This window comes from Actinia tenebrosa, unplaced genomic scaffold, assembly GCF_029948245.1.
Source record: "Actinia tenebrosa isolate PJP-AT-01 unplaced genomic scaffold, QUT_ActTen_1.0 PGA_scaffold10__47_contigs__length_13832649, whole genome shotgun sequence".
Classification (NCBI taxonomy): Eukaryota; Metazoa; Cnidaria; class Anthozoa; order Actiniaria; family Actiniidae; genus Actinia; species Actinia tenebrosa.
In genome coordinates, this window is record NW_028292570.1 from 4534285 (window position 1) to 4677881 (window position 143597).

Genomic DNA, 143597 nt, shown 5'->3' on the forward strand with positions numbered 1-143597 from the left:
GCCATCGGTTGCTCGGATTTTTTTTTTTTTTTTTTTTTTTTTTTTTCCCAAAGTGTTTGTCTAAGTTCCCTTAGTTTCGATGCGACACACTGAATAATTTCACCTCCTATGTTTATTTTAGCCTTGAAGTTCCGAATAATTAGGGACTGATATTATTGAATCAGAGAATGAATAGTCTTTCTTAATCAATTGTTGAAAGTTTCCCTAATTTCAAATTCCTTTGTTTTTTATCTCTCTGTTTTGCTGATCAAGGTAGTGGGAGGAAGGTGCAAAGAATGTCACAATACGTAATTAAGAAAATTTAATTTAAGAGAAGACGTATTTCATACCAATATAATAAAAAATACAAATAAAAAATAGATGAAAATATTCTATTTAGTCCGGCAAAATACCCTTGAAAATTTCATAAATTGAAAACACAGCTGCAAATTTTTGAAAAAACAAATTCAACGTAAGTTCATGAATGTACAATATTTTGGTACTTTTCTCCCATTGAATTTAATAACCATTACATTTAAGCATTTTAAGTTATTTTCGGGGTGTTCCCTTGACCTTTATTGCATAAAAAAGCAGTTTCCTTTATAATTACGTTTTAGGACACAGGGGCGGCGGAAGCTGAAAAATGTTGGGGGGGCACTCCAATATTTCACGGTACCTTGAAATGACCCCCCCCCCCCCTCCCTGTTAGCTTGATTACAAACGTGTTTGTGTGATATTTCAATCAGTAACATTTTGCGCGCATTAAACCACTTGCAATTGTGCTGAGAGACACAAAAATGATGCAAGTCGTCGCTAGATATATCGTATATTTTTGAGATACAGAAAATTATGTAATATCAAAATAATAAATAATGGTAATCATAACCAAATCTCATGCGTTTTTTTTTTTTGTGTGTGTGTGTGTGTGTGTGTGAGGCATTATATTCTGGGGGGCCAAGCCCCCCCAAAAAATCTAGTGGGGGGGCCAGTGCCCCCCCGGCCCCCCCGCTTCCGCCGCCCCTGGGACAGCTCGTCATTATAAGTACTTTAGTAGTTATTAAGTTCTATTTTTTAGAGCAATGAGGAATTAGAAAGCTTTGAAATTGTGTGATAAACGAATTAACAATGAATATTCAGCAATTAAGCTTCAGTTAGCTATTAATATAAGTTATCTGTTCATAATTCGAAATAAAACAAAAGCTTAACACTACAGTTAAATAATGTTTCCCAGAGCATAAGCCTTTCTTTCATCTTTAAAACTTAAATTTCGAGTGTTTTATAAAAAAGTTCCAGATGGATGATTTTTTACTGGACAAGTCTACGTACATGCCACTTTCCATTCACTTGTTAGCAATTAGTCAGCCCAAATTAGCTATATTCTTACTACTTCATGTAATTAAGACTGCATGAAATGGCACTATTCCGTTTGGGTTAGGGTTTCAGGACGTTAAGATCAATAATCAATAATTAACAATCGAATAGTGCTCTTTCATGTAGTTTTACATGAAGTCCTAGTTAGACACCATCTCGGAAATATGTCTCCCAAAGAAATCCCACAATGCACTGTAATGACAACTCGACCCAGTGTATTCCTCGACCTCCGAAAGGCTAAATATGCCAAGTTTGAGCGTGAAATTAAGATTCTAGCGAGGTTCTCCGGATAAAATGTTCGAATTTGCATTAAACCTCATAAAGTTCAACGTTCGTTGTAGACAGGATGTAGAATAGTTGATTTTCTTATTATTGCCAAAAGGAAGGAACGTCGTATATGGTATATTTATTTAATTCCTACCAATAAATGGATTTGGTTATCCACGTGTTTGTACCATGCATGAAGTACCATACGACTGTACAATTAAAGCCTTGCAATCAAGTCGGAATTTCAAGATATTGATATTTTCAAGTTATCTGTTTGTCTGTCTTAGAGTCTCTGTCCATCGGTCCCCCTCTATTACAGATGGTCTGTTCGTTTGTTCAATCCATCCATCCATCCATCCATCCATCCATCCATCCATCCATCCATCCATCCATCCGTCCGTCCGTCCGTCCGTCCGTCCATCCGTCCGTCCGTCCATCCATCCTTCCATCCAACCATCCATCCATCCATCCATCCATCCATCCATCCATCCTTCCTATCTTTCTTTCTTTCTTTTTTTCTTTCTTTCTTTCTTTCTTTCTTTCTTTCTTTCTCCCTTCCTTCCTTCCTTCCTTCCTTCCTTCTTTTCATTCGTTGTTTGTTTATCTTTTTCGAAAATCTATAGCATTTTTCGAGCATCTTCGATTGCTTTGTTATGCCTTTTAAATCAGTTATTTGTATGAATAATTCATGGAGTCACCCGAACACAGGTGTTTCAGGGATGACATCGCATGACAAGACTTTAATTTTGAAGTGACTTTGAGAGCATCCTCGTTTGATTTTCAAAGATTTGTCTAGCGTCTCTTGACAAGTTCCTTTCGCTAAAAGCATTTAGTGTAAACTACTCTATCCAATCTAACGGCCTTTTAACTGAGAAAAGTATATAGAATCAACTATAGTTACAGCATATAGATTCAGTTTTTTCGGAAAACATAGACGATGAACTTGTTTACCTTGGGCATAGTGTTTACCCTTTACAGACCACGTGTTACTCCCTAGAGAACTATTTCTTTGTTCAGCGGTTGCAAACGAGAAGACACATGAATATGGATACAACTTAAGCAAAGAATCTTATTCTCATGGGCATGTCATTCCCTAGAGTATCATTTCTTTGTTTAACGATTGCGGATGAGAAGACACATGAATATGGATACAACTTAAGCAAAAGCCTTATTCTCATGGGCATTTCATTCCCTAGAGTATCATTTCTTTGTTTAACGATTGCGCATGAGAAGACACATGAATATGGATACATCTTAAGTAAAGAACCTTATTCTCAAGGGAACAACACGTGATCTGAAATGGAAAATAATCATACGCCAATGATAAAGATGTCTATGACAGTTATATTCAAAATACCTAGGATATAATGGCTCATGGAGAAGAGCAGTAGAAAAACGTCAAATGAATTTTCGTTCAATGGTACGCGGGGAAAGAGATTACGTGACAGTGCGTGACAATGTGTTATTTAAGTACATAAATGTTTTACCTTTGACGTAAAACTTTGTAAGAATTTTTTACTCCGACAAAGTATGTCGGCCGTCGAGCTCAATCTATAAATATGAGTAAATAACTGAATCAGTTCAAGTATCACTCGAACCAACGCTCAGGGACTTGAAATATCTGAATAGAAGGCGCTGTCTTGATCTCAAAATATTTTCAAATGTTTAAAGCCACTTTTGCCATGCGCATGCTCAGATAAACTTGTAAAATGGCGGTCCCGTCTCATTTAGGTGGAAGTAGGTTCGACTGGAAATCGGAACCTTAGGTGGAAGTACTGTTCGTCTGGAAATCTGAACCTTAGGTGGAAGTAGCTTCATACATTTTGTTTCGTGAATTCCGCCTTGCAGATTTATGGGGTTATGACTTCCTTTGAATCCCCCACACGAAGCTGCCCTAACCACTCCAAGACTGACCAAGACTATGACCAAAACCTAGGTAAACTCATTGTTTGATTGTGTTGTCCCATCCTTTCAGGATATACCTCCTGTCATCGACTTTTAATAGTAATCTCGTAAATATTTCAATTTTGTAATTTCAAAGAACTGCCTGAGTTTTGGTCTCATAACTTGTTCCGTGCTCAGCACGTCTTGTTGTTGTTTCTACAGTGACTGTTTGTGTTCACCTGTCGGTTGGTGTAACTGATGTTGACGTTGTTTAATTTTGCGGTTGCTGTTATCATTCACGTAGTTTTGCTATTGCTGCTATTAACGTTGTTGTTGCTGCTGTTGCTGTTATTGTTGTTGTTGTTATATTGCTTTTGTTACTGTTGCTAAATTTGATGTTGCTTGCGTTTTGTTTTTAGATGAAACGTTGGCTATCCCCACACACAATGATTCAATTTGAGAAAATAATTAGTATATAAGGAGACTCAAAAAACGATGAACGTTAGAGAATTTTATCCCCCAAAGAATTTGATCAGTATGTTAGAATATGTGTCGAGTCAATGTCCACTCACCGTGTGCTGTCTACACATAATCCTCTAGGCTAACTTAACTTTTCTTCAATTTTAATTAAAATAGCGAATTCCATGTGCAAATATTTAGACTTAAATCCGGCCTATGTACGACCTCTTGTAAGCGTGGCTCAGAGCAAGATCCACTGGCTAGGAGGTCCTTGGCTGGGATATGACATCTCACGTACTCTTTTTGCCTTCCCGTCTAGTATTGATGGATTGCAAACATTCTCTAGAGAGTCAAAAGACAAAAACATGGCGGCCATTGTGGTGCCGTAACGTAACGTGCAATCGAAGAATGTACAATAAAATAAAGCGTTATTTTTGGACAGCTCCTGGAGAAGCTTTTTAGAGACATAAAGTCACATCTTTGATAGAACGACAAAAGGTGAACTAACCAGTTTATACACCGAATCGAAATATGGCGACCATTTGAATAACTAATTTTCTGCACTCACTAGCGACTGACTAGCCTTTCGTACACGTGAAAACGCTTTTATGTTTCCACATCAAAACATGTCAAAACGACAGCGTGTACCAGTTGGCTTTACTTCATGCAGTTTAGACAAAAGTGATTCCAAACTCTGAGAACACTGTACTTAAAGGTGTCATTCCCTAGAGTATATTGTCAGTTCTTTTAACGGTTGCGCATGAGAGATAATCTAAAAAAAATGAGACGTGGTCTGAAATTGGTAAATATAGCACCAAGACGAAGTATGTCTATTGTGGGGACTTGAAATAGAAAAGTGTGTTTGAAACATTTGTATCTAAGTTTGTACACCCCTTGCATTAAGACGTCGCATCTCAATTTGGAGGACAAAACAAAAGAATTGCAATCTCCTTAGAATTGAAAACCCATTGTTGAACTGCATTCCGACGTGCTGCAAGCACAGGGAGCCCTCGCCATTTTGTTTGCTTGTTTTTTTAAAAACAATTTAGCCTAATGGTTGCCTTTTCCTAGTTTTCGGCTTTTCCTTCTTCTCGCTTCTTCTTCTTTCTTTCTTTCTCTTTCTTCTTTTCTTTCTTTCTTTCTTCCTTTCTTTCTTTCTTTCTTTCTTTTCTTTTGTTTTTCTGCTTCTTCTTCTTCTGCTTCTTCTGCTTCTTCCGCTTCTTCTCCTTCTGCTTCTTCTTCTTCTTCTTCTTCTTCTTCTTCTTCTTCTTCTTCTTCCTCTTCTTCTCCTATGAGTCTTCTGCTTCTTCTTTCTACTCTTTTACTACTACTTCTAATACATCTTTTCTCCACCAAATGTTTGCTTGACAGGCCGACGAAATGAAGTCACTTCATGATGACTACGTATATAGGTTCCTCAGCATTTTTTTTTTTTTTTTGAGTTCTCCAACAAAACCACAGGGAAACCGTACCGAATGTCTACTTCCAAACCTCTATTTAAGATCTGTTTAGGATCATAGCGCGAGAAGGTCAATAAGATTTGACAGTGAGAAAAGAGCGTTGCATTTATCAGGATTTGTCGATGTCAGCGGACTAAAGACCACGGAAAATGGTCATTTGTGAGGTCAGTTTTGTGTTTTCGGCAATGAACAGATAAATTATCCACATGAGGCAAAAGACAGACAAATCGACAGACAGACAGAAAAAAGGCCAGAGTACTCTTGACATGAAGTTATAGACCAGATAGCCTGATCAATGAGGAGAAACAGACGCTATCATCAGGGGAAGTAAAGCGATAGAAATTGCAAAGGCTTCGATTCGCTTGCGTCATTGATTCGTATAGCCTTAGACGAAGATTACCCAACGTAAGAATAAGGTGACGCACATCGACAAATAAACTAAGGATACATAAACTATACGTAATATAACATACAGTTTTTGATATGAAAAAAATACGGAAAATGTGTCCACTAGTTTAGACAAACAACTGTACGCTCTGTTTTCAACATGGGAATTGATCAAAAAATAACTGAAATGAGAAAATGAGAAAACATAACAGAAGAAAAGAACAAGAGAAGGGAAGAGAAGGGAAGAGAAGAAAACGGTAGAGAATTGTAACATTGTAAGTTGTTTGAATGAACATCTCACCACTCAAGATCACCATGAAAGCCCTTTCTTTTAACAAATAATATTTTTGTTGAATGACATGGTCCCACGCCTTGACACTCTCCCACGAGCGGAACTGATGGTACAAAACTAGACTGCACAGATATAGACCTGGCACATTGTGGGATTTTTAGCTTTCAACAAGACTTGAAAGCCATGGACTTTGTTGTGTATAGCGGTAGGCAACAGCATATTGATGAATATTAGGTCAGTAGTGTAGTCCAAGAAGGAAACGGTAATAATATGAAGATGGAAAAATGGAATTTGGTAAGACCGTCTAAAAGCAAAAGCATGCAAGACTAATAAGTCGGAACAAAAGCGAAGATGAGGCTGAACTGAATGAGAATAAAGAAGAAAAATGAAGATCTAATCGTTAGAACGTACATGAAAAAAACAGCACAGGATTTTTAGGAAATGAAATGAGGTCCAGGAATAAAAAATAGCAACGAAGAAATAAAGAAAAACATTAAGAACTGGCGAAGAAGAAGAAGAGGGAGAAGAAGAAGAAGAAGAAGAAGAAGAAGAAGAAGAAGAAGAAGAAGAAGAAGAAGAAGAAGAAGAAGATGATGATGATGATGATGATGATAATGATGGGTTTGAAGAGATGATGATCAGATGATGATGATAATAGTAGTGACGACGAATAGAGAACAACAGTAAATAGAATAGATAGATAATATTAGGATACTTTTCCAAATTATATCAAGAAAATTCAGAACTCATAAAAATCACTTAGTACTAACGGAATAATTTGACAAATACTACCCAAAACCTACAAAATATCATATAAATCAAAATACATCAAACAAAATCAGCGAACACATTTGATGAAGAGGTTTTTTTTGGAATGTATAAACTCATCCACATAAAAATAAACTATCGAGATTTATCGCGGCAATTGACAGCGCTGTTATTGACCCGAGGTCGTAGGACTATCCCAATGTCTACCAGTAGCTCCATATGGGGAATTATTCGGTACAGGGCTTGGAAAACGAGGGATAAAAATACACCCAAGAGGTATTGTAAGTGTCAATCTGAACATATGAAGAGCTGACAGGCTGAATGCTTTGTTGTTCACTTTGCGGCGATTTCAAAGGAAGAGCTTTACGCCTCGAGCTTGTTCAGAATCGTGTGAAGTCAGCAGGGGCTTTTATGGCTGGAACTCTGTTGTCGAGAAAATATCTTGCCACTATCCTCTGTCATCCTTGTAGATAAACATTCTGTATCTGCAATCGGCAGTGCTGACATTTAGCTACAGATTAAAACAACTGTAAATATAATTATACTATGCTAAGTATTGAATTAGTGGGGTTAACAAGCTCGGCCGTAAAATATAAACACAGCGGATCATTAGCTTAATTATATGAACTTACGATTCTTGTTAAGGGAGAGGGGAGATGGGAACTTAATAGAACCATTTAGGAAAGATTGGCCACCGTGGTATATGAGCTAACAGAGCATGTTTTGCAACTGTGATGGATATTTCAGGGTTTTGAGAGTTGACCATATGTTCATTGGCGGCAAGAAAACTTTGGCATGACCGGAAAAGGCGGTTGCCTTTGTGACTCAAGAGTACTTTACTCACACATCTCCTTCTTATAAGCCTTTGCTCCAAGGACACTCATCTTTATCTGGGCTCAAAAGACTATAAACTATTCTCGATACTCCACATTAGATTGCAGTCAAGTGGGATCACTGGACATGGAATCAAAGCCATTGAAACTCGAGACATACTGTTTATAGCAGTCTTGATCGCTCGTATATCTGTGAACTAGGTTGACACATGTCTAGATTGGCTATGTCCAACGGCAATGGGCAAAAGCCTTCATCGACGGCCGTCCTTATCTTTACAATCAGCGCCATGACATTGTGTGGAATTCGTATTGTGCAGATGAGATATAACGGTCGTTTGGATTGGACAGTCCTCCTGTCGCATGTCAAATATGTCCGTCAGCGCCTGTCCCCATATGATCTTGCAATTGCTAGAGTGCTCTTGGGGCAACTATATCATTTCTCGAGCTCCCTTTCATCCGTCATTTTAGAAACTGAGCTGAGGATTCCATTCAGTGATGGAAAAGTTTCCCGATTTCATGCCTTCCATGGATCAAGCCAGAAAACAGCCACCGTACCCTTCTGCCTCCAATATATCACACTGCCAACAAATGGTCCCACGATCACGAGAAATCAACCTCAACGTGCAGGTCCACCACGAGGGAGGCTCAGTTCCTTTGCAGCATCTACCTGCACACCCTGGCGACATGGGTAAACACTCTAGGAAATTCATACCTTTTTACTTGAAGGTCTTAGCAAACTCATTTGTTCGCGTTAAATATCTCTCACAGGGTGACCGGTTCTGTAATTATAAGTGCGGTCCACATGTAATTATTTTCGCCTACCCCTGGAATCCACATCTTGAAGTTAATTACACCAAGTGACTTATAAAAGTAGCGCACAGTCGTGGTAAATTGATAAGCGATTTTTCTCCCCTCACTAAACTTATAGCCAAGTTTCATAGCGTTTATTTTACGTAATACAATCCCGGAAATATATTTTGTTTCACACGTAGTATTGTATTCAAAACAGCAGTTGATCGTTGAGTTTCACGAGCTAATGGTTCGTTGGACTTTGGTTTGTTTTAGAGGAGAAGTACAATCAAAACGTTTCGCCATCGTCACAGCTTTCTCACGGTTCTCCATCGTGCGGTGAGATGGATTCTTCAAACAGTGAGTCACCACAGAAGAGGAAGAAACGACGAAACAGGACGACTTTTACAGCGTATCAACTCGAAGAAATGGAGAGAGTGTTCCAAAAGACACACTACCCAGACGTATACACAAGGGAACAGTTAGCTTTACGATGTGATTTGACTGAAGCAAGAGTTCAGGTAACTGAAAAATAAATCTGCGAAGTAGGATATTCTTTGTCCAAAACCCCTTGATGGCGAGTACTTGACCGTTGAGGCTAATCAAGGGCAAACTCATTTGTGCTAATGTTATTACAACATTGTAGTTCACTTTTAACAAACTCTTCAGCTTTAATTCAATTATATGTACATACAGATTTGATAGTGGTTTGTGTGTAGACGGACAGGGACGCACGAGATATGGATTGAAGATTAGTTGAACTAGGTCAGCTATCATTGCTTGTTAGGCACATCAAGAAACATGCCAATGAATGAAGAAGTTACCTATCGATATTATGCCTCCATATATCTCCTTAAAACTAAGCATTGTTTTCTTTAATACAACACACACAAATAAACAAACATGTTAATCGGTAATCTCAAAAAAAAACCGATTGGTAAGATCTCAAAACATGCGGTTTTCTGGCTATTGGTCGTTTCGCACGTTCAAACCAGTCACGTCCATGATCATGAACAGGTCAACAACGTACGGGCCTCAAGCGGCAAAGTCTCGTATTTCTTATCCGATAAAAATCTCACGGCTACGGCTCCTTAAAAAAGAAAAAAATCCTCTCTTAAAAATCTTTATAATAATTTTCCTGTATATATATAGATTTGTTCTCCCAAAGCCGCCGCGCTACGAAATCATTACACTACGAAGTTCACGTTGGGCCAAGTATGTCATTCCAATAAAAGGCTTTCGGCAGGTCTGGTATTGAAGTCGTAAATTTTTCAACGCTTTTGGACAATTCGTGAGTCAACACAAAGCCAAACCTTATAGCGGCGTTTTCCACTCATCATGACAGTCTAAGTTAGTTGAATTTTTGCGGTTCATTGTCACTATTAGATATTGAACATTTCATGACTCAACTACCTTGTGGTCATTTTATGAAACGTAAACTCAGATTTGAAGCTATCTCGATAACGCCTTGAAAAAGATAGTCTATCTGTAATTTCCTCAAAACAAAAACAAAAAGAAAAAAAAAATACAAAGGCAAAGCTCTTTTTTCTAAAGGGAATTGTAAATTCATTATACAAATACGTTTTTCGCGCTTGTGAGATTTTGTCAACAGTTGATAATTTAAGACTGGAGAGATTCTTGACTTTGCCCGCGTTTGGAAAATGCTCTGTGTTGTGTTTTAAGTTGAGTTGAAGGAAACGAGCTAAAGGAAGCCACAAAAATCCTTCAAAACATGTTGGGGTGAAAACTAACTAAAAGATTTTGCGCAGGATTTTTTTTTTTTAAACTTTCCAAACAAAATATTCATATTGAAGTATATTCTTTGTTTTATATAATCCATATCTGGGCGCAAAAAAACTTCAATTTATAGTATCGATGAGATCAATCTTTTTGCTTATGCAGAAAAATATCCGAGAGAATTCTTTTGGTTCCTGCAGAACTTTCGTCTTGAGTATCGGTATTTTCGTGTTCAATTTCGTTTTAACTTTAAACAGCAAAGAGTTTAATAATCCTAAAGTTCATAAGTCTTACGTTGACGGACAAAAGCCAGGGATGTGTGATAAATACTTTTCTCGTTAAAGTTTTACGGACACCTCTCCACTACAAAGCTTTTCCACAAGAAAATACCACCTCATTTACGTTGACTTTCTTATGTGTTTAATTAAATCTAAGTATCTTGTGTTTATTTATTTGTTTTTAGTTAGGATAACCTATTGTATTTTTTGTTGTTGCAACACCTTCAATAATGGTGCCATTTTTAACACCCTGCTGCTAAATATTTGACCGGTTTTACTGCATTGTTGCAGACGTCTTCACTATCTCGAAGGAAAGAAAAGACAGTAAAAAGAGGTCCTTGCAATAATTAGTGCTAATCAGTAGTTAATACTCAGTTATCAAGTTAAATGAAATAAAGAGGATTACTAGAGTATAATTATCCTAATTAGTAAGTAACTTGCTAAATGGCTTCCTAACATTTTCACACAAGAAGTCTTTACTTCCAGAACCCTTGCATAAAAGTTTTACAAAAGAGCTAAATTTTGGCCATGTAAATAAACGTCAAAACATACTAAATTAACCTGAGATTCGACTTTCCTTTATTTCCCAACAAATAGTCTTTGAGAGAATGCCTTTCAAAGAACCTTTTTTATAGGTCTTATTAATATAACGATTCTAGATTAAGGTTAACATTATACGTTTAGAATGCACTTCATATCACAATTTTATGAAGGTTTTGAACTGACTAAGGGATGTTTTATACATTTGTCTAATGTACTTTTAAGGTGTTCTTCGACAAGCTAAATTCAGCCAAAAAATAGATATAGAAAACAATTCGTACTGGGAATGCCTTTTTATTTACGTTTACAAAGATTTTTGAGCATAAGTTTATTTCTAGCTTTTCAGTGCTCATATCGTGATCTTGTAACAAAAGCGGCATAATGTTCAAGATGTTTTGAAGTAATTGTTGAACTCGCTTCCGCGTTTTGGACCTTGCTTCCTGTTTGGCGACTTCATATGAGGATTGTATATACAGTATTATTGTACTGTATTGTACTGTCTGTCTTTGTAAAGATGAATCTCGAGAGTTCAGTACGTGCTGTACGTGTATGGATCACAATGTTCAAGGCACGTTCATATTCAGTACTGAGACGTTGTGTTAGGGTGAGTTATTAGGTTAACAAAAGTTATGTATGTGTTCTGTAAGTGTTCTTTTTTCCTTTTACACGAAACTCCAAGGAAAACCTCAGTTTTCGAATGAAATACGAAGCTTTTATGAACGGTTTTCGAAACTGTGCATTCCAGATTATCGAATCCTTTAAATAATCTGATTCTTTTGTGTTTTCTCTGTATGTTTCTTTTTTTCCTTTTACGCAAACCCCAAGAAAATTCCTTAGTTTTTCAAAGTCAAATGAACTTCAAAGCTTCAATAAACATTTAATGTAGCAGTTTATTGAGTGGACACTGTTATTTAATTGACACTGTAAAGACGGTAGTACTTTACTGTGGCCTTAAGAAAGGCATGGTAGCCCTGCCCACTATTATGCTGCACTATCCTTTAGGAAACTTCATCAACTTACTACAACACGTGCTCTATATCTAATGTTGTTCAGGGCCATTAATACTACCACTTCTCACTTCAAGCTTTATACATAAACTACCTGTGTTCAGCCTCTATATGTATTGTTGCTATTATTACTGCAACTTCTTACTCAAACTACTTGTGCTCTTTATGTAATGCTGTTGATATTACTACTAGCTATACCACTTCTTACTTTAAACTTTATACTTACTCTGTATGCTTACTTTATACTTACCTGTGCTCTATATGTACTGCGCTGTTTTATACTACAACATTTTACTTTGCCCGTTGAGTAAAGTTGTATGATTATTTAATAACAGTTAAAGTAAAGTGGAGTTGGCAGTGTCTACTGCGATGCACTATGTTTACTAGCTTTTTTTTCTACCACCACCACCACAACTTTTACTACGATTGCTGTTACTGCTGCTGTTGCTGTAATTAGCCCCCACCACCTCCCATATATACTAAGTATGATTTCGTTAATCAAGTACTAGAATTATTCACACTTTCTTGCAGTATACTTTTGTCATAGAACTTTTCTACTACTTCTTGTACTACTGTAAAGTAATACTGCCTCGCCTTTTGGGTACTGTTGCTTCTGCTGCTGCTGCTGCTGCTGCTGCTGCTGCTGCTGCTGCTGCTGCTGCTGCTGCTGCTGCTATTGCTCTGTTTCTTCTACTTTTGGTGATATCTGTGATATAGAACTGCCCAAGTTAAAACTAAAGATCTGTATTTAGTCAACGCATTCTTGTTAAGCTAGAACTTCAAATCAACTTTAAAACAGACTTCTATACTTTGAAAAAAATCTCTCTTTTGTTGAGCGTAGGAAATCTGAAAACATGTTCATTGACTTCTGGGACAACCAAGATTTCAATTCCATTTTCATAAACTGAACGACGCCAAAATCTATAGAATTTATCACTTGAAGAGGAATCTTGATAATGCACGATATGAATAAAGAATAACTGGAGGAATATTTCTCGACCTTTTAGCTATGATTGTTTGAGGCTGTGGTACTTTTACACACTTGTCAATTTTTGAAGTTCAACGGCAGGATGACATCGGAGAAAGCATAATTGTACGATAGCCATATTGAACTTATTAGTCAGTAACTCAGAGACCACTTTAGCAAATGGACTTTCAAAATTCAGCTAAATGATTCAAGATTTACTGACGGGAATATCTGTGAACTCTAATTCAACACAAATAATACTAAATAATCAAATCACATTTGAAATATATATGTAAAAATCTCAGTTTTTAAACGTAGGAAATGCGTTTTGTTGCATTTCGTTCGTTCCTCACTGACATTCATTTCCGAACTCGGCTGTGTCGTATGTGTCGTTCTCTCCTGTGCTTCAAGGGTTTTTCTCTGGGTTCTCCGGATTTCCTTCTTCGTCTTAAATATAAAAGTCTTCAATTCCAAAATAGCATCAAGAGGAGTCTGTCTGGCAAACCAGTCAAAAATACTAAACTAAACCGATCGCTCTTTCGGGAGACGAAAAACAAAATATGGCCTACTCTGTCGGCCATTACTAGAGTAACTAAGGTTCGCATACCAAAAAAGCAAAATGTATAAGAATAAAATCAAAACACAGAATTACTAGTTCATACTAAACAATCCGACAACGGCTCTCCATGCCAATCCTATTCAACATCCACCATTTGAATTATTACTACCAGCCAGTGCTCTGTATTTTTGGTATTTTTTTCGACCGCTGAAAGTACGTTCGAAGCATCGCATTGAAATACCTCTGTAAACCATTGCTTTTGCCAAAGCAAATTTTGTTGAATCATTTTCTGAAGTTTGTTTGGTCTTTAGAACCCTTCTCAGTGTGTAGCGCTTGTATTTGGGGAAAAAACCAAGATATCTTTTGTGAACAAACGACCGACCTTCATTACGGTGGAAAATCAATTAAAAATAAATTAGTGTCAAAGCAGTCGAACGAGCAACATTTGCAGCCAGTTTGAGGGCAAGGTCTGTTTACTCAAGCAAAATTATTCAATTTTACTTGATAAAACACACTTCTCTTGTTGTTTTTAGATTGTATTAAGATTATTTTGCTATAAATTTTCGTTTAAATGATTTTGATATCGTCAAAGATGTTCAGTGTCCATCGTTCACCTTAGATAGATAGAATAGTCGAGAGCCGGACATAACACTGTACACTGTAAATCTTTTTTCGCGACTAAAAAAATATATTAATGACTTTAATGTCAAAATTAATTATCGATAAAGATGAAAAATTAACCTTCTTTTAATTGCAGAAAGAATATCGCTAAAGTAGGAATAATTTTCGCAATTGAAGTGTGCCAAAAGTGTTCGCAATTTTGATTCTTCAACTTGTACAAATATGCCGAGATTTGATGCATATGATCACCAAAATCAAAATCACAAGTATATATAGCTCAAAAATTGTACATTATTTGCAATAAATGTCCATTAAAGAGATTGCAAATTATTAGAAAATAGACATTGAATAATTAGAAAAATAGTTGCTTTCGAAGCAAAAAAGAGGGAGAGGAATAATCGTAGGCCCTTCGGAAGTTTTCCATATTTGCATTTTCCCACGTCTTGCGAATCATTGAGCAATGAGTATTAGATTTTATCATTGAATTTGTAGAAAAAATATCTTTATATCTTAATAATTTGCTTTTTTTGGAAATCTCAGACTTCACTCCCATTGTTATCTTCATTGATCATGCATTCTTGAGAGGCACTTTCGTTATCAAGTACTATTGATCAATAAAGATGATCGAAGCTTCGCAGTCCGAAACCGCGCGCCCGTGTGAAAATATCTTAGTTTATCTCCGTTGTATATTCCTTGCTCATGGGTTGTTCAATGTGAGATATGGAATTATCGTTTAATCTACGTTATGAAAGAAAAAGTCAAGTAATCGTAATAGGGAATTGTAGCTGGAGAGATTACGTTTTTGTGTGTATTTGGGTTCATTAGGAGATATGGAATTATCGTTAATCTACGTTAAGAAAGAAAAGATCAAGTTGGAATTGAAGCTAGAGAGATTATTTTTGTACGTAATTCGGTTCAATGACATCATTTCCAGGTCGTCTCGGACATGTGCAAACCGGTTGATTCTGTCATGTATATCTTGCATGTGGGTTTTTTGTTTGTTGTGTTGTGTTGTGTTGTGTTGTGTTGCGTTGCGTTGCGTTGCGTTGCGTTGCGTTGCGTTGTGTTGCGTTGCGTTGCGTTGCGTTGCGTTGTGTTGTGTTGTGTTGTGTTGTGTTGTGTTGTGTTGTGTTGTGTTGTGTTGTGTTGTGTTGTGTTGTGTTGTTTTGTGTTGTGTTGTTTTGTGTTGTTCGTTTTTTCTGAATTTTTTTGATCAATATCTTACAGGTTTTCCTCTATCTGTAAAATTACCTTTATTAAGTATTAAAGAAAACTAAAAATTAGTGTTCTATCTTATCGTTACGATTGAGAAGAATGATGCAAATTTTCAATAGAGGATGATGGAAACACTTATTCTATATCCCTTTTCTAATGTATTCGCCTATCTGTTATATTTTTTGTCTATCATTCTTATATTGCAAGTAAACTTATTGTCAATATTTATGAGCTTTGTTAGAAGTTTGTATTTAGAAATTTGTATTATTCTCAGATTTTTAGTTTCAAAATCATCTGCTGAAGAATTGATATTTGCCTTTCATTTAGTGTGTGTCCGATATTTTTAAAACATTTCTCTCCCAATCGTGTCAGTGGCTCATCAACCATTTTCCTCTCATCATTTTTATGTTGTACATATTAGGAAAAACAGTTCCTGTAATTGGAGAATATATAGAACGAAATGTTTCATCAGTGGACGCTAATCGTCCTGGTGTGATGTTTTTCCATTTCACACCACTTGTCATTCCCTAGAGTATCATTTCTTTGTTTGACAAATTCCACAAGAGAAGACACATAAATATGGATGCAACTCGAATGAAGAATCTTATTCTCTAGGGAATGACAGGTGATCTGTAAAACATTGCACCATGACGAATAAGCTCTATTTTTATTCTATGTAACCATGATGTCAAAACCGAATTGATGCAACTGAGTTTATTAGCTGTAAATCCATGATGAAACTCAACCATTCTGTATAGAGTTTCATTGCTGGTGATCATGCAAATACTTTTTGGACCAAAGGGAGAAGCTTAGTGCTTAGTGAGACAGATAGTAATCGGACAGACCACACCAAAAGGATTTATTTATGGTTCGTGACTTGATCTTTGACAACTTTTTCAAAACGCTGAAATCTGATAAAGAATTAAAGCATCTTCAGGTCAACAAAATAAGATTGTGAAACATGCGACAAGTATATGGCAACGTGCATTATTGAGGGCTCTCGAACCGTGAACGCGTCAAGTGTTAGAATGCCTCATTTATTATCATCATCACCTTCTTCTTTGTCACCATCATCACCACCACCATCATCGTCATTATCATCATCACCAGTATTCTTCTTGTTCTTCTTGTTCTTCTTGTTCTTGTTCTTCTTGTTCTTGTTCTTCTTGTTCTTGTTCTTGTTGTTGTTGTTGTTGTTGTTGTTGTTGTTGTTCTTCTTCTTCTTCTTCTTCTTGTTGTTGTTGTTGTTCTTCTTCTTCTTCTTCTTCAAGCGTCCGCATATCTTATCTCCAAAGATATGAAAAATTATTTTAACATCATCAAGCTAGATAGTTTTCAACACTTGCCAAAGCTAACTTGACAACATGACCTTCATAACTAATTTGCTTCTCTGGAAAAGAAAGAATTCAAAATTTAAAATGCTTCGAATATTTATAGGATTTAAATGTGAGTCATTATTTTAGATTTTCATCACTCAGGACTTACATCTGCTTCTTGTGTTCATCACTCGAGATTACGTCGACAAGAACTTGTGCCGTTCGAGGGCGGGAAAGCTGACAAACTAAGGGTTATCTTGTAGTGTCCTGCAATATTTCATTTTAAGGAGCTCTTGAGGTAACGAGAATGAAGAAAGATGATGCTTATAGAAGATAAAAGATAGTGTAAACGTCAGAAGAGGATCAGTTGTTGCAATGGTCATTTCCTTAGACTGTAATAATCCGGTCCAAAATACTCTATTGCTCAGGGTAAGCCTCGTCCATTTTGTGTAGAAAATTCCACGTGTTCCAGTCAAGGTCCGTGGAATTTCAAAGCGTTTGTATTTTTGGAAGTTGTGCATTCTTTACTTTACTCAGTTGGTTTATGTGAATATTTATACACCGACAGAAGGTTCAAAGTTCGAATCGTCCGAAACGTAAACTATAAAGCATTCTTTCCTTATAGTTTGTTCAACATGTTTTTTTCTATTTCTTTTTTTTTAGACACACGGGACACCATGTAAAAAATGTTAAGCAAAAATTAATTATATAAACTGTCTCTTTGTAAAAATTTTTTTAAAAAACGCTCAAAAAATAATTAAAAAGTCGTTATATTTCAAATATCGATGGAAGCATATATTCATATTCTGTTTACTTTAGATTCGAGAATTTTCCTCCATTCGTAAAACCCAACACTCTAAATTCCAACTCCATCCGTAATTTAGCCGTGCCCTGACTTAGATCAACCCAGAGGTTGTTCTAGGTATCGTTAAAATGTAAAGGTTTTTCCTTACTTTTCATAATTTAAAATTACTGATGAAATAATGTGGTATTCGTAACTTAAATAACATCGTTTCCTGGCTCAAAAAAAAAAGAAAAAAAAGAAAAAAAAAAACTCGTCCAAAGCGGTAGAGTTTTATAACTAGTTTGTCGGCTTTATGATAATTACCTCATTACCGCAGAGATGTCTAGATAACTGTCGATTGTTGACCTCAGAATTCATCACGGAAGCTTGAAAGACTAAAAAATTCGACTGCTTGTCACACTAGGACTTCCTTTTCCCCCTCTTTTTTTTGTACTATTTGTTGTTGTTGTTGTTTGGTGTTGTGTGGGTTGGTGTGTTGTGGGGTGGTGAGGTGGCTTATGCTTAGTTATGGCGGAGTTTGTGCGGATGGGATGGCGAGGAGGAGGAGGGAGGGGGAGGGAAGAGGGAGGAGGAGAAGAAGAAGAAGAAGAAGCAGAAGGGGAGAAGAGGAGGAGAGGAGGAGGGAGGAGGAGGAAGGAGGAGGAGGAGGGGGGGAGGAGGAGGAGGGCGAGGAGCGGAGGAGGAGGAGCGACGGAGGAGGAGGAGAAGAGAAGAAGAAGAAGGAGAAGAAGAGGAGGAGAAGGAGGAGGAGAGGAGGAGAGGAGGAGAGGAGGAGAGGAGGAGGAGGGGAGGAGGGAGGAGGGAGGAGGGAGGAGGAGGAGGAGGAGGAGGAGGAGAAGAGGAGGAGGAGAGAAGAAGGAAGAAGAAGAAGAAGAAGAGAGGAGGAGAAGGAGGAGGGAAGGAGGAGGAGGGGAGGAGGAGGAGGAGGAGGAGGAGGAGAGGAGGAGGAGGAGGAGGAGGAGGAGGGGAGGGAGGAGGGGAGGAAGGAGAGGAGGAGGAGGAGAGAAGAAGACGAAGAAGAGAAGGAAAGAGAGGAGGAGGAGAGGAGGGAGGAGGAGGAGGACGGAGGAGGAGGAGGAGGAGGAGGAGGAGGAGGAGGAGAGAGAAGGAGGGAGGAGAAGAAGGAGCAGAAGAGAAGGAGATAGAGAAGGAGAGGAGAGGAGGAGGAGGAGGAGGAGAAGGCGAGAGGAGGTAGGATGGAGGAGGCGGAGGGGATATTGAGGGCGCGAAGTCTGATGCTCCAACCCCTATACCTCCTCTCATTCTTCTCTTCTTCTTCTTCTCTTCTTCTTCTTTCTTCTTCTTCTTCTTCTTCTTCTTCTTCTTCTTCTTCTTCTTCTTCTCTTCAAAAGCTTTTACTTCTCGGCAGGCATTTATTAGGAAAGTTTAGACAAAACTAAGGTTGCCTGTTAATATACATATATGTCGTTTTGTATATCAAATGCCATTGCATTCCGTGATAAAGGAAGCCTTTCCATTTTTTTTGTTCAGTTATGCGCATGCGCAAAGGCAAATGCACCTGCAATTATTCATAATTAGCTCCGTTGATATTATATGCTAATCAGTATTTATAATGGTCGGTTACCTTTGTTCATTTTGCTATAGTTTTATCAAATACATAGAGCAATCCAAGAGTTGAGAACATCAAAAATCATCGCTCAAGTTTTGATTACAGAGACCATTGCCATATGGCAACAAGATGTTGTCCAAAATCCAACCATGTATCCCCTTCTAAATTCCCCAATTTATTTGCACTTATAGGAGATAAATTGTCTCATATTATATTACGAGCTTTAAACTCAATACCATTATAACAAAGCCAGTGTACACGATTCGTAGGACCATATGGCTGCAATATGTTTAACCATATGTTTGTGGATTGCGAGGGGAGTCATTTGAATCGGTACCTTTGCGCTCAATCTCTAAGATAACGTAATGGTGCAATGCGTGATAACCCCTATATTCGTTTACTCGCAACGTGTATCTAGAACATATTTATTTATTCTGTATTGGGTTTTTGGATTGATAACAAGTTTAAGAGATGTCTTGTTAGTACGAGATGTTTGGAAAAGATAGCTTTAGCAAAAGGGGCTAAGTGTTGGGTTGCGCATGAGAAACACATGAATATGGATACAACCCAAACAAAGAATCTTATTCTCAAGGGAGTGACACGTGTTTTCTAATAGGAAAACATTACGCCCAAGGGACATCAGGGGAAAACGTTTGCGCATGCGTGCACTCCAGCACGTTTTCTAAGAATTTCTGAAGAGTTTGAGTTAGAAAATAAATGTTTGTTTTCTCCAAGTATACAAAAACGTTCGAGAGTATACTTTTGTCAGACCAAGATACTATATTGACAAACACAATATAAAAGAATTAGTCTTAAGTTTCAAGCATGGACACTAAATTTTGGCATTTTGTGAAGTCCAATTTATAAGGCATGTTTGAAAGTTAAATTTACTAATGTTTTGACTAATTTGCATACGGATTCAGAGCATGCGCAGACGTTTTTCACTCGTGTCCGCCCAAGCTAAAGAGGTATATGCATTTGACGTCAAGGTAGCTCAACTTGGAGGACAAAACAAAAGAATTTCAATCTCCTGGGAATTGGAAACCTATTGTTACATGTCCTCGATATGAGCTGCATTCCGACAGACTGCAAGGGGCCGGTCTATTGACAAATTGAATGTTGAACACGAAAACGTTTACCTAGACCCCGTCCACACTATACCGGATAAATTTGAATCTGAATTTTTATTTATTCGGTTAGGCCTACCGTCAACACTAGTCCGGGCGAATCCGGAACAATTCTTCACCGAAAACGATTTTTTTCGTATACGGTGTCCAGAGTGGGACAATTTGAATACGCCGGCTAGCTGTATTAGTGTGGACGGAGAACATTTCGTATCCGAAATCTTTCGAATATTGATATAATAATTATATTTATGATGGTAGCAATGATGACGTTCAGTTTATAATGGTCATCGTTTCGTCCATAAAAAAAGATACGAAAAAAAATGGGCTCTTCAATTCTTAACTAGTTTATTCCAGTGTAACTAGCAATTTGAATCAATCCGGCAGTGTAAAGCAAGATTTAAAAAAATTAAATTCAGTTCTTACTGAAGCTTCGATCATGATCACGTCAGTTGACGTCAAATTGCTTTTGGTTAGTCAAACAGTATCATATCTGGCCACAAATATCCATCGCTTCTCACTGAAGGAGCACCATTTATGCCTTAAGGGTTTCGCTGCAATATAAACCAGAATCGACCTACATCTTCGATAAAAATCGTCCCTTAAACCTGCACTTATCTCGTGCAATCAACTCACCAATCTTTCAGAGATTTTTATTTCAACTATCTTTATAAATGTAGTAGATTTTCGTCGAATTATCAGCCCAAATATGATACCTTCACCTTCTTGTCAACCTCGCTTGTTGAAGGTATTGCCAACTGCCCTAAGGCTTTTCGTGGCCGTTTCTGGATCCTGACAAAACTCGATCTTTCTAAATCTCCGCCAAAAACGATACAGCTGGTTTATTGAAGTTTTATCTTGGAGATACTAGCATCTGTAGGATAAGGAATATTTTTTTTATGTGCAAGGAAGAGGTCCTGTGGCTCTATAATGCCTTTCCTATGGAGATATACAGGGGTTAACATAGTGTAATTAAGACTGCTGCGTCCAAATTCAAAACAATGATCCAATTCAAAAGACCAACTTTATTGGTTTTGTTGGTGGGTACCGGTAAATACAACTTCCTCTCAGAGACGTATTGAAATGCTCACTTCTGGGTGTCCGTAATGGCTATTTCTATGCACAAATACGTTGTATATCGTGCGTGCAAACAGACATTACATTCATTTATTGCGATTTGATTTTTCATCAGTACCAGTAAATACCACATTCCTCTCACAGACGTATAATGCTCAACCTGGGTGTCCCTCGTGACGACTATTTCCATATACAAATACGTTGTATAGCATGCGTGCAAATAGACAAAACATTCATTTATGTGATTTGATTTTTCGTCTTGGATATGTTTGAGGGCGAAATCCAGGATTTCACTTCCAGATGTGATGGGCAGCAGCACACCCCTCTTCACTGGGCCCTGTAAGATTTGCCCTTGTTGTATCCCCTCAGTATAGGAAACAAACTAGGAACGTCCAATAACAGTATTTTTTTTTAAATATTGTAATTCATTCTAGGTTTGGTTTCAAAACCGAAGAGCAAAATGGAGGAAACGAGAACGCTATTCCCAGGTCCCTGTACCAGTACGAGGAATGCCAACCTCGCCTTATGACCAAATCCCGCCTCCTTCCTGGCCTCGTAATGACCCTTCAGTGGGAATCAGCCAGGGAGGACCAATGCCTCGACATCTACCCTCTCACGTGACCCTTCCAAGTTACGGCGCTGTGTTGCATGCGCAGTCGATGTCTTCAATGGCGGGAAGAACGTCTCCCCCCGGGTCTCCAAACCACGTCATCAATACATCAATGGCTCCCTCTTCTCACATCAGGTCGCATGCTCACCAGCAAGGACCGCATCCCAATGTGACAATAACCTCGTCGTCGATGCCGCATAATCATATTTCATCATCAAACTATCCGCCACATTCTTCCCCCGGCGCATGTCACTCTCCTCCGTCCGCTGGCCCGCATGTATCGCGGGACTGTAGAATAGAAAATGAACAAGATCTACAGGGTGGACAGTGCGTTGTTCGACATAGTTCTAGTATAGCCGCTCTTCGTCTCAAAGCTAAGGAGCATGCCGTTGCCATGGGAATGGTAAGAGTATACAACATGAGAGCTGATGTCTGATATCGTTTGGAAATTTGACAACTGTTGTCTTAGCAACATACCGAGAAGTCTACGTGGTGCTATGGTCCACGTTATAGTTGCTGGTGACAGTTACCGCCAGTCAAAAATAGTTGCCGCCAGTCAAAAATATGAAAGGTACCGACTGATTAGGTTTGAATAACAATTGAAACAGCCAAAAGCCGAATAACAGCCGAAAGGTACCGACTGATTAGGTTTGATTGAAGGCAGCAAAAAAACAAATTTCAGCGTTCAGCTCGCAGACACAGAGTTCGCATGTTATGGAAACTGCGGTAATGTATTCGCATATTTGTATGCACGATTTTTTTTGCTGCCAAACGAGCTTCTACACTTACCTTATTTGGTAAAACTTCTCATCGAAATGTGTCGCGGTTTAACGTGCATAATAATTGCCAATACATTACTTCGCGCTGTAAATATAAGAATATCGTAAATATTCCGCGCACAGTACAGTTTTTATTTTAGTTGTTTGGTATTTAAAGTTAAGAATATTTACTATATGAGATTATACGCGCAAATAGATCAGATTTAATTGTTTACATTATTGCGGGATGTTACGTTTTTTTTACACTTTAAAACCGAAGGCAATATATTTATACTATTATAGGTTCTACAACGTTTATCGCCAGGAATTATTGCATTGCATTGCATTGCAATTATTGCAATTGGACGTTTGCACGATGGCGTCACTTTCCTCTACTACCAGACTCCCTTGCACACTTTCTTTTATTCAATTAATTAGCACCAATTGTCTTACTATTCTCATGAGGCAATACAAATTTAAATAAGAAAGAAAATTCGCTAAGCATCTTGGTCCTGGGAGTCAAATGACGTACGCCATCAGACAAATGTCCTATTATTGTTTTCCCATTTCAAATCACATGTCATTTCCTAGAGTATCATTTCTTTGTTTAACGGTTGCGCATGAAAAGACACATGAATATGGATACAACTCAAACAAAAAATTATGATTCTCAAGAGAATGGCACGTGGTCTGATATGAAAATCATTACGGCCAAGCTATAAAGGAGGACTTTTCTTTACATTCAGGTTTAAATATCGGTTACATTAATTTATGGTAACCCTGGTGCAAGGGGCCCTGGAATAATGCCCCAATTCACCCCAAGTCTAAAGGTTAAAATTCAGAATTTTTTATTTTTTTAAACCAATAGCAAAACAACCGTGTTATTTCGAGTATTATATATATATATATTGATATAGTTTTGTAATATTTTCTATTCGATTGTACAAATTTGCTAGGTATTTCTTTCTAGGTATTTTCTTAAATTGTCAGCTTTTGAGAGGAATAAATGAGAATTAAGATTAATCTTGGAAAATTGTTTTATTTCCACGAAGGTAATTTTGCTATAATTCTTCCGCAATTTTCTATTTTTGATTGTCCAGTGCTTCTAATAGGAATCTGTGTTTTGTGAGTGTGTTTCAGTACTTCAATGACGTCGTCTTGTTTTTCGTTTTTTGTTTTTTGTTTTTTACTCTTGCGGCGCGCCAAAACATTTTTGAATCCGTATGCAACTCAATCTTCAAACACAAAGGTTTTTTGTCCCCTTAAAATTCCCCAAAAAGGCTAATGTTTCTTAAACGGAAGGCCTTGTTCTACCCACCACCACGGCTGAACATACACGTACTTTAACATTAATCTTTATTGATACTATTACAACTATTTCGCTATCTGTCTTCAATATTGGGATACGTTCCCCGAGGGCCGATACTTCATGTGCGATTGTCCAAATGTCCCGCTGTGAACAAATGCTTCTCGATGACGCTAACGAATCTTATCAGTATTATAGTGGTAAAAGCATGTTATAAAATCGCTGGGTGCTTGACCTTTTATCGTGTGTATGACTGCATGTGGTTATAAGGAAAAAAAAACGGTAGAGTGATTGATAAAATCTGTAGTGATGAACCCGCGAGCCCAAGCTACCAAAATAGCTCTCCCCTCCCCCCTCAATCGTGTCTCTTCTTTTCAATAAAAAGTTATTACCGAGTAACATTATGGCGTCATTTAACGACTACCAGAATCCCTTAAACATTTTCTTTTGTTCAGTTAATTAGCACCAATTATCTTACTATTCTCAAGAGGGAATATAAATTTAAATAAGAAAGAAAATTCGCCAAGCATAAAGGTAGTGGTAGTATAAAATGACGCCATCATGTAAACGGCCGTGATTTTCCAAACAACAAGTTGAAGGCGAATGACTTTAATTACAATAACAGTCGCACAAAACGATTGATACTTCATTTTATTTCAAAGTAAATAACTTGGATGGAGTGTTGACTGATGCGTTACCTGGTCTTTACCTTGTTTGTTTTGAACGATTAGTTTCCAAGCCGACCTTGAGGTCCAAAACAGCAGACTTTTATCCTCTCTCGACACGGAGATGCTTACTAGACGAGAATCGTTTAAGAATGTTGACGTTCGATTTGTTTTGATGGGTGACAGTGAAGTAGGAAAATCAGGTGAGATTTATAGTGCTTTTTCTTGTCAGTTAGAAAATAAATGTCCAAACAAATTACCCTGGTTTGTATACGTATTTTTCTGCTCTCCTTTCAACCTCAGCTTACAGAATAAATTGATAAATAAGACCTGAATCAAGTACTAAAGCAACACGAGATATTTAAGCCACAAATCAGGCATACGGTACCCTTGTTCGTAGGGAGAAGGGGTACAAGACAAGAATCTATAAGGGGAAACTGTTAAACATTTTAAAAACATCTTTTAGTTCCGCAACAAAAATAATATTTGATCGCTTATAAAGATTGATAGTGAAACCCTTGATCCTTTCCAAGTATTTTAAGTAAAATAGTGTTGTATTTTTACGTACGTAATTATTATGGTCTAATGGAGCTTGTTTTTCTAGATCATTGTCTAATTTTGAATAATCTACGAAAAGTCTAATTACTTTTTCATGCATCCTTTGTGCATGTAAAAGGTGTTAAAAAGAAATCAAATAGCTGGATAATCTTTGCGAAAACAAAAGAAAATGATAAGGTTTAATGAAAAATAACACCGAAGCCAATCAACTTTTGACTTTGGAATAAATCAGTAGCTTACTTTCAATAATTAAGATAAAAGGCTTTTCTTTTATGAAGATATGCTGACAGTCATTTCCCTATTGATTGGCTACCTTTGTTTTTCTTCGGGCAACCTCAAACCTCAACCACAAAAAGAAGAGATGAATGCGAAAAAGTCATTTGTGATAGAGCTTGGGCTATCTGTGTTGTTGTTTACACTATCTACGTGACCCTAACCGACCCTTGAACCAATGCGTTGTGTCAAAATAAACCCAACAAAATTTTCAATCTCCTGAGAATCGGAAACCTATCGTAATCAAGTTGTCTAAATTGAGCTGCATTCCGAAGTGCTGCAAAGGTATATCACTTGCAGCAAACTCCTACGCCGGAATTTTATCACGGTTTGTGGGGTATGGCACCTGAGCGGGCAAGAAACACCTTGATCCAATGCCCACGGGTCCTAATCGTTTATTCTCATAGTCTGCTTTTGTTGAGCGAGAAAATCTGATTTTTCGGCCTCATTTGCGAAGTTACGCTGCTCGGGAAGAAACTACAGAGTTGGTTTCATTTATTTCTATTTATTTGTATCCTCGTCGCCGGCTGAAGTTGCTGTGGTCGCTCATCGTGGACTCCGAAGCCCGTAGCCCACCCGACTAAGTTCTTTTACGAAGCAGAAACCCACAGTTGATGGTCAGCCGCCCGCAACGTTAACAGCTCGACCAGTCGAAGTATCCGTGTTTACCAGGTATCTAATTTGATAGTAACATTCATGAGTTGTGATGATTGTCAACAAACATTTGCTGGAAGAAGCAGGAAGTAGACAACGTGAGCATGCATAACGTAATGATTTAATATACTACAAATTCTTCACAAAACTTGAGTGATCATGAAGGCAATTGCTGTCTTTCATTCTATTCAGCTGATAAAAAATTTTGAATCTCATTATCAGCTCCACATAGTGGTCAAACACTGCTGTCAGTTGAAAACAATGCTATTGAAAACTTGCGATTCAGCTGATGATTCAGCTGACTACATGTAGAGAGTTACTTGCTGTAAATTTACTTTTTATTTGAAATTAACGAGACCCACAATGCCCTTTGGTCTTGGAATGCACTATTCAGTATGCAGTATTCAGTGTTTAACCTTTTTTGAAATAGCTTGAAATAAAACAAAAAATAAAACCTTGAAATAAAACAAATCTAGTCAACGTGTGATAGTGAATTAGGGTCTGCAAAAGAAAACGATGGATTTAGGATCTGCACCAATGTGCATTAGTAAATTTCACCTATTTCACGGTTTTAGTAATCTCACGCACTCTAAAACTAAAAACTAAATCGCTAACATGAAACAGTCCATAATTTGACCAGGATTCCTTGCGCACGTCGTAATAACCGCGCGCGTGCAATTGAATACGTCACAGTTAGAATTCAAATGACGTCATAGCCAATTAAAATTTAGATTGTTTCAAGTAGTTGAATTGACAAGACGTGTTTGAATATCAAGTGATTTTTATTGTTCAAAATGTGCGGAACATTTCAGTCTAAATTTAAGCGCAACAACAAAATAGCGCCTGTACCATGTCCTTTTGAACTAGAGGTTCTGAAAAGAGCAAAGATCCAAATCGAGAAAGAAAAAGCTCTTTTGAAGAAGGAAATCGCCATACAAACCGGATCAAGTCTCTTATTCCTGGATACCGAGAGCAGGAGAAGTAAAACGCCAGCTTGCGTTGCATATGATTTGAATTTGGATGGCAACGTTGTGCAAAAGGGTTTGAAAGCAACCTGTCCACGAAGACTGGCAAGCGATCCGAAGTTGCCCGTCCTGACAAGAGAGATGCTGCTTGAGAAGCAGGCACAGGCAAAAGAGAACAGAAACAAGCAGCTGGAAAATAAAAGGAAAGGAGCCGCCTTGAAATCTTTGCGAGCGAGGGAGAAGAAATTAGAAGAGGAAGAAGAAAAGTTGAACAAGATTGCAAAGATAAACGAAAAGCTATGCAAGGCCGACGCGAACAGACAAGCTCAACTCGAAGGTGTTAAAACTAAAGCCAAGAAATCCTCCAACAACACACGCAGCAAGATAGCTGAGGCACAGAACTTTGCCAAAGCGCAACAGACCTTGGTGCAGAGTGACAGAAAATTGAAAGAAGCTCAAACCAAAAGAGAAAAAGCTGTTAACAAGGTTGTCAGAAAACAGCGACAACGTGAAGCACAAGCCCAGAAAGTCCGACAAAGGGCAGCCAAGCAAATGCAGGAATGTGTTCGTGTGTTTGATCTGGAAGTCGATTCACACTTCTATGCATCGGACAGCGAGAGTGACAAAGATGACATGTGGGATGCTGCATTCTGGGACAGAAAAGTCTACAGAAGAAGAAGGCTGAGAAGATGGTAATATGAGTTGGCCACATGGATTGCGATCCAATTTTACGAAAGGCGAACGAATATTAAGGGAAGAGAAGTGCCAATATACGGTCTGAGCATCTTGTAAAGAGACTAGTGAAAAAAGAAAAAATAATAATAATAAGTGTAAATAATAATTGGTAAATTTTTAATATTATATTTGTAAATGCGTAAGAATTTTGAATGGTTGTCTATCATTGTTAATATTAATAAATGAATAATACATTTTATCCTTAAGAGTGTTGATAATTTAAATTCGATTAGAGGAGAATACTTTACGAATAATAATATAATGGATATCAAAATTTAATTGTGGGAGTTGAAGTTGGGCGCTCAGGCTTAGGTGGGTGTGATAAAGGGGTGTCGGAATTGGGAGTGGGGGGGTGTGATAAAGCGGTGTTGAGGAACGGATGGGGGCTATAACGAAAGCATAAAATAAGCTATTTTTAAAGCGTCTTGGATCATTTATAGAGTGGCTGATTAGTTGACGCATAAGAGAAAAAGTACGGTTACAGCAGGGCTCGCTCGCACGGCTTGTACGAGAACATTTTTGTTCCTAATGAAAGAGCTCACGGTGTGAGGATGTGCCGCTTGGCGCACGTCATGGTCTTACATAAAATATATCATATAATTATCCATAAAATAGCTATATTTATGAAATGCATTATTTTGAAACACACTTATTTTTAGAAATTCTGTATTTTTTTTGAATAGCTGTTGCTGTAAGGTTCATAACGAAGAGGTTTATTGGAGAGTATGACTCATCGCAAGGTATAAACACATTTATAGTTCCTCTGGAATCTTTCACTCCTTAGTTGTCCTCGATCGATTCTATTAAGGCCGGTTTAGGCTGTACGATTTTCGCCTACCACTATCGTATACAACACGCTCGCGCCATCCTACAACTCGAGTCGTAGCGTGTAAATCAAGCCTTCAACTCGCCTATGACAGACGCGAGCGTGTTGTATACGATAGTTGTAGGCGAAAAACGTACCGTCTAAACCGGCCTTTATACTATCAATCCGTTTGATTCGTTCCTCTTGCTATATTTTATAAAATATCGTATTATTTCTGCTGTAAATTTCCACTATAAGTATCAAGCTCCTATTGATGATGACCACATTAACATAGAAATACTTGATCCAGGACCTTTGGTAAGCAAAACCATAGTATACTGGTATGCACTCTATCTAGCTCAAAAAAGATACCACACTCTTCAACCCCTTCAGTCTCTTTCACCTTTCTTTATGCACTCAAACTACCTGTAATGATACCCAGTTGGTTTATGGAAAGCTCCGACACAATAGACCCTTTTCGAGTTCCAAATTACCGCTGTGTTTCTTGATTACAGACTCATTTACTCAGGCTTAGCCTCGATTTTGTGCAGAATATTCACGTGTTCCAGTCAAACAAGTTCCATCAAGTTTCAAAGTGCTTGTATTGTTGAAGTTGTGCATTCTTTATTTTACCGTTGGTATTTGTAAATACTTAGACACTGATACGAGGCTAATCCTGAGTAAATAAGTCTGTAATCAAGAAAGACAGCGGTATTTTGGAACTCGAAACTGGACTATTATGATTTTTTTTAAATGTCTTTTTCTTGTTCTGGTTCAGCGTTTCGGGGGCTCAAACAAATTCTTTTCAATTTGGTCCTCCTAACCCCCTCTCGGAAAATCCTGGCCACGCCCCGTGTAATTTGTATCGTAAAAGATCGAAATCTGTCTTTCTTTTTAACCTGTCTCGAATAGTAATCGTAAGTGTGATAATTCAAACCAATAAATGCCAAATAATTAAACATCAAAGAAAATATTTTCATTGCAGCCAAAGGGTCAAATGAAAGATCGTATCCTGGAAAGCCGGGTCACGTGGGGAGACGGTTTCGTGTTAGTTTACTCCATCACTGATCGCAGGAGCTTCAAGTCGATCATGACATATCACCAAATGGTGTGCAGTATTAAACCCAAACCTGTTGTTGTACTACTGGCTAATAAAAGTGACTTGGAACACAAGAGAAAGGTATTAAGTTAATAAAGCGCATGCTTTTCTCTCTCCCCCCGCCTTTCCGAATGTGGTGAGGGGAGGGGTGGGGGTGAGTAGAGGATGACAGATAGCGAGTACACGATTGCGCGTAACGACCATTATTTCTTAGTATCATTTCCTCAATCAAGGTGTCATTGACGACGTATTAAAATGCGATATGTCTGAGAGATGGGTTTACACTTATTTCAAAAAACGTTTCAGGGATCAAAAATTGGCCATCTGAGACTAAACAGCATTTTAGTGCTTTCACGTTTTATGGCTAAAATACGAAAAGTCACATTTCTAACTCAAAGGTCATACTTCAAATTCCAATCTAAAAGGAAACTACGTTACTCGACATTGAATATACTACATTTTGTAGCTTGTTACTTGGTCTCAGATTTCAGATCTCCGACCAGGGACCTACGACCTCCCTGGCGCTCCGACGGAGGTTTTTAGAAATAGCTTTATCATACTCATTAATAATTCATGAGTAAACCAGCCAATCAATGGGCTATTTTTATGCCACATGATGTTACTTGAAACCTGGTAATGTCATGTGAAAGGACTGAATTCAGTCTGGAGTAACTGGAACAAAATTAATTCAGTCCTAGGACTGAATTAATTTTGCTCCAGTTATACTCAAAGTCGAATAATAATGAGCATGAGAAGTCATTTCAAAGCCTCCAATATGGGACTGGATGGGATTTCAAGTCCAAGTAGAAGACCAAATTCAAATTTAACGAAACAGTTGCTGTTTGCAATTCCATCTGCTAAATATGTTAGAGATCCATGGATCAAAATTAGTCAACTTCTTAATGTTGATAAACACCAAGCTAAGAAATCTACACAAGACAGAAAAGTTCTAAAAGGACTACTACATCAGAACTTTGGCTCTGTGTAGACTATATAGTCCCTGCTGATCAACTTATAGTTGGAAATAGCGGAATGACACTGATACTGATACTGATACGCAATTAATTCCAGTTCCAGTCCAGTCGAACTAATTGCTTTGACTTCAAATCCCATCCAGTTCTCATTGTCGGCTTTGAAATATTACTTCTAACTTGAAGGATATATTCGCGTTATCAGAATAGTGAACTCATAACCGTGATTTACAGTATGCGGTTTTTTAACACTTTTTCTTTCAAAAACCTTTTCGTATTGAACCGTTTTTAGGTACTGAAATCAGAAGGCCGACAACTGGCCGAGGCAATGAAGTGTCCATTCTACGAGTGTTCGGCTTCCGATGGATTCCGACAAATAACCGACGCTTTTAATGATCTTTACCGCGAAGGACTGCGGAAAAAGAAGGAACGAAAGTACTCCCTATCACCGCGACCACTTCGAAGTGCAATGGGGAAATTATTTCGACGTAACAGTTCAAAAGGAAACTTGCTGACCGCGGGACCTTACATTTAGGGATTACTTAGAAAATATGGCGGCCATCTTGGACCGCGAGGCATTATGGGGGGTCAAGGGAGGCAACACAAAACAAAGATAGTGGGTAGAGTTTCGTTTGTAAAGGTGATAGATGAGTCGTCTTTGGTTGTAATAATCACAGGCGATATAATAAAAGATATTATTTAATTTTAGATAATAAATAATTGATTTGGTTTGCCATGATTGGTTGGCCTCGTCGTGTTCTTTTCATCAGCTGTTGGTTTGTTTGACGTCTTCGTTTCACGCTTCTTTGTAATTCTTGTATACGTTTTTCTTTCTGCTCCTCTCTTTCCTTAAATGGAGAGAATACAGGTATTTCAAAAAAGGGTTGTGAAAGTTTTGTTCCACACCAAGCCTGAATAGACCTCCTCGGCTCTGGAGCGCTCTAGCACAATGTTGTCCCATTTCAGACCACGTGTCATTCCCTTGAGAATAATATACTTTGTTTGAGCTGTATCCATATTCATGTGTCTTCTCATGTGCAACGGAGCGCAAACCTTAAGCAAAGAAATGATACTCTAGGGAATGACAAGTGGTCTGAAATGGGACAATATTACGTCAGAGCTGAGGAGGTCTATTATCAGCCAAAATCGGCAAAAGGTCACAACAGTATGGAATTTTGACTTAAACCATCAATCAGCCAAGCTCTTCTCACCTTTTTGTTTTGTTCAATGTCAAACTTTTTTCTCTTGTACTCCTTTTCTGCAGTAGAAAATCTTGTCTGTGTGTTTACTCGTCTAGAGGCACAGAAAACATGTAGTGGTATGAATAGAACTCATTATTCAAAACAAATTTAACTTCAAGCTAGGATTGAAGGTTGATGAGATGAGTAGTAGCACACTCGCCTCTCATTGAAGGGATCTTGGGCTCTCTGGTTGCCCTCCCTCTTTAAAACATAACATGCTTAATTTCAATTAAACCTATGGGTTATACATGCCCTGACTTAAATCAGCCCAGAAGTTGTTTCAGGGTTTGATCTGCGAGTTAGTCATGCCCTGACTTAGATCAGCCCAGAGGTTGTTTCAGGGTTTGATCTGTGAGTTAGCTGTGTCCTGACTTAGATCAGCCCAGAGGCTGTATCCGAGTTGGATCTGTGAGTTAGCCATACCCTGACTTAGATCAGCCCATGAGGTTGTTTCAGGGTTCGATCCGTGAGTTAGCCATGCCCTGACTTAGATCAGCCCAGAGGTTGTTTCAGGGTTCGATCTGTGAGTTAGCCATGCCCTGACTTAGATCAGCCCATAGGTTGTTTCAGGGTTCCATCTGTGAGTCAGCCATGCCCTGACTTAGATCAGCCCAGAGGTTGTTTCAGGGTTTAATCTATGAGTTAGCCATGCCCTGACTTAGATCAGCCCTGAGGTTGTTTCAGGGTTCAATCTGTGAGTTAGCCATGCCCTGACTGAGATCAGCCCAGAGGCTGTATCCGAGTTGGATCTGTGAGTTAGCCATGCCCTGACTTAGATCAGCCCAGAGGCTGTATCCGAGTTGGATCTGTGAGTTAGCCATGCCCTGACTTAGATCAGCCCAGAGGTTGTTTCAGGGTTTAATCTGTGAGTCAGCCATGCCCTGACTGAGATCAGCCCAGAGGTTGTTTCAGGGTTTAATCTGTGAGTTAGCCATGCCCTGACTTAGATCAGCCCAGAGGTTGTTTCAGGGTTTAATCTGTGAGTTAGCCATGCCCTGACTTAGATCAGCCCAGAGGTTGTTTCAGGGTTTAATCTGTGAGTCAGCCATGCCCTGACTTAGATCAGCCCAGAGGTTGTTTCAGGGTTTAATCTGTGAGTTAGCCATGCCCTGACTTAGATCAGCCCAGAGGTTGTTTCAGGGTTTAATCTGTGAGTTAGCCGTGCCCTGACTTAGATTAGTCCAGAGGTTGTTTCAGGGTTCAATCTGTGAGTCAGCCATGCCCTGACTTAGATCAGCCCAGAGATTGTTTCAGGGTTCAATCTGTGAGTTAGCCATGCCCTGACCGAGATCAGCCCTGAGGTCGTTTCAAGAAATGACTGGCCTTTTCTTGAACAGGGTACATCCTATACAACTTACTTTCTGTTTCTACCAGTGGGTGCTGACGATGAGCTATCTTCTGTTTTCTTAATGAATATTTTGTCTTTTAGCTGCAAACATCAAGTTGATAAATACCATGGTTATACTATTCTCCCTCTAAATCAATTAACTCCTACCCTGGGTTCCAGAGGGATTTTTTCTGTGCATTTACTGACTGAGAGTTGTGAAGCTGCTAGAGGCAAAAAAGAAGCTACTCACTCTTCAACGCTCTCAGTAAATACTCAGAAAAAATCCCTTTGGATTCCAGGGTAATTAACTCCGGGATCAACTATGTAATGCAACTACAGTACTATGTAGCTAGTGCTACTATGATCAAATTTTAATTTCTCCAATTTTAGCTGTTTAAACACGTGTGAAAGTACTTTACATTGGAAGAAAACTTCCTAACCATTTTTTTTTCTTATTGTGAGTAGAAAAGAAAAGCAAAAAAAAAAACATTCTCTCACCTCTTTTGAGTTCTTATTATCATCAGTATGCTCGATCCTTTGCGAGGAGGCTCTTTCTCCTTCTTCTCGTCCACTGTTTTTATTTAACTCGCTCTCATAAACCTTTTGAACATACGCTGAAGTCTGATGCTCTTTTCTTGTTTTCCTAAGGAGTTTTTTATACTCTCTAATGGCCTTCGTTCTACGGACTTGAGCAAAACCTTGACCTGAACAAAAAAAAGTTTTCCAAATTTTAAACAATCTCGTCCAAACAATTCAAAAAATGTCCGCTCAACAGATATGGAAACTTAAGAGACCGAAACCACTTTGAAAAAAATCATTCTTACCTTTCTCTCTGCTCCCTATTCCAGCAATATTTGCTCTTTTTCGCCATTTACTGCCAGGTTTTTTCTTGGTACTTTTTTCTCTCTCGTCTGCCGCCATTTTGTTTTTAGTAAATGGTTTAATACCGACCTTCATTCGAAAAGAGAAATTCCACAGGTAGCCCAATAAGAGAATGATATCTGTTTTGGTCTACAATGGACCCTCACTTGAAATGGGGTATGGGTGCTCCTATATATAGAAGGGTGGGGACCCTTGTCGGAAATGTTGAAAATGACCCTTAAGAGGTACCGGAGTCCTATCCAACTAATTATTTTTATTCCTAAAAGGTACCAATTATCTATGATCTGAGTGACAGAAGTCAGATAATGAACCAAAAATAAATATTGTGAATTAAAACTGCCATTCTGACTGTCATCATATAATCTCAGGTATCGTATTGCCTCGAAAACACCCTAAGAGGTACTAGAATACCGTCTGGTAGTCCTTTTAGGTTTGTGACACCCTAAGAGGTAACCAATTTCAGATCTAGAACCATATAAGGTACAATGAGCATCCCCACCCTTCTCCAATTGGAGTCCCCCCCCCCTCCCCCAGATATGACTTTTATTGTACTGCAGTTACAAGTAATTTTTGTTCAAAGTAAAATTATTCTCCACCCCTATGATATCACTATCAAAAATCCCTGGATACCCACAAAATATAATCATGATCTATAATTTACTATTTATTTCGTATTTTATTTACATTTTTAACATTACATTGTCTAAAACTGAACCCACATTATGTAAAATCCAAACTTACAGGAAACAAATTTTTTCCTTGTTTTATAACCAAAATAAAAACACCAATTTATTTACCTTTTCAATATCTTAGAAATAACATGACGATATAAAAAAAAATTTTGATCACAGTGGGAGGGTTAGGTGGGTAGATATTTGTCGTGGGATATTCTGTAGTCAGAAATACATCACGGCTAACTCACAGATCGAACCCTGAAACAATTCTGCACTGATCTTAAATTAGAGCTGTCTAAAATTATCAAGGATGCTCATTGTATAATTTAGGGGCTGACATTATAGATTTGAAATCTTACAGGTATCATTAGCATGCATATTGAAAAAGAAAATTCATGCATCATATATTAGAGTGCTTTTCATAATTATTCTGCAACCCAGACGATTTATCTAGATGTGCTGTGTTTTATGCACTACTCAATTGAAACCCTCACACCCTGACCAAGATGCCCTGACCCCTGGGACAGGGTGGGAGGTTCATTCAGATAGTGTTAAATTTACTACTGAAGTTGTTGTTGTATGGGTTAAATCCCTTGTATCCCCATGAATATGTCTCGCCATGTTAATTCACCCTCCTGCCCCAAGGGTTGTCTAAAAATTTTTACAACAGAGTAATAAATAAATTTATAATATATGGTATTTATCAGGGCTTTAAAAACTGTAAACTATGTTAACAGGGCTGTCAACTCTCCCGGATAAACCGGGAGTCTCCAGATTTTGGGCCGTATCTCCCGCTCTCCAGATTAGTCTCAAATCTCCTGGATAATCCCCAAAGCTGACCATTTCTTGTGAGACTCGACTTTTACAACCATAAAATTCCAATTATTTTATGTTGTTTGTGTTATTTTACATCGCTAAAAAAATTAAAACGTTTCTCATAAACTGTTCTTGCAAGCAAGCCCTTGTAATATAAGCGATAATCTGATTGGTCAGAAATAAACCAATCACATCAAATGTTACAAAGCGACAGACGTCTTTTCGCACACTTTTTGAAGCGCTGTGACGTCATGTCCTTTCCCTTTCAATTCTCCAGATTTGAATATCTCGGGGGTTGACAGCCCTGTGTTAACTAAAAATACTCTGGTACGTTTTTGGGGTTCTTTTGGAAAATTTTCAACGGACATTCCAGCTGATTCTTTCAGTTGCTAGTCCTACCCATTTCCATACTTTAACCTTTACCTAACCTGACCCTAACCTATACTTTATGACCAGAGTGCTACTACTATAGGACTGTTAAGTGTGACGTCAACCATTTTACTTTAACCTTTACCTAACCTGACCCTAACCTATACTTTATGACCAGAGTGCTACTACTATAGGACTGTTAAGTGTGACGTCAACCATTTTACTTTAACCTTTACCTAACCTGACCCTAACCTATACTTTATGACCAGAGTTCTACTACTATAGGGGTGTGACATCAACCATATGAAAAAAAAATTTCCACACCCAAAATGAAAAGAAGTTTGAAAAAGATATTTCTTACTTTTTCTTCAACATGGGATTCGTTATCCAAAGTTTTAACTTCTTTTCAGGTGGAGGCATCATAAAAAATTTCCTTTTCCTTTCTCCACCCTCCCCCCCCCCCCCCTTTTGTGAGCAGTTGGACCTGGAAATACCTCACAACTTAACAGCTCCATATGTTGATCTATATTTTATAGTCATATCTTAATTACTAGAGAATATCCTTTAAGCCTGGCTTTCACTATCAAGTACTTTTCCTTGTGCTTGCATTTATGGGCCACAGTAAAAATCAGGCTTAACATTAAAAGATAATTCTATTGACTCAATGACAGCCAAAGGTGAGAGAGCTGCGAGGGGTGTCATTTGTATTCCTGATACACGACCTCATCTGCCGTTGGAAGAACAATATTGCATCATTTACTGTACTGGTATGGGAGGTGGAGGCATCAGGCCCATTAATTGAGCAAGATCTTCTAATGGGGCCATTTCCTTGGGATCCAACGTATTAAATTCTTGATTGAAAATGACGAAGTTCATAAAGGCACAGTTCAGGTGTGTATGAAGTCCCATGTTAACAAAGTCTAAATAGTGTGCGAAAAATAGATGGACTAAAACGTGGAAGAGTAACTTTTCTATCTTCTTTACTGTTGCTACGAAATGACTTGGAAATGTCATACCTGGAAAATGAACAATAAATCGTGACTACAAAGAATTCAGGCTACAAGTAAAGGTAGGACTTTTGATGAACAACTTATTTGACTCCCACTACCATAATGCTTCACAAATTTTCTTTCTTATTTAAATTTGTATTCCCTCAGAGAATAGTAAGACAATTGGTGCTAATTAACTGAACAAAAGAAAGTGTGCAAGGGAGTCTGGTAGTAAAGGTTAATGAAGCTATCATGCAAACGTCCAATAGTTAAAGAAAGATAAAAGGTCATAATTATTTAACATTTTGTCATTCATCCATGCATCCCTCTCTCCCTAATTACTTTATCATTTATTTCCTCGTTTACTTTTTCATTTATCTTATAAATCAATTATATAATTCATTATTTTTTCCATTCATGTATTCATTCTTCCATACATCCATCCTAACTTACTTCATTTCTAAATTTTTTTATTACTTTGTATCCATCCATCCATCCATCCATCCATTCATCCACCCACCCACCCATTTATCCATCCACCCACCCATCCATCCATCCACCCACCCACTCATCCATCCATCCATCCACCCCTCCATCCATCCATCCATCCATCCATCCATCCATTTCTTTAGTGATTAATTTTTTTCCTTTTGTTCATTCATTCAGTACTTAATTCATTCATTCATTTATTCAACAAATTATTCATTCATTCTAAGTTTCACTTACCAAATTTTGAAGGGAAAATTGAATTATCATGGACATGTTTCTCGACATAAGTCATAACATAATCTATATATTGTGGTGCTGGGATTAATGTCTTCGTTTTCTTGCCTTTTTCATCATACCATAAATAAGTTCTAAAGCGATAAAAAAAATTATTTATTTAGTATCAGTTGGTTTGGCACCCGCTTGTTGAGTTGGAGGTGAATGGTTCATGCCGCAGCCAAACAAAACTCAGTTCATGGATCCAAGTTGAAGGTGCTGGGTTTGATTTAAAAATACCAGACATGACTGTTTGGTCACCTTCTCTAAGCAGGGCTTAAGATAGCAGCTAGTCAATTACTGGTCACTATTCATGGCCGAATTAGTTTATAGCTGGATCATAACTTTTTTGTAGCTCAACATTAATGGTCAAAATGACCAGCAAGGCAAAGTTTTGACCAAAAAAAGTTCCAATCCTGGCCAGATATTGTCTGATGACTGTCCGTTATCTTAAGCCCTGGTAATTAAATAAAGTTCATTTGCATCTATTTTTTTTACTCGAGAGAATGAAATGTTGTATAAAATGAGGAAACATGCACTTGGAAGCTAAAGGGGCCTATTGACGGTTTGAGTGTTTGGCTCTTTAAATATTGTGGTCTGAAGTAAGAAAACATGCCATTGGAAGCTAAAGGGGTCAGTTCATGGTTAAGAGTTGGTTCTACTTACAATGCTCCTGGAGCTGACATGACCGGACAAGTCGTTGTAGTACAAACTTCACTAATACATCCATATAATAGATTAAGTGTATTAAAATGACCTAAAGCTGAAAAAACAATTTAACAAAAGAATTGTCAATGAAACGTTTTCAACCAACATGGCCACAATATTTCTTTTGTTATTTCACTCCCTTCTAGAAATGATTGAAAACCAGCAATAGAAATGAGGCTTCAGGTGAGTAAATATACTAGAAAATAATTATTACATTAAGTGGTGTTAAGTGGTACACTGAGGAGCTATAGGGGGCTATAGCCTCCAATGATTTTGCTGCCGTGTTAAACATGTTGCAAATGCCCCTCAAAACAATGGAAATCAAATTTCCAAGGGTCTTGCTTTCTAAGTTTTTTGGGGGCACGAACCTACCTAAGATGCTCATTAACCCCCCAGTCAGAGTTATGCGCCTTGGTTCCCTGTGTGGGATATATATATACTATACATACTGTGTGTAGCAATCCATTCATTGTAGTCTATTCCTGGTGGAAGACTTATAATTTCTTTTATAACAGCTTTGTCCATCACGGAGTTATTCAGGTATGATTCTTCTAAATATGGCTTGTTTTCCTTCACTTCTTCTGTATTTATAATCTTGGTTTTCTTCCCTTTTCTGATAGTTAAAAAAGGAGTATAGATCTATGTTAGGGACCGATCGTTTATTACATCCCGGGAGGGAGGGGGGGCGGTGGAAATACTGGGGGGTACGTTTTTTAAAACCAGTAAAAATTGGGGGGTACATTTTTGTAATGGCTGAATTTGGGGGTGGGGGGTACATATTTAGTAGTGTTGAAGGGGGAGGGGTACGTCTTCCATTTAATGATTTTAGAGGGGGGCACGAATTTCATTTCATTTTTTTGCGAAGAAACCACCTCCCCCCTGGGACATAATAAATGATCGGTCCCTTATAAAAGGCTTCTACTCCAGGGATCTTAGGGGGAGGGGCTGGGGGGAGGGGGGTCTATAGCCCCTCCCCACATTTTGCTATCATCAACTAAATTTTCAAGTCTATGTCCCCCAGTTCCCAACACACCCACATATGCACCTCAAGTCCAACCCCAATAAATTAACAAAATGATTAACTACAGTAGCATTATAATAATAAGTATTGAAGACACCTTGCATGTGACATCAAAGCAGCTCAATTTGGAAGAAAAATCATTAGAATTTCAATCTCCTGTGAATTGGAAACCTATTGTTATGTCCTCCAAATTGAGCTGCATTAGTTCTGACGTGTTGCAAGGGGTCTATACTCTGATATTGAAGTACATGCCTCGAGCTCTTTTTTGTTGATATCTGACTGTTGACTGATTGATATGCAGAAAACAAATATTTCCAAGGGAAATTTGACTCATACCACTCAGTTTCCATAGTCTTTGGACATCAAAATGATCAACAATCTTTTGATTTATAAATTTGATATTTGATAATGAATCACCAATATGCGGTCGGAAGAGCCTTTCACACCTGTCTGCTTCTTAAAGATCGATTTAACTAACTTTACTTGATGCTTGAATTTATTTTTATGTTAAATTTAATTGAATTTGAATCTGAGCTTGAATCAAGGTCTTAAAATCTAATATTAAAGTCTAATATTAAATCTTCAAATTCATTAAACTAATATATTTTTTGGATTACGTCATTAAAGTTTCAACAATGACTAAAAAAAATATACTAAAATTTATCTTTAAATTTTAGCAAATTGTTTTTTTAAATGAAAAATTGACTGGTGGACAAAGAATTAATATAAATTTTATACCTTGATAAATAAATGATAAATCTTAATTAATCTTAAAATTAGGATTTTTAAAAGGATTTTTCTGAATTCCCAAATTAAAAAAATATGAAGAAATAGTAACAACTGGAAATTTTCTAGCTCTAGAATACCTAAATAATACTTAGAAAATACACCCTGTACGACTTTATATTAAGCAGTATAAATAAAGCAAAATTACTTATCTGGTCAAAAAAATTAAACAAAAAACATCAAAGGATATCAAAAGATTATATCAACTGGAAGGTTTAAGTCAGAGATTTCATCCAATAACTACCATAAAGACAGGACAGCTGTGGCTCAAATGTCTGGTGATATATTGTTTTGGTGGTTTGTGTTTAAAAGATGACCTCATAGAAGAGGAAAAAGTGAGTAAACAATCACCTGAGTGGATCACCTGATTTTGTAATTTATACAAACATGGATTAAATTATGTTAATGTATGCAAAGTCAGTCATGCTTCCAGAATATAATAAGATTTAAAGAAACAATTCTATAACTTAAAGAAACATTTAGCTACACTTTCTATTTCTTAGCCTCACTTCTCTCTAGAACAACTCCTGCATGCAATAGAAGTGTATAAATCAAATCACTGCACAAGAAACATCCACAGTAATTTATTACACAGTCTTATTCAAATATTCAGTTCTAGTATAATTTTAGACTTGAATATAACGTTTTGCATGCTGTGATTGTTCAAGCGACCAGTGATTGCGAAACGAAAATCACTGCATGGTTGATGGGAGGTTTGCCAACAGCAGAAGTAATACTTGTTTTTTTTATTATCCAGAATTTCGTCTTTTCTATATTCAATTCTAAAATTATACTAAAACATTTATTCCCCTCAGGCTCAGTGATTATCGTGAATATTTACCTCACTGCTCAAAGACTCGCAGCTCAGTAAATATTTCCCCTGATAGTCAATTTGTCTTCAGGGGTATGCATGAGATATAAAGTTTCAAGGTTTATAATATGAGACTTTGGTAAAAGCCTCCAGTCAAAAAAGGTACATCTGCAAGATGTTCCAGCAGAATCAAAGCACATTAGTGTTATGTAGTTTATAATTATCATTTAACATCATAACATTAATAATAATAGTAAAACCCTACTGGGATGTGAGTCTCATAGACATTATTATTAATAGACTTGTGAATAATTTTGTAGCTTTAAATTTCATAAACCAAAATAACCACATCACCCGATCATATCAATCATGGTCACTGTCAAATCTGAATTCTTGGAATAGGTGTTGCATTGCTTAGCAACCACTGTTACCATGTTCACCTCAAAAAATTATTAATAAGTGTGGCTGTTGTTGTTGTTATTATTGTTGTTGACATTATTATTATTATTATCATCATCATTATTATAGAATGCAAACAGTTCCTCTTATCACTCTTTTCACTGCTACGTGCTGATCGGGACAACAGTCACGATAGGGAAATAGGGCAATACACTGCCGCCAATCAGAGAATATTATAAAGGTACTGACCAATTTATTTGAACGATGGATGTGAATAATTGCCCGATTCCCCTGTCGCGACTGTTGTCTCGATCAGCACGTAGCAATGAAAAAAGTGGTAACTCAAGTTGGGTGTGGAAAGACGGACTGCATTTTAACAGTCTATTATCATCATCATCAACATCATCATCATTATTATGATTATTGATATTAATAATATTATTCTGTGTATATCAGAACCCCAAAAAATCCCTCAAATCAAGGGTGATCGAGACCTAACAAACTCTTCTCACATAGGACTTTCTCACTCGAGGCCATGTTGGTTTGAACAATAGATTATACTATGCGTGGCCTTGCATTCAAGTGTTATCTACAAGAGTATAAATTTATACAGGTCAAACAGGTGCTTATTCACATGAGAATAAACATGACCGCCCTGTGATAAGTCCAGGAATGTCCAGTGACCTTTTGGTCACTAAAATATTTCCTGGCACAGTGTCGTATTAGGGACTTTAAGATTTGCAAAATCTGCAATGGTGACGTCAACCGGAAGTGTAAATTACTTCATTTTGGGGTTTCAAGTCTTTAAAATCTGCCTTCCCTGTAAATGAGTTGCCTTTACTGACAATGTTTTTGAATGAAATCTTCTATGAATAGAACCCCAAAGAGAAATTACTTACACTTCCAGTTGACGTCGCCGTCGTAGATTTTGCAAATCTTAAAGTCCCTATTATATGAGTAGAGTATGCTGCTTGTTGGTTTTTTCCTATGCTAGGAGAAGCACAGGTTGGATAAATTAACAGTGGCATAGCAATGGCATATAGCAATGAGAGTGTCACTTCGCAACAATGCAGCCTTTGCTAAATTGCCTGGCACCGTATCGTATATGAGTAGAGTATACTGCTTGCTGGGCTTTCTCATGTGCTTCAAGGGTGTTTCTCTTAACTTCAAAGTTCCAATTCGATCATGATACAAGGGCCACAGATTTGTTAGCCACTGGCTATCAAGAAAATTATATTTTATCATAGTTTGAAGTCTTGTTTAGAGTGAAGTCACTAAACCCGTGCAATAGATATTAGGCTAATAAACATTGATAGATTCTAATTCCATTGTTTTCTTTTATAACTATTTCAGATTATTTCAAATATGATTTTAAACTTCTAAATACAAGATTATCGTGGTTAATTATTCGTTATAATTTCATTATTATATTTTATTATATGATCAAAATCGTTTGATTTATATCCATTGTTGTAGATGTAAACTAAATTATACTACTGATTTATCATTAATAAGTTTATTTACCAAACAATTAGTATTTTTCAACATCACATAGTTATGTTAACAATAACATCTTAATGTTTTTTCTTTCTTTACTACAAACGATAAATTAAGATAAAACTTCTTATTCTTCAAAAAAGCCAGATCTAGAAAAGATAACAGCATTTTAAGAAAATTTCGTTATTGAGCTTTAAGCCCAACACTCAATTTTCTATTGGAAAAAATCACGAAAACCTAAAATGTTTTTTTCATTTTGTTTATTTTGACAGGAACGTTTTTACGTGCAACAATAATATAATAAGCTTAATTCTCTACAACGAAAATTCTACAAATATTTTAGATAGTTATATAACTAATTGGAATATCGAAGGATCAAACAAGAGGAAAAGCGAAATTTTGAGATTCAGTAATGCTTATACAAACGATTTTATATTTTCGATATTTTGTGCAGTTGAAAGTGAAATATTTTTTACCAAATGATCGGCCAAATTTAACCTAAAAAATGGAATTCGAATATTCATAAAAACGAGACACTACACATAAATAATAGAAGGATAGTTTACTAGACGGGTTGATGATTTGATAGACAATTACTCTTATTATTTTTAAAGATTTCTTAAAAACAAGAGACGAGATTTTGTCCACGTCGTAATGATGTGGAAAGCAAGTTTGACCATTTGATGTGTCAATTCAACGAAGCGATCCATCAAAAACATCCCTTTGTTTGTCATCAATGACAATAGGACAATAGATCACTCTTGAATATATCTTCTAGGTCTAAGCTCCTTGGTATAGAGTTAAAACCTTTCTCATCTACTCAAAAAAGGACTTAAAATTTAAATTCGCCGCACCCAAATTAATAGAAGACGACTTGACAAAAATACACCTCAATGAAAATCTGTTCAATTCAAACTCACCCCATTAGCCATTCCATCGTGATATAAAGCCAGGACTAGTATAAGAAGTACTTCACACATCGGTGCAGTTCTCATCGGGTTTACATGTTGTTTGGTGACAGATAAATATGTTTTTTAGAGGATTTTTCTAGACCATCTTTTGATCTTGTACCAAAAAAAACTTTACGTTGTGATGACTTTAAGGCTACTAGTTACCAGGTCATGACCGTGGATATCCTCGTTTTGATGATGGGAAAATAAAAATCATTGATTATTTATCTTTTCTATCTTTCTTTATTCCCATTCCTATGAATTTTTCTTTTTCTTTACTTATATCTATTCTCTTAGTAATTTTTACTCACTTCATTCTTTTATCTTACCTTTTGCTTTTCATTTATTCATTCACTTCGAATTTTTCCCATGAATTTCCATTCTTACTTATTTTTATTTATTAATTATTTTCTTTCTTGGCCTCTGTTTAAAAATGGTTAAGATATCAAAATAATTCTTACTAATTTGCTCATCAATTTATTTGTTTATTTTTCATTTTCTTTTGGTGGGGGGGGGGGGGGGGGGGAGGAGAGTTTTACTTTTAGTAATTCAGTTATTCATCTGTTTTTTTTCGTTTTCACTATTTTTTTTCATTCATGTTGATATTTCCCAATTCGATTCTATAATTACAAAATTGTGCAAGCATGTTGATACCTGGATCCATCGCCTAATTTACTAATGATAAAATCAGTATTTTTGATTACTTGAAAGATATTCAATATTTTGAAGGTAAAACTCAACAAGATGCAAGCTTCTATGCAGTCCAATTAATGATTTGTTAAAAATTTCATTGTCAAAAATCCATATGCAGGGCTGTCAACCCCCGAGATATTCAAATCTGGAGAATTGATAGGGAGGGGAAATGACGTCACAGCGCGTCAAAAAGCACGCGAAAAGACGTCTTTCGCTTTGTAACATTTGATATGATTGGTTTATTTCTGACCAATCAGATTATCGCTTATATTGCAATGGCCTGCTTGCAAGAACAGTTTATGAGGAACGTTTTGATTTTGTTAGCGATGTAAAATAACACAAACAACACAAAATAATTGGAATTTTAATTATGGTTGTGAAAGTTGAGTCTCACAAGAAATGGTCAGCTTCGGCGATTATCCGGGAGAATTGAGACTCTAATCTGGAGACCGGGAGATACGGTCCAAAATCTGGAGACTCCCGGTTTATCCGGGAGAGTTGACAGCCCTGCATATGAGGTGTCACATGACCAAACATGGGTTTATTTAGTGATGTAAAATTCAATAGAAATTGGGCTGACCCGTAATGATGATGTTTACCATAACAACCAATGTATACTTCATGAGACTTCATTCATGGAAGACTTTCGATTTCTGCCTGGAATGGTCAATCTTCCTTCTACCTTATTATCTGTCCTGGCTTGCTGCACTTGTGCTAGATGCAGCATATTTATAAATGCCAACAGAAATTATTATTGGTGAGTATTTTTTATTTTGATTTCTATTTTGTATGTGTATCTTGTAGCTCAAATTCAAGTAGAAAAGCATTTTCTTTATGATAAACATTCTATATTTAGTTACAAGACAAAATTAATCCTCTCCCACCCCTCCCATGTTAGTAGACTAAACAACCGCTGTCCCCAGTTATGCAAATGAATCATCACTGAGAGTGAAAGTCGGGTCCAGACAAGCGAAAGTTGTAAAATATTTCCGACGAAATCAAAACAGAATTTCTCCTTAGGGTCCCGCACTTGACGCTTGATTTGAAAACATCCTGTATTTCTAATAATACTGGTCTTAATCGACGAAAGTTCGTCGTGGGAGGCTTTCGCAACTCACCTCAGTTGACTCAACCTGTCGTAATATCGTCTTGGCGCGGATTTTCCCTTGAGAGTGAAATTAAAAATTCAAAGGTAAGAAAAAATCTGGTGTTCCGATCTCCATTTAATATGAAAATCCCAAAAATATTTCCCTTCTTTTTTCTCGTTCTAAGGGATCTCTAAGCTAGGGGAACATATTGGATAAATTTATTCTATTAACTTCAGAATAATGCATGATTAAAATTGGTATAATTCAACGCATTGTCCTGCAACACGTCGGATGTGTATAATTTATTTAGGTTTAACGTTATAAGTAAGCATTGCTGATAATTATACGAAATTTTATTTGCCAAGTTGGTTTTTGGGGTAAAATTCTGCACCACTATAATCTCACGCCTCTATAATCACGCCACTTTTTTGACTATTCTTATAAATTCAACCTTTAGACTATGTGCACACTGACTTACTTCAACTGGTTTATAGCTTATAACTGGAATTATTTATAAGATAAAAGTCAATCTCTTTCTTGAATATTTATGTCTCATTTTTAAAAATAACTTATTTTGTTTTATCTTAATTTCAAGAGTTCTTTTTTTAATTTATTCATCCATTTTTATTGTACAACTCTACCATTGTCTGGGCTTGAATATTCATAAGCTTACGGTAATTTTAAACTCTAGCTATTCACTTCAAACTTTTTAACAAAAGATCGCAAAACTTCAGCAAAGATGTTTTCTTTCTTTATAAGTTTAATTATTCTGCAGAGTTAAAATTTGGATGTACGTTGTAAATTATTTGTACACAGTTTGTACAATTATCTAACTTCAATACATTTGTTTATTTTGAATTAAAATTTTAGATCCAAATGAAATTAATTTTTGCAAGTCCAATGCAAGCTTGCATTTGAATAAGTATTTTGTCTACAAGCTATATTTGTATCTTAAAGTAGCCTCTGTAGAGATATTTTGTTTTGCCATAATTTTGCCTGAAATTTCATAAGGTTTTGTTTATTTCTTTAATGTAATGACCTAGTCAAAACAGGTAGGCATTGGGTGTCAAATACGAGGAACCTAGGTGGCCTACTTTGAAATAAATGGCCCAGGGTTGTCAATAGGAGCCGGCAAACGGCAGATTCTGCTGTCTAGTCTTGCAAATTCAGCTGCCTACTCAGCCACTTCCCAAAGTAATTGTAAATCTTGATTAAATTTCTTTAAACTAGCAAAATATGTGAATAAAATAAATTTTAACCCAATCTTTGTTGCTGTACTATGAAAACTCTAATGCAATCGAAACTAGTGCGATCATTGTCCGCCATCTTGGATTCGTAAGAAGAGTGAGACTGGTGACAAGTATGTCTTGATTACATGCTCCACTGATTCCCGGTTTACCGCCTATTTCAATTTTATAACTGCCTACCAAAACTTTTATTAACAACCCTGGTGGCCATTGATTCATGAGTAGATGCTAAAAACTGAATATGATATAGTATCTTGCATGTAGATGATGGGGGTATTGCTGATGATGATGGAGCGTGCATGATGATGATGATGATAGTGTACATGTGTGCAGGGTGATGATGATGATGCATGTCAGATGATGATGGCATGTGCATGATGGTGATGATGGTGCATGTCAGATGATGATAATGATTGTATGTAAATGATGATGATGCATGTCAGATGATAATGATTGCATTGCATGATGAAAATGGTGCATGTATATCGGATGATGATTATGGGGTGTACATTATAATAATGGTACGTGCAAGTCAGTTGATGATGATGGCATGTGAATGATGGTGGTGGTGTATGCATGTGATGATATTATAATGGTGCATGATGATGATGATGCATGTGGAATGATGATGATGATGCCTGTCAGATGATAATGGAGGTGATGATAGTACATGATGATGATGGGTATACATGATGATGGTGATGATAGTGGTAATGATGGTAATAATCATTGTAGTGTTGATAATTGATGAAAATAATGATCATGATAATGGTGATGGTGTTCTTAATTTCCATGATGGTGTCTTGTAGATATTACATTTGTTCTCACAGTCTAAAACATATAGCATTGTTGACAGCCATATTATACATCCTGCTTTCATACATCACATTACATAATAAATATATCTCTAATTCAGTAGGCCATTAAACAGAGAGACATCCCTTACTACAACATGTACAAATCCTTATAGTTTATGGACATTATAATGTAAGCAAGAAATGGGGCAAACTGATTTGTTGCTGTATCATCATGTGTCTATACAATCACATGATAGTAAGTTGTGTGAACGGAGGTTGCCAAATACCAGGTGGACTTATGGACTTTGAGTCAACAATCAGTCAAAACACTTAGAAACTATTGTGCCTAAACTATAGTTCATGACCTGTGTTGTTGGTACATGTGACTTATAAGAGGTTTAGTACCTGCTATATAAATGTCTTTGGAAATAGACTAGTTATTGTATCGCTCTTGGTTCTGCCTCAAAGGTTAGAAGTTGACAGGTAAGGCTATGCTGTACTAGCTTTTCTTGTAGTTTTCAAGCTTTAAGTTAGAGAGAGGAATTTATTATTTCTATAAAAAATCTAAAAATCAAAAACATATTAGCTGAACTGTATCACACCTTGGGACCATCACAACAGAGCTAAGCTCCAACTAGGTAAGAGCCCAAAAATGAAATTGGAATTTAGAAGTTGATTTTTGAGGCGGGAGGAAAACCCAAGAACCCAGAAAACTCTCGAAGCACAGGAGAGAACCAACAAACGACTCTACCCACATATGACATCGAGACTGGCAGGACTCGAACCTAGGTCGCATTAGTGAGAGGCGGTGCATTATTCAGTAATAGCTAAGTTTTTTTTAGGTGAAAGGAGATGATAAGGACAACTATATTCCTCGTATGTGTTACAAGTGTTCCATTTAATGATCTTCGTAGGTTGTAGTTCACCTCTCTTCCCTTGCTTGTCTATACTGATCATGATAGTTACTGATTTTTATCCATAATTAGCAGTTTAAGATTCTTAGCTCGGAGAAGCCAATGGCAACAAATGTCCTCTTTGTTGGATGTATTCTATAAAATGATATATAGATACTGAGTCTCGTAATCTACCTCAACTATTCCCTCTGCTTCTTTTCTACTAACAGGGACTCTTATATTTCATTTATTTATTTATCAACAATATTTATACAGAGGTGACCAGTTCAGCAAAGCTTCTTTGAATGGGGCTCTGTTTAAATTAAACTTACAGACAGAAAATATAGTACAAAATATAAAAATTAAAGTTACAAAGTACTAAGATTAAAACATAAAGTATATTGGATGGCACATAGCGTTAATTTTAATAGCGAGGTCAAAAATGCTTTTTAAGGCCAGACTTGAATCTTGTTTAAAGTCGTGTACCCTCCTCAGGTCAAGTCATAAATAGGGACTGAATTTCTTATCACTGCAAACGATGAACTATGGTTTGTTGCAGTTCTAAGCATGTACCGTTAAACAAGTCTTTTGTATCAATGTACGTAGATTGGTCAGCCTTGAATCTGAAACTAGCAGATTTTCTATTTATTCCTAATGACTCATTCTAAGTACTATTATTCTAAATATTTCCAATTTTTTAAAAAATTTCTTTCCCAATCTTTTTGTGGACTTTATAGAAACTTGAATTTCTTACCCTGTATGGGGTGTCTAATTATTATCACCATCAAACTCTTGCATGTTGGATATTTTTTTTGATCAGTCTAGACAAGAAGTCAAAGGTCAAGTGTCCTTAAAGTTTAGTTGAATAGAACAATAGGACTTTCCAGTCACGTCTTGGTACCTATACTACCTGGAAATTCATTACCAGATGTGTATGCATATATATCTTTAATGTATGTATACATTACACATGTTGTTAAAATTTGGTTGAATACTGTAGATCGATAGAACTTTGCAGTCACATCTTGGTACTACTAATATAATCATTACTTGAACTAGCTATGTACATTAAATTTGGCTGAATAGAACAATAGGACTTCCCAGTCACGTCTTGGTACTACTTTATCTGGAAATTAATTACCGGACATGAGGGCATGCACATGTATATCACATGATATGTAGATATATATCTACCAGAATTCAGTTTCAAATATAATTATATTAAATTGTTTATGAATTCAGGCAGTCTGGCTGTCCATAATTAGAAGACAGTAACAAAGCTTTGTTGAAATATTGCAAATTTAGGGGTGGCTTAATGGTTTTCAGCTGATTATGTTCTGAAATTCCCCTCTTTGGGAATTAATGCCAATCGAGTAATTTTTCCCTTGGCATGAGCAGCCATTTTGGAACAACTCTTTCTAAAATTCTTAATCTGCTGCTGTTCTTGATCAATGTTTATTTGTTAATCTGCTTTAACTTCCAGATCTTCGATGAAGGATATACTGTAAAGAACTTCACTGGCAAAGCAAAGTCCAGTCTTAAACTAAAAAAAGGATCCAAGATCTACAAACATGGAATCAATAGAAGATTTCTATGCCAACAAGAAGGTGTTTATCACTGGAGCAACAGGGTTCCTTGGTAAAGTTCTTCTGGAGAAGTTACTAAGGTCATGTAAAGATATAAAGAAAATCTATGTTTTGGTAAGAGCTCGAGCAGACCTGACACCTCAACAGAGAATTGAGAAGATCCTTCAGTCCAAGGTATTTAAAAAAACAAACTACAAAACTTGGTAGGGTAGCTAAAATTACACAGAGTAATTTTCATCTAGGCACTTCTAGATAAAAGTAGGATTTAGAAGTTGATTTTTGGGGAAGGAGGGAAACCGGAGAACACAGAGAAAAACCCTCAAAGCACAGGAGAGAACCAATAAACTCTACTCACATATGATGAGTCCAAGAATCTAATCTGGGTCAAATTGGTGCAAGGCAAGCCTTCTCACCATGGCGACACCCATGCTTCCCTAATTTAAGGGGGCAGCCCGTTCATTTTATCACAATAATTGTTTATGACCTTATCACTTAAGAACTGTATATTATTGCTACAGTAACAGATATCTAAACTATAAAATGTTCTTTTAGTTGTTCCAAAGTGTCAGAGATATTGCGCAGCTTACAGAAAAAATTGTAGCCATTAAAGGCGACATAGCTGAGCCAGGTCTTGGCATGTCAGAAGAAGACAGGCTCCTCGTTGTTGAAAATGTTGAAATATTTTTCCACTCTGCTGCTACAGTGAGATTTGATGAAGAATTAAGGTAGGTTTTCCTATGGCATGGATGGATGGAGGGAGGGAGGGAGGGATGGCATGGGATGGCATGGGATGGGTTTAGTTAGTATTTTGGGTGGGTGGATGGATGGATAAATGGATGGGTGGGTAGATGGATGGAGGGGTGGGTGGGTGGATGGATGGATGGATGGATGGATGGATGGATGGATGGATGGATGGATGGATGGATGGAAGGATGGATGGATGGATGGATGGATGGATGGATGGATGGAAGGATGGATGGATGGATGGATGGATGGAAGGATGGATGGAAGGATGGATGGATGGAGGATGGATGGATAAATGGATGGGTGGGTAGGTGGATGGAGGGGTGGGTGGGTGGATGGATGGATGAGTTTGTGGATGGATGGATGGATAAACAAATAAATGGCTGGATGGGTGGAAATAAGTAAGTAAATAAAAAATATTGCTTGAGTGACTATGTACATGATTATATGAATAAATTAATAATTTAACAGAAGAATGAGCAAAAAAAAAAATTAGTGAATGAAAAATACAAATGAATGAATAAATGAATAAAAGGAATAAAAAGGAAGAAGTAGTGATATTTATTTTATTTATCAATTTTGATATAAATTTTACAGGAATTCTTTGCAATTAAACGTAAAGGGAACTGAGGAGATGATCAAACTATGCAAGGAAGCCAAGAAACTTGAGGTATGGCCACAGTATGATCATAAACAACAACTAGTTAGTTCATGATCAATGGTCCAAATCCACTTGGATGTAATGTTTTCGCATTACAAACACGTATCATTCTCTTGAGAATAACATTCTTTGTTTGAGTATTCATATTCATGTGTCTTCTTAGCGCAACAGTTAAACAAAAAGTTCAAGCCTCAGCCAGACCAACACTCAGGGTCTTAAAATAACCGAGGAGAAGGTGCCACCTTTTTAATAATATCTTCAAATCTATAATTTTTATTTTTGCAGGTTCTTCTGCATGTTTCATCAACTTACGCCAACTGCGACAGAACTGTTGTAGAGGAGAAGATTTATCCACCAACTGTTGAACCGGAGAAACTCATTAAATCGTTAGAGTAAGGCATTCAAATCTGTACCCCATACATCTAAGTCCAAAATGGCACATGGCTGAGTGTGTCACATGAAAATGAGGCATCCAGGGCCAAATACAAAGAAATAATATGGTGTCAATGCAAAGTAAACACTTGTTCACTTGTTCTGTCTTCCTTTTCTTCTTACATTCAGGAACGTGACAATTTAGCAGCATCAAATTATAAGAAAATACTGTAAATTTGTAAATTTGGCCCTGGATGCCTCATTTTCAACCGGCCATGCACCATTTTGGAATTAGGTGTATGATTTCATCAGTACACACAGTACAATTGATGATATACCATAATGTTTTTTTTATTGATAATAAAGATGGATGGATGATGACATGGTGACGGCAATCACACCTCATGTGATCGGCAAAAGACCAAACACATACACCTTCACAAAGAGTCTTGCTGAGCATGTTCTGTCACAGCAAGCTGCTGACCTTCCTGTAGCCATCTTCAGACCATCGATTATCGGCGCATCATTAAAAGAACCAATTCCAGTAAGTATGAGAAATGCAAATACCTTAATTTCTCCTGGTCACTGTCCAGCTATACATAACTTTAAGCCTTAATGCATGCACAGATTTTAATAAGCTCAGAGGTTGTTTCAGGGTTCAATCTGTGAGTTAGCCATGCCCTGATTTAGATCAACCCAGAGGTTGTTTCAGGGATGATCAATCTGTGAGTTAGCCATGCCCTGACTTTGATAAACCCAGAGGTTGTTTCAGGGTTCGATCTGTGGGTTAGCCATGCCCTGACTTTGATAAACCCAGAGGTTGTTTCAGGGTTTGATCTGTGAGTTAGCCATGCCCTGACTTAGATCAGCCCAGAGGTTGTTTCAGGGTTTGATCTGTGAGTTAGCAGTGCTCTGACTTAGATCAGCCCAGAGGTTGTTTCAGTGTTCGATCTGTGGGTTATTCATGCCCTGATTTAGATCAGCCCAGAGGTTGTTTCAGGGTTCGATCTGCACTGTGAGTTAGACGTGCCTGACTTTGATTAGCACAGAGGTTGACTGATCATGACTAAGGTACTGACTCATTGGCACCAGGATGGGTGGGTAGGGGCCTATATTTTTTTGCAAAGAACTAAAAAATAATTATTCTGTATTTCGTTTTTCAGGGATGGGTTGATAATTTCAATGGTCCCTCTGGACTCTTTGTCATGGTAAGTGTTTACAGTTAGTGTGAAAAATATATTTATTGATTTTGGTAAATCAGTGGCAGATCCAGGGGAAAGGTTCAGGGGGTGCACACCCCTCCCTGGTTTGACTTTGTGCCCTACTTCAAAGATTTAACCAATGCATAATTATGTTTTTCCCTTTGATTGTAAGGGGTGCACCCCACCCTGGATTAACTATGTGCGCTGCACCCCTCCCTGAACAAATTCAGAGATCCGCCACTGCGAATGTGCTGTTGATATATCATGAGGGCAAAGCAGAGGGGGAAAAGTATTAGGACAGCAGCTCAATGATGATGATGACAATGATGATGATGATAGCAAAGCCGAATAGGTGGTATTGATGATTAAAGCACAAGTGGGCATTATGGTAGTGATAATGGTGATGATAGCGACTGCAGAATTTGTGTTGCTGATGATTGAATTACAAGTCGGAAAGATGGTGATGATGCTAGTGATGATGATAGCAACAGCATAATTGGGGGTTTTGATGATTGAAGCACAAGTTGGCATGATGATGATGATGATGATGATGATAGCAACTGTAGAGATGGTGGTGGTACTTATGATTGTAGCACACGTCAGCATAATGGTGATGATGATGATGATGCCAGCAACAGCAGAGATGGTGGTGATATGATGATGATAATGACTGTGGCATTTTCTATAATGTGGTATTTGTATCTCAAACATATATAATTGACCTTCAGGCTGGAAAAGGTATGCTTCGTTTCATGAAGGGTGACCTTAATGCCATTGCTGACATTATCCCAGTGGATACTGCTGCCAATATGATGATATGTGTTGCATGGGAAACAGGAGCCAAAAGGTATTAACTAATAAACTATTCACTCCTCATGATTGTAAAATGTCTCAGCTCCAAGCTCCTTTACAACCAGCAGTTAGGTAGATCACGACGTTTCGACTGCTACTGCTAGTATTGATCAGGCGATGGTCTAGACTGGAAGGTGGTGTAGCACTAGCATTCGAAACGTCGAGGTCCCCCCAACTGCCACAATCCTTAGACAAACGAATAAGTATGATCTTTGATTTATATCCATGATGGAGAATCATTTTCATTTCGAATGAATAAGTCGTATTGTGTTTAACAGGTGGAAGGGTACTGGTATACCTGTGTATAACTGTTGTACTGGAACCATAAATCCTATTACTTGGGGAAAACTTGGTGAGTAAAAAATGATTTTAACATGTTTGTTTTTTAAGCATAGGAAATCAAATAGGTTCGAGTGCAGTTTGAAAAAAATATCATAATTGCAGTTCAAAATCAAGATTTTAAAATTGCACGAGCTAGAGCCGAGTTCCTCGTACTGTTCAAAAAAGTCCTAAGACTTTGGTTAATCATGAAAGCAGGTTATATATAGAAAAGAAAGCCATGTAGTTATGTTCGTGCACCCTGAGCCACGCACAGAGTGAAAAATCGTGCAAGTCTGTTAGTTTTTGCCTATTGTACGCGGATTCCCTTAGTGAAAATGGTTTTAGTATGTTCACAAGCCCAAAATGCATCGAAAAGTAAGCATTTTCAAACTTACTAAAACTTATTATAGTGTGGACAGCTCGTGCGTTGTATCCATAATCATGTGTGGACAGCTCGTGTGTTGTATCTGTATTCATGTGTGGTCAGCTCGTGTACGTTGTATCCGTATTCATGTGTGGACAGCTCGTTTGTTGTATCCGTATTCATTTGTGGACAGCTCGTGTGTTGTATCCGTATTCATGCGTGGACAGCTCGTGTGTTGTATCCGTATTCATGCGTGGACAGCTCGTGTGTTGTATCCGTATTCATTTGTGGACAGCTCGTGTGCTGTATCCGTATTCATGCGTGGACAGCTCGTGTGTTGTATCTGTATACATGTGTGGACAGCTCGTGTACGTTGTATCCGTATTCATGTGTGGACAGCTCGTTTGTTGTATCCGTATTCATTTGTGGACAGCTCGTGTGTTGTATCCGTATTCATGTGTGGACAGGTCGTGAGTTGTATCCATATTCATGTGCAAACCTTAAACAAAGAAATGATACTCTAGAGAATGACATGCCCATGAGAATAAGGTTCATTGTTTAAGTTGTATCCATATTCATGTGTCTAATCTCATTTGCAACCATTAAACAAGAAAATGATACTCTAGGGAAAGACATGTGGTCTGAAATAGAAAAACATTTGCCCAAGTTGAAAATGTCACATGAAGTGTCTTGTAGAATTTCTAACTGAACAGTTATGTTGTTAATTTTTTTCTAGTGGACCTTACAAAAACAAAATTTTCTATTTATCCCATGGACGATGTTTTCAGAAGACCAAACTTTAATTTTGAATCAAGAAAGTAAGTAATTGCTGCTGCAGGTGTCGCCCTGACTTAGATCAGCCAATAGGTTGTTTCAGGGTTCGATCTGTGAGTTAGCCATGCTCTGACTTAGATCAGCCCTGAGGTTGTTTCAGGGTTCAATCTGTGAGTTAGCCATGCCCTGACTTAGATCAGCCCTGAGGTTGTTTCAGGGTTCAATCTGTGAGTTAGCCATGCCCTGACTTAGATCAGCCCTGAGGTTGTTTCAGGGTTTGATCTGTGAGTTAGCCATGCCCTGACTAAGATCAGCCCTGAGGTTGTTTCAGGGTTCAATCTGTGAGTTAGCCATGCTCTGACTTAGATCAGCCCTGAGGTTGTTTCAGGGTTCAATCTGTGAGTTAGCCATGCTCTGACTTAGATCAGCCCTGAGGTTGTTTCAGGGTTCAATCTGTTAGTTATCCGTGTTTCAGGATATAGACAAACGCTAATAATGCTTTTCGTTTGATGTTTTGTTAGGTTATGGCACTTCTACTATACTTACATCAGTCACAAGATTCCCGCCATCATTGCCGATACCTTGTCCATATTTATTGGCAAAAAGCCAAGGTACGTTATTTCCCGGGAAATGAGATACCAGACGTAGATTGGTCCAGGAATCTAAGAAAAGGGTGGACCATAAAAATCTGTTTTTGCTTCAGAGGAACCTCACTGATCATGCAAAACGAAACCAGATGGGGTCCAGGGATATGCAGGATGGAACTAGGGGTGGTAAAAGGGGTGACTTGTGACCCCAACCCTTTTGCTCAAATGTCACTGAAATTTTATTTTTCGTTATTGTTGAGGGAAACTGTTTCATTTTGACAAGAGATAATAGCTCTAGAGCTAGAAAACACTTGGGAATTTTTGTTGTTACAAACAAGCTTTGCACGCCTAGATTCCATTTCGCTTGGTTCTGATCGAAAAATGCATTGCAAAAATATTACATTGTATTTTGCATGGTTTTCTTCCTTAGGATGAACCGGTTATACAGCAAACTTGAAAAAGCTACAAACATCATGAAGGCTTTTACTACACAAGAATGGCAGGTGGGTACCCTGTGCTTTATTGATGTTAGTAAGGACAAATAACTATTCTTTTCATTGTGGAATCAGCACTTTAAAAACTTTTTTTTTAACTACACTTTTTTAAAGATTTTTTTTCCCGAAAGTAGCCAAACACCTTAAGGTGGTATTACAATATCTAGTGTTACATTTACTATCTGTGCAACACATTGTTGGTGTCTTCATTTAATGTTAAATTTGATACATTCTTGCAGTTTACCACGACAAACAATTTGAGATTACTGGAAACATTGAGTCCAGAAGATAGACAGGTTGGTAATGATGTAAACATTATTTCGAGCTATCGTTCGTCTGTCCGTCCAAATCATGCATCCCCTTCCATTATCCATCTGTCTGTCCAACAGTTCGTACGTCATTCCATCCATCCGTCCGTCCGTCCGTCCGTCCGTCCGTCCGTCCGTCCGTCCGTCCGTCCGTCCATCCATCCATCCATAATCCATCCGTCCATCCATCCCATCTCATCTCATCTCATCCAATCCCTCCCTCCCTCCATCCATCCATCCTCCCATCCATCCACCCACCCATCTATCCATCCATCCAACCATCCATCTCATCCAATCCACCTATCCCTGATATTTCAAGTTCAATTTCAAATGCCTTCATTCGAAACAAAAACTCACGCAAAAAAAAATTCTTTCAAATTCTTTGACAGACCTTTGGATTCGACGTCCGTGAACTGAACTGGGATTCTTACTTTAAAGATTTCGTGCTTGGAATAAAGCTGTTTCTCCTCAAAGAAGACATGAAAAACATCAACTTGGCTCACAACCGAATAAGAAAGTGAGTAAAACCAAAGGGAACCCAATCCTATATTTAACTTACACAGGGATCCCACTCGCCAAAGCTAAGTCTATTCGTTTTTCTTTTCTTTGCAGACTTCGTAACATTCGCTGGAGTATGTACGCTTTGATGTTTGTTCTCTTCTCCTGGCTGCTCATTAAAAAGGTCCCTGCTGTTCGTATGGCGTCTCTCAAGTTACTCATGAGAGCTAGGGTCATCTTCAGAGCATTGGAGCCCTTTATGATCGTCAACTAGACAACCATTTGGTCAGTAGAGCACCAGACTAAGTAGTTAGGGTTCCTGCTGGGAACCCTCTGGTATAATGTTCGTTGAATTGTTTGAAGTCTTTATCTTGATTTCATGACTAAAAGAGCGTTTTCACTCACGTGGGAAGGCAGCCATAAACAATAGAAACTTTCTGCACAGTATTTGCATAAAAATAGAGTTCAATTCCCGGAGGATAGAAAATGTATTGTTTTGGTACCCCATAATGGTCGCTGTGACGTCACGTGAAAACGCTCATTACTAGTTTATTACTCACAAATGATAACCGCCATTAAATAGACCTCTTTAACTTGAGCGCAATTTTTTTTCAGTTTTATATTATTACTTAAGGTAAAGGGGTTTATTCGCTCTGAAATCAAGGGAAAGTTCAAACAAATATAAAACCACAGGGTTCCCACTCTGAGATTCTTAGTCTGGTAGACCCCTGACATATAACGTCAAAGCAGCTCAATACGAGAATTGGAAACCTATTGTCATATCCTTCAAATTGAGCTGCATTCTGACAGACTTCGAGGGGTCTATTCATTTGGTAATATTTTTAACATATATCGTCTCCGAGGCCCCTTCAATAGACCTCTTCGGCTTGGGGTAATGTTTTCCCATTTCAGACCACATGTCATTCCCTTGAGAATAAGATTCTTTGTTTGAGCTGTATCCATATTCATGTGTCTTCTCATGTGCAACCGAGCGCAAACCTTAAACAAAGAAACGATACTCTAGGGAATGTGGTCTGAAATGGAAAAACATGTCAGAGCCGAGGAGATCTATTCCCTATTGAGGGCGAGAGTGTTCTCTAATGTTATACCTACGTTTATCGTGATTCTTGTCGACTAGAACTCTATATAGTCAATAATATTTCTTAATCATTCTTATCGCCACCAATGCATCTAAGCTTTCCTTACGACGGAGAGATTCGATTATGGTATAGAACTTTAATCATAAGAAAATAACGAAAGTCGTATCCCGCACCACCAGTCTCTAAAAAACGCAACTTTTCGAAAGCGGATACGTGAGGTGTGGATGGGCCAAAAGGATTCGAAAGCGCTGCGCGTGGTCTTCTTGATTATGACCATTAGATCGACCCCTGTATACTCTCATGGTCAACCTTTCGTTGTCTATGGAAAGAAGTGCTATGCATGATAAAATGAATCATATATGATTCCTTTTTAATATACCTCTGACCTCCTCAACTTCTAGCATATACAGTGTTTGGAGCCCTATGACTCAAAATCCCTTGAGATATGAATACGATGGAACAATCGCCATGTTCGTTGATCTAACAATGAGAAGCTAGTGAGGAATGCTTTGTTATCGTCAACCAACATGGCGCCTATGACGTAACATGCGCATGCTCTATAGAGACATGCGATCATGGCCTAATAAAAAGGCATACCACGCTTAGAGTTGTCTGGGTCAGATGAACATCAACACTATAATATTATTAATAATTCTAATATATATAATTTTATTATTAATAATAATTAATAGACCTTTTTCTAGTTCCTAAAATACCGCTGTGTTCCTTGATTACAGGCTCATTTATTCAGGCTTAGCCTCGAATCAGTGTAATTATTCGCAAATACCAACGGCAAAGTAAAGAATGCACAACTTCAAAAATACAAACACTTTAAATTTCCACTGAGCTTTACTGGAACGCTTGAATATTCTACACTAAATCGAAGCTCACCCTGAACAACAGGGAACTCAAAACTAGAGTTTTTTGAATTTAGCCCGTTTAAGGATTTTCCCGATACTACAACATGACACCACAGAAATCTAGCTTGGGCTACCTGTGTCAAAACTTGAGTCTTAGTGCGCTTTCAGAACCGATTGGTCTGCGCGACCAGTTCTGAAAAGCGTCAGTTCTTAGAGCTGGATGTGATTTATTTGAGAACTTGCCGCTTGGACCGATCGTTTTGACTTGATAGGAAGCGCCCTTAGAAAAAAAAAAATCTTTTTGAATTTCAAACGATATAGATAATTAATAACTTACTATTCAAAATTCAATACAATTTATCAAACAATCTTGTTACAATCAATAGATGCAACTAAAAAATATATATTAATAATATTAAATAAGTAGAAAAAGTTTTTCGGTGCAGTGACTGTTTCGACGTCATAGTCGTAGCCGCAGATAACTTCTGCTACAGGTGCATGCGGATATAGCGAAGTTTCTTGGAGTATCTATGAACCTGTTCAGGATTTTCCCTAGAAAAAAATTTATTGTTTGTCTTAGCGAACCAACACGTCCGACGTTGGGCTATGGTGTCCCTTTCCCGAATTAAGGACTGTCTCTACCATCCCTTTGGGATCCCCAAGACATCCCCTGTCTTTCCCCTTGTCCCTGTTTTATCCTTTAGAATACCGGTGTCTCTCCTATCCCCGAGTTCCCTCGGGATTCCCTCAGACATCCCTTGGCCGTCGCTCGTCCCTGGCCTGCCATCATCACTACTAGTGTCTCTAGACATTCCCTGTGTATCACCTTGTCGATGTTTTATCCTTTAGAATACCGGTGTCTCTCCTATCCCCAAGTTCCCTCGGGATCTCCTTAGACATCCCTTGGCCGTACGTCCCTCGTCCCTGGCCTAACATCATCATTGTTTTTCTTAGCGAGCCTTACAGTTGATAAAGGATATAACTAGCTAAAAACTAGTGTGAGCTGCGTCGGTGTTTCTAATGAAACAGTAATGATGAAAAGGTAAATTATACACCGTGAAAAGATGAAAAAACTTACTGACGTTTCGGACGCTAGTCCTTCGTCGGAGTAAAAGATAAAGTTGATAAAGGACGTGAGCCTCATCCATGGCCTCACAGATCTTCTGAGCTATAGTCGTGGAGAACCAGCTGTAGGTTTTGATTTTAGCAGACGGGGTGGGGTGGCTTATGTGAACCTACATTCATGACCGGGGGATTTTCTCAAAAATGTTGAGACTATAGGATTGCCATTTGTTCGTTATGCAGGAATAGTCCGCAGTTTCGAGTTCCAAATTACCGCTGTGTTTCTTCATTACAGACTCATTTACTCAGGCTTAGCCTCGAATCAGTGTCTAATTACTCGCAAATACCAACGGTAAAGTAAAGAATGCACAACTTCAACAATACAAGCACTTTGAAACTTGACGGACCTTGACTGGAACACGTGAATATTCTTCACAAACTCGAGGCTAACCCTGTGCAAATGAGTCTGTAAACAAGAAACACAGGGGTAATTTTTGAACTCGAAAAGGGTCTATTGGAGATGGAGAGAGTTAGAACCCCCGGGCAAAAAAATATATTTTCATGCAAAGCTTTGCATTGTTTCTTCCCTACATAAGGCAATCCTTTGCGTGCAGTTGCTGACGTCAGATCATCGCGTTGTCCTAGCAGCTGTACCCTGCAAGGAGAGGCCCTTTTCTTTTCCTAGCGAAATAAAAAAGGACCTCTGTTCGCAGGGTGTAACAGCTGATTGGCTTTGAAGCATTTTATCCTTATTTATAAGTCAATCCTTTGCGTGCAGTTGCTGACGTCAGATCATCGCGTTGTTCTAGCAGCTGTACCCTGTAAGCAGAGGCCCTTTTCTTTTCCTAGCTGGATAAAAAAGAGCCTCTGTTCGCAGGGTATAACAGCTCATGCGCTTTGAAGCATGTTCTCCTTATTTATAGGTCGGTCCTTCAATCAAGATTTTCTTAGCTTCTGACCTCGAACTCTATTTTATAATATAAAGAGCCTATCTATATGTTTACAAGCGTTGGATTTTCTGTCAGGTCTCGCCCTTGATTTAAGGGCATTTCTCCACAGTTTTCCTCCCTTCAAACCTAACATGCTTAATTCCAGTTCGATCTGGGAGTAAGACAACGTGCCCTGATTTTGATGAGCACATACTAGTAGGTTGGTTCAGAGTATCGATAAAATTGGAAGTGAAATTTTGAACAAAATATATAATATTTCCCAATTTTTCTCTCAGTCTTATTTCTTAATTAGGCGTTTCCGACTGAAATTATCACAAGCTACCTCAGACATCCAACATGTCATCTCCTATAGCGATAATGATTACAATAACCATCTATATGTAAACAGATATTTCTTGATAAGCGTCAAGAAACTTTCCACCACGTGGCTTTCTTTGTTGCATGTCAAAATGTAACGCGCCACGCCCGCCATGCCGCGCACACGTAATCGCGTCATCCGTCAATCAACTTCATGAGAAAATTTTGCTCTAGCTTTTAAATTTTTTTAAATTCTGGAAATAGTGAATTCCTTGGTACTGAGATCTAGTTTCTATCTAGTTGAATGATAGTATAGCTGGTCTATGAATAGATAATTAATGAAAGTACTGTTATGATGTCTTATTAAATGCAATTTCCAATTTGAATAACCCAAGATTTGAACTTATCATCTTAATTTTCTTAAGCTTCCGGATGTGATGAGCATGATTTTAGTTTTTGTCTTTCCATTATATTATTGATAGTAACTCGTTTAATCTGAATTTTGGCTTGTCTCTAGAGATCACCTAGTGCTCATGGAGCTTGCCTGGTGCTATGAATAATTGATTAATTATAAAATTATCGTATTATCACTTCAATTCCTTTTAAGGTTCGGATCGACTGGTTAGGTTACGTTCCTGGTGAAAAATGACTTTCGCATCAGAGAGGAATCAATATAATTATGCTACAAGTTTGAGTCTTTCGGTTTTATATAATGATACATATTGTGGACGTATGTGTGATGGGATGATTGATAGAAAGCATCTTATCAAAGGGGAGGCTAAAAGAGAAGAGAAGAGAAGAGAAGAGAAGAGAAGAGAAGAGAAGAGAAGAGAAGACATGGAAGAGAAGACATGGAAGAGAATTAGGAATTAGAAAAGAACATAAGCAGGAAAAAGGACGGGAAGAAAAGAGAAGAGAAAGAATTCGAAAGGAAAGGAAGTGAAGAAATGGGATTAGAAGAGACATATAAAATCATCTAAATCAAACTAAGTGAAGAAAAATAAGAGAAATTAAATGACGTAGAAGTCTAAAAAAAACAAAAAATCGGCACGAGCACAGGAGTATAAGCGAAATAAACGAAAAGAAAATAGGAAATTGAAAAGGCATAATAAAAGGAAGCATTTAGGACCATTGCTATTGATAAATCGAAACAAGCGAAAACGTTAAAAGGATTAATTTCATGCCGTCGCTCGCTTGACGCAAATATGACATCTTGTTGTAAGAAACCGTTTACTCTTTGCCTAAAATAATTGAATTATTTCACTTTCAGGCACATGTAAAGCTTTCATCTTAACTGCTCTCGTAGGACAGAAAAACTCGTGTCCATTAACGTCAGGGAAATTTTTAATTGAAAACGAAGGAAATGACGATAGAATGGTTTAATGACGCCTATTTTATTACCTTGATTGTACAAGAAGCACATGGAAACAAGAAAATAAATTTTCTTTAGACGGGATAACTTGGTTGGCAAAGCGAGCTCGCGTCGAGCTGTTCGTCGAGCAGAGCCTGTTTGCCAGCTGTCCGCCACAGGAAGCCCACATTGTGATCTAAAATATCTTGTTACTCGGATGAATAGCATCAATAAAACGCCAAATATTCAAGTTATAACCAATAAAAAATATGTTAATCTACCTAAACCCTAATCAAGGTCCATTGACGCCGTATCGTCGATGAATTCCCGCGAAAACATTTGGCGGGAAATTGTAATGACTGTGTAGAACTTTGTATTAATCCTTCTCTCAGCGGCAGCTGTTAGGGATTAAAGAAGGGGAAACGTCCTTAGGATTTGTAAATAGTGACTTTTTCTGACACTTCGAGGAAAAAAATTAATGTGTTCTCGTCAAAAGGAGCCATTTCTGATCTTGTTCGCTGTCACTATTAGAGTAAATTGGTCTATCGTGATATTCCGAGGCCGACTTATGAATTTATTCGTGAAGCGATCGACGATCGATGAATATTCTTGATTGCTTGCCTAGGGGTGAATATAAAAGATTGTTTCGGGAAGAAAAAAATTTCAAATAATACAGTTGTATTTTCATCGCTCAACTTTACTTATATTTGTTTCTTAAATCTAGAGAACCAATCAGTGACGAGATTAAAACAATAGATTGATTGACAGCTGCCGGTAAATAAAACCTTTGTGCCGCGCGTTTCGTTCTCAACTCTGAAAGTTGAGAAAGAAATTTGTGCAAGTGGACGAGAATGGAGGAGCTTTTCAAGACTTTTGCCCCATTTACAAGCTTCATACTTCTAGAGCCGTAGTGTCAACTCAATTATCAATCGTCCATGATGTCCAAATTGGATATTAAGACCGTTGGGCCTTTTATTTTGCAGGAAACGTTGGGCCGAGGTCAGACTGGTACGTTTACTCGACGCACAACGCATCGAGACTTCAAATGTTTTTCTTCGGTTTTCTGGCCTTGTTTTTTGCGTTGTTTAAGATTCTCTTGGAATCTTTCAGGTGTTGTCAAGCTTGGGGTTCATTGTCAGAGTAAGAAGAAAGTCGCAGTGAAGATAATAGACCGTACGAAGCTGAGCGAACCAGTTCTCCTGAAGGTAGGAAGAATGTCATTCACAGCCTTTGCTGGCTTGAAAACATGTTTCTTAGCAGAACTAAATGAATGCCCAACTATTTGAGCCTTGTAAATACACAATTTGCATCTAGTTTTTTTTAATATGAGTTTCCTGAATTCAAATATATTCTGTGGAAGAGCGATTGGAGAGAATTGAACTCTATCATTGGAATTTATTTTTATTTTTGTCCGAGGATTTATTACGGCAGATGTTGTTAGCGATTCAACCTTCATAAATCTTCGGCACAACAAATGACAAAAGAATCGAAAATCCCTCGCAAACCTGACATAGAACATGGCCCATTGAAAGGATTTTCTCGACTATTCAAATATTTATAAGAACAGGATCAAGTGAATAAAGATTCGGGAAAATTCTTTAACTTTCCGAGGAAAGAATGCTTTGATGGCGCGCTTTTTGCTTCTTCAGGACGACCCTACAACTTCTAAAGCGATATTTCTTTCCAATTTTCTCCATTTTCCTACTTTAACCTTACGTGATTTTTTCGAAACTGTTATATCGAAACCCTGGAGATTTGAACTACGGGAGATGGCTTGTAGGAATTGAGTTTTTGCCAGTGGGCTGGAGTAAATAAATATATAGTAAACTGCAGTGAAAGGGAAAGTCCTCAAAAAAAATCAGTGATCATTGAGAATGGAGCGCGATTTTTAAACAATTTTTGTCAGATGAACTGAAAGATTCTCACCAAATAGATTTTTATCATTTGAAGCAGAATTCTTTTTGTTTTTGAGGATATTCTATTTCGTGTTTGGTACAAACAAGTTCTTAATCAATGAGATGTCAATATAAATTAGAATAACATTCACGGACATTACTCCGGAGTCCAGGAAAAAATGGGATTTGGAAGAAAAAAAATCACATGTAAATTCCACGACAGTTTTCTGCCGTGTTTCAATATGGTTTTATTTTCCTTTTAGATTCCGATGTTTGAATTGTTTTTGGTACAAAAATAACCACAATATGCAAATATTTTTTATTTATTTTGGGAATGTTACCAGTATAACTTAAATATGAAAGATTCCAATTTTTAAGTAAAAGGATTAGATTTTAAATTTGAAATGTTATCAATTTGATGGAAATATATTCCTTTTATAACCTTATTCAACCCCCAAAAAATACAGAGAAAAGTATTTATTTTAAATAATTGCATGTTATATAACATTCATTCATTTTATACAAAGAAACTCTGAAATCACAAACTTAAAATTTTGAATATATTAACAAACAATAAATATCCTTCCCTATTTACACTTCACTCTATAACACATTCAAGTCATTTTTGTAACTTTTATTTTAAGTACCTATTTATGCAATGTGAGTTTTTATTAAACATTTCAACAGAACAAGGCAACTAAACAACTTATTACACTATCTTAATTAGAGAAATTATCCCTCAAAATTTTACCATGAAATTTTAGTCCTAAATAATACAAATTGTTCCAACTATAGATTGTTGAATTTGAAGTGTTTGTTTTTATTATAAATGGAAAGTTCTGAAGTGCAGGAAAAAGCTGTCAAATTTCTGTCATGTTAACACAAATTACTCTTAAAATCTTAGAGTCAAAAATATTGACTTCAAAATTGTAAAAAAATATCGTAATTATTATAAGATTTAGGCATTGTTTTGAAGTATTGTATATGAAATATTTTTCTAGATATTATGTGTCAGATGACTTTGAGTGTGCACATGTACTCAACTGATATACTAACATTTTTGATATGAAGAGATTATGACTCAAGCAGAGCATTTGTTGACATTATTATGATAATTTTTCAAACAAGTTTTTGTTTCTCAATGTAGCTGGTTTTTGTTTTGTTAAGGGAAATGTTTATAGGTAGCAAAAGGTCTCTTGTTCCAAAGTAGACATAACTATGTAAGACAATAATACAGGTAACTATCCAAGAGATTTAAGGAATTGTATGTTTATAAGTTAAACAGTTAGGACTAGCCATTGCTTTTTTCAGGTTAAATGCTGCAAGCATGAGTGGAATGGTTGCTACTACATCCTGGGAACATGTAATATGATTTATCCATTTCAATAATGCACATATCTACGAACATATTATTTTCTTGTTATGGTGGGGCTGACCGACCACAATAATACTTACAAAGTAACATAGCTGTCTCTAATAGTATCAAGAGAAAAAATCAATTGCAATAGATATCTCGTTCTAGAGTAGATATACTGTAACTGTGTAATAGGATGATACAAGTATTAAACTTATTCAAAGAGATAAAGAAATCCTATAGCTAAGATAGGATAAGCTGGGATTTTCTTTAGTGCATGTAGAGTGCTTAAGTAATGCTCTTAGCATAGGCAATTTCCTGGAAAATAATTCCTGATTTTATTTATTATTTTTTGGACAAAGTTTTTATTTAAGAAGTTAGCCATCATTCTTTAAAGATTTCATATGCTTGACTGATGCTCAATGATATGCCCTTGCATTTTAACAGCAGTTTCATCATAATTTAAGGGTCAGGGATTAGAGAATGCTAAAGTAAATTAATTAATAAATTACTCTGGCTTCAACTACCATTAGGGCACAAAATTAACACTCACTGAAATTCACAAAATGCGAGTGAAATTTTGTATTACTGAGTAAGAAAGAATAAACAGTCCACAAATAGATGGATTGAAAAGTTCACAGCCCACATCAAGAAGCGTTTGTTATTCGCTGCCATCAATCGCTAGTGACTTTGATATTTTTGCAAGTGAGAACAAAACTTCTGAATGTTTGCACCCGAGTGCATTAATATTGAATGACTTGTTTTCTTTCTAAGCAAAGAATTCCATCTCCATTCGATGATTACATGGTTAACTGTTGTCCCCTTTGGACTGTGTATACCTACATTACATTCCTGCAACACAAACACTTATAGTTAGTAATATGACTTGTTTCTGTAACCTCAAAAACTGTCTGGGCTTTCAAAAACTATCCATCTCCAGTCGATTATTACATGGTTAACAGTTGTCCCCTTTGGACTATGTGTATACCTACAGTACATACATACCTGTAACACAAACACTTATAGTTAGCAAATCAATATTATGACTTGTTTCTGTAACCTCAAAAACTGCCTGGGCTTTCAAAAACAATCCATCTCCAGTTGATTATTACATGGTTAACAGTTGTCCCCTTTGGCCTTTGTGTATACCTACATTACATTCCTGTAACACAAACACTTATAGTTAGTAAATCAATATTTATGACTTGTTTCTGTAACCTCAAAAACTGTCTGGGTTTTCAAAAGCAATTACGAATATACTAACAAATAAGATTGATAAGTACTGAAGAAGACAAAACGCTTATAAAATTTCCAGAACTCCAGTGTTATTTGTCCAAAGAAACTTGAAAAAACTTTGGGAATTCTTTGTTTATGAACAATGTCATAGCCGCTATGCCGGAAGAATTTGGCAAAAGATTTTTAAACAAAATCTTTTATATTTTTCAAGATGAAGGCCATGGCTTTTGTTATATTACTTCCTTGGGAATGATTAAAAAACCAAGAATTCTGTTTTGCCAAACTTAGCTTACTGATTGAAATTTAGATTAATCATTTATTAAAATAAGCATAGATATCAAATTTTCAAACCTTCAAATTTTAATAAACCCTGTGCTAAATGATAGTTTTTTTTAGGGCGCAGCTAACTCACAGATCAAATAGCGCAGTGCAGCTCCGTGACATCATAAAAACGAAGGCAAAGGTGAAATTCGGACAAACAAACTTACGAGTTTACTTTCAGCAGTAATTTTCACAGCCAATCGCAGTTGATCTTAGATTACATGGGTTATTATTGTAACTTTAAGTAAAAATAATAAAATCGGTTCGTATAATCCTCGTAGCGCTTAAACAGAATGCAATGTTTGTCCGAATCTTTAAGCTATTTTTAGAATCAGTGCGCTGCGCTATTGGAATTATAAGTATGTTATGTTTTGCAGAGAGAACAACCAGAGAACCTGGAAAAAATCTATTGAATCAAAGGAGAGACACCTTGTGTCTCTGGTTCCATTCTTGCCCTTACAATAGTATCACATGTGAGAAGAGTTTTTTGTTGCAGTAGGTCTCTCACATGTATTTGAAATATATCCTAGAAGGGAGTTTTTAAATTTAGATTTCAAATTAGGGGCTTTCCCCCCAAGGTTCTCCAGTTTTCTCTTTCATCACAAAAACTAAAGTAAATTCCACTTAACTCTCAGTGTGGGTTACAGTAGCTGTGCCATGACTTTGATCAGCCCAGAGGTTGTTTCACGGTATTGATATAAATTTATGATTTTTTTTTTTTTAATGATAAAAACTATATTTCAATTTCTCTGGGAAATAAAAACACCTATCAATTTTGTAGAGTTATGAGTACTTTCATCAAGAAATAATGAATATCAGATACTGTAATCATCTTAGAACATTAGATTTCATTGTCTGCTGTGTTAATTTAGAGTAAGAGTTGTCAGCAGATTGTAATTTTGATAAAGATAGCCTACAGGCAAGAATGCTTAATTTATATCTAGATTTGGGCAAACTAATTTCAAGTTTTTAATGGTTGCCATAGCAACTCTTTTATGATCATAAAACAGTGCTTGTGATGTTGGTGGTGGGGATCGCAATGGTCATGATGATGATATTGGTGATGATCATATAGTGATGATTCAGTAGCAGGCATAGCTCAGTTGGTTAGTGCTTGGCCTTCCGAGCTAGAGTTCTATGGTTCAATCCTCTCCAAATTAAAAGGAAGCTATCAAAAAAAAAGGAAAGACCTACTCTGTACATTATTAACCTTGGCCTTTTGAGCTAGAGTTCTATGGTTCAATCCTCTCCGAATTAAAAGGAAGCTATCAAAAAAAAGAAAAGACCTACTCTATACATTATTAATGGTGTAATACCACCAGCAGCAAACACAAACTCTATCTAAAATCATAGTCACAATCTTTTTTGAATATAGGATATCAAAGAAGTTAATACAGTAGATAATATATTGATAATTATCATTTGCTATTATTAATAGATCTTAGTATAATTTTAGACTCAGATATAGAGTTTCTTGAGCTTTGATTGGTCCAGCGACCAGTGATTATGAGACGATAATTACGATTGGAAATTATACCTAGTAGGTCATTATGAGATTTGTTATAGTTTTCCAGATCAGAAGTAACAATAAAAGGGTTTTTTTATCCTGAATTTTGACCTTTCTCTGATATTCAATTCAAGTCTAAAATTATACTAAAACAATTATTACCCTCAGGCTCAGTGATTATGGTGATATTTATATTCCAACGATAATCACTTTGCCTTTGGTGAATAATTGATAAATATGAAACTTATATCCAAGGCATTATTAATATAAATGGGACCTTGGTGCTGAAAAAGACTGACGTTAAGATGTATTTGATTATTCATGATTACTCGTCATTGCCTTTTCGGTTCTGAGTATACATGTACTGTAGAATTAATCCTGACCAGAAATTATGTTTTCCAGGACTGTACATTATTAATGGTACCTGCCAAACCATAGTACAAAAAAGCCAATATCAACATAATGACTTAGTCATAACCCATTGATTATATTGTCCTTGTTTTTGGAGTTTAGCTTTTGTGATTTCTGTCCAGGAATTGCCCTATTTCATAATGACGTCACAGTTTGTTTACATGCATCGGCTAAAATGATAGAAGTTTAGGCTAAATTTAAGCTTAATTCTCTTCTTTTGAGATATTTAGTAAGTAATATTTAGTTGTTCTTGCCTTCAACAGCTCATAAACCAAATTTCATTATGATTTAAGATTAGTTGTTGTCATTCCATCCGCCTCCAGCGACCATGATCCCTAGCGTTAAAACAATGGTTTGTTTTGATGTGACATCACTATGAAATAGGGCTATTGCATGTGGTATTTATACGGCTGTACATTTTTACTAGTGCTGTAGTACCAAACAAATGCCTCTAGCAACATGAATGACTCAGTTATAACCCATTAAAGTTGTCATGTCTTTTGAGTTCTTCATTAAATTATATTAAGTTCTGACCAGGAAAACGTTTTGCTTGTGGTGTTATGTATGTTGCTGCATTTTATAATTGCTGGCCAGGAATTGCTTGTGGTATTATCAGTTTTTTATGGACTGTTTATTATTCTGTTGTACCAAACAAATACATCAATTACAATCTATTGAATAAATATGGTATATTGGTATTTTGAGTTCTGCGTTTAAAAATATTGATCAGGAATGTACCATACATCTCCAAGAGGATGGACTATTACCAGATTTTTTCCAAAAACAATATTTTAAAAATGTTATAATTTATTAATAGGGCCATAACATTAAACAAATACCACTGTTCACCACGACAATAACAATATTTCTTTGTCTGATTACTGACAAGAAACAATTGAAATTATATTCAGTTGTCAGTTTTTTCAATTTTCAGTTTTGAAAATCCAAGGATTGCATGTTGTGTATATTCAGTGATTATTTGCTGCTCTAATTTAACTGCAAGACATGAATTCACTTAATAGAGTCATTCAAGTTTTAAGATTACTTCCATCACAATCAATTTGTGATCTCTGATGACCAATGTAGCAAAGGAATTGGAATCATATATATTGTTAGGAAATCTTAAAATCACCCTTAAAAGGTTTTCAATTACCTTCTAATTTGTCCTCAAAAGCTACTTCTAACCCTAAAGTATATTTCTCATAATTATTTCCAAATGAAGGTTTTGTAGAACGGTAGCATACATTATAAACAAAATATATTGTTTTATTTTATGTCATTTCTGACTCTTCCTTCTAGCTAGCCAGCGTACACAAACTCTGATATTTTTGTAAAAAATTGTCAGTGAATATCTATATTCAGCATATTAATCTTTGATTCATGAATTCCAAAAGTATTACACTCGCTGGGAGAAATTTAAATTTTTTATATTTTTTATATAGGCATGGAAAGTATAACAGAAAAATAATAATAAATATATAATAAATAATAATGAAGTGAACCTCATTCATTTAATGTGCTGTTTTCTTTCTCAAATTCTGCCACCAGGGTTTATCTCAACTGGTTTTCCTCCTCTAACTTTAAGTTATCTTTTGGGGGGAGTGTTGTGTTTATGTATTATAAACATAGTTTGAAAATTGTAGCACTGAGTGATAGTGCTCACAGCAAATAATTATTATTACCCAGCATGGAAGAGTATTTGGTCTTTAATTTTTTTTTTTAATCAACAGATTAAGTAATGTTTAATAAACGAGCAGGAGTGTTTTATCGGGTATAAAACACAAGGCGCAGCCGAGTGGTTTTAGACCCGATAAAACACGATCTGCGAGTTTATTAAACGGCTTAGAAAATCATGATGTACGTTCTCATATTGTACAGAATACTTTACGAAATGAACCAAGTTTGATAGAGAAAATCCAAGTTGAAGTTTATGCGAATGAAGACAAATCTATATTAGATATAAATCCTCCTTCATGGTCATGTTTTCTATTGTGTTTCCTTCTTGAATTATTAATGAGTTTTCTAACATGAAAAGTCATTAAAAACCATGCAAACACATTTTACTTTATCTTGTGTCACATTCAAGTAAAACTGTCTTGAAAATATACCCTTTTTAAATTTGTAAAATACTGTTCAGTGTTCCTTGATTTCTCACTAAATTATTTACTTACATTTGGCTTTATTTTATTATTAGTCAAAAATTTGTCAAACAGACATATTTTGTTGTAATGTTGTAGTGACATAAAGGACTTGATGACAACTACAATATATCAAAAAATACTATCACCAGAACCTTCTCTTGAATGGGCCATGAATATCCTGAAACCTGAGCATTAGAGAATTTGAAACTAAATTGCTACACGTCTTGTATTAATTTTTATGCAAGATTCTAAGAATCACTATATTTATTTTGTCATTTGAAACATATTAAATTTCTGTATTTGACTTCATCAATTTAGATCAGATTTGATGATTTACCTTTCAAGTTTATAGACTCTGCTTATCTAGATTAAAATCCTTGTATGTGAGAATCGGGACACAAACAAATTCATTGCCACTAAATTATGCATGATTGTTTTGATTAAACCTGTGAAAATGTGATCATGTTGGCATGTAATGTTATTTGAATGAATTAAACCACAGTTCCTTGATGAGATAATCAGAGTTGAGATTAATGGATTATATATCTAATGGTTACATGTGGTTAACCTCAACATATGTACTAATGTACCGGGTACATTATAAAAGAGAGTAGAAAAAACAAATTGAACTCTGAAACAACCTCTGGGCTGATTAAAGTCAGGGCATAGCTTACTCACATGGAACCCTGAAACAACCTCTTGGCTGATCTAAGTCAGGGCATGGCTAACTCACAGATCCAATCCTGAAACAACCTCTGGACTGATCTAAGTCAGGGCATGGCTAACTCACAGATCCAATCCTGAAACAACCTCTGGACTGATCAGCAAACACATTACAGAGATAGCACGGAAGGTTGGCAAGCAAATTCAAGTCTTACAAAGACATAAGAAACTAATTAATACTGATGCCAAAGTCAAATTATATAATGCCTATTTTTTACCTCATTTAGATTATCGTTCTATTGTATGGCATCATTGCGGGAGAGGTAATTCAACCAAATTAGAAAAACTTAATGAACGCGCTTTGCGTTTTATTTATAATGATCATAAAAGCACATATGAGGAATTATTGTTGCGTATTAATCATCCTACTTTGTATAATAGGAGAATGCACAATATTTTAATATTAGTATTTAAGGCTCTGCACAGGACTGGTTCCTGAATATATTTCTAAGTTATTTACACTACGTAATTGTAGCATTAATTTACGGGGTGATAACATTCTTATAGTACCTAGAGTAAACACCACTAGTTATGGTCTTCATTCCTTGGCTTATCAGGGTAGTAAGTTATGGAATTCTCTTCCAAACAACATGAGATTGTTGCACGAATTAAGTAAATTTAAATCGGAAATTTCCAAAGTCAAATTTGATATTGACTGTTGTACCTTTTGTAGAGGATAATTCTATTTTAATTTTATTTTACATATATACATATATTTATTTCATTGTTTACATCCATATTTTTATATTAGCATCATGTAATTTTAATTTTTAGTTTAGGTTATTTATAACTTGGAGATATTAGCATGTACTTGCTATCTTGTAATTCAAGTATAAATAAAGTTATTGTATTGTATTGTATTGTATCTAAGTCAGGGCATGGCTAACTCACAGATCCAATCCTGAAACAACCTCTGGACTGATCTAAGTCAGGGCATGGCTAACTCACAGATCCAATCCTGAAACAACCTCTTGGCTGATCTAAGTCGGGGCATGGCTAACTCACAGATCCAATCCTGAAACAACCTCTTGGCTGATCTAAGTCAGGGCATGGCTAACTCACAGATCCAATCCTGAAACAACCTCTGGACTGATCTAAGTCAGGGCATGGCTAACTCACAGATCCAATCCTGAAACAACCTCTTGGCTGATCTAAGTCGGGGCATGGCTAACTCACAGATCCAATCCTGAAACAACCTCTGGACTGATCTAAGTCAGGGCATGGCTAACTCACAGATCCAATCCTGAAACAACCTCTTGGCTGATCTAAGTCGGGGCATGGCTAACTCACAGATCAAACCCTGAAGCAACCTCTGGGCTGATCTAAGTGGGGGCATGGCTAACTCACAGATCCAATCCTGAAACAACCTCTGGGCTGATCTAAGTCAGGGCATGGCTAACTCACAGATCAAACCCTGAAGTAACCTCTTGGCTGATCTAAGTCAGGGCATGGCTAACTCACAGATCAAACCCTGAAGCAACCTCTGGGCTGATCTAAGTCAGGGCACAGCTGACTCTCAGAACACAGAAACTCACAGTTTTTCCCTGATATGAATTCACCACTTCCCTCCCCACTACTAAATTGCATTTATTATTATTTCATTATTAAAAGACATTTATCCTCAATAAAATACTATCTAGATTGTTTTCATTTAGTTTATTATTTACTCTAACAATTTATTTGATTGATGATGATAATAATAATAATGATAGTATCAGCAATAGTAAATTTGCTGTGGACAAATTTGTTGGGCAGGTAGTTTTGGTTTTCCATTGCACTTCTATAATAGAAAATGTATTCAGTCTTATCATTAATTTAAGCTGCCATTTTTCCTTACAATTGGAAGCATGGGTGGCAGCCACTGCTAATGTGCCACCTCTCTCCAATGCAACCCAGGTTTAAGTTCTGCCGATCTCAGTGTTGTATAAGAGTAGAGTTGTTTGTTGGTTCTCTCCGTGCTTCAAGGGTTTTTCTCCTGGTTCTTTGGTTTTCCTCCCTCCTTAACAATCAACTTCTAAATTCCAATTCGATCTTTGGGCTTTCAGCTACAGGTGTAGCTGGATCCTAGCTCTGTTGTGATTGTACCAATCTGCGATGCAACAGCTAAAGTTTAATATTTTTTCTTATAGTTATCTCATAGTTCGTTATTACCAGCTTGCTGCTTATATTAAGATTTCTTGTGATCCATGTATGTTGCTAAGGATGTTATTACTGTACGATAAGCACCATGTGGTTCTAACACAACATGATCCAGACAGACCGGCTCTATTTTCTTTAGTAATCTTTACAGCATTTCAATGAGACCGTTACTAACTGATTCAAAACTATAAACATCCATGTAAAAAAAATGATATATATATTCTGTCTTTGATTTGAATATAACATACTAGTTATTAAGGTGTTAAATTTTTTATGATTGAATAATTATTAAAGATCTGAACAAGCTTGAAGAAGTTACACTGATGAAAGCCTTTGTTTAGACCGAAACATCTGTTTAAAAATCGTAAATTTCACAAGTTAGATATAACTTTAATTTAATTATTATGATGAATCATGAATTCTAAATGCAATTTCGGAATAGCTCAAAGAAACATTATTCCAATCTTTAACATAGTTTTTGTTGTTGTTCAAGATTGAAGAGAACAGACAGAGAGTCAGATTTAGTCTTCTAAGTTCTACAGTATAATACAGGGTTTGTGCTACGCCTTGAAATCCTTGAAATCTTTATAAGAAGTCCTGGAATTCAAAACCCATTTTAAGTGCGCTTGAAAAGCCCTTGAAAATAGCTAAGTTGCTGGATACTCCTGGAATACGCCTTGAAAATGCAACGGTTGCTTATTTATCATGATCACCTACTCTAACCTAATTTTTGTTGAAAATCCATTTATTACTTACGTGAATAAGGTTGTTAACTTATATGCTATTTTCCATTTTTTTAAGTCGATGATATGGAGCCTGAAAATAATTTATTGTATTTATTATGCATTGTTAAGAAGAAATTCACAAGCAAAATTGATCCTTGATAATCATAATTTTGGCCTTAAAAAGTCCTTAAAAATGCCTTGAATTTTGTGTCAGAGGTGTAGCACGAACCCTGATAATAAACTATATTTAAGATATTTTTAATGCTTATGATCAGTAAGTTATCTTAAAGACTGAATTATGGAAGGGGTTGATATGTCACTGCCCTCAATTGAAAAACAAAATGAATAAATGAATAAAATAAAATAACTTTTGGGCATTTGTTATACATGTAGTACCCTACTGTACAGAGACCATATTAAATTCCAAGCTACTCGGACCTAAATTAATTTCTTGTTAAATTAAAGTTTTACAATCATTATAATATATTAATAGATCTCCTGTGATATGTTAAATTATTTCTTTTCAAGGTAATCTTTTCCTCATTTGCCATGAGGAGTCATCTTGAGAACTTAAAGGCAGTTAAGCTACTTCATTAGTACTTGTTATAGGGTTATTAGAATACTCAAGAATTTCAAAAATCTACAACGGCCACGTCAACAGAAAGCGTAAATAATTTCTCTTTTGGGTTTTGTTCATTTGAGATTTCATTCACCACGTTGTTAGTAAAGTCAACTCATCCACAGGGAAGACAGACTGTAAAGGTTCAAAACCCTAAAGACTATTGAAATTATTAACACTTCCAGTTGACATAGCCATCAGGGATTTTTCAAATCTTTAAGGTCCAATACTTTATGGTAACGGACATATTTGATGGCCACTAATGGGTAGTGTAACAGTAGTGCATGTTCAGGGTTCATGCTACTCCTTAAACTCCTTGAAAACTCCTTCAATTTAATTCATGTTTTCAAGGGCACTTGAAAAGCTCTTGAATTTGACGATTTTAGCGAAACTCCTTGAAAATTCAAATTTTTGCTTTGATCTGTACTTGCATGGTTCTGAAAAAGATCTAGTCAGAAAGATTGGAAAATCTGAAAGTTGGTTATGTGCAACCACCGTTTAAAACCTTGGCATAGTTAGCTGAACATACTCCTTGAAAATTCATTTTTGGGTCCTTGTATACTCCTTGAATAGTCCTTGAATTTTAAGTGGTTACCTCAGCACGAACCCTGATGTTACTTTTACTTCTGAGGTCTTGGGTTTGATTCCTATAGGCTTTGCATCACATGTGAGTAGAGTTTGTTGGATTTCTGTGGTTTTTCTCCTGGTTGTCCAGTTTCCCTGAGGGCCGTAACCAGAACTTTTACAGTGAGGGTGCGCATCAAATAAAATTGGACCATTGACCAGTTTTTAGTAGCCGCTTTTTATTACCAACTGTCATGTTTTTCACATAGTCATAGTGGTTTTCAAAAACCCGTAAAATACACCAATTTTAAAGCAAATGGAGATAGATGAGCAGACCTTAAGCTTTTATGGGGGGGGGGGGGGGTGCAAGTGCACCCTGTGCTTCCCCCTGGTTACAGCCCTGCCCCTCTGAGAGAAATATAATGATCTTTACATGTATTTAAAGAGAGGATGACGGCATGACAGTAGAAACCAATTAACTTACAGCCTTTGGTAGGGTTACAGTAAAGGTGCTCTATACCGCTTATATAGGCTTTTTATTTTAACTCAATATACGAAATTTGAGGCCACCATTTTGACAGTTGCCCTATTATTGTCCTATTAATACAAATTTAAGAAAGGTTCCAGAGGATTCTACAGCTTCCTACTCTTATTTGTATTATACATGTTATAAGAATGATGTATTTAGTAAGAAGATTTTTTCATTGGAGTTGCCAGACTTAGTGTCTCTTGTTTCTTTGTTCCTATGTCAAAATTTCCTTCTTAATTTCCACCAATATCATTAAGTGTAATTAACCCATGAAATACAAAAAGTAAATAACAGAATCGTTGGAATATAAAATCAATCATTTTTTGCGTTTGTTGTGTTTCTATTTAACAGCTGGGGTTTTTTTTTTTTGTTTTTTTTTAATTATGTTTTGGAAAATTGAACAGAATTGTTGGAATATAGAATCAATCATTTTCTGCATTCATTTTGTTTCTATGTAACAGCTGTTTTTTTTTTTATTTTAGATAATGTTTTGGAAAAGGGATCAAAACAACCCAAGGGAAAACCCCTAAGAAAACCTCAAAAACCTCTAAGATATTGGAAGAGATAAATAGCTAAAAACTAGTGTAAGCTGCATCAGTGTCACCTCTTTCTCCTTTACTCAAATTTATTTTTCAAATTTCGTACAGTTAAGTATAATTTAAGAGGCTCTGGTACTAAACTTGAGCAATATTCATTTAACAGTAAATGGCGTCTTAATTCTTTTGTATCCATAGCTAGTCATCTTTGGAACAATTTACCATCTAATGCGAGAAATGCTGTTAACGTAAATAGCTTTAAGAATATACGTAAATTAGACTTCATACCTTTTATATATCGTTAGATAAATTTTTATTTATCATATATTGGATATATATATATATATATATATATATTTCTTATTTCCTTTATTAACTTCCCATTGTAAATAGATATTTATCATTTCATATTTTATATTTATTGCATATATACATATATATATTATATTTTATATCACTTTAATTTAGGTTATTTCTTAATAGATTAGTGCACGTGCGCATTTTAAACGAGTATGTGAAATGCTCCTAGGCGTTATGTGGATAAATAAACTATTATTATTATTATTATTACTCCGACGAAGGACTAGCGTCTGAAACGTCAGTTTTTTCATTTCTCCACAGTGCATAATTTACCTTTTTATCTCTAAGATATTGGCTTAATCTGGCTTTTTTTAGAATTTGATATTTGCCACTTTGTTCCTTGCAAGGTCTTATTCCTTTAACAGCTGTTTTTTAATTTTTAGTAATGTTTTGGGAAAGGGATCGAAACAACCCAAGGGAAAACCCCTAAGAAAACCTCAAAAATATTGGCTTAATCCAGTACATGTGACAAAAGAATTTTTTTTAGAATTTGATATCTGCCACTCTGTGTTCCTTGCTAGGTCTTATTTCTTTGACAGCTGTTTTTTTTATATTTTTAGTTATGTTTAAGAAAAGAGATCAAAACAACCCAAGGGAAAACCCCTAAGAAATCCTCAAAAACCTCTAAGATATTGGCCTGATTTGATGCGACAAGACTTTTTTCAGAATTCGATAATTGCCACTCTCTGTTCCTTGCTAGCCCTTATTACATTTCAGTATACAAGGTGTATCCAGCGGTGTTAGAGACATTTTGGTATGTTTTGACTCCCTTTTTCCATTTGAATTTTTTTGTTGTGAGTATCAGTTTTTTTATGGGGGGAGGGGAAGGTAGATTTGTTTAATAGGTTTGTGTAGAGCTTTTTTTGGTAAATCTAATTCAAAAGTTTTAGGAGTAATAAAATATTAAACATGAGATAAGAAAGAAAATTGTTTTTTTGGTAAAAGACAGTCTATCTGGTGGTTTTGAAAATTATTGTTGTACAAACATTCGGACCATAGAGCTTTTAAGTAGTGTTTAAAAAAGGAGTAAGAGTGTTTTATCAGGTATAAAAGCACAAAGGCGTAGCCAACTGCTATTATACATGATAAAACACGATCTACGAGTTTTTTGAACTGCTTAAAACACTCATGAACAATTTATAAGATTTTGGTTCAACTGGAGCCACCATACACATCACGAACATGGATTTTTATGCTTCAATAGAGATTTGAAGTCACTGGCATGCGCAACCAGATTCAATAGAAGCTCCCACACGTTGGATATTGCATGCCAAGGCAAAGACAGGCATGTTGGTCAAAGATTTTTAGGGTTGACTATGACCTTGATGAGGCTCTAAGTCTTCATCTAAACTTGGATGCATACTTCATTCCTGATGAAGTCATCATCATAGTATTCGAGTGATCTAAAGACCACATGTGTCTTTATATAAAATCACTTGAATACTAATGAAGAGGACTTTATCGGGTATAAAGGTCCATGCAAGTGACATGTATGGTGGCTCCAATCGGACCATAAGCTTATGAATTATTAATGAGTATTTTAAGCTTGCTACATATTTCCAGGTACAGCTGCTCAAAAAATCAATCTATTAATTTAATTAATAATTAATAAACCAAAGGTATAGGAATATATATAGAACTCAAAGGTTCGCACTTTACCCTCTCAGACTATCACTGCTCCTTATTAAGGGTAATTAAAGCTAAGCTACGCTAAACAGAGAACAGTCAAAACAGACGTGGAGATTGTGTAGATGTTTTGGACGATGAAGTCATTTTTTTCCTTTCATTGATGTAACACGATTGCTTTAGAGCAGGGTTTTCATTAAGTTTTGAAATAATAGGTTGAGAATATTATGAAGTTGCTGGAGAGCCCTCACAGGGTTTTGAAATAATAGAACAAGATTGTAGTAGTTTAAGCCAAAAAAGTTTGCCTCAGAATTGGAGCATTCTCCAAACTCAGACTCTTGATTTAAAATCTGACAAATGGTATGTCACACTGACATTCTGATCAGTGGAATACTTACCTATAATAACAATAGGGAGGGAGGGAGGGCGGGGAAAAAAAAAATCTAGTATTTAGCGCATTGTTGCCAGAGGCTAGCGATAGTGAATATCGTAATGCAAGTGATTGTTGGCCGAATTTAAGGTCAAGCTAGCATGATCACATGGATAACATGTGATTGAGTTGACCCAATGCAAAAAAAACGTTGATTGATGCAGTATCCGTTTACTAAAAGAACAGAAAAGATTGGGGAAAATTGGATTACCTCAACTGTAAGGCTAGGTTTTCTAGAACTTTCCAATTAAAATGATGCATACTATTTGTGTTTCCAACCAAAATTTCTGGTTTTTCTTGTTAAATGGAAAGCACCCCTGAGCTGTGTTCCTATTAAATATTTTTTGCTTATCTATTGCAGGTTGAGAGAGAAATTGCAATCATGAAGCTAATAGAACATCCCCATGTGCTTGGATTGTATGACGTTTATGAAAACAAAAAACATTTGTAAGTGCTCTTTATTATTTAATCATAGCTGCATTAATTAATGTACAGTATGATGGATGAATCAATGCACTTTTTCGGCGCTAGCCGTCACACAGTATAAATTGTTTTAGATCGTGTTACAGTCACCAAAAAGTTCGGACATTCTTGAATTTTCGTACAAATGTACTGACTTTAAATTAACTATTTACTTGGTTCGTTTAGTTAGTTCTCTAAATACAAGTGAAGATTTTTCTAGCTTGATTGAAGCTTTTCTTACTGCTCTTAAGAGAGCTAACTAAAGAATTCTGTACCTAAATTTTCTCTATAAAGTCAGTGAATTTGTATGGGAATCCGAGAACAATGTCTCAACTTTTTGGTGGCAGTAACACGATCCAAGCTAGCGCCAAAAAGGTGAATTGAATTTGATCGATTCAATTTAATTTTGAGATATGATATTCACTGTCAAAAGTATAGCAGGCGGACACGAGATCAGGCAGAGCAAAAATGTAGGCATTTTCCTAAAATTGCTTCCCTCTGACCTTGACAAATCAAACTGTTCAATGTTCAATTTCTTGATTATTTTTTGAGCTGCCTGCAAACTGAAATTTTCCTAATTTTGTGAACAAGGTGCATTCTGGTCTAGCTTGGGTACAAAAATCACCACATAACACATGATGAACTAAAGATGTTTGTACCAAAGCTAGCTAGACCAAAGGCCTATGGTATGGTATTTTAAAGCTTACCCTGATGGTTGGGCTCCCTGTGTTTTCTATTTTCCCCCAGATAGTTGGGATGCCTGTGTCAATAACAGTAGTTGTTGGCTATGGCCATTTTCTTTCAACATCTCAAATAATTATTCTTACCTGGATTAGTGGGCTACCTGTGTTGTGATGATAATTTTAAACTCGTGTTCAAATCAATTGATTTTTCCTACAGATTTCTTATTCTTGAGCACGTTTCTGGAGGAGAATTATTTGATTATTTGGTCAGAAGAGGACGACTACCCATAGCTGAGGTATTCAATAACAATATGTTAGATATCAACCATTTCTCTAGATACTGCAATGTTACTCTATCTGTCTCTAATTGATGGATTGCAAGCATTCCCAAGAGAGTTAAAAGACAAAAACATGGCGGCCATTGTGGTACAGTTAACAATGGATGCTAATGAGAAATCTTTTGTTAAATGGCACCAACATGGCTGCAATGACGTAACGTGCAAACAAAGAATAGACCTCCGTATCTTGAGTATGATGCCTTTCCATTTTAGACCACATGTCATTCTCTTGACAATAAGATTACGTTACACCCAAGCTCCAAGAGTCCTAATTTCTGCTCAATTTTGTCAAGTGTATTATAAACAAAAAATCGCACAATCTTCTCGTACAATTTAGAATTTGAAATCATAGATACTCGTGGTGTTTTGAAAGCTTCTCAAATTGGACTTGCCTAAAGGCTTTCAAAACTTTCAAAACATCATTTGTACCTATAAATTTCGAATCGTACTTGAGATCGTCTGATTACCTATACAAACCTGGCCATCAGTACATTTTCATTTTGGTTGCAGTCTAGAAGATTTTTTGCACAGATAGTTTCTGCTGTCGACTTCTGTCACAAGCATTGTATTTGGTGAGTGAAGACATTTCCCTTTGAGATGTTGGTTTGCTATTTTTTTAAACAATGAAATACAACATGATCTTATAAGTCTATTGCTATTACTTTTCAGTCATAGAGATTTAAAACCAGAAAATTTATTATTGGACAGAAGAATGAATATTAAAGTAGCAGACTTTGGAATGGCATCACTGCAGGTACTGTATAGTTTAGTTTAGTTTATTTGTCACAATATAAACATATACATTTTATAAAACTTGAGACATACAAATTTTGTGACTGGCGAAGAAAACGGAACTTTCGTCCCAATTGATATTCCCTCTCCGTACAATTACAAGGAAAAAACAATAATAAAAAGAAAAGCATATCAAAATTTATCAATATTCAAATTCAAGAGATTTTAAGGTGGTAAGTATGACAGTATGTGACACCCTCCCCCCCCCCCCCACACACACACTGCCCAAATGATGAGATCCTGAATTCCTGAAGAATGAAGTTTTGAATTCTCTACAGTTGCTCCTGAAGGGTTAGCCTTGGTTTCGTGTAGAATATAACACATTTTCCAATGGCAAATTGGCAGAAAGTCAGTATTTTTGTATTTTTTGAGCACAACCAGTAAACAAAAAAATGATACTCTAGGGAATGACACATGCCGAAAAGGGCTATTGTTGCAATTAATGCATTGAATATTGATTAATGGCTGTTTGCTTGATGTGCTTTTCGCAGGCTGGTGATAATGCCATGCTGGAGACGAGCTGTGGGTAGGCAAAACTATTTAAAATATATCTATAAATTATTAATTTATTAAATGTCTTGATCACTGGGAAGCAGTTAACATTTAATCAAGCAAGGACCAATAGATTTGCAGTTGTTTGTTTATACACCCCTGATGTTGTTTTGTTTTTAATATCCTACTTAGGTCACCTCATTATGCTTGTCCTGAAGTTATACGGGTGAGTTAATCATGACACTTACTGCAATTCTCAATAATTTATTCTGCTAACTCAATAGTTATGATCTGACTGTTGGGTTTTTGCTTTTCACTGCTGCCAGTCAAAAATATTAGAGGTACTGACTGATTAGTTTTGATTGACGGCAATATAAATATATATATATTCAAAACAAGCCGCTTAAATGTCTGAGTTTGCAGAATAATGAGAATTGCAGTAACTTGTTATGATGTTGTATTATTAGAGTGAGGACACTCAAACCATGAGCACTTGAATATATATGTTTGTCTCACTCAAAATTTTTAGATATAACTAGCTAAAGACTAGATATAACTAGCTAAAAACTAGTGTGAGCTGCGTCGGTGTTTCTAATGAAACAGTAATGATGAAAAGGTAAATTATACACCGTGAAAAGATGAAAAAACTTACTGACGTTTCGGACGCTAGTCCTTCGTCGGAGTAAAAGAGAGAGAAGTCCCTCTTTTACTCCGACGAAGGATTAGCGTCCGAAACGTCAGTAAGTTTTTTCATCTTTTCACGGTGTATAATTTACCTTTTCATCATTACTAGCTAAAAACTAGTGTGAGCTGCGTCGGTGTTTCTAATGAAACAGTAATGATGAAAAGGTAAATCATAAACCGTGAAAAGATGAAAAAACTTACTGACGTTTTGGATGCTAGTCCTTCGTCGGAGTAAAAGACGAAGGACTAGCGTCCGAAACGTCAGTAAGTTTTTTCATCTTTTCACGGTGTATGATTTACCTTTTCATCATTACTGTTTCAAAATTTTTACTGTAAATCATCTCTTGAGCCTTTTTTGTCCATTGGAATAAGATTTATTTTATTTATTATGGTGTATGTATTAAGTCAATGCTTCATTTTTGAGGGTTTAAAAAAGGTAGAAAAACTTGTTTGGGAAATGATAGCCCAATTAAAAAAACCCTAGGTGTTTACGATTCGGTGTTTATGCTTTAGATAATTTGAATTTGAAATTTTATTACCATAAAGCATAATATGTGTGATTATGCATTCTGATCATGACATATCGATCTTTTTTTCACAGGGTGAAAAATATGATGGCAAGAAAGCAGACACATGGAGTGTTGGAGTAATTTTATATGCCCTACTTGTGGTATGTTTAATATGATTTTTCTTCTTTTACATTTGTTGTCACAGTTATATGACCAAAACCAAAAAGGAAAACTGGAAATAAGCAGACATTCTTTTCTCTTGTTCTTAGGGAGCTCTTCCTTTTGATGATGATAACTTAAAAGGTTTGCTTGAGAAGGTATGAAGCTAATCTGAAATGTATGATCATTTTTGTAACCTTTATATTTCATTATTGAGTGAAATAAACATAGACTCAGCAACCCCTCAGGTGTTATTGTCATGGGTCTAAATCTTATCAAGGTCGGGGATTCATTTTCTCCAATTTTTTGCGAAAAGATTTTCGATCAATGGCGCCAGTATACACTAGTACGATGTACCAGGCCTATTCTCACATCTTTGGTCTTGAGTTCAATTCCTGGACTCAGGATTGCAAAGAATTGTAGTACCAGAAAAAGGCAATTTTGATGTTCATTGCTTTCATCCATCACAGGTAAAGAGAGGTGTATTCAGTATTCCATCATTCGTCCCATCTGACCTGCAAGAATTGTTAAGAGGGATGATACAAGTAGATAAAGATAAGAGATACACTGTAAGTATGATACTATTGACAATATATAGACAGACTTATATTTACCTTGGGTGTGGTGTTTGCCATTTTATACCGCAACCATTTCATATGGTTCCCAATAGTTATTAGTTTCTTGGAATGAAGAGATAACTAGCAAAAAACTAGTGTGAGCTGCGTCGGTGTTTCTAATGAAGCAGTAATGATGAAAAGGTAAATTATACACCGTGAAAATTTCGGACGCTAGTCCTTCGTCGGAGTAAGAGAGAAAGAGGTGGTAGAAAGGAGTGTTTATATACTGAGAATAAGACAAAAGAAAATGATGAGAACAAGGCAATCAATCATGAAATGAAAGAGAAACAATCCAAAGACAAAAGAGTGGATTAGTTAAAAGCAAAGTGTTCAGTAATCCCGTTGGGACTAAGAGTGCCCAATAGGTGAATAAGCTTCATTTCTTTGGTCTTGCGACAATCATTGTTGCCGTTAATCAAAGAAAGTTTCTTGGAACGTCAGTGGACCAAACGAAGAGACGGGCGCAGTCCAAAACTGATTTCAACAGGGTGACCCATCAACTGTTTACCCTGACTCTTAGTTGACTAAGTCAACATTAAGAGAAATTGACTGCTCTCTACTGTTTCTAATAATATTTTTTTCTTTAACGCTTTTAGTTACAGCATGTTAAAAGGCATCCATTCTTAGCAAGGTAATCAAACTGTGCAAGCCAAATTGTATTTCTATCTAAAATTTGCAATGCTTGAAATTGTTTGCCGACTATTATACTTCATTTTTGCTGCTCAAGCCACTAGGTTAAAAACTTTTCTCAAGTTGATAGGGTGGCTGTGATGTACGTAATTTGCGTGTTAAAGTAGTGTAACCCAGATTGATGGGCTACCTGTGGTAAGGTTGTGTTTCCCAGATTGATGGGCTGCCTTTGGTAAATTTGGGTTACCCAAATTGACGGGCTACCTTTAGTATTTCTGTGTTCACTAGATTTATGGGCTATCTTTGGTATTGTTTTGTTATCCACATGAATGGGCTGCCTGTGGTAAAGCCGTGTTTCCCAGATTAATGGGCTACCTGTCTCCTTCGTTAAGTAGCAGATCACATGTTAATGCCCCTTGGGTAAAAGTTGCTAGCTACACTTTCTCCCATGCTTCAAGGGATTTGCTGTACTGTAGATGGGTTCTCAGTTTTTTCCCTCTGCAGAAGTTACCTTTTTTTTCAGATCTACGTAATATGCTAACAGTGTTTCTGACTCTTGTAGAAATTCTTGCATACTTTTATTTTCCAGTTATAAAGAAGAACTCCCTCCTGACCCAGAAATAATAGACATTGTGAGAGTAAGTTCACTATGCAACTGATTTTACAGTTTATCGTAATATGCGTTTGCTATTTCTTCAATAATGGTATGATGGCTGAAGCAGCTCTACTTCTCTACTCCTCTCCTGGGATAGAGATGAAACACTTGTTACAAATATGTCTGTTTGTCTGTTCAAATTTAGATCGAAGATATCAATGCTAAAGATGAGATAGATCCAGATGTCCTTGCCTGTATGACATCACTGGGATGTTTTAGAAACAAAGATAAGCTGTTAAATAACCTCCTGAAAGAGGGGTAAGGCAATACTCCAGTTTCGAATTCTCTGTTGCTTAGAGTTAGCCAAGGTATACGAGACCCAGACGGCTGAAAATGAGCCTAGGTCAGGTTTAATTTTGTGTAAAATATCCATGTGCTCTAGATGGCATAGCAGACTTACCTTAACTCTAGGGTCTCATGCTTGATGCCTGACCTCGGCATCACATTATGTTATTTTAGTAGAGTTTGTTCGGTTTCTTTCTTGATTTGAGGGTTTTTCTTCAGCTTCTCCTCCCTCCACAAAACCTAAGATCAGACTATCAATAAACGTTGTTCAAAGTGAGCATTCTTTACTTTCCAATTGGTAGAGTGAAGGAATTTAACCCGTGAAATAAAAAATGTCATTCAACGTGTAATAGCCAATTTTACAATAACTTAGAAATTCCTTATTAATGCCAATAAACTACACAATTTTATATTAAACTTTTTTCGTGTCATATGCACTTTAGGTTGTATTAGTCTAATATCTATTTCACGGGTGTAATGACTTCACTCAATGTTTTTCTGTCTATTTTATTCTACTTCTATAATTTCTCATCATGGCTTTGTTTTATATATTTACAGCAAAACTATAGAAAAAGTAGTTTATTTTTTATTACTGGAGCGAAAAGAAAGGGTTCCCTGCAATGAGGACACTGAAGTAGCGACTATTAACAAACTTACTAATTTAGGTGGGTAGAATCAATTTTATTCCATCATATCAGTAGCGTAGCCAGGATTTTCTGAAGGAGGGAGGAGGGGGGGGGGGGGGGGATTCAAAGATCTGCCAATTTGCTTGAGTCCCCTGAAACGCCGAACCCAAAAAAATGAGTAAGAGAAAGAAAGAAAGAACTAACATTGCGTTTTCCGTTTTCTTTTTGGAAATTTGTTTTTATAAAAAAAACCTGAAAATCACCGTATAAATTCTATATGAGAGATGAGGCAGTAAGCCGTGTGGGATAGGCATATAAGAACATGCGTAAAAGGTAAATTACGAGCCTTGTATGAAACGACTAAAGAAGAGGGCCAATGGGCCCTTTCACAATTTCAAAACTTTTACGTGACTTGAAGTTGTGAAAGGCCCATAGGCCCTCTTCTTCGGTCGTTTCGTACAAGGCTCGTAATTTACCTATTACGCATGTTCATAGATTCTATGACGCTACCATTTTGTTTCCATGAAGGGGGGACCCTGCCCCCTTGGCCTCCTTGCCCCCCCCCCCCCCCCTTCCTCCCCCCCCCCCTTCCTCCCCATCCTACGCCCCTGCATATGAATATATGACAACATGATGGTGGATGATTTTTTGCTCTTATTCAGTTGAAGACCCTCCACGCAAGCGAGTAGATTCCTGTGGTTCGCCAAGGTTACAAAGATCAAGGTAATATGTCTCAAAAGTTATGTTGAATTCGTTTTGATCAGTTGATTAGATGGGTGATGAGTGTTTTAGGTCAGGGATATATCATGGTCACAGCAAGCAAAAACTTCATCAGGGCTTAAAATGACCATCGGACACGGGACACTGGACATCGGACATTCGGACATCGGACACCGGGCATCGGACATCGGACGATGTCCGGCCAGAACTGGGACTTGTCCGGTCAAATCTTTGTCTGGTCGGTCATTTTGAGTTATGACTAAGCCAGAACTAATTTGGACTGTGTTGGTGACCGGCGACTGATCGGCCGTAATTTTAAGCCCTGTACAACACGGTACGTTTGTCCGAAGAATTTTTTCACGGTCATGCTAATCTGCTATGTCTCATGGTAAACATCAGTTATTGTCGTTACTAGAGCAGATTTCATATGGCTGGACAGAATATGCGGATTTCGTATGGCGTTATGGACTTGTCATAGCATGATGGTATTGGACTAGTGATTTTGTGCTCCCTCATTGGTTCAAAGGATTTCCTCAATTTCGAGACATGCTGTGTTGTTTCACCGTTATAAGAAGTGTTCTATTGTATCAATTAATTAATGAAATTCATTCGTTTATTCGTTCATTCATTCATTTATTCGTTTATTCATTCATCCATTCATTCATTTATTCGTTCGTTCATTCATTCATTCATCCATTCATTCATTCATTCATTTGTTCATCCATTCATTCATTTGTTCATTCATTCATTCATTTGTTCATTCATTCATCCATCCATTCATTCATTCATTTGTTCATTCATTCATCCATTTGTTCATTCATTCATTCATTCATTCATTTATTCGTTCATTTATTCATTCATTCAATAATTTTTTATGATCATTTTTTATTCAGTTGCTCGTCCGATTGTTTGGTCCGACTTTTGGTCCCAGTTAATAAGTGTTGTGTAAAATGTTAAACGCAGTCAAACTTGCTTTAACTAGTTTTTGGTTTCACAGACAAACCGTATCACTGTGTCCGTCACCACCCATCGTAAGACCTCGTGCTGAAACACACACAGGAGCATCAAGGTGTGGTTACTACTCATAACTCGTATATCATGCATATCATATCTTTATCTTATATAATTTGTTCCCCATCATTGTCATCAGCATTACCATTATTAATTACCATCAACGTCATCGTTATCATTAATCACATTTATTATTACATTGCAAATTATCTCACTTTAGGCCGAATACAAACCGTTGAATTTCACATGAGCCGAACCAAAAGATATAAAAAAATATGCCTATTGTTTACATTGTTTATAGCTCATGTGTAGTTCGAGATTTGACCTGAGTCTTAGAGTGCTTTTCATGGGTTTTTCTTTTTCTTTCAAACTATTTTCAAATGTGATGGACGGCGGTCAAAAGGTGGCATTATTAAATATACAAAACTATTCACTTCATTTAGAATCAATGCTGAAAATATTTTTAAAATTAGGTATCATAGGCACTTTAACAGTCTAATCTGGTCTTGTCTTGATTACAGAAACATGGGAAAAAATTTAAACTTATTTTTCATTTTTTTCTATTTATCCATCCCCAGCTCTCCCGTGCAGATGATTCACATCAGCCCTAAACACCAACCATACCTACAAACAAGGAGTCCTGGCCCAAGTCCCCCTGATTCACCCATCTCCACAACACCCCCAGGAAGCCCATGGAAGTCTAGGCTGTCTAATTTCAAGCAAGTCATTGTTGGAACGCCTAAGTTTCATAGGAAAAGACATACTCATACGCCAGGTTAGTTGATATCTTTAGCTTAAGGGAAAGTGTCAGTCATACTGGGAAAGCATTTTTTTCAAATACACATTTGGTCTTCCGCCTTTAGTCATTAAATGGATGTTATCAGTCGGCTGAGCATCTGGTACGGCTGTGTATTTTTACGAGTCACGGAGTATTTTGACAAGCCTTTTATCATTTAATTCTGCAAATAAATACTCAAACTCCTTCTAAACTCAATCGCACCCGATCGCGAGCAGATGACAAGTGCTGATACAGTCTCATATCAGGCATATCCGTATCACGCACGTTCTTTGAAGATCTAAATGATAAATTGTTTATAACCGGTTTTTTTTTATTGTAATTGATTTTTTTATAGTTTTTATATCTTGCATTTTCTTTTTCGAGAAAAGCATTCAAGTTGTTGGTGCAGAGCACTAAATTATAAAGTTTACAACTAAGAATAATAATTTCATTTTATTTGTCAGGAAGCAGTTCTGGAGAGAGCACACCTGTCTGTCCGTCACCAGATTCTTCACCAGAGTATGTATCGTGTGATGAACAAATTGAATACTTTGATTCTCTTGATTATTTTGAGTTAGATGAGCGAAACGAAGCCTGAAAATCTGGGTACTTGATGTGATCACAACTGAGTTACAATTTTACTAAAAGTTTTGACGACTGTTTTCGATTTTGCACACCCCTTATTGAATGGTGATGTTGTTTAAAGATGGTAATGATAGCAGTTATTAAGAATACGTGGATGAAGATGATGGTAATGATGATGATAGGAATGGTGATGGTGATCGTAGTAATGGTGAAAGTGGCTGGTGATGGTAATGACAGCAGTGATGAAGATGACAGGGATTATGGTGCCTGATGGTGAAGATAGTAATGGTGACGATGGTTGATGATGGTCACGGTGAAGTTGGTTGATGTTCATGATGAGACTGATGGTGACGATGGTTGATGATGGTCATGTTGAAGGTGGTTGATGTTCACAGGGGCGGCGGAAGCTTAAAAATTTGGGGGGGGGCACTCCAATATTTAACGGTACCTTGAAATGACCCCCCCCCCCCCCACCGTTTAGCTTGATTACAAACGTGTATAAGTGATATTTCAATCAGTAACATTTTGCGCGCATTAAACCACTTGCAATTGTGCTGAGAGACACAAAAATGATGCAAGTCGTCGCTAGATATATCGTATATTTTTTAGATACAGAAAATTATGTAATATCAAAATAATAAATAATGGTAATCATAACCAAATCTCATGCGTTTTTTTTTTTTGTGTGAGGCATTGTATTCTGGGGGGGGCAGGCCCCCCCAAAAAATCTAGTGGGGGGGGCCAGTGCCCCCCCGGCCCCCCCGCTTCCGTCGCCCCTGGTTCATGATGAGACTGATGGTGACGATGGTTGATGATGGTCATGGTGAAGGTGGTTGATGTTCATAATGAGTCTGATGATGACGATGGTTGATGATGGTCATGGTGAAGGTAGTTGATGTTCATGATGAGACTGATGATGACCATGGTTGATGATGATCATGTTGAAGGTGGTTGATGTTCATGATGAGACTGATGATGACCATGGTTGATGATGATCATGTTGAAGGTGGTTGATGTTCATGATGAGACTGATGATGACCATGGTTGATGATGATCATGTTGAAGGTGGTTGATGTTCATGATGAGACTGATGGTGACGATGGTTGATGATGGTCATGTTGAAGGTGGTTGATGTTCATGATGAGACTGATGGTGACGATGGTTAGAATGATGATGATACATCTGATGAATGATCGTTGACGACTAAGACAAATATGAGAGATGTAATGTGATGGTAACGAAAGGGGCTAATGTAATGCACTTTGTTCACTTATCAGTAACTTAATTGAGTAAATGCAAATCTAACTTGAAACGCAGTTAAACAAATAACAAAAAATAAATAAAGATTGAAAAAAATTGAATGATTAAATTCAGAATGATTTATTATTGTAATTAGTGTAACAATGTAATTCATCTTTTGAGGTTAAGATAAAAATAAAATAAAACGTTAAATAAAACATTAAATATCAATGAAATTAGTATATAATATAATTAAACAGTTGTAATGAAATATAAATATTAAATACATTAAACCCCTAAACTAACAACCAATAAGAAGATAAATAAATGGAATGGGATGAGTGGAAAATGGAATTGACTGTTTGAATTGATTTTTAAGTCAACTAAAATAATAGACTAACTTGTAACAGCATGAAGTAAACGTTGCTATTAAAGGCGCGATTACACGGATCAATTTTCTCTGCAACTTGTCTTGCAACAGCGTTGCGACACAAGTTGCAAGATTGTTTACACGGTGCAACGGGAGACGCAATCGTCAACTAAAATAATAATAGACTAACTTGTAACAGCATGTAGTAAAATTTGCTATTAAAGGCGCAATTACACTGGAGTAATTTTCTCTGCGGCTTGTCTTGCAACATCGTTGCGACACAAGTTGCAAGATTGTTTACACGGTGCAACGAGAGACGCAATCGTTGCCAAAAGTAGAAACGAATTCTACTTTTGGCAACGATTGCTGCAACTTGTCTTGCGACTTTTTTTCCAACTGCGCTGTAGGTTACACGCTGTAATGCTCCATGCAACTTGTTTCGCAACGCCGAGAGAAAATTGCTCCGTGTGATCGTGCCTTAAGACCCCGTCCACACTAATGCGTTATCGAAACGCTTCGTTCTTCATCTCAGCGAAAATACATCGAAAGTTTCACGTCCAATTTAGTGTTTTCATAGCGTCCACACTAAAACGATTAAGAGCGCAGATACGATCGGGACAATCTCGTACCCGGAGCCCTTATTTCTTACTGCGCATGCTCGACGAAATAATTGGGCTCTGGAAAACTCCAATATTTCTTGTGCTGTTATTGGTTCTTGAGAACAAAGGAAGATACCGGAAGTAAAAATTACAGTACAGGGAAAATAAACAAGATGGCGTCTCGAATTAAGTACACCAAAAAAGCCTGTAGGGCCGGATTTTTAAAAGTTTTGCCGGTTTTGTAATGGAAATTGTATTGATGTCCATCCATTAGATATTTTCGGAGTTAATTTAACTGAAAACCATCTTCAAAACCGAATTTTCCAAGCGCAAATTCACATGCTCGTTGAACATCTTCCGCCATTTTGAATTTACCTAGTCTGTCATAATGCACATGTGCGAGAAACCCAGAATCTGGGTCTTCCGGTTTGGAGTTTTCCAGAGCCCAATTATTTCGTCGAGCATGCGCAGTAAGAAATAAGGGCTCTGGGTACGAGATTGCGATCGGGAATGATGCAATATCATCATCTGCGCATGCGAAAAACAGACGAGCCGGTGTGAATGACGTCAATGCTTTCAAAAGGCTCCGTTTTCGCTGTCCACACTAATACTAAAGGCCTTTGTTTTTAAATGTCTCCACTGTGGAGAGCGTTTCAGTCTTTTTTAGCTGGAAAGCAAACGTTTGCGTTTTCAAACGGAAATACATTAGTGTGAACAGCCCCTTTGGCTCGTGAAACCCCAGGGCCTGGTTGTACGAAAGGTGGATAGCGCTATCTGACAGATAAATCCTTACCCAGTAGATAAGTCGATTCTGTTATCGAATAAATTTATCAACTGGATAAGATTTGTCTGTCGGTTAGCGCGATCCACCCTTTGTATACAACCGGGCACATGTGGCGGGCAGAGGCTGTAGTACGGTAAACTAACAAAAAATAAATGCATGATTTAAAAATTCTTAATCATAAAAAATAACTCATATCAGCCTTGAAACTGATATCAATAATTGTTTGTTGGTTAGCGCGATCCACCCTTTGTATACAACCGGGCAGAGGCTGTAGTACGGTAAACTAACAACAACAACAAAATAAATCAATGCATGATTTAAAAATTCTTAATCATAACAAAATAACCCATATCAGCCTTGAAACTGATATCTATAAAAAGCGACGTGTTATGCAGTAGACTAAAAATAAACTAAAATAAGGAGCATGAGAAAACAAATCGTCAAAATAGTATAACTCATTGATCTCTTAATTAGCCTTCCTTGCATATCTTTTAAGAGGTTCTTTTCTTTGTCCTTCCCCGGCTACAAAGAACCGCTAAAAAGATCTGCGAGAGGAGGCTCTTTTTATTGGTAATACCTAAGAAGTAATGTCTGAAGGGGATGTACTACAGGGTTTGTGCTACTCCTTAAACTCCTTGAAAACTCCTTGAATTTCTGCTTTGATCATTACTTGCATGGTTCTGAAATAGATCTAGTCAGAAAGATTGGAAAATCTTAAAGTCAGCCATGTGCAACCACCGTGTAAAACCTTGGCATAGTTAGCTGTACATACTCCTTGAAAATTCATTTTTGGGTCCTTGTATACTCCTTGAATAGTTCTTGAATTTTAAGTGGTTACCTCAGCACGAACACCGTATTTTCTACCTTTTCTATATTGACGATAGCGGTTAGCACTCGTTCACATTCTTTTATAATCCAATAGACTCCTTGCAGCACTTTGGAATGAAGCTCAATCTGGGGACAAACAATAGGTTCCAATTGCCCTATTTGACTATGACGTCCAATAACAATCTATTGTTTAAACGCAAAGGATCATGGTCGTCGGAGGGGGTCAAATCAACGCAAATTCACCGAAAATTGTTCTAAAACCCGTATCAATCCACAAAGAGAAGTAGAATAGCAAGCAAACGCTAAGAATATTTTTTAGTACATATAAACACATATTATATCTGAAAACCAGGCCATTTCAGATTAAACTGTTTCGCTAGGAGCAAATTTTGTTGAATTTTCTATTGGAATTGGCGATTCTATCCCCCACATAAACAATCAGTGACGTCATAGTGAAATAGGGCAATTCTCAGGAGATTGGGATTCTTTTGTTTTGTCCCCCAGATAGATCTGCTTTGACGTCACATGCAAGGGGTCTATAGGTCGTTTTGGTCCATGTGAACGAGTGCTAACCGGCGATAGTCTGATGCTAATTAACCTGGATTGCGAGTTTTATCTCGATCTGCGCGCAGCAATGAAAACAGTGTTACTTCATATCGAGAGATTTATTCTATTCTGTCATATTCGAATTTCTTAGTCTGGTAAAGAAGTCATGGTTTGGCCATCTGATGTTGGGACATAACGGTCATCATAGACAAGAGGTCAGTTATTAACTAAAGATAAGATACCTTATTAATATTCGCGTTGATTTACTGCATGGTTTATTAAATTACACGCGAAATTCACGCGGTCAGTAACGTACGTTTCCCAATCATACGATAACCACTACAAACTGACACTATATAAAGTAAACATTCAACCAAAAAAAAACTGACCAAATGATTGATTGACAACCAAAAAATAAAGGCTGTCGACTTTAACGGGAAGCCTAACTCACTCAGACCGGCCAACGGATAGTGCGAAAGATAGCGAACCAACGCGATTACACGGAACAATTTTCTCACAACTGATCTCGCAACAGCGTTACGACACAAGTTGCAAGAGTGTTTACACTGTGCAACGGAGACGCAATCGCTGCCAAAAGTAGAAACATATTCTACTTTTGGCAACATTTTTTTTTTCAAATTCCGCTGTAGGTTACACGCTGCAATGCTCCATGCAACTTGTGTCGCAACGTCGTTGTGAGAGAAAATTGCTCCGTGTAATCGCGCCTTTAGCCAGCCAGATACCCAATCAAACGTACAACGATCCATACGCGGATCGACCAATCATTTAATAATCTATCTCTCTGTGTTAGGAACCTTTCTTCATCGTAATCAAACAGAAGTCTTTCAGTACTGTAAAGGCAGATGTTGTCCATGCTTTCTTATCGGTTAGTTTAATTAATATTCATTATATGGTTTGATTTTCCCTTTTTCACACACTTTCCATCATATTACATCATATATCTTTTACTTTTTCAACTTCATTGCTTTAGTATGTGCTCTCCTGCTGTCATCTCTTTTCCTGTTTATTTGTTCGTTCGTCTTTCACTAATAGACCCTAACCCTAATGACATTTCATACCTATACCACCACTGGAAATCCTTTTCAAAATCTCTTATCATATTCAAATGTCAATACCTGTGAGAATACTAAAACAATAGTGGAAATTAGTTAAACAAAAAAGCTAGTGAAAAGGATTCTGGAAGTGTAGGTATAAAACGTCATCATGCTTGAGGCTTGTCAATTTAGTTTATTTGTGGTTCTTCTTGGTTTGTTAATTTGTTGGATTTGTTTGTTTGTTTTGTTTTGTGTTTTGATTTGTTTCGTTTTGCTTTTTTTGTTTTTGTTTTTTGTTTGTTTTTTAATCCTATTTTCTTATTATTGTTTCCCATTTTTCATTCTTTTGCTCTTGGGCTGTGCCTACTTTGTCCCTACAGGTCAGTCATCTGACGCACTGTGTTGCCACTCAAAGCAGTTTTAAAGCAGAATACAAGAAAGTAGGAGGTAATCTACCGTACTGGTGATTTACGATTTGCACACATCAATTCTGCTACTTTATTTATGCATCTCATTCTGCATATCCCTCCCTTCTCAGACCTCAATCCACCCACCCATCCATCCATCCATCCATCCATCCATCCATCCATCCATCCATCCATCCATCCATCCATCCATCCATCCATCCACCCACCCCCCACCCATCCATCCACCCACCCACCCATCCATCCATCCATCCACCCACCCACCCATCCACCCACCCATCCATCCATCCACCCACCCATCCATCCAACCATCCATCCATCCATCCATCCATCCAACCAACCATCCAACCAACCATCCATCCATCCATCCATCCATCCATCCATCCATCCATTTATCCATCCATCCATCCATCCATCCATCCATCCATCCTTGCCATACATACATCCATCCATCCATCCATCCATCCATCCTTCCCATACATACATACATCCATCCATCTATCCATCCATCCATCCATCCATCCATCCTTCCCATACATACATACATCCATCCACCCACCCACCCACCCATCCATCCATCCACCCACCCACCCACCCATCCATCCATCCATCCATCCACCCACCCATCCATCCACCCACCCATCCATCCATCCATCCATCCATCCATCCATCCTATTTCATTGTTTTGTATTCACTTATTTTTAAGGCAAAACTATGTTCAAAAAGCCAGTCAGAATCTTGGTTGAAATAGCTCCAGTGAAAGATGCAGCTGATATGAGCTGTGATGTTCACACAGTCTCGATAACACTTGAGTCAGGTAAGCGCTGGATTTTCACTCTATAAAATAAATCTTCCCTTTCAGAATTAGCATAAAACCCAAGCTCCAAGGAAATCTTATGCTGTGAAAGACATTGGTTAACCGTTCTCATTCAAATGAATTCTTGTTCTGGTCACATCAGAGGTTTCCCAGATTAGGTATCTGTGGGTTCGGGTGGGAATCCAGTGGCTTCGTGTGAGTTAATTTACCTTGATCTCACAAATTTCACATATTTATTTTTGACCTTTTCATGGAGCTATTATATGTAGTAAAATTGGACACCATTAAGTTCAATGAATTCTCGTACCCAGAGACTACTCATTTCACTAAAAATCGTAGTCTCTGGAAAACTCTAGAATTTCAAGTCATCTGATTGGCTGATTGGGTTGTTAAAGTAGGTTCTATTTTTAGGTTAGTATGTGGAAATGCTGAGGTGTTAATGAACAATGGTAGTTAAATTTAAAATTTCTTTGGTAAAAGTTATTTTTCTGATTTGACTAATGAGTAGGGTCTGGGTAAGAGATTGAGTTCAACAATCATAAAGCCACAGGGTTCCCACTCCAACCCCGGATACTTAGTCTGGTAAGCCTGTATAAACATGACTTTTCTAATGCCAAATATGAATTTATTTAGGTCCTGCCCATCGTTTCAAAAAGCTCTGCGAAAAACTACAGCTGATCTTGTTGTCAAACAAACGACAATCCGACAATCTCTCTGAAACCAGCAATGGTGATAGAACCTGTCTTCTCGTCCAAGAAGAAAAGGAAAGCACACCTAATAACTTGATCAACAAACTAGAACTCGCACAGTTGTCCGATACAGAAAGCGAGAGTGAAATACTGGACAGTCCGCAAGTCCCAAAGAAGACATTATTTGACTCAAGGAAGTAATTCCTGGAATGCCGTAAGTTACACTGGTAAGTGTTGCAAGACTCTTTGTGGAGTTCCTGTGGATGAGACTTTACACAGGAAGCCCAGTTCTAGAGTTGCATATAAGGTATACACCCAGGAAACTTCATATCACTGCGATCGTTTTACGCTTACATTCAATTGGGTCTTACTATAGATCATAAGGGTACAGCATGATCATCAGTCTAACAGTTGTCATGGCAACACTGTTACTGTTGTAAAGACTGTGTATGTGAGCACAAAGCCTCAAAGACCCAGGCTTAACACTGTTTCTTGTCATGTCCTTCTATCTCTGCAGCCCTGGAAGAGAGAAGGGTGCACGCTAGTGACATCCTTTTCACACACTCCACTTCTCTAATCTCTCCTCACCCCACTCCTTTGACCTCTCCTCATCCCACTCCTCTGATCTCTCCTCTCATCTTTCCTCGCCCCACTCCCCCAATCTCTCCTCGCCCCACTCCCCTGATCTCTCCTCGCCCCAATCCCCTCTTTCGTCCTGGGTCTCTGAAGATGCAAACTCTAATGCACATATATAGTACTTTGGTCTTAAATCTACTTCAAGACCTATACCATGAGTACTGACCTTCATTTATTGCAGTTTTTAATATATTGCAAACTCGTACCTGCCAGTTGCGCACTGACAATTTTATTCTTCACTTCCATCAGTAGTCCAATTTGACTAACACAATATTTTACCCAATTCAATTCAACTTTTCTTTGTCTTTTATATTTACATATATCCATATCATTCTTCATTGACATGCAAAGGTAATGGACAAACAAAAGTCTCCCCAATAGATTTGAATTGGGTAAAACATTGCGTTGGCCAAATCGGTTTATCAAAAATATCAGTCAGTACCTTTTGTTTTTTCAACTGGCGGCCTCAAAGAAAACATTCTTACAGGCAACTTGCAAACACTGAGTTTTCATACTATTGAAAATTGCAGTAGTTATGAGTGGAGGAACCAATATATAATATTATATAATATATTATTATTATACTATTATTATTATTATTGTATTAAATAATTATGATTACTTGTGTATCAATCTTAGAACTGATTGCTTTTTTCTATTCAAAGCAATTATATTAAATATCTATTTATTAGTGTGACAACGTCACACTACGACAAGGTCGGATTGATTTAAAATCTTATAATTATTATTAGTTTAATATTATGTTATTAGATTTTGGTTGGGCATAGCGAGCCAAATAAGGCCATAACGAGGATTTGACCAAATAAGACCATAACGAGGATTTGACCAAATAAGGATTTCATAGAGTGCTTTACATATATCCTTGAAAAACGTTGTAAGGAATTACACAAATTAGTAAGTTCAGCAGACCTCACCAGCTGATCTGAGAGAAAATGATAGCCAATCAGAAGCGAGAAAATTTGCAAAACTGAGGTGTCACGTTTTTCTTAAAATTATGGATTTCCAGGTCAGCAAATGAAGAAAAGACGTTAGTAACACAATAACCAATGAGGTTCATATCTTTATTGCAATGGCCGACAGGTTTTTATTTTTCTCTGGTCAATTTTCACAGTCTTCATGACACCTCAGCTTTGCAGTGATCGCGTATTTTTTTTGTCATTATTTTAGATTAGCTGGCAGTACACAGGGAAAAAAACCGGATTCCCAAATTGGGAATTGTTGGGAATTTCCTTGAATCCCCAATGCAAACACCAATGTTGGGAATTTCCTTCTAATACCCAATAGAAAAACAAAATTCCCAACAAACTAACATTGGGAATCAGTGCTACGTTCTCAATTTCATTCTCTCTGGGAATTGGATGGGAATTCGTTGGGAATTCAAGGAAATTCCCAACAAACTCCCAATGTGGGAATCCGGTTTTTTTCCTGTGATATAGACCGTATACCTACAAAACATTGAGCTAATTCTTACAATTTTGTTAGTTAAATTTTTCACAGATTTATGGTATACACTTTATTACTTTAAAGACTCATTGCAAAATTTACAGCAAAATTAGCCAAGGGCAGAATTAAGTATGAATGTCACGTGTCAGTAACTTTTACCAAATATGGACATTGCACTTGCCTCTCACTTCTGGGGTCGCGTGTTAGATTACTGAACTCGGCATCACATATGAGTTTGTTAGGCCTCTCAATTGATTCGTGGGGTTTTCTCTTTGTTCCAAGCTAAATTCAAATTCAATCTGTCGTAGCCATACCCTGACTTAGATCAGCCCAGAGGTTGCTTCAGGGTTTGATCTGTGAGCTGGGATTTAGACGTGCCCTGACTTAGATCAGCACAGAGGTTGTTTCAGGGTTTGATCTGTGAGCTGGGATTTAGACGTGGCCTGACTTAGATCAGACCAGAGAAGACTCCCCTGCACACTTTCTTTCGTTTAGTTAATAGGCCCTTTGCAGCTCAGTAATCACGTGCTGATTAACTCACTGAGAGCAAATGAATGAACATCTTGATTCCCATGGGTGAAATATACTGGTGAGCAAACAAACTTTCTACAACCTGTTTCGAGAGATTGTATAAAAATCGTATTACCTGACACACTGGTTACACATCGCTTCGTTAAGTTCTTTACAAGTAGCTAAAAAGAATCACCAATTTAAAATAAAAACAAAAATTTTGCTCTCCAGTACAGACATGTGACCGTTAGCTGCAAAGGGCTTATTTAAATAAGAAAGAAAATTCGCAAAGCATTTTAGTAGCGGTAGTAAAATGACGCCATCATGCAGACGGCCTATTCGGGAAAGATCTATTCAACATTACATTCTACATAAAATAGTTCTTAAATCACTATTTAACTTAAATATCCGTCATATCCTTACATTACATGTGATATATACTAAAAGGAATGAAGTCAAAATATTTGTATTCGGGCTGACCCCTTGCAGCACTTCGGAATGCAGCACAATTTGGAGGGCAAAACAATAGGTTTCCAATTGTCAGAAGATTGAGATTCTTTTGTTTTGTACTCCAAATTGAGCTGCTTGGACATCTCATGCAAGGGTTATATACAATGTATGGATTTTCGTATAGAAGTAGTCAATGCGGGCACTTATATCGAGCACCCGATACTTATACCACCGGATCCCTCCCTAAGACCATTATTTTGAATTCTTTCATTACCATAACTTATAAGTAGATTTCGAAAGACTTTGAGACGTTGCATCAAACTAAATGGGTCTTTGAAGTATTTAATATATTAGAATTTGGTATAACATAGTACCATTATATTTATATCAGTAGATTCATATCTTTCACTAGTGGAGAAATAGAAAACGCGCGCGCGTGCTGTGTGCAGTCATAAAGCACACGTGGGTTGAGAACACGAAAGAAGTGTTAGGGGAAGTATGGCGCGTAGCGGAGTGCTTCTCAAAACTTCTCGAGCGTTCTGCCAATCCCCAAGTGCTATATAATTCCACACAGCACACCAAGAAAGTTTTTGATTTCTTTTATAAAATACAAATTACAGGAATGACAAAACTGTAAGTGCGCGCGCGTGCTTTGTGCTCTCGTAAAGCACGCGCTCCCAACCAATCAGAACGCGAGATTTGGAACACTTATTTTATAAAAACATTTAGAATCAGGTTTACCACTAACCTCTTACTGCTAGGGATCAGGCCCAGAAAAACTCCCACAAACACGTACAAACACTAAACAGCAATGGAATTCAATATGGCGGCTTTTCCAGTAACAACTTCGTTATGACGCCTTGCTAAATGTAGAAAGTTTGTGGGAAAACGCCTGACGTCGAACTGCAGTTTGAGGTTTGCGGTACCAAGCTAGAACGTCATGCTAAAGATATTTATTAATCTATTCCATAGTCCCTTGGGTTCCATGCTCTCTCGCCCCATTACCTCCCGGTCCTAGCCTAGGAAACGCTCTCGTCTCCAGACTCTTTTCATTCCATAGAAAATCGAAGGCTGTGGTAAAACCTAACAATTCGCGTGATCTGATTGGATGAGCGGGTTGACAAAGGCGCTATTTTTAAGTTGGAATATGGAAAGGAGGTGTTAAGAACTACTATTTTATATTCCAAAACCATTGCCTACCATTTAGTACAGAAATATGTTAATAAGCTAATGATATGACCATCAATAATTCTCGATCGTGATTGGTCTGCTATTAGTTTAAATTTTATTGAAATCACTTCAAGAGCAGATCCAGGGGGGGCAAAGGGGAACTGAAGCCCCCCCCCCCCCCCCCCCCCCTTCAGCAGAAAAAAAACGATGCTTTTTTATATTGTTTTCTGTTGCGTTGACGGAAGAAACTCAATTAGCCCCCCTAAACTCAATTAGCCCCCCCCCCCCCTTAAAATTTTGGCTGGATCCGCCCTTACACTTTACAAAAAAGCAAAATAACTGTGCAAAAAAAAAAAAAAAAATCATAAAATTCTTTGATCAAAAAAAAATTGATGGTCATTTTATTAAAAGAAAATCAAATGGGTTCTCGTGCAATTTGAAAAATATATCACTAGTGCAGTTTTAAAATCAAAATTTTCAATTTAGAAATCTTGATTTTGAGCTGCACTCGTGATATTTTTTTCAAACTACGCTCGAACCATTCGATTTCTTATACTATTTAATATGCATAACAAACAAACTGAGCACACGCGCTCTGTCGACCTGGTCGCAAGATTCAGGCTTTAGGGTTTCTCAGAGCCTACGATTTCGCTAATGAGCACTGTAGTATGTGCGTACGACCAGCGAAAACGTAAGCTACGTCCGAGAAGGACTGGAGCGAAAGGGTATTTTGAACCCAGGGTAGATCCAAAGGGGACAAACTAACAATCAAACTATTTGTAATAATAATGATAATATATATTATTTACTATTTGTAATAATATAGAGGTATTTCCTTGCAACATTTTCTGGGTTTGTCGAGGATTTATTTGTCATTTCAGGCAAAATTTTCCACTTCCAATATTTTATACCTTAAGAATATCAATAGACAGGCGTTTTCTACCGATATACTACTGTAGTTTAGTTCAAAAATATCTTCATCTATACATGTATCAAGAGCTCCGCGCTACTGCCCTAAGCGCGTGCTTCAAAGAGTCAAAAAGTGGGATTATATCATTTTGTAAAAATTGAAAATTGCAATATTTTGGTATAACTGAGCTTAATGCTACTTGCTCGCGAATATTTAATGGAAATTGTGCTTGATAAGAAAAATAAAATTCTTGAAAAATTTTGACAACCCCTGATCCCATTTTTTTAACCCCTTGAGCATGCGCTTAGAGCAGTAGCGCCGAACTCTTGATGCATGTATTCAATTAATTGCGATGTTTATTGGACTGGGGGTGAGGTTAAAGGAAAGCTAATCGTGAACTTCGCACTCAAGTAGTGATCACCAGAACAAGGGCTCTTTTTGTAAGTCGTGACATATTTCCATGTCAAATTGCTCACACACAAAAAACGCTAAAATGAAGCGAAAATGAGGGCCACAAGTTTATTAGCTTCGTAGCTATTTAGTGCAACCCCGAGGATGATGCTCCAGTCAAAAGCAATAAACTGTAGAAGTATTAAAGTTCATACACCTACTTGCAAGAATATTATAATATTAGTGATTTAGTGAGAAAGGAATACATTAAAAGAAAAGAAAAACGTTCAGCTTCAGTGATCTTCTTTTGTTTTTTAATATAATTCCTATCTCACTAAATCACTAATGTTCTATTTTCGTATGACAACGTTCTTGCAAGTAGGTGTATACAAAACTCTTAATTCCAACGAATCAATCAATTATAATATCCTAAAACTGTGATACTTTTGCCACAACTATTAAACCATTATACATTTATTATAACAATAATTAAAATTTATTGCCAGTAATCCTTTGTGGAAGCTAAAAGGACGACCGCGAATGTCTGTGGTGAAAACGTCGCCTTTTCAAAGGGAACAGACCATTTTCGAGTTTCAAATTACCACTGTATTCCTTGATCACAGACTCATTTACTCAGGGTTAGCCTCGTATCAGTGTCTAAATATTCACAAATTCCAACGGTAAAGTAAAGAATGCACAGCTTCAACAATACGAACACTTTGAAATTCCACGGATGGATCTTTGCTGAAAATCATAAATATTCTGCACAAAGTCGAGGCTAGTCTTGAGCAAAAAATTATTTTTCCATTTGCGTTCGACACGAGGTAACAGTCTTAGCGCAGTCCCAACTCTTCCCAATATCCGTCGCTAGGACTCCATCAAAAATACTCCAAAACAATCAAAAACTTAGCGAAGAACACTTGCCAATATGATGGGATTTTGTACAAATTTGATATAACCTAGGGGGCCTCAAGACACGAAATGAAATTCATTCGTTGTTACATGATTTCGCAAAGGATTGTGGTACAAAACGTATCCGGTGATCAAAGTAAATAGATATCACAACTTCAATATTTATAAACCTAAATTAATGAAGTTAAATACAAGGTATTCACGTATGTAGTCTTTCAGTTTCTAAGGGAAAGATGTCTTTTTAATTGTACTCAAATAATTTATAAGTTTACATCCAAATCGTCTAATATACACAATAAAATTAATCTTCTCACTAATTATTAAGCTGGAGTTCTTGCTTCGATCCCCTTGAATGAACGCCAATGACATCCACTGGGCAACACGCTGTCTACCTACCACGCTACCTGGGGTTAAGTTCTTAGGCCCCCTCCTCCCCTTCATTCTTGCATGCACTCTTGATTGATATCCACCAAGCAACACGCTGCTTCTCACCATACTGTGGACCTGGGGTTTAGTCCTCAGAACACTCCCTCCCCCCTTCATTCTTGCATTCACTCTTGATTGACATCCACCAAGCAACACGCTGCTTCTCACCATACTGTGGACCTGGGGTTTAGTCCTCACAACACTCCCTCCCTCCCCCTCCCTCCCCCCCCCCCCCCCCCCCATTCTTGCATGCACTCTTGATTGACATCCACCAAGCGACACACTGCTTCTCACCAACGTGGACCTGGGGTTTAGTCCTCACAACACTCCCTCCCCCCTTCATTCTTGCATGCACTCTTGATTGACATACACCAAGTAACGCGCTGCTTCTCACCAATGTGGACCTGGGGTTTAGTCCTCACAGCACTCCCTCCCCCCTTCATTCTTGCATGCACTCTTGATTGACATCCACCAAGCAACACGCTGCTGCTCACCATACTGTGGACCTGGGGTTTAGTCCTCAGAACACTCCCTTTAATGTATGCCTACGAGCAAGTTTTTGAAGCAAAAATGTCGCTACTGCAATTGATCAGAAAATAATTAAACACAAGATAATAGCCAGGTTTTCACTAGCGACGGAAGCATAAGCAGAAGTAAGACGTTTCCTTTTTCTTATGCTTCTGCTTCCGTCCTTACGTCGCTAGTGAAAACCAGATTGTTGTGCTTCCGTTGCTAACATACAGAAGCCCAAGGTGGTAAGCCAATCAAATTCTCGTACTCAGTCTCCTGCACGGGAAACTTCCTATTGTTCATCTTATGCTTCCGTCACATTCATTTACACTAGAACATAACGATCTTATGCTTATGCTCATGCTTATGCTTCCGTCCCTTATGTCGCTAGTGAAAACCAGATTTTTATACTTCCGTTGTAACATACAGAAGCACAAGGTGTAAGCCACTCAAATTCTCGTACTCAGTCCCCTGCACACATTTGATTCTTGCATAAACAATTCAATGGCTTCCTATTGTTTATTCTTATGCTTATGCTTATCCTTATGCTTCCGTCTCTTATGTCGCTAGTGAAAACCCGTCTTTACAGATTCTATACATCATAAATGCCGTCAAGTGATTTTTATACGATATTACATGGAAATTCTTAACAAAAAGACAAAGAAATACATTGATTTGTCCTATTTCGTCCTTTCAGTGCCCTCGAAAACTCTCCATTAAGTCAAACAAAAATTCCTACAGAAATTTATATTTTCGTGTGCTAGAAAATTTAAGTAGATTTTTTGAATTTTTTTCGAATAAGCTTATAAAAAGTATAGTCCCGTGCAAAATTTGAGGGATTTGCCCTCTTGAAGTTCAAAACGTGTATGGCTCTTCAAAAAATTCGTGTAGATTATTCAGCGCTTATCGTGGGCTCAAATCGAACGTTCAAAAGTAACCAGTCATCACCTTAAGGCCCTGTAACACGAATCAGTTTTTCTTGCAATTTGCAATGCAATGCTAACGAGAGCAGTTGAGATGTCAGACGCGCGAAACTTTTTTCGCGACTTGCAACGCAAGATAACGCTTTCTTGGTCTGTTGTCAACGGGGATATGGAAGAGCTGTGCTTTGGTTGGTTATTTGCGACAGTGATTGCATTCCAGCTCGCGGCATAGGTGTTACACGCTGCAACTTGCTTTGCAACGTTGCGAAAATCAGAAGCTCGTCTATGGCACCTTTTTCTGCAACTTGCAGTAAAATTGCGTCTTGAAACAGGGCCTTTATGCACGTTTACGACGCTTGGCATAAATATTTTACTTCCGTGTACTTGTAGTAGCCCCCGCAAGGGTCAGTGCCAAAGGTGCCAGTATTAGCAGTGAAAGAACAGGACTGCTTCCCTTCACACAGCTCTTTCACCTTGGTTAACGAACTGGCTTCGTCTCCGCAAGGCACTGTCATGGAAGGATGAAGGCAGACGTCCTTGGAAGAGCGACCATATAGAGCCCATTTGATACTAAGAAGCTTCCCATTTGGGCACGACATGCTCAAGACACCACCCTCGCACACTGTTAACAAAAGATACTTTAAAAAATCCAATATTTTCTGTCTGTCTGTCTGTCTGTATGTATGTATGTATGTCTGTATTTATAATGGTTCAGTTTTCATTTTACGAGTCATGATACGGAGAGTCGCTTGCGAGTCTTCCTACCCTTTAAGTATACGACACAATCCAATCCAATTCCCACTCCATTTATAATGCTTTTAGCACACAACTCATCCAATTAACTACTGACACGTTGAATGAAAAGATTTTCTCCCGGCTCTCAATTAAACTGCTTACTTGTTTCTGTTTCTTACTTGGTTTCTTTCCACTCCACTTCAATCTTAATTTTTCCTTCTCTAAATGGTTCTGACATCATTATTAGGGACCTGAAGCTGCAGGACGGCAACGACGACGACGACGACGACGGCAAACATACAATTGCGCTATTCGATAGATACTCGTTGGAATGTACGAAATACTATGCATCATTGCCGTCTTATGCTGAAAGTAAGACGTGCAATGTCCTATTTTTACGTACTAAAGAGAACGGCTACGCCAAAAGCCTCTGCTGATTTTCGTTATAAGTAAAGCGCTCCCAAAAGACGTCATTTCACTCTAAAACGGGGATGCTTATTGAGTAAAATACTAGGTAAACACAAAATAATAATACAATAGAAGGTTGAAGCGCCTCAATTTCGCCGACGTTGTCGCCCACGTTGCTGTCCTGCAGCTTAAGGTTTCTATTTTTCCATAGGGACCGCGTTTATTTATTGGTTGGGGGGGAGGGGTAGGGTGAGAAATTAGAAAAAATGATGCTTTTTCCCATCCGCAACAACGTACCCATTATTTCAAGACCCCCTTTTAGGACCACTACAGAGGAGGGCCGAAGCCTATCCCAGAATGCATAGCGGTGTCAATTTTCCAAGATGGCGGCCAGTTTCGCTTGGATTCCGATGCAGGACAAAGACCACTATTCAATTTCAAGCCCTCCACCCACCCACCCCCTCCCCCTTCATTTTGTCACCTTCGCAAAATAATGGATCGTCCCTTGCTTTAATTTAATTTTCAAAGACAGGTTTCCGCATGTGTTACCACAGCTTGGATTTATACGACAGAACAGGAGGGTGCTGAATGGACTTTCATTCTTGTCCCGTGTGAATCCCGGGGGTTTCCCGTCGTTAGCCCGGTATAATCAAAAAAAAAAAAAATGGTCGACTCACCAAGAATGATGCATACTTTGACATCACCATAGAAACCACTCTTGCAAGTACATTTGTATCCTCCAGGAAAGTTAGTACAATTCTCATGTTCGCTGCATCCATGGACACCTGAGGTGCACTCATCGATGTCTGGTAACAAAAAAATATATTTTAAAATTTAAAGAATTATGCAGTAGAGATTACGATTTATATATTGAAGCTTAGCACCATCTCGTGATGGCAGCCATGATAGGAGACACAACAGTAGAGCCTCAATTCTTTCTCGTTTACATGCATGTAATTCAGATTACGATCATGCCAGATTCAATAGCCCACTTTCGAGATAAGATTCGCTTGTCACGCACAAAGGTTTCAGTAGGATTGAAGGCTGGCTCCAGACCTTTGTATAGTTCAAAACTTTTTAATAAGATGCCATAAAAGGAAACCCCCTCAATCAAATTGATTATTTTCTCCTTTCACGAATCACTGGGCATTATGCACGAAGCCTCACATTGAATCCTTTGTGAATAGTAAGAGAAGCATATCTCGGAAGTGGGCTATTGTTCCTGGCTACCATCACGTGATGGCGCAAAGCCTCCTATTGCTTACTAGCAATCACGTGACTTTTTGGAGTTGACTGGGGGGCAAACAAGCGGTTGACTGGGGGGCAACTAGCGAATGTTAAATCAAAACATGTCAAAATAAGTCCTCAAACTATTGTATTTGACTATTTTCACGACATCAAATCAGAAAACAAGAGATCAAAACAACCTCCAGGATTCTACAAGCCATCAAAAAAGAGCTATTACCGGAAGTGACGTCTATTGATAGCAACCTATACTATAGGAATTTCGAAATATACATTCAATTTACATTTCATGTTTTGAACTTCAAGATACCTTACCATCACACGTATAGCCGTTGCCTTGGAAACCATTCTTGCAAACACATTGGTGACCTCCGATGGTATTGGAACACGTGGCATTCACGTGACACGCATGGATACCCAGTACACATTCATCGATGTCTGTACATAACAAAGATGGTTATTAGAAAGTGATTTTGTTTAACCCGCGAAAGAAAAATGAGTATTTAGTTAGTTCTAGTTGAAAACAATGGATTTAGAGTGTACTACATAGTTCTTATTAACCTCGTTTGCTCGACTCGTATCGTAAGTCATGGACCGAGTTTTTTTCCACTGCCATATGTCTCAAGCGCGTAGCGCGCGCGCCATAAAAAAAGTGGAAAAAACGAGGATTGAGACCGAGCAATCGAGGTTCATAAGATATTTATTATATGGCAAGGCATTGAGATTAAAAAAAGGCGGAGTAACAAAATATAAAGTAAAATTGACAGCGCATGCCAAACGAGAACTGCATTGGAAGGGCTTTCTTTACGTGCAAAAGTCATGTATGTTTGAGTCGCTCAGAAAGAAAGGTCTTAGTTTATACTTGAATGAATTTAGCTATAGTTTAAAGTTTTCTGAAATACTGGCTAATACTTGGCAAAACATGTGATTGCAAAGCAGAAAAAGCATCAAAAGACCTCAAGAAATCAACGTTTGCTTGAGAAGAAAACTGTCGTACTTCCAACTTCTTCTTAGACTCAGTCAAAACATGCATAACCAAGATGAAAAATGCTACATCCTTCCGTTTGTTTTCATGTCCTTTTTTTGTGAAAAAAAATATATATAAAAAACTCAAAATCTCTCCAGAAATGAATGAGAAGCTTTGAAAAATTACGGCTCGCTGAACGTGGATAGTTTTTCGTCATTTTTCAACGTTTTGACTGTTTGAAGCAGGCCGCCATATGCACAATGGCTGAAGCCATGAAGACACACCTTCGACTGATTTAAAAAAGATAGTGCCCACTCTCCTGTCCACAAATGCATTCAAATTCAAGTGTGGATGAAATATTCCTGAAATTTGGAAATTCCTTCAAGAGCAGATGAGCCTAGAAAACTGGATAAAACCGACGGCGTTAACGAAATAAACAACTGGCTTCTTCAACCGATCGATTCAGATAAGTTCAAACTTGACGTTGTGTTAGCTCACTGATATGACAAATTTACATTAATTCATCTTCTTGTAAAACTATCTTAATTTCATTTACTGTATTAGCCGCTATTCACCACTCTTTAGTTCGTAGTTTCACCTAGTTTTAGTTTTTCTAGTCGTACAAAATCGCTCAGCAAGTGTCATGTAGAGCCTTGATCAAAAGAGTTGTCGCTTGTTATGATAGTACGTTTTACATTAAATGGCAGTGACTTTCAGTTAACTTTAAATAATTTATAAAGGTTTCCCGACGAAATTCATCTAGAAATATTTTTTTATATCGAAGATTTTGAATGTTTTAAAAGATGATAAGTATGTACACTCAGTGAACCATTTCATTTTTCGGTCCGTACCGTAAGTTATGGACCGCAAATTGACCAATCATAGCGCGTGAAATTACCTTGCCATATAATAAATACATTTACTGTGCGCATACTCCAACCGGGACCACTTAGATTAACTAATATCAATAACCAATCATATTTCGACATTTAGTTCAATATTTTCAACCAGCCAATCAGATACCACATCAGCATAATAAGAGCGTGAGAACGCGATAATCTGATTGGCTATCGCTGTGAATGTCTGTCTAGTTTATTGTTATCTGATTGTTCGGTTTTATTCAATTGTTCCGGGTTAGTGTGTCCGCACAGTAATTTACATTTCATGTTTTGAACTTCAAGATACCTTACCATCACACGTATAGCCGTTGCCTTGGAAACCATTCTTGCAAAAACATTGGTGACCTCCGATGGTATTGGAACAATTTGCATTCACGTCACACACATGGGTACCCAGTACACATTCATCGATGTCTGTACATAGCAAAGATGGTTATTAGAAAGTGATTTCGTTTAACCAGCAAAGAAAAATGACTATTTTAATAGTACTAGTTGATGAAAAAGAAAAAAAGAAAAGAAAGCAATGGGTTTAGAGGTTACTCCTAACTATTATGCGTACTATTTTTCATGGGTTAAATAAATTCTTTCTAGTTCAGGTGAGATAAATGAACTAGAGTGCATGCCATATATCCGTGAAAAGCTTTGTAAGAAATTGCATACATTTTCACAATTTAGTAACCTCAGTAGACCGTGTAGACCTACAAAACTTTGCACTAATTTGTACAATTGTGAACATTTTCACATATATATGGGATAATTAATTAAGTAAAACCCACAGTTCATGTTCTAGTGGGATACAATACATATATTATTGTATAGTAGTGTAATGTTTTATATTGTTTACATTGTCTTGTCTTCTATTGTCGTTCTAGTGTTTCTAGATCATGAACTTGTAACCAACAAAAGCATAGCCGCCATGTTGGAAGATGCAACAAATGAATTTATTGAAACAAATCCTTTGTCAAATTATTCCAACGTAGCGGCTATAACGTCATGCCAGCAAACAAAGTATTTCATATATAAGGGACGGACCATTAGATTTTTGTGGGGGAAAGGCATGGGCAATTTATTTTGTGCAGGAATTTTTTGGACATAATCTGGATTTTTTTCTAGCACTTTTCTTATGCATGTTTTTTTTTTCCTCTTTAAAGCTTTGCTCGAATTCTTTTGGGGTTTTTGCCCAACCCCCCAACCCCGCCCTAATAAATCTAATGGTTCGTCCGCTAATATACATACATTGACCGTGCGCATACTCCAACCGGGACAACTTAGATAAACTAGTATCAATAACCAATCATATTGCGACATTTAGTTCAATATTTTTATAACGTCACAGCCAATCGGATAGCACATCAATATGATAAGAGCGTGAGAACGTGATTATCTGATTGGCTATCGCTGTTATCAGTTCAATGTCTGTCTAGTTTATTGTTATCTGATTGTTCGGTTTTATTCAAGTGTTCCAGGTTAGTGTGTCCGCACAGTAATTTACATTTCATGTTTTGAACTTCAAGATACCTTACCATTACACGTATAGCCATTGCCTTGAAAACCATTCTTGCAAATACATTGGTGACCTCCGATGGTATTGGAACACGTTGCATTCACGTGACACGCATGGGTACCCAGTACACATTCATCGATGTCTGTGGGTACATAGCAAAGATGGTTATCATATTAGTTCATCAGGTGAGATAAATGGACTAGAGTACACACAATATATCCGTGAAAATCTTTATAAGAAATTGAAAAACTTTGCACAAGAATTTTAACAAATTAGTAAGTTCAGTAGGCCTAAATTGATGGTTTTCACGTCAGCCATGTTGGAGAAATTTAACAAAAGAATTGTCAATGAATTCTTTTGTTATATCCTCCAACATGGCCGCCGTGTCCTTAGTTATTTAATTCTCTTGGGAATGGTTGGAAACCATCTGTAGACCGTAGACCTACAAAACTTTGCACTAATTTGTAATAGCCCTCCTCGGCTCTCGCGTAATGATGGTGCAAAGCCATTATTCTATGATAATTTCGAAATTTACATATAGATCTACATCTTATGTTTTGATCTTCAAGATACCTTACCATTACAAGTATAGCCGTTGCCTTGGAAACCATTCTTGCAAAAACATTGGTGACCTCCGATGGTATTGGAACACGTGGCATTCACGTGACACACATGGGTACCCAGTACACATTCATCGATGTCTGTACATAGCAAAGTTGTTTAATAGGTGAGTATGAGCAGTTTTCGTATGACTGTGAAAAAGTCAGTGCCGTATGCGTGCCTTGCCGCGACCGTGATGTTTTCTAGAATTTTAATTTGCTGAATTTCTGCTCTTTCAACGTGTCCTTGTTTCTTGGCTTTGATTGGATGAAGAGTAAAATTCTGGTGCAATATGATTGGTCTGGCACACGCGTTCGTGCCGCGAGCTTTTACAGTCATACGAAATTAAACTTATCTAGCCTTTCCGTAGTCGTAAAAATGCGTCGCATTTGGGGAACGCTTCAATGATTCAGTCAGTTGACATTCTCAAAGGCGGATCCTCCTAAACTCAATTAGCCCCCTCCCCCCCCCCCCCCCCCCCCCCCCCCCCCCCCGCCCCCCTTAAATTTTGGCTGCATCCGCCCTTGATTCTATATATGCATCGCGGAACGAAAGAAATTTAAAAATTAACACTACCATTAAAATAAGGTTTCCGCATCTCTTTTCACTACCAGCCAGAAAGCGGGAAAAAACCCGCCATATAAGTATTAAAGCTTCCCCTAATACAGCCCCATGATGCAATGCCTTCTGTAAATCCGGAAATGCTAATGTCATTAAGACAAATAAAGTAATTTACCTTTTTCACACATTCGACCGGTATATCCTGCGGGACAGACACATTTGTACGGTTGGGTATCTTGTAGGAAATCTCCTTCACACGTGGCGTTACTAGGACACGGGTTACTGGAACAGCTGGTCTGGGGGGGAAAAGATGTCGAGAGAAGTCTGTTAAAGACCCATTGCCACTTACCGTGATGCATCACAATTTGTTTACATCTTGAATAGTGTCACCACTGAAAAAACAATTCTAACATTTTGAATACTGAAACTCTTAGATAGTCCCTAAGGCCGTAAAATAATGTAAAAGAATCATTATTGTGCCTTAGTGCTATGTGGGAAAAGGATTTAATGTGAAGTTATTATTCAATATATGAATCTTTGAATTTCATGGACCACGAAATTCATCTGTGACCGCGGTGCATCACGGTAAGTGGCAATGGGTCTTTAAAATAGAGAACGCTTTCACTGCACAGAGGTTAGGTTCATAGTTATCAGTGATAATGGTGATACATAGTATGATGATAAAGATGATGATGATGCATTGATGATGATGATGCATGATGATAAAGATGATGAATATGATGATGGTGATGAGGATGAAGATACATGACAGATGATGATGGATGATTATGGTAATGATTATCATACATGATGATAATGATGATACATCATGATGATACATAATGATTATACATCATGATGATACATGATGATGATGATGATACATGATGATGATACATGATGATGATACATGATGATGATACATGATGATAATGATGATACATCATGATGATACATAATGATGATACATGATGATGATACATGATGATACATGATGATGATACATGATGATGATTATACATGATGATGCTACATGATGATTATACATGATGATGATGATACATGATGATGATACATGATGATACATGATGATGATACATGATGATGATACATGATGATGATACATGATGATGATACATGATGATGATACATGATGATGATACATGATGATGATACATGATGATGATACATGATGATACATGATGATGATGATACATGATGATGATACATGATGATACATGATGATGATACATGATGATGATACATGATGATGATATATGATGATTATACATGATGATGATACATGATGATGATACATGATGATGAATACATGATGATGATACATGATGATTATGATGAATGATGATAAAAACATAATGATAATGATGACGATGGTGATGGTGATGGTGACCAATGATGTTTTGTCGATGATGATGGTGATTACACTAATTTAAAAACTCACACAAATGAAAATAAGTAATTGCTTTAATCCATTCACCGCTTGGTTTACTTTTTGCCGGTAACTATTCACTGTTATAAAACGTATATTCAGATTTTCCTCCTTCCAAAAAAAAGTTCTAAATGCGTGATATATCCCTCACCTCTGTTCCGTAGAAAGTACATCCAGTTTTGTTCACCAAGTCTCTTTCACTTCGAATGTGGTCTGAGTCGGTCAGCTCACATGTAGCGGTGTTGTCTTGATCAACACAAAAGTTAATCCCAAAACACTGCGATTCTAGGAAGCATTTGGCACGACATAGTCTAGCGTCGGTGATTGGCTGAATGGAACGAATTGTGTGATTGGTTAATGCTTTGTTTTTGATAATGGCCATGAATCCCAAGTTTCGACAAGACCCTAAAATAACAGAAACATATCAATGATTTTGATTGGTTAAGATTAAATTTATTCAAATTAATGTCATCTCGTAAATCGGTTTCACTCGATAATGATTTCAACACAGGCAGCCACTCTCTTGTTTTTTGGTGTCGCGTTTGCAAATGTTAACGGTATAATATTTCGTAGCATTTTCTTTAGTAGGATGACTAAAAAAACGACAACTCCGTAAAAAACGCTCCAAACACGCTTCAAAATCAGCCACACAACAAAGGATACAGCACGTTATAATAAAAAATCATTTTTATTGATAAAAGTACCGATTTTACCACAGGTAGCCCAATCTTGGTTTCTGTGGTGTCCTGTTATAAGGGAATGTATGGAGATTCATCAAAAATTTCAATAAAATCATTGAAACGTAAAATAAAGCCTCGAAATTTTACCCGATCATTGAGAAATAGCACTTCTTTTGCTCTGCGTGGTTATTTTTTGAATTTAACCCCGTTTTAAGATTTTTTCTCCCCTTATTTCTTACTGGTGGAGGAAAAAAAGAAGCGCTATTTCTCAATGATCGGGTAAAATTTCGAGGCTATATTTCACGTTTCAATGATTTTATTGAAATTTTTGATGAATCTCCATACATTTCCTTATAGCAGGACACCACAGAAACCAAGCTTGGGCTACCTGTGATTTTACCAGCTGATCTGAGAAAAAATGTTAGCCCAATCAGAATCGAGAAAATTCGCAAAACTAATGAGGTGTCACTTGTCCTCTTGAAATTATTGATTTCCAGGCTGCCAAATTAAAAGGAAAAAAAGAAAAAGAAATTAAACAGTGGATCAATAATTACAGTCAAAACGGATCAAGGTTACCCCCAGCTAGGTTCGTTATTCGAATATTGAAATTCATTATTCTTTCTGAGAATACCAAGACTCAGGATATGAAATAATAACTGATTGAAACCTCGAAGTTTTCGAGTTTAAAAAAACGCACAAAACCTAAGGTCAGAGACGTAAATGTTCGAAAATATCCTGAAACTTTCCACAAAACACTCCCTAGCATCCTCTGGCAAGTAAAAAAGGATATATTTGGATTTCTTTGCGTAAAATTAGATAGATACTTTATTGCTTGATAAAACGGCTGAAATACGTTATACAAAAAAAATTAAATATTTAATAATTATAAATGTACAAAAAATTTATTTTGAAAATTATACGTCAAGACAAGACAATAAAATATTATATTATCAAAATTTGGAAATTATAAACTCTAGAAAATTTAATTATATACATGTTTAAAAGTTCATTAGAAGTCAAAGTTCACGCTATTAGCATTAACATTGTAAAATTATTCATAGAAGATCAAAATCCTGCCTTCTAATCCGCCATATTGAAATTATTTTCAGAAGAGCCTTCGGGAAATTTTGTCACCGTCTTTACGCGTAAATTTTTCTAAACCTAATAAAATGTTCTGAGTACCGAATACATTCCACCAATCACGAATCAGCGTTTAGCATAAATTAATTGAGAAGCTGGCGCATGCGCGGCTATTTGGACCAATCAGCATCGGGCAAAAAACGGCTGATACCAGAGCCTTTTCTGTCTTCAAAAATATAAGAAAGTATTTAGTGAATCGCGATACTTTCTAATATCTCTTGTCAAAATAAAATATTTTTTTGCCAACATCTTAATATGCTATGTTTGAAAGATGTTTGGTCAATCTTTTTACGAAAAATATTTACCTTCTTTATTTTTGAATAGAATATAATGTCGCTCTTTATTGAAAAATTAAGTTCGGATTCGTTCAATTCGTTCCTTCGGGTCATGAGAGAAGCGAAATCACCTGGTGATGTTCACGTCACTTGTTATGCATCGTTTCTTAGCTTATTTTTAAAGCATCAGCATGACTCAGGTTCGTTCTTTGAGTCGCACAGTTGGCAAGAACACGTTGGGAAATCGTAAGGTCAAATCAGGCCACGTAAATGTCTCTAGTTTCCAGTCCCGTATAGTGGTGTTACGCGCGGCCATTAGGTTTGTTATTCCTTAACTGGGGTACCTGCTTTTTCTTTGCCCGTTTAAAAGACTGGTGTCTAAATAAAAGTTTTCCCGCCAAACGAATCGAGTTCTACTGGTTTTGACGTTTATTTTGGTACCAAACTTCATATATTTTGTACTATTTTGATTATAATTTGTTATTCGCCTTGTTGCTGAAATACAGACGTAACTTCGCATCATCTGAACGGTAAGTGCCTGTTATTTAAGTATATTTTTTGCCTTTATTTTGTGCATTATTCTATGAAATAAAACCATAGAACCACGGAGCGTTCTTTTGTGTTCGATTCCATCAAGTTGAATCTTTACAATTATTAAATGTAATTGACGAAAAGTTGTCACAAAAATCATGTATTTCAGATCGTGTATCTCCTTCTATATAAGCTTATATGGGCTCTGCGAAACGAAGAGCAAGTCGACGAAAAAGCAAAACATCTCAGAAACTTCGGTTCCCAATTGGAGAATTTTCCCAAAGGAAACAGGATCTAAAAGAAAATTACTTATCAAAATCAAAGGAATTAGCTGCTCTCAGAAAAAAACTAAATCGTATAAAGGAAAAGGTAAGGCTTAAGTTTAATTCAAAGCAGCATGTTGATAATGAAATATAACAATCTGTATCCTAGATATAGCCCAATAAATAGCTTTTAAGGAGTCCAGAGTTCATTATTTATAAACGAGTGTTTAAAACAAATTAATTTTAAGTTTATATCTTGAGGAATCGGGCCGTAAAAGTTTACATTTTGTAATTGGAATAGATAAAAGGCCTCAATACAGAAATCGAAGGAGAAGGAAGGAAGACCTCAGCGCCAGTATTTGCAGTATCTGAAAGTACTGCTTTTGCTAGGAAGAAGAACCCTACAGAGTTGTCACCAGAAGGAAAGATTCTTAATATCCCCCAGAGAAGCAAGAACAGAAGGCAGTTGGAGACATTATTGGCATCAGTTGAGATCCATGGAGGAACACAAGAGCACAGGCAGCCTGCACTGGATGGAATGTTCTCCAGTCTTGATAAATATTGCAATGTTGAAGGTTTTAAGCTGTATATAGGTAGTTCAAAGAAATTAAGAAATGCAAGCATTGATCTTGCAAATGATGCAGGAAAAAGTTTTGAAAAAAGCCAAGACAACATCATTCGTTCATTTTCCCTTCTTTATGCTGGTGGGCTAGTAAGTAAGAGGAAATATGAGCAAGCAAGATCTGCTCTAGGCACTCAATCTATAGGCAGTAAAACCTCTAAGGGATATCTTAGTAGGAAAAGGTTAGGGTATGGTGGGGGAATACACATACCAAGAATTCTTTCCTACAAAGATCTAATTTCTAAGGTAAACAGTACTGACATTGGGGAGCTCATATCAATAAGAGAAACACTGTGCTCTGATTTGCCAGCTGAACAAAGAGTAGATGGCGTATACAGGAATTTGGAGAACATGCTAATTTGTCTTGCAGAATTTTATCTACAGGTAGACCCTTACAGGAAAGAAGAAGATAGACTTAGATGGTTTGGTGGAAAAAAGGGTGAATTTAAAGTTGCTTTGGGTGGTGATGGGGCACCATTTGGGAAATATGATGAGTCAATGTCTTGGCTTGTGAGTTTTCTGAATGCTGGTCCCAGAATGGCTAAGTCCTAATGATAATTTTCTTTTATTTGGGGATAACTGTAAGGAAACCCATGCTGTTGTGACAAAATTTACAAGGCTGATAACACAGCAGTGTGCTGCAATAGAACTTAAGACATTTACAGTATGTGATCTACAAGTTAAGTTTACTTTTGAATTGATTCCTTCTGATATGAAATTTCTTGCATTTTTGAATGGAGAACTATCTAATTCTGCTACTTATTTTTCAAGTTTTGCTAATGTCTGTTTAAGTGATATTGATTGTTTACAGGGAACATTTGGTACCACATCAGATTGTAAGTGGAAGCCCTGGGAATACAATGAAAGAGTGAAAGTGGCACAAAAGGTAACTGAATATAAAGAAAATTTACCAAATAAATTGGCTTCTTCAACAAAAAGATCAAGAGTCACAAAGTTTATTGCGAACCAAAGGTCTAGGCAAGAATTTAAACCACTTATTGGCAATCTGTGTGACAATGAGGTTTTAGAACCTTTGCACCTGAAGAACAATGCCGTTCAAAAGCTTCATTGTAAGTTGTTAGGTTTGGCCCTTAGTACCAGTAATCTCCCACCAGCAATTTCTTCCCTGTCAGAGATACCCCAGAGTCCCATTAGGAGATATATTGAGGCAATGGAGGTGGAAGTCAAGGCGACAAGGCTGAAAAAACAGCTGGTTAAGTGGCTGATTGAGGAAAGAACAAAGGACAAGGAATTTTCTTACCGGTTTACTGGTAAGGATTCAAGACTAATATTGCATGGCTTCATGTATTTAGTTAATGCTTTAAGAGGTAACAGCACAAATCCAGTATTACTAACAAAGCTTCTTGTCATTGTACTTATTGCTATTAATTTAGGAGATTCTGCAGCACTTTTTTCTATGTATCATTTTTCAAACCAGAAGCTTCAGCAACTACATAAATGTACACATGACTACTTTATTGCCATTGTTCTTTTTGGTGATGTACCTTCCCCCAGCGAGTGGAGTATAGGTAAGTTAGTTGCTACCCATACACAGTGGATGTTTGAAAGGTATGGTGTTGGTCTTGGCATTAACACTATGCAGGGAAGGGAAGCAAAACATGTTCAAATTGCAAGTTATGCAAAGCACAGTCACTTTAAAAACATATGGTTTTTAGTATTCAGACATGATTTTATCAGTAAAATTTGGTTACCATTACTACAACCATCACTCTTAAATTATCAACAGAGACAAGAGAGTCTGGTTCCTGACAGATTAAGTCAGGAAAATTCTCTCAGTTGCCACTGTGGATTTCTTAAACAGGAGTCTAGGGAGAAGTGCTTTTACTGTGATCACGAAATAATGATAGAAATTGTCAAATCTGTGGAAAACTGTAAACTTACTTCAAGGTTAACTCATATTTTAAGATAAAGGTAAGTGAGTTTTATAGTTTCTAGACTATGCTCTATAAGAATAAATCACGAATTGATGATTTGGAATATAGATATATATCTTTTATAGCTGCATAATTAAATATTTAAAGTGTAGATGTTTTATCAATAATCAAATTATTATTATTTTACTGTAAAATGTTACTCTAATACTTTATAGAATGGTTTTACTTAACCCGTGAAACAAAAAATGCTTATAAATATGTAATAATCAAAATATCACTAGAGAAAACAATAAAAGTAAGATCTTTTAACCTCTATAAGTCTACTAACTACTTCACAGGTTAAGTAAAACCACTCTTTGTGTATATATCTGCATACATATAGAGGATATTACATGGCCGCTTGGAGATAGGAATTTTATCTTCTCGTGTTCAATTTAGATATCTCACGAGTGAGCGTGAGCGCAGATCTTTTCAACACTCGAAGATAAAATTCCTATCTCCAAGCGGCCATGTAATATTCTGTTTATCATATAATTATCAATGAAGTATGTTTTGGCTTTTTCAGGCAATTCTTTCCGTGTATTTTTGAATAGCCATCGCAATGGTGTTATTTTCACATGTGAAGATATCAATTTTTCGAAATAGAGAAAAATAGATATTTCATTGGTAATTATATAATAAAAAGGTATAATATACATGATAGGATTCAAGAATTATGTCAAGTATCAAAAAATATTGATCCATAATAAGTAAATGTTGTTATATAAATATAGTCATTTTTTAATTATTTATTATGTAAAAAATAGCATCAAGGCTATTTCAACAGGTCAAAGTAGAATCCTTTTGCCATTATGAAAGTTAAACTATTTGTAAAGCGAAATCATTGTGTCTAATCATCAGCAATAAAATCACATGTAGGCTATATGATAAGCTTACATAATTATCAACAGTCAAGCAATAAAAATGTCATGAACTAGAATATAATAAAGTTGTACTTTAGTTATCCACAAGTGTAAAATAGTCAAAAGAGCTAGTGTCTATTAAAATCAATTAAAAAACGTTTTGAAATTTTACAAGACTATACATTATTTGATGTTATGTGCAGGGGAAATCCATGACTATTCCAAACTCCATAGAAGAAATCAAAGCTCAGCACTTCTTTTTTATCATCATATAACATACCAAACTGCTTATCTTCATCTATAATTGCCTCGATCCGCTTCTTATCCTTGGTTACCTTTCGAAGAAAACTTTCACTGGGTATATCAGAGTCCATTAACTTTGAAAACAAGGACCTCACTCGAGCTAGAGATATGAAAGCCATCACACATTTTTTAGACTTTTTTGATTTAGTCTCTCCGGTAAACAGTCCAAAATTTGTTCTTGAAACAATCTCCCTAACAATTTCAAATAGCTCCCTTGGCAAATTAACTTCCAGCAAGACCTTCCATGGATTTTTTACACTTAATCGCTTAGACATGCGACGCATGAATTGCTTGTACCATTGACAAGCCATACGTTGTAGCATTGGAAAGTAATTACCAATACTATGCTTGTGGCGAGACCGAGAATCGCCGAAATGGGCCGTCGCGACAGACTCTATCAGGGGTTTGAGCTCTGCCAGTGCCTTTCTCACGTTATCTTTATCTGAATTTACAGATAAAAGTTCAGATTTAGCAACAGTTAAAGCGCCAAAAATCGTATAAACAAACTTGTCTTTTCCATCCGCCATTTTGTTTTGTGTTGTATAGGACAGATAATACCGCGGACAGATAATACCGCGGACAGATAATACCGCTGACTGAAAATTGAACGGGCGCACAATGGCCGGATTTGGCTCTCATTTTTCCCAGCGTGGAAGGCGACGAAGTATAACCCCCTCTAAAAAGGTCCTAGACAACTCCACATGAACTCCAGTCATCGAGAAAAGACTTTAGTTGAAAAGAGTCTTTAAAATAAAAGTCCTTGTTTTACGATGGTAAAGTTAGAGGCTAACAACCGTGTATCCATTGTTCTGTGATCAAATTGGATTTTAGAAGTTGGTTTTTGATCATCTTTTTTCTTGTAAAGTACTTAAAAGTGAAGCCTTAATCATTTTTAGGCCTGAAAGCAGATGTTGGACCCTGCTTGACACAAAGCAGTTTGTAGCTTACACCCACGTACAATCTTTAAATACTTCAACAATGAAATTTCGACTTAATTAAAAATTGTGCCATATACGCGGTAAAATAGCTGTTTATCTAAGTAAAGAGGCTATGAATTTTGAAGTAAATTTAATAAAATTAAATTCCGTTTATTGATTTATTGTATCATTTAGACATTCAAATTGTCGCACAAATTTAATTATCCTAATAAAGTATTATAGTTGCGATCCCATCAAATCCCCCGCCACTAACATTAGTCGCACAAACTTATAATAATAAAGTATAATAGTTGCGATCCCATCAAATCCCCCGCCACTATAACTTTAGTCGCACAAACTTATCCTAATAAAGTATAATAGTTGCGATCCAATCAAATTTCTCGCCACTATAACTTTAGTCGCACAAACTTATCCTAATAAAGTATAATAGTTGCGATCCCATCAAATCCCCCGCCACTATAACTTTAGTCGCACAAACTTATCCTAATAAAGTATAATAGTTGAGATCCCATCAAATCCCCCGCCACTAACTTTAGTCGCACAAACTTATCCTAATAAAATATAATAGTTGCGATCCCATCAAATCACCCGCCACTATAACTTTAGTCGCACAAACTTATCCTAATAAAATATAATGGTTGAGTTCCCATCAAATCCCCCGCCACTATAACTTTAGTCGCACAAACTTATCCTAATAAAGTATAATAGTTGCGATCCCATCAAATCCCCCGCCACTATAACTTTAGTCGTACAAACTTATCCTAATAAAATATAATAGTTGCGATCCCATCAAATCCCCCGCCACTATAACTTTAGTCGTACAAACGTATCCTAATAAAGTATAATAGTTGGGATTCCATCAAATCCCCCGCCACTATAACTTCAGTCGCACATAAACGTATCCTAATAAAGTGTAATAGTTGCGATCCCATCAAATCCCCCGCCACTATAACTTCAGTCGCACATAAACTTATCCTAATAAAGTGTAATAGTTGCGATCCCATCAAATCCCCCGCCACTATAACTTTAGTCGCACAAACTTATCCTGATAAAGTAAAATAGTTGCGATCCCATCAAATCCCCCGCCACTATAACTTTAGTCGCACAAACTTATCCTAATAAAATATAATGGTTGAGTTCCCATCAAATCCCCCGCCACTATAACTTTAGTCGCACAAACTTATCCTAATAAAGTATAATAGTTGCGATCCCATCAAATCCCCCGCCACTAACTTTAGTCGCACAAACTTATCCTAATAAAATATAATAGTTGCGATCCCATCAAATCCCCCGCCACTATAACTTTAGTCGTACAAACGTATCCTAATAAAGTATAATAGTTGGGATTCCATCAAATCCCCCGCCACTATAACTTCAGTCGCACATAAACGTATCCTAATAAAGTGTAATAGTTGCGATCCCATCAAATCCCCCGCCACTATAACTTCAGTCGCACATAAACTTATCCTAATAAAGTGTAATAGTTGCGATCCCATCAAATCCCCCGCCACTATAACTTTAGTCGCACAAACTTATCCTGATAAAGTAAAATAGTTGCGATCCCATCTAATCCCCCGCCACTAACTTTAGTCGCACAAACTTATCCTAATAAAGTATAATAGTTGGGATTCCATCAAATCCCCCGCCACTAACTTCAATTGCACAAACTTATCCTAATAAAGTATAATAGTTGCGATCCCATCAAATCCCCCGCCACTAACTTCAGTCGCACAAACTTATCCTGATAAAGTATAATAGTTGCGATCCCATCAAATCCCCCGCCACTAACTTCAGTTGCACAAACTTATCCTAATAAAGTATAATAGTGAGTTGCGATCCCATTTGTAAAATGCCCCACTGAACTTTTAATAGTCGCACAATTCTTTTTCTGATTTTACTTTTCTCGTGAAAGAATAGTTAATGAAATAGTCTCTATTCCATTAGATTGATGACATTTAACGCATTTAACGTATGTTTTCTGGATTTGCTACACCTATTTTTGAAAAGGCTTTCGGAGCCAAAGGGGATAGCGATTTAGGTCATCTAGGCCAAGACGGAAAGGTCTTATCAGCACACAGCTAAACACTAAAAAGATATTGCAACTACTTACCAAAAACGGGAGAAACTTGACAAAGGAGAAACAGTAACTTGAACCCAAGGATGATTTTCGAGGGTTTAGTCTCCATTATTCTTGAGGTTTTGAAAGACTTGAAACAACGAGTGATGGAATAGTTGGCTGATGTACTGACTTGTTTTTGTTCTTCGAAGAACTGACAGTAATATCTATAGTGAGGGCCCTATAAGGTTTTAGCCACGTTTTGATGAGCACAGGATTAATCTGATTAATTATTTGTGTGCATGCTTTCCTGACAAATATTAAAGTATGCATAATTGTTAGGGAAGTTGGATAAGCCTTTGTTTGCCGGGGAAATCGATTCATTCATATTAACAAGGGAATTTTATTGTTTTTGTTTTACCCCGAAAACCTATATTGTTAGAAGAACTTGAATGAATAGTTATTTTTTAGTGCAAGATGTCAAGGAAACTATAATCATAAATATATTTCTAACTACTTCTGGCCAAATAAAGCGTTTAATTTGCTTTTCCATAAAGGGGGCATTCCGGTCAAAAACTGGCAAAATTAAAAAAAAGAAAAAAATTATATCCTTTATAATTGCACATTACTTCATCGCGGCTTCTCAAAAGAGCGATGGTACCTTTTGGTTAAATTAGATTCTAGATATAGCCTCTTAATGTCACCTTTGAATTTATCTATTATGCTTCTTATATCTATTTATATTTCCTATATTTTTATCTTGACAAATCTCGTAACTACCAAATAGTGCGTGAGCAAAATAAACTTGTATTGTATTGTATTGCTATTAGCATCCATTGTTAACGGCACCACAATGACCGCTATGCTTTTGTTTTTATAACCATCAATGTATCAAAAGAAAATACCGACCTTTATCTAAACACAGGCTTAAAAGCCTCCCGTGAACTTCTTGTTTTCGATTTCTTCTTTTTGACTTAAAAGTAAATTTTATCTCTCTGTATTATATAGTATAACCATGATAAACCTGTTACGAGTGAACATGAACTAAGAGAAGGAATCTTTTGGATTCATGCTTGTAACCATCGTTCTATGTGCATCGTTTTATTGCTATTTTTAGAATTTTTTGCTACCGTCTGTTTTTGTGCACGGTCAATATTGCACGCGCTCTACGCTGTTTTGCTTGCGTTGTTTTTGAAAAACACCAGAAAACATGAGCAAACAGGTTAGAACGCGCGCCGTACACGCGTGTAGAAAAGCAAACGATCAAATGAATTTTTTTTAAATAGCAGAGGGGGGGGCACTTATCTTTCATTGTTGTATTAATTACCGTTGTACATAATGTAAGTAAACTGAGATACCGCGCGCTGCAGTGCACCCGCTGTGCCTTTAATTAGACCTAGCGGTTGCTAAACGGCCAAGCAAGAGAGGGAAAAAACGGGTTTAATATGTGGCCTTCAAGCAACTAAGGTACAGCGCGCGCATTGCAGCGCGTGGTATCTGACGGGTTCAAGCTTACTTATATTATCTACAATAATAGTGAATATAACAATGAAAGATAAGTGCTCCTCTCTGGCCCCGCCTGTGAAATAGCACCAAATATTCTAAAAATGGCATCAAAGAGTGCTCATCACGATGGGGCGCGAGGATTCCTTCTTTTAGGTTACATTCTCTTGTTTGTTTAACAAATGGATCTATTTCACTGTGACGTCACTGCTTGTTTATGTGGGGTATAGAATCGCCAAATCCAATAGAAAATTCAACAAAATTTGCTTCTAGCGAAACAGTTTAATCTAAAGTAGCCTGGTTTTCAGATATGATATGTGTTAATATGTACTAAAAAATATTCTGAGCGTTTGCTGGCTATTCTACTTCTCTTCGTGGATTGATATGGGTTTTAGAACAATTTTCGGTGAATTTACGTTGATTTGACCCCCTCCGACGACCATGTTCCTTAGCGTTTAAACAATAGATTGTTTTGATGTGACGTCATAGTGAAATAGTGTGGATCCACACTGTACTTTGACAATGTGATGACGCAATTTATCGTCAATAAGATAGTTTGTTTTTACGATAAACGAAAACGATAAAGACTTCTAATTTTTAGTGATGAAAACAACCAACGGAAAGAGCTTTTGATGACGTCAGCTAGGGAAATGGAGAATATAAAACTGAATATTTGATTTTATTACATTTTATTTTCTAACTTTATTATCGATAGCAGAGTAAGTCATACATTAAAATATACCTAAATATAGTAACATGTATAAGGCGTTCTAATTGGTTGAAGCTCTGACGGCAGTTTTATATGTTCGCTACGGTATAGTGTTAATCTATCTATTGTTCGTAACTGGGTACCGTGGTGATAGAAGAAACGTTTTATAAACAACATCACGGATAAAAAAACAGGTTTTGAAAATAATCTAAAACTAGCCAGTTGTCACTAGACCGTACCAGACATCAAGGTGTGAAATGTCTTTAATTTATTCATTTTCACCTCCATCTTCCTCCCACCTCCCTGCGTCAGCTTTATCTGTTTATCCTCTAAAAATAACCAATCAGCGCGCGAGAAAATCAAATCAAAATATATTGAACGTGTTCTTCATTGTTTTTTCTACTTTTCTCGGTTGAATATATCAACTCGAATATGCACTTCTCGGTATTAACCGTACAGTGAAGGTTTCGTTGCATGTAGCATGGAATGCATTACTGTATTATTTTCCATGTAAATATCAGCGCAGAAGAAAATATGCCGGCTTTTCATGTCAAAATGGCAATGAATTCTGTCTAGTTGTTCGTGGGAACACTGATCCAATGTTGATTGGTTCCGACTCGGACGTCAATTGCTTACTATCAAGCACGTGACTTTTTTGGAGTTGACTGGGGGGCAAACAAGCGGTTGACTAGGGGGCAACTAGCGGATGCTAAGTCAAAACATATCAAAATAAGTCCTCAAACTATTGTATTTGACTATTTTCACGACATCAAACCAGAAAACAAGAGATCAAAATAACCACCAGGATTCTACAAGCCATCAAAAAAGAGCTATTACCGGAAGTGACGTCTATTGATAGCAACCTATAGCGAACCATGGATTGAGTCTCCCCTACAGGACCCCCTTTGAAATTTAGTTTGAGGTAAAAATACAACAGTGGGGCTCCTGTGGTTTATTTTACCACAGGCCGACCGACCAGCGGTTTCAAACATGCCGTCATCCAAGATGGCGGCTGACAATGAAGCCTCGAAGTTGTTGGAAGTAATCAATACGAAATACAAGAAAAAACCCGGAACTCTACGCCTTCTCACTAACACATTAACATGGACTCTTCATGGAAGCAACGCAGCCAAAATAGACTGCAAATATTTGGAGATCAAAGGTAAATCTAAACTTGAAAACTTGAATAAAATTTTAAGATCTCATGGTTCGTTTTCTTGAACTATCAGTGTGAACCGGCTAAATAAAAGAACTGTATACCTAGATTTAAGGAATAAAATCATGACTTATATTAAATATGTAACTATATATATGTTCATACACTTATTTCAATAAAGTTAGTCACCATGACCTAGAAAGCTGAGATCACCGAGCATCATGGGAAACTTTTAATATCAAACAAGCATATATATACAAAGCTTTTTTAATACAAACTGCAGCTCGATGGTGCTCAGAAGAGGTGAGACTGTAATAACCGGTAAAAGATTCGCAAGTCCATGAACAGTTATCAAGCGGTTGAACGTGTAAAATGAATCTACCCATGATCCTTGTCGGCCTTAGCTTTATAGCTTTTCAGGTGACTCACTTTATTGAAATAAGTGTATACATATGGCTGGACCTGAAACTACATAGACAGACAGACAGACTATATAGACAGACAGACAGACATATTTTATTTGGCATTTTGCACATAACTGTACATCAACTTAGTTCCAAATAAGTTAAGAGTATATACGTATGTTTATAAAATTGATATTCACATATATATGCACCTATCAGTGTTATAAAAAGCCACTGTGATGGGGGGTTATCCCAGGGGAATTGATTGATATTATTCAATGCCCCCAAAGTAGTAGAGAATTTGTCGTGACCGCCGTCTTGAAAAAGCCGGAAAAATACAATAAACATATGTACTAAGGGAGGGAATTTGACTTCCATCAGTTGTCCAGGGGTCCAGGGGTGGGGAATTTGAAAATTTTAATATTCAAAATATCAAATTTCCCTTTCCCCCGCTTCACACCCTGGGGCTTAAAATTGAAAGGTGCCTTAAATTCATTGGCTGACAAGGGAATTCCATGTTGAATTTAAAAAACAAAAAAACCACTGAATATATAGCACGAATTGCAAAGCGATTACTGAAATTCTGTGAAATTCATGAGTCAGACAATGAATTTTTGCTTGAGTCCCATAGCAAAAAGATTGGAAATAGATTTATTTATACGAGAGTGATTTTCATATGATCGTGAAAGAATAGGCAAACTAATAGTTAGTAGTAGACTCTAAACCAATGATTTTCTTTTGTTCTTTATCAACTATTACAAACTAAATGGTCTATTTTCTTTCACGGTCATGTGAAAATCATTCGAGTTTTATGATAGAGGAAAGTCATTAAACCCGTGAAATAGATGTTAGACTAATACACATTAGCAGACCCTAATTCCATTGCCTTCTTTTGTGTCTATTTTACTATTACACATTGACTAGTATTTTTATTTCACGAGTTAAATGCCTTCGCTCTATATCGTGATTAAGGTCCCGTCCACACGTATCCGCAAATGTTTGTATCCGCAATTTTTTTTTACGGATACGGGTTGCGTCCACACGTGTCCGCAAATTTTTGTGTCCGTATCCGCAAATTTTACGAAGACGGATACGTGTGGACGGTGAAAACGATTCGAATACGCTGCGTGTGGACGCAAACATTTTCGTATCCGCAAAAAATAATTTGCGGATACAAAAATTTCCGGATACGTGTGGACGGGGCCTAAGTAGTTGTCTTCATTTGTTTTTATATGTTTTTTCATACCTGCTTGTGTATATCATCTCTAGTCAATCAGCATGATGCAAGTAAGGACAATTACATTAGTATCTCCAAATGACAAAAAGAATTTTTTGGTTGAATTCTCATTTAGAAGTTTAATCGAATAAGCTTTTAAAAAGTATAGTCCCGTGCAAAATTTGAGGGATTTGCCCACTTGAAGTTCAAAACGTGTATGGTTCTTCAAAAAAATCGTGTAGATTATTCAGCGGTTTTTGAGCGCGCACTCATCGTGGGCTCAAATCGAAGGTTCAAAAGTAACCAGACACCTTAAGGCCCTGTAACACGAATCAGTCTTTCTTGCAATTTGCAATGCAATGATAACGAGAGCAGAGTATTGCAAGTTGCAGTTGAGATGTCAGACGCGTGCAACTTTTTTCGCGACTTGCAACGCAAGATAACGCTTTCTTGGTCTGTTGTCAACGGGGATATGGAAGAGCTGTGCTTTGGTTGGTTATTTGCGACAGTGATTGCATTCCAGCTCGCGGCATAGGTGTTACACGCTGCAACTTGCTTTGCAACGTTGCGGAAATCAGAAGCTCGTCTATGGCAACTTTTTCTGCCCTTTACAACATTGCATTGCAAGTTACAAGTAAAATTGCGTCTTGAAACAGGGCCTTCATGCACGTTTACGACGCTTGGCATAAATATTTTACTTCCGTGTACTTGTAGTGGCGCTTGCAAGGGTCATTGCCAAAGGTGCCAGTACCAGCAGTAAAAGAACAGGACTGCTTTCCTTCACACAGCTCTTTCACCTTGATTAACGAACTGGATTCGTCTCCGCAAGGCACCGCCATGAAAGGATGAGGGCAGACGTCTTTGGAAGAGCGACCATATAGAGCCCATTTGATACTAAGAAGCTTCCCATTTGGGCACGACATATTCAAGACACTTTTCTCACACGCTGTGAACAAATGATACATACTTTAAAAAATTTCAAATATTTTCTGTCTGTCTGTCTGTCCCTTTTTTTAATGGTTCAGTTTTAATTTTACGAGTCGTGATACGGAGAGTCGCTTCCGAGTCTTCCTGCCTTTTAAGTATACGACACAATCCAATCCAATTCCCACTACATTTATAATGCTTTTAGCACACAACTCATCCAATTAACTACTGACACGTTGAATGAAAAGATTTTCTCCCGGCTCTCAATACACACACACACACACACACACACACACACACACACACACACACACACACACACACACACACACACACACACACACACACACACACACACACACACACACATACATACATACATACATACAAATGTACTTAAATACTAAATACTAAAAATTTCTAAAATTTCTAAAAGACTAAAAAAAATATAGAAAATCATCATCTTTTTTCACTATTAAAGAAGCCCTGAATGAAAAATTATTAATGTCTTTAGAAAATTTACGTATAATTTGTTTAAAATTATCCTTACTAACACTTGATTCTAAATTAACAATTCTGTTCATAAAGTTCCAAATAACTGGGCCTCTATATTGAATTGTCCCTTTTCCAACTTCATGTTTTACTCCTGGGATTTAAACTCCATTTGATCTGTGGGTTTGCCATGTCATTCGCTCTGCATTTATGTTATTGTCCTTTAAGTTGGTCTACAAAACTGTTTACTTGTTTCTGTTTCTTACTCGTTTTTTCCCCCACTCCACTTCAATCTTAATTTTTCCTTCTCCAAATGAATGGTGAGAAATTAGGAAAAATGATGCTTTTTCCCATCCAACAACGTACCCATTATTTCAAGACCCCCTTTTTATGACCACTATTCAATTTCAAGCCCCCAACCCACCCACCCACCCCCTCCCCCTTCATTTTGTCACCTGTACTTCCCCTTCGCAAGATAATGGATCGTCCCTCGCTTTAATTTAATTTCCAAAGACAGGTTTCAGTTTTATCACAGCTTGGATTTACAGTCAATTCAAAAAACGTTGACGTCGAACGGCTCAAGCCTACGCGACTGGACCGAAAGGAATATGGGTAAAAATCACTGAAGCGGTTAAATATTCGTTCTGAATTAATTGTTCCCGCTAGTGAATAAGATAATAATGGCGAGAAACAATCCATTAAATGCATGTCTTTGGGTTTAGGGAAAGAAAAACAAAGTAGTTATGATTCAGTTCACAATTCCGAAAATATGAAGGCATTAAAAAAAGTCTCCTTCAACACTTCCCGCTCGCCTACGAAGGTTCGTGCAGTAAACCAGGCATAACTAGTCACATAAAATTATGGAGTCAACTCGGCTTCAATGATTACTACCCAGAGCTCCTTTCGGTCCAGTCGCGTAGGCTTGAGTTGGTCGACGACAACATTTTTTGAATTGACTGTATGCGACCGAACACGAGGGTGCTGAATGGACTTTCATTCTTGTCCCGTGTGAATCCCGGGGGTTTCCCGTCGACTCACCAAGAATGTTGCATACTTTGACATCACCATAGAAACCACTCTTGCAAGTACAATTGTGTCCTCCAGGAAAGTTAGTACAAGTTTCATGCTCGCTGCATCCATGGACACCTGAGGTACACTCATCAATGTCTGGTAACAAAAAAAATATTTCAACATTTGAAAAATTATGTAGATCAATTAAATTAATTATTTTCTCCTTTCACGAATCACTGGGCATTATGCACGAAGCCTCACATTGAATCCTTTGTGCATAGTAAGAGAAGCATATCTCGGAAGTGGGCTATTGTTCCTGCTTACTATCATGGCTACCATCAAGTGGTGGCGCAAAGCCCCTGTACTATAGGAATTTCGAAATATACATTCAATTTACATTTCATGTTTTGAACTTCAAGATACCTTACCATCACACGTATAGTCGTTGCCTTGGAAACCATTCTTGCAAACACATTGGTGACCTCCGATGGTATTGGAACACGTTGCATTCACGTGACACACATGGGTACCCAGTACACATTCATCGATGTCTGTACAAAGATGCAAAAGCAAAGATGGTTATTAGAAAGTGATTTCGTTTAACTCGTGAAAGAAAAATGAGTATTTACTTAGTACTAGTTGATGAAAAAGAAAAAAAAGAAAAGAAAACAATGGGTTTAGAGGCTCATCGCCAACTATTCCGGCCATGCGCCGCTCGCCAAGTCAGCGGATATCATGTATAAAATAAAAACCACAGGAAGCCCAAGCTCTCTCAGGCCCGGACTTAGAGAAACAAAACCTTTTGCTACGGTATTCCTGCGCTTTAATATGTGCTCCTATTACAAACGATGACAAACGAGAGCTGAGGATTCAAGCTTTATTTTGGTACCAAACATGCCGTATTTTGCGAATAATTTTCAAGGTTTTTGCTTCACAAAGTGCCTATTCTTGAAGAAGGATCTCACAAATATTCGTCTCAAATCGGAGCTTTTTGAAAGTAAAAAACGAAAAGTATAAATTCGTTCAATCGACCACAGATTCGACATCAGTAATTTAGAATGTGTGTATTTTAAGGATCGACCCCGGCAAATGAGGTAACTAGTTCTGATTTTGAGAAATCCTGTTTATAATATTTGACCTTTTGTGTTTTTCTTGCAATTTAACAAAGCACTTATGGCAAGAAGGCTGTTATAATCTAACTATCGAGACGAAAAGGTTTTTCCAAACAAATTAAAGTATGTTTGGTAAAAATCAAATGCTTTAATGTTATATATTGTTCTTCTACCCCGGCAAGTGGAAAACTGTTTACACAGAAATTTATAAATCGAAAACTATCTTGACTCTCTATACATTTCTTTGTAAGATCTGACTTAACTCGCTTAACACTTTCAAACGACACCGCTGCATTTGTACGCGGGCGCATGACCGGAATAGTTGGCGATGTAATCCTAACTATAATGCGTATTACAATATTATAAGATAAAATTACTCTAAATCAGGTGAGAAAAACGGACTAGAGTGCATACCATATATCCGTGAAAAACGTCGGCTCGGGCGTAATGATGGTACAAAGCCATTATTCTATGAGAACTTCGAAATATACATTCAATTTACATTGCATGTTTTGAACTTCAAGATACCTTACCATTACACGTATAGCCGTTGCCTTGGAAACCATTCTTGCAAACACATTGGTGACCTCCGATGGTATTGGAACACGTTGCATTCACGTGACACGCATGGGTACCCAGTACACATTCATCGATGTCTGTACATAGCAAAGATGGTTATCAAGTGAGCAAGAGAAGTGACGTATGCGTGCCTTGACGCGAACGTGACGTTTTCTAGTATTTTAATTGGCTGAATTTTGATTGGCCTAGCAGTGCTGTGTCCTTGTTTCTTGCCTTTGATTGGATGAAGAGTAAATTCTGGTGCAATGTGATTGGTCTGGCACACGTGCTCGTGCCGCTAGCTTGTCACAGTCGTACGAAATTAGACTTCTCTAGCCTTTCCGTAGTCGTAAAAATGCGTCGCATGCGTCAGTCAGTGTGACATTGCATTCATCACGAAACGAAGGAAATTTAAAAATTAACACTACCATTAAAATGAGGTTTCCGCATCACTTTTCACTACCAGCCAGCAAGTGAAGAACATACACCCCGCCATATAAGTATTAAAGCTTCTCCTAATACAGCCCCATGATGCAATGCCTTCTGTAAATCCGGAAATGCTAATGTCATTAAGACAAACAAAGCAATTTACCTTTTTCACACATTCGACCAGTATATCCTGCGGGACAGACACATTTGTACGGTTGGGTATCTTGTAGGAAATCTCCTTCACACGTGGCGTTACTTGGACACGGGTTACTGGAACAGCTGGTCTGGGGGGAAAAGATGTTGAGAGAAGTCAGTGTTAAATAAAATAGAGCACACTTTCTCTGCACAGAGGTTAGGTTGATAGTTATTGGTGATAATGGTGACACATAGTATGATGATAAAAATGATGATGATGATGAAGATGAAGATACATGACTGATGATGATGATGTTACATGATGAACCATGATGATACATACTGATACATACCAATGAGTACCGGAAGACATGATGCATCACGATGATGATACACAATGATGATTGTAATGATGATGAATACATACATGATGATGATACATGATGGTATATGATGATGAATACATGATGATGATACATTATGATACATGATGATGATGATACATGATGATGATACATGATAAGGACACATGATGATGATACATGATGATGATGATACATGATGATGATACATGATGATGACACATGATGATGACACATGATGATGACACATGATGATGATACATGATGATGATGATGATACATGATGATGGTGATGAAGACCATTTATGTTTTGTCGATGATGAAGATGATACTGATTTAAAAAGACACGAAAATAAACGGATTGACGGCCTCAATCCATTCACCGCGTGGTGTTCTTTTTGCCGGTAGCTATTCACTGTTATAAAACGTGTTCAGGTTTTCCTCCTTCCAAAAAAAGTTCTAAACGCGTGATATATCCCTCACCTCTGTTCCATAGAAAGTACATCCAGTTTTGTTCACCAAGTCTCTTTCACTTCGAATGTGGTCTGAGTCGGTCAGCTCACATGTAGCGGTGTTGTCTTGATCAACACAAAAGTTAATTCCAAAGCACCGCGATTCTAAGAAGCATTTGGCACGACATAGTCTAGCGTCGGTGATTGGCTGAATGGAACGGATTGTGTGATTGGTTAATGCTTTGTTTTTGATGATGGCCATGAATCCCAAGTTTCGACAAGACCCTAAAATAACAGAAGCATATCAATGATTTTGATTGGTTAAGTGTTTCCAACAAATGAATGTGTTTATACAGAACATAGTTAATAGAATATGAACTATATCGCTGCGCTCGGTCCGTACAGCATCACCTCGAGCCAAATATTTTCCCGTACGGCCCTCCCACTCAGTCAATAAGTACATAGTATTCGAGTTGAGAAAAACGCACAAATTTTAAGGTCAGACGTAAATGTTCGAAAATAAACCTGAAATTTTCCACAGAACACTCCCTAGCATCCTCTGTCAAGTAGAAAAAGGATATATTTTGATTTCTTTGTCTAAAATTATTCTTAGAAGGTCAAAATCCTGCATTCTAATCCGCCATATTGAAATTATTTTCAGAAGAGCCTTCGGTAAATTTAGTCAGCCGTCTTTATGCGTAAAGTATTCTAAATCTAAAATGTTCTGAGCACCGAATAGATTCCACCAATCACGAATCAGCGTTTAGCATAAATTGAGATTGAGAAGCTGGCGCATGCGCGGCTACCAGAGCCTTTTCTGGGGAGGAACGAGACCGAGGAGCTCTGGGTACTAGACCAGCCCAGGTGATTTTTTGTAACAAACATTTACAGGTATTTTCTAATATCTCTTGTCAAAACAAGATATGTTTTTTTTTGCCAGCAATTAAATATGCTATGTCTAAAAGATGTTTGGTCAATCTTTCTACGGAAGATATTTATCTTCTATTTATTTTTGAATAGAATATAAGGTCGTTCTTTATTAAAATATTAAGTTCGGATTTGTTCAATTCGTTCCTTCGTGTTGCATGAGAGAAGCGAAATCACCTGGTGATGTTTATGCATCGTTTCTTAGCTAATTTCTAAAGCATCAGCATGACTCAGGTACGTTCCTTGAGTCGCACAGTTGGCAAGAAGGCGACGAAGTATAACCCGCGCTAAAGTTCCTTGACAACTCCACATGAACTCCAGTCATTGAGAAAAGACTTAAGTTGAAAAGAGTCTTTAAAATAATATAGTCCTTGTTTTACGATGGTAAAGTTAGAGGCTAACAACATTTGTATCTGATAGTTGTGTTTTCAAATTGGTTTTTGATCAACTTTTTCTTTTAAGTACTTAACCTTAAACATTTTTTAGGCCTGAAAGCAGATGTTGGACCCTGCGAGCATTGATATTGGACACCAAGAAGTTTGTAACTTCTAGTACAACCCACGTACAATCTTTAATACATCAACAATGAAATTTCAACTTAATTAAGAAATGTGACATAATACGCGTTAGAACATTTGTCTTTTATCATAAGTAAAGAGGCTAAGAAATTTGAAGTAAGTTTTAAGGTGTAAACGTTTTCGACCGAAGTCATCATCATCAGAAAAATTAAGAAAAAATTCCGTTAATTGTATTATTTTAGACACTCTAATCCGGTACTAACTTTAGTCACACAAACTTATCCTAATTAAGTATATAATAATTGTGATCCCATAAATCCCCCGCCACTATTAACTTTAGGCGCACAATGACTTATCCTAATGAAATACAATAGTTGTAATCCCATCAATTCCCCAGCGCCACTAACTTTAGACGCACAATGACTCATCCTTATAAAGTATTATAGTTGTGATCCCATTTGGCAAATCCCCCACTGAATTTACTTTTATTTCATTATTTATTATTTATTACTTTACTATTGCATGGGTTTAATGACTTCACTCTAATGACTTCACTCTATTTTCTTTTTAATTTGTTTTACTTTCACTGTTACTGACAACAACTTTGTTTGAATAAAGGGGATAAATTAACGCTGTTCCAAGAACTGTCATGAAAATGAAATGGAAAGACGTTCCTCGGGTTAAACAAAATCTTCACAACCGGCAAAGATCTACATCGCTCCGTTTGGGTCTGCATATCAATACTTGTGATAAGACTATGGAGTGTCATCATTATATAAGATTCAGATGATACAACAGGGAATGGATTGACATCTTGAAACAGGAAAGTCATCGCTTATTCTCGCCGCATCAAACGAACTAAAGCTACTATCAACTATTATAGTAACGGTGTGGCAAATTTCAATCCTGCGATTAAACTCATACATGCTTGAAGCATTGAATCCTGGTACTGATGCTGATTCTTCAAGGAAAATAAATTGTCTGTACGTCAATGCAAGGAGTACTGTTATACAAACGTGATTAAGTTCAAACACTTGCGGCAGATGTAGATACACTTGCAGAGACTGAATCCTGGCTTAAACCATCTATACTGGACTGCGAACTTCTACCAGGCGCTAATTTTGTCATTCACACAAGAGACAGATTAAAAAAGAGGGGAGGATGACTTTTCCTTGCTCAATAACTTACGCAGGAAAGATCTTGAGGGAAACGCAGAAGTAATTGTTTGTGAAATCCGTCCAGCCTACGTTTGCCTCAACAAACTACTACGAAAACAATTTCCAATAACTTAATCTCTTCAAACAGGACTATTACCTTAACTCATTTCTACCTAGATCTATCAAGCTATAGTACTCGCTACCAATACACTGTAAAATGAATGATGCAAGCCTTTCCAAATTTAAGGAACTCGTGACCACCCATTTTGCTTCCAAAATGGAACATTACTTACCACCTTAAAATCTTTTGAATTTGAATTTTGATAAATTTTGATATGTTTTTCTTTTTATAATTGTTTTTTTCCTCGTCGATTTAAATGTTAATCATGTTTGTACTGTATGTAAATTGTATGGAGAGGTAATATCAATTGGGACGAAAGTTCTGTTTTCTTCGCCAGTCACAAAATTTGTATGTCTCAAGTTTTATAAATGTATATATTTATATTGTGACAAATAAACTAATCTAAACTGAACTAAATAAAATCACACTCTAATGCAAAAGTTAAAATGTGTTTGATACACAGCGTGGAATAAAACACCAATTTCTGACTGAAATTGTAAATTACGTGTTTCTTGCATTAATGCTTTCTAAAGGTATTTCTTGAAATAAATATATCAAATAATTATTATACAAAGATGTACGCTTTATGTTTTCTGGATTTTTGACACCTATTTTTGAAAAGGCTTTCGGAGCCAAAGGGGATAGCGATTTAGGTCATCTAGGCCAAGACGGAAAGGTCTTATCAGCACACAGCTAAACACTAAAAAGATATTGCAACTACTTACCAAAAACGGGAGAAACTTGACAAAGGAGAAACAGTAACTTGAACCCAAGGATAATTTTTGAAGGTTTAGTAATCTCCATTTTTCTTGAGGTCTTGAAAGACTTGAAAACGAGTGATGGAATAGTTGGCTGATGTACTGACTTGTTTTTGTGCTTGGAAGAACTGACAGTAATATCTATAGTGAGGGCCTTATAAGGTTTTAGCCACGTTTTGATGAGCACAGGATTAATCTGATTAATTATTTATTTTTTGTGTGCTTTCCTGACAAATATTAAAGTATGCAGAATTGTTAGAAAAGTTGGATAAGCCTTTGTTTTGGAAATCGATTCATTACTGGGATACCTGTGATATCACAGCCGTAAAATGCCTTAGTTTTTGTTTTTTTTTTTTTCCTCCGCGAAGTACCCAGGGGTCTTCAGGAATTTACCCAAGAGACCTTTGCGGGCATCTACTATGGGGTTCACTTCCATAGTCCAAATCAATTATCATGTCAATCAATGCCATTATGTTGTCATCAAGTGATTATGAGAGAGCGGAGCTAGCAGATCGCGTAGCAGAGGTTTATGTCTACGCATGCTCTATTTCGTTGACTGCCGTAATTCCAATCTCGTACCAAGAGCCAGCGTTTCTTCTGGCCAGAGGCGAAGAACGAGGGCTCTGGCATAATACATTTTTTGAGACCAGGTTTTTTTGGACTTCCGCAGGGAAGGCGTTCAAAGACTTGCCAAAACTGAAAAACATATGTTCTCGATTTCTAATTTTTATTTTGATCGGAAATGAACACAGAACTCTGTTTGAAAGCATGATTTTCATGGATTATATTTCACTTACAAAAAATTGCGCATGCGCCAAAAGATGGATTATGCCAGAGCCCTCGTTCTTCGCCGCAGTCCAGAAGAAACGCAGGCTTTGGGTACGAGATTGCCGTAATTCAAGGCAGCCGACCAGAAATATTAATTTGTCAATTTCGTAAACAAGGATATCAAGCCGAGAAGATAGCGATGATTTCAAAGCGATTATTTCTAAGAATTTTCAATGAACTTCATAGCAATAGCTTGTTTTGGTTTACTCTTCATGAATCATCTACTCGAGCAGTATTTTCTTCACGAACAAGCGAAGATCGATGAGGAGAACAGGGTTTCAAGAGTCAGAATTAAGATCCATAGTAAACAATTAAAATTCATTCAGTATGACTCGTTATTCTCTTGAACTTGACAATATAGTCTTATAGCCTATATTTATGTATATATATTAACTGTTTTGGCTTCAAAGTCTACTCACAAAGGAACATGAGGCACATAGCAATATCTATTTTAAGATTCTATTTGATTTAAGAAGCAAAATAAATATTTTGCTATGCAAATTCCAGGGTGTGGTCTTTGCCGTAAGAAGCGTTATGATCACCTTTAATTTTCTCTTTAAAAAAATGGTGATTCATTAAAAAATATCGATATATCGGGATAAATTATAAAATCATAAAATGTAAAGCAATTATGAGAGACGGTCTTGAGCAAATATTAGCCTGTATTATCGTTCTGAAAGAAGCATTTTGATTTAAAGCGAGCTATACAATAAGTAAATTTCACTAAACTTGATATTATTTTGGATTATCTGTAGTTATCTTTCGTTTTTCAAGGAAAATTAACCAGGAATTCAAAGCGTAAAAATGTCGGCCATGGAAAACTTTGTAGGAGAATCTTTCAAGAACAAAACTAGCCCCTGGGGTGGCTGGTTGTGGTTTTTTAAAAGAGACAAAATTCCTAAGTGGGAGAGTAGTGAGGTCGACAACAAAATTTTTAAGGGCACGTGCCTATGAAAAGCTCTTATTTCTTACTGGTGGGGGGGAAAATCCTTAAAACGGGTTAAATTTCAAAAAACAACCACACAGAGCAGAAGAAGTGCTATCTTTCAATGATCGGGTAAAATTTCGAGGCTTTATATCACGTTTCAATGCTTTCATTCAAATTTTTGAAGAATCCTCATACATTTCCTTATAACATGACACCACAGAAACCAAGCTTGGGCTACCTGTGGTTTGAGGTAAAAATACAACAGTGGGGCTCCTGTGGTTTATTTTACCACAGGCCGACCGACCAGCGGTTTCAAACATGCCGTCATCCAAGATGGTGGCCGACAATGAAGACTCGAGGTTGTTGGAAGTAATCAATACGAAATACAAGAAAAAACCCGGAACTCTACGCCTTCTCACTAACACATTAACATGGACTCTTCATGGAAGCAACGCAGCCAAAATAGACTGCAAATATTCGGAGATCAAAGGTAAATCTAAACTTGAAAATTTGAATAAAATTTTAAGATCTCGTGGTTCGTTTTCTTGATTGTGCTATCAGTACGGCTAAATAAAAGAACAGTACATGTGTTTAATATGTTTTTCTTGATTTAAGTAATAAAGTCATGACTTAAATATATATGTATGCAACTGACTTTTGTGCAGAAGGTCGTGGGTTGAATTATCGACGGTTGGACCAAATAAACTACTGATAAATTTATAGTAATGCACCTATCAGTGTTATAAAAAGCCACAGGGATGGGGAGGGGGGGGGGGGGGGGGGCGATCCCAGGGGAATTGATTGATATTGTTCAATGCCCCCACAGTAGTAGGGAGTTTGACATGACTGCCGTCTTGAAAAAGCCAGAAAATACAATAAACATATTTTACTAAGTGTGGGAATTTAACTTTCACCAATTATCCAGGGGTGGAGAATTTGAAAATTTCGTAATCAAAATGTCAAATTTCCCTTTCCCCCACTTCCCACCCAGGGGCTTAAAATTGAAAGGTGCCTAAAATTCATTCGCAGATAAGGGAATTCCATGCAAAAAGATTGAAAATAGATTTTATTAAGTAGTTGTCTTTGTTTTTTAAGTAGTTTTCACATTATTTGGTGTTTTGATTAAGATTTAATGCAAAATTTAAGGTGGGATCCCTGATTTTTTGTTATTCTACATGAAATACCTGCTTTTGTACATTATCTCTAGTCAATCAGCAAGCACATTTATGATTACCTATGGGATTTTTTATTCCAAATACCTGCCAGACTGGGAGTCATAAGTGGGTAGAGTTGCTTCTCTTATCTGCTTCAAAGGTTTTTCATGGATCAGGGCCACAAGTTTGTTAGCTGGCTATTAAGTGCTACACTTGTAAAACAAGGAAAATTCTTTTTTAATTAATACATTTCATATTCCGGCTGCGTTACCAGCGTGGTTGGTCCTTGTAGTGTAGTGGTTAACACATCGGACTAGAATACTGAAGACGTGGGTTCAATTCCCTCCTAGGGCATTTGATATTTTTCTCTTATTCTCTCTACTAAATTAAAACAAGGACAATTACATTAGCATCAAAATGACAAAAAGAATATTTTGAATTAATTCTTATTCTTTTCAGTTCAAAGAATAAGTCCTGACGGCAGTTCCAAGGTTCAGCTTCAGATTGTTTTACATGATGGTAGCTCCTATAGCTTTCATTTTACCAACACTTCTGAGCCAAAAGCAAGACAGGAACGAGATGAAGTCAAGGAATTACTGGCTCAGTTGATACCGGCACACCGTATGAAAGCAACCAAGGAATTAGAGGAGAAAAACAAGTAAGATTTACAGTGAGGACACTCTAACCACAAACATTTTGAGCTTCTTTATTACTTTTTTTAACATGCATCCCTTGAGTGAATCATTTAGAAATAAGTTATCTTTTGATCTCATAGCATATTTGAGTTCAATCCTACTTTTTTAGGGGGTTTAATTTGAAGCAGTAAAATGCTTGAAAAATAAAAATATGAATGAAGTCAAGAGTTCATGGTTCGAGTGTCTTCACTGTAACACACCGAGATCAAGGTCTATCTTTTTGAAGATTTAATGCAGATACTCTGTGAAGTCAGATTTTTCAACGGCTTGTTGTGCTGCCAGTCAAAAATGTAAGAGACCGTACTGACTGATTATTTTTGATTGACAGCAGCAAAAAAAGAAAAGAAAATTCAGCATGCAGCTAAATAAAACTAACGAGTTTGCAGATTATCAAAACTGTAATGTTAACAGTGTTTAGTCTATCTTACCTTCATTAATAGTTTTAACCATGCAGACAACGGCCTAGCTAACAATCTCTGTAGCAATTAGGATATATAGGGAAGGGGTGAAATGCATTTGATATCATGGTAGTAATATTAATCATTTGGTTTCCATGGTAACATTTTGTCATGTCAATCATCTTCAGGATACTAAAAGAAAATCCAGACATATACCAGCTATATAAAGATCTTGTTGTCAGTGGTGTCATAACATCTGAAGAATTTTGGGCCAACAGAGGAAAGGTTAGATCATTTTAATTATTCACTTAGCTCTTCAGATATCTGTGAACAGAACCCTTACATTGATTTCCTAGACAGGTTGCACACAGTTCGTTGAAAACTCCTTGAATTGGACAGTTCCTTCTCATACTCATTAATAATTCATGAGTAAACCAGCCAATCAATGGGCTATTTTTGGGTCACATGATGTTACTTGAAACCTGGTAAAGTGCTGTGAAAGGAATGCATTCAGTCTGGAGTAACTGGAACAAAATTAATTCAGTCCTGCACCTTGGACTGGAACTAATCGCGCGGACTTGAAATCCTGTCCAGTCCTCATTGTCGGCTTTGAAGTATTACTTGAAAACTACACTTGAATTTTACTCTTTTTTGTAATTTGTCCTTGAAAAGTCCTCTATTTTTATAAAAATGACCTTGAATTTGCATTGACAATTGTAAGACTCCTTGAAAAGAAATAGAGAATACCTGTGTGCACTCTCCTAGAGGGATTGTTCTTGGGGACAAACAATAGGCCATCTTTTCCTATGCCAAAAAAAAAACAATCATTGTTTTGTCTGCCAGAACAATTCCTCTTGAGACTGAGTCCAAGGGATATATAGGAGGTGCTTCCCTTGCTTAAAAATATCTACAAATGGTTAGACCTTCGCTGTGTTTCAGATGTCCACATGAACTATGTTTGAGACCAGTGAAAATATTTTCAATTTTGAAGACTTACAGTACACATAAACAATAAATAGGGCATATCACATACTTCAATATATAAACCTTTTGCTGGCAAACAAGCTATTACACACCTTATTTTATAAAACCAGGCAGCTTTGCATGGAGATGTGTTGGTGTATTAAAGCACAAAAGCCTGTGCATAATGCATCATTATCACCGATTATACTTTTGCATGTGGCACTGTAAACTATTTTTAAAATATTGATGTCTTGAAATACTATTACTGAAAACCTTTGTCAACTTAGCTATTTTCTTTTATTTTTTTATTTATTTTTCTTTTCTTTTAATATTTTTAAAATTTAATTTAATTTATGTTTTTAATTTTTTATTTCAATTTTTTGCTTCAGGTAGTTAGATCTCTTAAAGAGGATGATAGTGATATTCAATCAGTTGGATTGTCTTCAAATCTATTGGTGAGTACCTCATAATGGGGACTTGCTATTGTATGCATATTAATGTTGTCAGTGACTTGCATTTCCTTTGTTGATATGTACTTCTATTTGCATTAGAGTGTGCATCATGCAGTTCTTTTGACTGTGTTTGTGGTGCAACAACGGTGTTTCTAAGGTCTCAACAACAAATGTACAGTAATAATGTATGTCTTCTGTACGATACCTGTAGGGGGATGTCCAGCCAGAGAGCTCAGGATGTAATGAAGTTAAATACAACTTGAATGCTGACACTATTGAGTCAATATTCAAAACCTATCCGGCAGGTATGTATGTCGCATGGTTTTGCGAGCAATCAATCATTCACCTACTAAAATAAATGTAAATAAGAAAACTAGCACTGTTTGTAAGTGGATCGAATAGTTATAGATAGTGGATTGAAATCTG

The 143597-nt window shown here is 36.9% G+C and overlaps 11 protein-coding genes and 1 long non-coding RNA gene across 14 annotated transcripts in view; 6 read left to right on the forward strand and 6 right to left on the reverse strand.

Moving 5' to 3' along the window:
- Nucleotides 1-8195: 8195 nt before the first annotated feature.
- Nucleotides 8196-23679, forward strand: LOC116306594 (ALX homeobox protein 1). Its single transcript, XM_031716681.2, has 3 exons — nucleotides 8196-8388; nucleotides 8766-9010; nucleotides 21740-23679. The coding sequence occupies exons 1-3, from the start codon at nucleotides 8196-8198 to the stop codon at nucleotides 22349-22351; spliced, it is 1050 nt and encodes a 349-aa protein (XP_031572541.2). The 3' UTR covers nucleotides 22352-23679.
- A 1140-nt stretch (nucleotides 23680-24819) lies between these two features.
- Nucleotides 24820-31383, forward strand: LOC116306570 (ras-related and estrogen-regulated growth inhibitor-like). The gene is made up of 4 exons (XM_089026701.1): nucleotides 24820-24847; nucleotides 28879-28952; nucleotides 29620-29814; nucleotides 30997-31383. Exons 1-4 carry the CDS (start codon nucleotides 24820-24822, stop codon nucleotides 31237-31239), a joined length of 540 nt encoding a protein of 179 aa, XP_088882827.1. The 3' UTR covers nucleotides 31240-31383.
- A 4-nt stretch (nucleotides 31384-31387) lies between these two features.
- Nucleotides 31388-34212, reverse strand: LOC116306568 (uncharacterized). The gene is made up of 5 exons (XM_031716643.2): nucleotides 34097-34212; nucleotides 33771-33976; nucleotides 33304-33374; nucleotides 31916-31997; nucleotides 31388-31552 (listed from the first exon to the last, which is right to left on the reverse strand). The coding sequence occupies exons 1-5, from the start codon at nucleotides 34191-34193 to the stop codon at nucleotides 31400-31402; spliced, it is 609 nt and encodes a 202-aa protein (XP_031572503.2). The 5' UTR covers nucleotides 34194-34212; the 3' UTR covers nucleotides 31388-31399.
- A 593-nt stretch (nucleotides 34213-34805) lies between these two features.
- On the reverse strand, nucleotides 34806-44088 carry LOC116306588 (MOB kinase activator 2). 2 transcript variants are annotated; one of them, XM_031716674.2, is made up of 5 exons: nucleotides 43907-44088; nucleotides 38922-39085; nucleotides 38431-38527; nucleotides 37729-37859; nucleotides 34806-37029 (listed from the first exon to the last, which is right to left on the reverse strand). In XM_031716674.2, the coding sequence occupies exons 1-5, from the start codon at nucleotides 43921-43923 to the stop codon at nucleotides 36770-36772; spliced, it is 669 nt and encodes a 222-aa protein (XP_031572534.2). In that variant the 5' UTR covers nucleotides 43924-44088; the 3' UTR covers nucleotides 34806-36769. The 2 variants fall into 2 exon arrangements, with proteins under 2 accessions (XP_031572534.2, XP_031572533.2); XM_031716673.2 differs by lacking the exon at nucleotides 43907-44088 and adding an exon at nucleotides 39746-40037.
- Nucleotides 44089-45572: 1484 nt separating this feature from the next.
- On the forward strand, nucleotides 45573-59813 carry LOC116306589 (fatty acyl-CoA reductase 1). The gene is made up of 15 exons (XM_031716675.2): nucleotides 45573-45821; nucleotides 50138-50414; nucleotides 50793-50965; nucleotides 51582-51654; nucleotides 51931-52037; nucleotides 52384-52561; nucleotides 53181-53225; nucleotides 53948-54066; nucleotides 54350-54423; nucleotides 55493-55574; nucleotides 56052-56141; nucleotides 56548-56620; nucleotides 56851-56907; nucleotides 57309-57436; nucleotides 57532-59813. The coding sequence occupies exons 2-15, from the start codon at nucleotides 50226-50228 to the stop codon at nucleotides 57689-57691; spliced, it is 1548 nt and encodes a 515-aa protein (XP_031572535.2). The 5' UTR covers nucleotides 45573-45821; nucleotides 50138-50225; the 3' UTR covers nucleotides 57692-59813.
- Nucleotides 59814-63799: 3986 nt separating this feature from the next.
- Nucleotides 63800-101937, forward strand: LOC116306574 (serine/threonine-protein kinase BRSK2). 2 transcript variants are annotated; one of them, XM_089026579.1, is made up of 24 exons: nucleotides 63803-64045; nucleotides 64148-64242; nucleotides 80515-80600; nucleotides 81516-81594; nucleotides 82147-82208; nucleotides 82306-82390; nucleotides 82920-82954; nucleotides 83113-83146; nucleotides 84206-84274; nucleotides 84383-84430; nucleotides 84743-84841; nucleotides 85486-85520; nucleotides 86109-86157; nucleotides 86320-86432; nucleotides 87018-87124; nucleotides 87748-87808; nucleotides 88803-88874; nucleotides 89395-89591; nucleotides 90059-90113; nucleotides 94697-94760; nucleotides 95357-95431; nucleotides 95981-96047; nucleotides 96732-96842; nucleotides 97476-101937. In XM_089026579.1, the coding sequence occupies exons 1-24, from the start codon at nucleotides 63973-63975 to the stop codon at nucleotides 97730-97732; spliced, it is 2028 nt and encodes a 675-aa protein (XP_088882705.1). In that variant the 5' UTR covers nucleotides 63803-63972; the 3' UTR covers nucleotides 97733-101937. The 2 variants fall into 2 exon arrangements, with proteins under 2 accessions (XP_088882706.1, XP_088882705.1); XM_089026580.1 differs by lacking the exon at nucleotides 88803-88874 and having other exon boundaries at nucleotides 63800-64045.
- Nucleotides 66186-72306, reverse strand: LOC116306575 (uncharacterized). Its single transcript, XR_016119200.1, has 3 exons — nucleotides 72240-72306; nucleotides 67292-67448; nucleotides 66186-67138 (listed from the first exon to the last, which is right to left on the reverse strand). It is a non-coding gene; the product is annotated as an uncharacterized LOC116306575 (long non-coding RNA).
- Nucleotides 101938-104654: 2717 nt separating the features above from the next.
- On the reverse strand, nucleotides 104655-124064 carry LOC116306597 (uncharacterized). The gene is made up of 9 exons (XM_089026587.1): nucleotides 123861-124064; nucleotides 114353-114606; nucleotides 112927-113047; nucleotides 112169-112291; nucleotides 111610-111732; nucleotides 110378-110500; nucleotides 108536-108658; nucleotides 107653-107781; nucleotides 104655-106454 (listed from the first exon to the last, which is right to left on the reverse strand). Exons 1-9 carry the CDS (start codon nucleotides 123934-123936, stop codon nucleotides 106180-106182), a joined length of 1347 nt encoding a protein of 448 aa, XP_088882713.1. The 5' UTR covers nucleotides 123937-124064; the 3' UTR covers nucleotides 104655-106179.
- On the forward strand, nucleotides 117000-118360 carry LOC148912813 (uncharacterized). The gene is made up of 2 exons (XM_089026588.1): nucleotides 117000-117196; nucleotides 117392-118360. The coding sequence occupies exons 1-2, from the start codon at nucleotides 117026-117028 to the stop codon at nucleotides 118262-118264; spliced, it is 1044 nt and encodes a 347-aa protein (XP_088882714.1). The 5' UTR covers nucleotides 117000-117025; the 3' UTR covers nucleotides 118265-118360.
- Nucleotides 120316-121351, reverse strand: LOC148912814 (uncharacterized). The gene has a single exon (XM_089026589.1). It carries the CDS (start codon nucleotides 121337-121339, stop codon nucleotides 120686-120688), a length of 654 nt encoding a protein of 217 aa, XP_088882715.1. The 5' UTR covers nucleotides 121340-121351; the 3' UTR covers nucleotides 120316-120685.
- Nucleotides 124065-127676: 3612 nt separating the features above from the next.
- LOC116306601 (uncharacterized) lies at nucleotides 127677-137860 on the reverse strand. The gene is made up of 7 exons (XM_089026306.1): nucleotides 137721-137860; nucleotides 134304-134557; nucleotides 133487-133607; nucleotides 132870-132992; nucleotides 131653-131793; nucleotides 131252-131380; nucleotides 127677-129740 (listed from the first exon to the last, which is right to left on the reverse strand). The coding sequence occupies exons 1-7, from the start codon at nucleotides 137797-137799 to the stop codon at nucleotides 129466-129468; spliced, it is 1122 nt and encodes a 373-aa protein (XP_088882432.1). The 5' UTR covers nucleotides 137800-137860; the 3' UTR covers nucleotides 127677-129465.
- Nucleotides 137861-139837: 1977 nt separating this feature from the next.
- LOC116306578 (general transcription factor IIH subunit 1) overlaps nucleotides 139838-143597 on the forward strand; it is a 13648-nt gene continuing 9888 nt past the window's right edge. The window contains exons 1-5 of the mRNA XM_031716655.2: nucleotides 139838-139999; nucleotides 141123-141321; nucleotides 141945-142041; nucleotides 143109-143174; nucleotides 143383-143476. Of these exons, the coding sequence (XP_031572515.1) occupies nucleotides 139843-139999; nucleotides 141123-141321; nucleotides 141945-142041; nucleotides 143109-143174; nucleotides 143383-143476 (613 nt within the window). The 5' untranslated portion in view covers nucleotides 139838-139842. The remainder of the gene's footprint in view (nucleotides 140000-141122; nucleotides 141322-141944; nucleotides 142042-143108; nucleotides 143175-143382; nucleotides 143477-143597) is intronic.

Excerpts from the sequence above, each read along its gene's own strand:
- LOC116306570 (XM_089026701.1), top strand. The coding sequence starts at position 24,820 with ATGGGTGACAGTGAAGTAGGAAAATCAG. Across the intron at positions 28,953-29,619 it reads TACTTGATCCAGGACCTTTG|CCAAAGGGTCAAATGAAAGA; the intron begins GTAAGCAAAACC and ends TTTTCATTGCAG. Across the intron at positions 29,815-30,996 it reads ACTTGGAACACAAGAGAAAG|GTACTGAAATCAGAAGGCCG; the intron begins GTATTAAGTTAA and ends AACCGTTTTTAG.
- LOC148912813 (XM_089026588.1), top strand. The coding sequence starts at position 117,026 with ATGGGCTCTGCGAAACGAAGAGCAAGTCGACGAAAAAGCAAAACATCT. Across the intron at positions 117,197-117,391 it reads TAAATCGTATAAAGGAAAAG|ATAAAAGGCCTCAATACAGA; the intron begins GTAAGGCTTAAG and ends TAATTGGAATAG.
- LOC116306594 (XM_031716681.2), top strand. The coding sequence starts at position 8,196 with ATGGAAAAGTTTCCCGATTTCATGCCTTCCATGGATCAAGCCAGAAAA. Across the intron at positions 8,389-8,765 it reads TGCACACCCTGGCGACATGG|AGGAGAAGTACAATCAAAAC; the intron begins GTAAACACTCTA and ends GGTTTGTTTTAG. Across the intron at positions 9,011-21,739 it reads TGACTGAAGCAAGAGTTCAG|GTTTGGTTTCAAAACCGAAG; the intron begins GTAACTGAAAAA and ends AATTCATTCTAG.
- LOC116306588 (XM_031716673.2), bottom strand. The coding sequence starts at position 39,843 with ATGGAAACTGAGTGGTATGAGTCAAATTTCCCTTGGAAATATTTGTTT. Across the intron at positions 38,528-38,921 it reads TGAATGGATTGCTACACACA|CTTTAGGTCATTTTAATACA; the intron begins GTATGTATAGTA and ends TTGTTTTTTCAG. Across the intron at positions 37,030-37,728 it reads AATTTTCCCTTCAAAATTTG|GTATGACATTTCCAAGTCAT; the intron begins GTAAGTGAAACT and ends TTCATTTTCCAG.
- LOC116306574 (XM_089026579.1), top strand. The coding sequence starts at position 63,973 with ATGATGTCCAAATTGGATATTAAGACCGTTGGGCCTTTTATTTTGCAG. Across the intron at positions 84,842-85,485 it reads ATAAAGATAAGAGATACACT|TTACAGCATGTTAAAAGGCA; the intron begins GTAAGTATGATA and ends TAACGCTTTTAG. Across the intron at positions 96,843-97,475 it reads CTCGATAACACTTGAGTCAG|GTCCTGCCCATCGTTTCAAA; the intron begins GTAAGCGCTGGA and ends GAATTTATTTAG.
- LOC148912814 (XM_089026589.1), bottom strand. The coding sequence starts at position 121,339 with ATGGCGGATGGAAAAGACAAGTTTGTTTATACGATTTTTGGCGCTTTA.
- LOC116306589 (XM_031716675.2), top strand. The coding sequence starts at position 50,226 with ATGGAATCAATAGAAGATTTCTATGCCAACAAGAAGGTGTTTATCACT. Across the intron at positions 50,966-51,581 it reads AGATTTGATGAAGAATTAAG|GAATTCTTTGCAATTAAACG; the intron begins GTAGGTTTTCCT and ends TAAATTTTACAG. Across the intron at positions 51,655-51,930 it reads AGGAAGCCAAGAAACTTGAG|GTTCTTCTGCATGTTTCATC; the intron begins GTATGGCCACAG and ends TTATTTTTGCAG.
- LOC116306601 (XM_089026306.1), bottom strand. The coding sequence starts at position 137,799 with ATGGAGATTACTAAACCTTCAAAAATTATCCTTGGGTTCAAGTTACTG. Across the intron at positions 132,993-133,486 it reads TGGTCGAATGTGTGAAAAAG|ACATCGATGAATGTGTACTG; the intron begins GTAAATTGCTTT and ends TGCTATGTACAG. Across the intron at positions 131,794-132,869 it reads CAACGGCTATACGTGTAATG|TTTTGCATCTTTGTACAGAC; the intron begins GTAAGGTATCTT and ends AACCATCTTTGC.
- LOC116306568 (XM_031716643.2), bottom strand. The coding sequence starts at position 34,193 with ATGGCGGCAGACGAGAGAGAAAAAAGTACCAAGAAAAAACCTGGCAGT. Across the intron at positions 33,977-34,096 it reads AATAGGGAGCAGAGAGAAAG|GTCAAGGTTTTGCTCAAGTC; the intron begins GTAAGAATGATT and ends TTTTTTGTTCAG. Across the intron at positions 31,553-31,915 it reads ACATTGAACAAAACAAAAAG|GAAAGAGAGGAGCAGAAAGA; the intron begins GTGAGAAGAGCT and ends TCTCCATTTAAG.
- LOC116306597 (XM_089026587.1), bottom strand. The coding sequence starts at position 123,936 with ATGGAGACTAAACCCTCGAAAATCATCCTTGGGTTCAAGTTACTGTTT. Across the intron at positions 114,607-123,860 it reads TCAAGTTTCTCCCGTTTTTG|GGTCTTGTCGAAACTTGGGA; the intron begins GTAAGTAGTTGC and ends CTGTTATTTTAG. Across the intron at positions 106,455-107,652 it reads CAAAGTATGCATCATTCTTG|TGTGCGAGGGTGGTGTCTTG; the intron begins GTGAGTCGACCA and ends TTTTGTTAACAG.